Source organism: Manis javanica, chromosome 3 (assembly GCF_040802235.1).
Source record: "Manis javanica isolate MJ-LG chromosome 3, MJ_LKY, whole genome shotgun sequence".
NCBI lineage: Eukaryota > Metazoa > Chordata > Mammalia > Pholidota > Manidae > Manis > Manis javanica.
Window position 1 is genome coordinate 173078803 of NC_133158.1, and position 144179 is coordinate 173222981.

Below are 144179 nucleotides of genomic sequence, written 5' to 3' on the forward strand. Positions count from 1 at the left end.
GAGTTAACTTACCCCAATCCCCCGACACGGGCTGAGGGGACTGGGCACTTGACCACCACCAGGAAAAGGAAAAGAGCCTTATTTGTTGGGTGGAAAAAAACAGGTGAGGACACAGTCACCAAGCCAGAGTTGGCTTGTTGCTGGCTTATTTACCTCCAAAACCCATTAAAGAAGTGGATAGGGGCATCATTACTATTGGCCAAATGGGACATGTTGCTTAAGGAGGCAAGGTTTGGAACTATTAAGAACCAAACCATTTTTATAGCCAGGTCTCCCTACCTCCAATTCTTCTATTCAAAACAGTACACTTGAGAGCAAACCCCTTTCAGGCTGCTCTGAAAGTATTATTCTACAGTTATTCTGACTGATCATGACAGTGTTCTCTGGGAAATTCTCTACATACCACGGGATCCCAAGTTGGGGTGGGCAGGGCTGGGATTGGTCAAGAATTGTGTACCATCAGGGCGGAAGGGGCCTGTCCTCCCTCCCTGGCTCTGGAGACAACCACCTCAGCATTACTAAAGGAACAAGGAGAAGGGAAGGACTCCCGGGCTTCAGACAGAATCACACTGGTGACATTAGTCAACCAGAATCCTCCCTCCTCTGAGAAGCCTGAGTGGGCTGGAGTGATATATACATTCTCACTAACATCAACAAGGTGGACACTGAGATGACCTAATCAAGCACCTCAGACAGTGGAGCTCAACCTTAGTTACACGTTAGAGTCAGCTGGAGAGCTTTAAAAACTACCCCAGGCCCAGTCCCACCCCCAGGGGTCCTGATTTAATTGGTGTGGGAAAGGGTCTGGGCACTGGGACTTTTTTACAAAGTTCCTCAAGGGATTCTAATATGCAGGGAGGTTTGCCTAATCATATCACCCAGCTCACTAAAAAGAGGACCCAAGAATGCTTGTTCTCATCCTCTGGGAGTTCACTGTCTAGGCAGACACATACATTCCCTCTGGCATCTGGGGGCAGACCCTGGGTGTCTGTGAGCTCCCCCAATATCACTGGCTGGGGTAGGGAGACACTGCAAAGTCAAGTCCAGAATGGTGACCCACACTCCTGAAGCTTCCCTGTGTGTGTGTGTGTGCGTGTGTGTGTGTGTGTGTGTTATAGTAATAGTCCATGAGGAAGGCTTGCACATCCCAACACTATTCTGTGGGAGGGTGCACCTAGGGCTGGATCACAAACCTGAGCCTCTTCTCAAGGGGCTGTCACTACACAGCATTAGCCAGCATCACCATAAAGAGATGTAAGCCAGGTCTTACCACATCTGCCTATTTTTCAAGAGACTCCAGAAATCCAGTTTTGTTAAAATACTTGACTTTTTTTAGTTGGGCTCAATTTTATTAAGACACACACACAGGGTGCACTCAAGATGGCGGTGTGAGTAAGGAGGCATAAATCTCCTCCCAAAACCATATATACTTTGAAAATATATCAAATACAACTATTGCTAAAAGAGAGACCAGAGGATACTGTACAACAGCCAGGCTACATATATATCTGCGAGAACTCAGCATCTCATGAAAAGGGTAAGATACAAAGCCATGACCCAGCCAGACCCGAGCACTCCCCCCATCCCAGCTCAACAGCTGCAGGAAAAGAATCAGAGTGGGGAGGGAGTGGAAGCACAGGACTCCCAAATAACCAGCCCTAGTAATCTGCACCGGGAGCACAGTCACACATTGCATGGTGTACTGGATATTAGAGAAACAGAAAAGTAAAATCCAAAACTGAGACTGCGAGCGGGTCCCCGCAGCCAGTTCCCCTGGGACAAAAGAAAAGCTGATGCTTTAAGAGTCTTAAAGGGACAAGGGTTTAACAGGTGGACAAAATCATCCCAGCACACTCAGTCCAGCAGGCTGGGAACCTTAAGGAACTTCAGGTGTCCTAACCCTTGGGTGGCAACGCAGCTCCAAAACTCCTCACAGTGATAAGCAGCTTGCCGTTCATTCCCCCTTGCCAGCACTGCAAGCAAACCAGCTGACCTACCATTTCTGCAGACCATCTGGGGAGCAGTGCCAGCCACAGCAACCACACTGAGTCTTCTCTGAGTGTGCAGCTAACCAGGCCAGACCCAGAGGCTGACCCCTGTGTGCAGCTACCCGGCACAGACAGAGGAAGTTGGCACAAAGTCTGGAAGGCATGAAGCGGCACTGTTCTTGCAGTAGAACACACGACATGCACCTGCGAGCCCTGGCAGTGCCCAAGGCCATGCAAGGAGCACTCTGCCCATGACAGCTCAGGGAATTAACCCACAGACTGTTCCCTGTGTGTGGATAACCAACACAGGCAGCGGAGAAGGGCGAGGCAAGCAGCAAGCAGGAAGGTACTTTGTTCTTCAAGCTGACACATGTGCCACTTGCCGGCAATCACTTCTATCACCATAAAAAGGCAGAAGAACCTGGTCCAGTCCAAAATCACTCAAACACCAGAGAGAGGGCCTGCAGAGATAGATCTAACCAATCTTCCTGAAAAAGAATTCAAAATAAAAGTCATAACCATGCTGATGGACCTGCAGAGAAATATGCAAGAGCTAAGGGATGAGGTCTGGATGGAGATAACAGAAATGAAACAATCAATGTAAGGGCTTATGAGCAGACTGTATGAGGTGCAAGAGACTGTTAATGGAATAGAAATCCAAGAGCAGAAATACAGAGAAGCTGAGGCAGAGATAAAAGGATCTCTAGGAATGAAAGAATATTAAGAGAACTGTGTGACCAATCCAAATGGAGCAATATTCCCATCATAGGGATACCAGAAGAAGAAGAGAGAAAAAGGGATGGAAAGTGTCTTTGAAGAAATAATTGATGAAAACTTCCTCAAGCTGGGAAGGAAATAGTTTCTCAGACCATGGAAGCCCACATATCTCCTAACACAAGGGACCCAAGGAGGACAACACCAAGACATATAATAATGAAAATGACATAGATCAAAGACAAGGACAGGGTATTAAAGGCAGCCAGAGAGAGAAAAAAGATCACCTACAAAGAAAAACCCATCAGGCTATCATCAAACTTCTTAACAAAAACCTTACAGGCCAGAAGAGAATGGCATGGTTCATTTAATGCAGTGAAACAGAAGGGCCTTGAACTAAGAATACTATATCCAGCAAGATTCTCATTTAAATTTGAAGGAAGGATTAAACAATTCCCAGATAAGCAAAAGTTGAAAGAATTTATGGCTCACAAACCAACTCTACAATGTATTTTAAAGGGACTTCTCTAGATGGAAGTACTCCTAAGGCTAAATAGATGTCACCAGAGAAAATAAAATCATAGCAAATAAAGCAGACCAAGCAAATACTATCTAAAGGCAAAAAATAAAACCACCTATCTGCAAAAGCACTCAAGGGAAACACAAAAGAATACAGCATACAACACCTAACATATAAAGAGTGGAGAAGGAAGAATAAGAAGGGTGAGAAATAAAGAATCATAAGTGTAATAATAGTGTAATAAGTGACTTAAAGTTAGATCCCAGTTAGATAGTAAAGAAGCTACCCTGGAACCTTTCATAACCACAAATCCAAACACTGCAATGGCAATAAGTACACATCTATCAATAATCACCCTAAATATAAATGGACTGAATGCATCAATCAAAAGACACAGAGTAATAAAATGGATAAAAAAGCAAGACCAATCTATATGCTGCTTACAAGAGACTCACCTCAAACCCAAAGACATACAAAGACTAAAAGTGAATGGTGGAAAAAGATATTTCATGCAAAACATAGGGGGAAAAAAAGCATGTGTTGCAGTACTTGTATCAGACAAAATTGACTTCAATACAAAGAAAGTAACGAGATAAAGAAAGACATTACATTATGATAAAGGGGTAAGTCCAAAAAGAGGATATAACCATTATAAACATATATGCACCCAACACAGGAGCACCAGCAAATGTGAAACAAATACTAACAGAATTAAAGGTGGTAATAGAATGCAGTGCATTCATTTTAGGAGACTTCAACACACAACTCACTCCAAAGGACAGATCAAACAGACAGAAAATAAAGAAGTCTACACTCAAAAGCAGCAGGATACACTTTCTTCTCAAGTACACATGGAACATTTTCCAGAATAGACCACATACTAGGCCACAAAAAGAGCCTCAGTAAATTCAAAAAGATTGAAATTCTACCAACCAACTTATCATATGACAAAGGTATAAAACTAGAAATAAATTGCACAAAGAAAACAAAAAGGCCCACAAAAACAAAAAGACTTAACAAAATGCTCTTAAATAAGCAGTGGATCAATGACCAAACTAAAAGAGAGATCAAGCAATATATGGAGACAAATGACAACAACAGCACAATGCTCCAACTTCTGTGGTACGCAGTGAAGGCAGTTCTAAGATGAAAGTATATAGCAATCCAGGGCTATTTAAAGAAGGAAGAGCAATCCAAAATGAATAGTCTAAAGTCACAATTATTGAAACTGGAAAAAGAAGAACAAATCAGGCCCAAAGTCAGCAGAAGGATGGACATTATAAAGATCAGAGAAGAAAGAAATAAAATTAAGAATAAAATAGAAAAAAAATCAATGAAACCAAGGGCTGGTTCTTGAGAAAATAAACAAAATAGATAAACCCCTAGCCAGGCTTATTAAGAGACAAAGAGAATCTACACACATAAACAGAATCAGAAATGAGAATGGAAAAATTATGACAGACACCACAGAAATACAAAGAATTATTAGAGAATACTATAAAAATCTATATCCTAGCAAGCTGGATAACCTAGAAGAAATGGACAACTTTCTAGAAAAATACAACCTTCCAAGACTGACCAAGGAAGAAACAGAATATCTAAACAGACAAATTAATACTAGCAATGAAATCACATCATAATAAAAAAACTGAACAAGAACAAATCTACTGGGTCTAGACGGATTCACTGCTGAATTTTATCAGACATTGAGAGAAGACATAATACCCATTCTCCTTAAAGTTTTCCAAAAAATAGAAGAGGAGGGAATACTTCTAAACTCATTCTATGAAGCCAGCATTATTCTACTACAAAAACTAGGCAAAGACACCACAAAAAAAGAAAACTACAGACCAATATCCCTGATGAACATAGATGCAAAAATACTCAACAAAATATTAGCAAACCGAATTCAAAAATATATCAAGAGGATAATACACCATGATCAAGTGGGATTCATCTCAGGGATGCAAGGATGGTACAACATTTGAAAATCCATCACTATCATCCACCACATTAACAAAAAGTAGGACAAAAACCACATGATCACCTCCATAGATGCTGAAAAAGCATTTGACAAAATTCAACATCCATTCATGATAAACTATCTCAACAAGATGGGTATAAAAGGCAAGTACCTCAACATAATAAAGGCCATATATGACAAACCCACAGCCAACATCATACTTAACAGTGAGAAGCTGAAAGCTTTTCACCACAGATCAGGAACAAGACAAGGATGCCCACTCTCCCCACTATTGTTCAACATAATACTGGAGGTCCTAGCCATGGCAATCAGACAACACAAAGAAACAAAAGGCATCCAGATTGGTAAGGAAAAAATCAAACTGTCACTATTTGCAGATGATATGATATTGTACATAAAAAACCCTAAAGACTCCACTCCAAAACTTCCAGAACTAATATCTGAATTTGGTAAAGTTGCAGAATACAAAATTAATACACAGAAATATGTTGTATTCCTATACACTAATGATGAACTAGCAGAAAGAGAAATCAGGAAAACAATTCCATTCATAATTGCATCAGAAAGAATAAAATACCTAGGAATAAACCTAACCAAGGAAGTAAAAGACCTATACCCTGAAAACTACAAGACACTCATAAGAGAAATTAAAGAGGACACTAACAAATGGAAATTCATCCCATGCTCTTGGGTAGGAAGAATTAATATTGTCAAAATGGCCATCCTGCCTAAAGCAATCTACAGATTCAATGCAATCTCTATCAAAATACCAACAGCATTCTTCAACAAACTGGAACAAATCATTCTAAAATTCATATGAAACCACAAAAGACTCCAAGTAGCCAAAGCAGTCCTGAAAAGAAAGAATAAAGCAGAGGGGATCTCGCTTCCCAACTTGAAGCTCTACTACAAAGCCACAGAAATCAAGACAATTTGGTACTGGCACAAGAACAGACCCACAGACCAGTGGAACAGAATAGAGAGCCCTGATATAAACCCAAGCATGTATGCTTAATTAATATATGAAAAAGGAGCTATGGATATACAATGGGGAAATGACAGCCTTTTTAATAGGTGGTGTTGGCAAAACTGGACAGGTACATGCAAGAGAATGAAACTGGATCATTGTCCAACCCCATACATAAAGTAAACTTGAAATGGATCATCGACATGAATGTATGTCATGAAACCATAAAACTCTCAGAAAAAAACATCAGCAAAAATGTCTTGGACATAAACATGAGCAACTTCTTCATGAACATATCTCCCTGGGCAATGGAAACAAAACCAAAAATGAATAAGTTGGACTATGTCAAACTAAAAGTCTTCTGTACAGCAAAGGGCCCCATCAATAGAACAAGAAGAAATCCTACAGTATGGGAGAATATATTCATAAATGACAGATCCGATAAAGGGCTGACATCCAAAATAAATAAAGAGCTCATGCACCTCAACAAACAAAAAGGAAATAAGCCAATTAAAAAATGGGCAGAGAAGCTGAACAGACAGTTCTCCAAAGAAGAAATCCAGATGGCCAACAGACACATGAAAAGATGCTCCACATTGCTAATCATCAGAGAAATGCAAATTAAAACCACAATGGGATATCACATCACACCAGTTAGGATGGCCACGATCCAAAAGACAAAGAACAACAAATGTTGGTGAGGTTGTGGAGAAAGGGGATCCCTCCTACACTGCTGGTGGGAATGTAAATTAGTTCAACCATTGTGGAAAGCAATATGGAGGTTCCTCAAAAACTCAAAATAGAAACACCATTTGACCCAGGAATTCCACTCCTAGGAATTTACCCTAAGCAGCCCAGTTTGAAAAAGACATATGCATCCCATATGTTTATCACAGCACTATTTACAATAGCCAAGAAATGGAAGCAACCTAAGTGTCCATCAGTAGATGAATGGATAAAGAAGATGTGGTACATATACACAATGAAATATTATTCAGCCACAAGAGGAAAACAAATTGTACCATTTACAACAACATGGATGGAGCTAGAGGGTATTATGCTCAGTGAAATAAGCCAGGCAGAGAAACACAAGTACCAAATGATTTCACTCATCTGTGGAGTATAAGAACAAAGAAAAAACTGAAGGAACAAAACAGCAGCAGAATCACAGAACCCAAGAATGGACTAAGTGTAAAGGGAAAGGGACTGGGGAGGGTGGGTGGGAAGGGAGGGATAAAGGGAAAAAGGGGCATTATGATTAGCACACATAATGTAGGGGGTGGGCACAGTGAAAGCAGTATAACAGAGAGAAGACAAGTAGTGACTCTATAGCATCTTACTACGCTGATGGACAGTGACTGTAATGGGGTATGTGGTGGGGACTTGATAATGAGGGAGGGAATGTAGTAACCACAATGTTGCTCATGTAATTTTACATTAATGATTTTAAAAAAAAGACACACACACAGATGCTATGTGAGATGACAAAACATTGCAATGGGACCCAGGGCCCCAAACTCAAGGGAACAGAAGAGCTGCTCCTTGTGCTCTGGACTGAGGCAGAGGTTTCCAGTCTCTGTCAGGGGTTGGAGAGTGACTCTGCACAGCCTCCTGTCTGCTGGCCGAGGTTCCGCTGTGCCTCCTGTTCAGAGGCTGCAGCCGGGATTCCGGGCCTGGGGCGTGAAAACACGGTCCTGGCACAGCTCAGTTGCCATGGGACTGTTACTTGCTCCTGGCTTCCACTGAGACCGTAACATCTTGAGGTGATCACATCTTTGTTTCTTAGTGAAAGCCTCCAAAGAAGCCAGCTGCTGACACAAGTGACGGAGGAGAAAAGCAAAGGGAAAAGGGGTGGCTTTTATCAAGAAAGTGAAAGTGTTAGATGGGATGAAGTGCAAGCCAGGGAACTCAGCAGGGCTCAGGTCTGCGAGGAGCCGTGCCCACAGACTCCCTCGGTAGGCAGTTACAAAGCGATTGGCTGACTGTTTCAGCAAATGCCTCCATCAGAAACTCATCATGGGGAGAGAGGCCAAACCTGAGAGAACACGAGGAGGATGAGAGGGGCTTAGGAGTGGTCATGAGACTCCTAGGATATCTTCCAGGGACAGACCTTCAGTGGTGCATGGGATGTGTATGTGCGTGTGCGCGCATGCACATGTGCAGCGGAGCTAACACACAGGAACTCCGGAGATAACAGTGCACATACACAGGCGGACTGAACTGGAGCTGGGGGCAGGGTGCAGCACAGTGTCTCCCGGCCTCAGCTCAGCTCACTGGGGCACAGAAGGTCCTGCTTTGAGAAGGATGGGCAGCTGTAAGTTTCCCCTACCCAAAAAGCACCCCCAACTCCTTTCCTGTGTTTGGCCCACTGAGGCCTGCCTTGATCACGCTCAGTAAGGGTGTCCTCTGCTCCCCACTCGCCAGCCCCGACCCAGCTCCCTTCTTCCCTCTGACATCATCTCATTGCTTTGCTTATGTGTCGTGTCTCCCCTGTAGAACGTGAAGTCTAACAGAGCAGGGCCGCATCTCCTTCAGGCTCCCAGGCCGTGCCGGCACACATAAATGCCCAGCAATCCTATGGGATGGCCAAGGGAGTGAAAGTGCCCGAGGTCCCGGAGGCTGTGGGTATGCTCGTGGCTCTAGCAGAAACTCCTCTCCTCCCCACCAAGACTTTCCTTGCAGGTTCCGCAAGCATCCCAGCTGCACCCACCCTTCCACCTTGCAGGCTGAGCCCATGTTTCTGATTCAGGGCCCCGTGGGAAGGAGCCAGCCCAGGCCTTACCCTCCCAAGGCTCACAGCTTGCTAGCAGATGAGGCCACGGGGCAGGGAGGGGCTCTGGGCCAAATGCTGGGGTGAGGGTTCTGGATGCCAGGAAAGACCTCCTTAGCCCAGGAAGGGAGGAACTGACTCTCAGAGCAGCCAGAGAGGTTGGGGGTGGTAAAGGAGGGCTTCCTGGAGGAAGATTGATCCATGCCAGTCTTGGGCAGGGTGAAGTGAGGATGAGGAAGGCATTGCTGGGTGAAGGAAACTGCATGAGCAAGGCGTGGAAGCCATGACAACACAGTGAATCCAAGCTGGGAAGCTGGTGCTGAGACTGGAACCCTATGTGCTGTCAGAGGATGGGTCCTCACCCACCGGCCACCTGTGCAGGCCCCCCAGTGTGTAGAGAAGGAAGTAATTTACCCAAGGTCCTAAGGTCACAGTATATAAGTGATGCAGCTGGGACTCAAACCCAGGTCTCCTGACCCCAAAGCTGGGGGCCTGCCTCTGCAAGAAGCTGCCTCCTGCTACCAAGGTGACAGAAGCTGCCTGAGGTTGAGCCCAGACCCCAGCCCCAAGGGCGGAGTGGCAGACCACTGACCCCTGGGGGGCAGTATGTGCTGCTTTTGTACTGTCTTCCATAAGGTTGTCTTTCCTTAACAAGCAGGTGTGGAGTGCCTCTTCCTCCAGGCCTTTCTTCCTCTAGCCCCCTTGGTGAGCTCCCTCTCTCTTTATTCGGCTGCACTGTAAATGTTAACGGGCTATATCTGCCTGAGCTCTAGGTGCTCAGAGGTTGGCACAGTGCATGTTGGTGGCCCATGTTTCTGAGGGCATGCTGTGCTAGTCCTGACCCAGACTCCAGTCTGAACTGGCTCCTGACCTGCTTCCAGCTCCAAGCCTTCCCTTCCACAATTTGCCCTCCTCCTTAGTGACAACATGCACTTCTGAAGTCACACCCAGTGCTGCTTTTGGGTCCACTTTGAAACTGTTGTCCCATAGGGTTTACCTTCTTGACCCTGTGCCCCCCACAGAGCCTCCCCTCAGACATCATGGCCCTGGCATCAAGAATTTGACCAGTCTTTCCACTGTCACAGCTGCTTTGCATGGACTCAGGGCACAGGCACATTCACTTTTCTGAGATAGAGCAGGGGAAAAGGACAAGGGTCATGCCATGTAAAATCTACTTAGCTTGCAAAAAAGGCCCAGTTTATTCTTTAACTTAATTTATATGCTGTTCTTCTTTTTCTTCTAGCCCCTTAACCAGCTAAGTAACTTTGTAACCACCACGAGAGATAAACCTCTGGAGTGTAAATGAACCTATGTGGGTGAAGATGCTGAGATCTAGATCAACAGTCACCTAATAGCCCTATACTTAAGACAAAACTTCAAAGGAATTATGAATCACCTGCGTACATAATGTCTTATGCTGACCTCTACCCAAAAGGCCCTATAAAACCCCAAACCCAAAATCCTTAAGTGTGCCTCCTTTCTGAGGTCGCCTGCACTCCCATCTGAGTGTGTACTGTCTTTTCAAATTAAATTTTCTGAATTATTTTCCATGGCAAAGACAAGAACTCACTGACCTCCACCTCTGGTGGAAACTGTGCCTCTTTGCCATCTCATTCATCTTTCTAGTCTTAATCCTTTTCTCTATGTTTTATTTCAGACCAGTAGGGAAGTGGAAATTCTCAGAACATAAACTCACTCCATCCAATTCCATGGCTCCCCCAAATTCAGGGGTGGCAGGGATATGATTCATGCTGTTCAAATCAAGTGGACACTGGATGCCAGGTGACCTTGGTTTTAGGTGTTGGCAAGGGATTTGCACTGTGCTGAGCAGGAGTTTAATGAACCTCCCTTTTCTCCCTCTGTTCTTCCTTGCTCTCTATTGCCTGCACACCTGCTGACACTCACTCCTACTCTTGCTTTATTTAATGAATGCTTTTCTTGCTGGCACTTGTTCAACCTCACTGAGAATTCTTTCCTGATCAGAGTAAAGAGCCCTCCCCAGTCCGGGTTGAGGTTTCACCTAGTGTGCAGGGAGAGACCCCCAGACGCAGCTGCCCAGCAACACTTCCTGGCCAGACCTTTGCACCATGCCTAGAGTTTGGCTCAAGTGGGGACAGCAAGAGAGAAGAGATGAGAAGTGTCTGGAGAGGGATTCACATTCCTGCTTTTGGAGGGCTGGGGACAGACCAGCCAGGTTGACGGAAGGAGCCCTCCCAGGCCCTCCCTAAAGAGCAGTTAATAAACAGCTGAAGGACTGAACGACACACTTTATTAGAAATGCTCCTCATTCATCAGTCGAATTCACATTAAAGTGGGGGAAGGCAGTGCCGTCTGGGGCTCTGGAATCCCACCTCTGTGACAATATCCAGTTAAAAATGAGTCTGGGCAGAGAGTGTTGGCAACACAAGAGATGCCCAATGGTGGCTGGGACAGCAGCAGTGTCATTCCCATGAGAGGACCAGGCTTGGAGCATGCAGACAGGGGGCTTCCCATATCCACCCTCCTGGTTCCAAGGCTGCCCCATGGCCCCAAGCTGATAAATGAAAAGCACATCATATACACACATCTGAAACAGAAACAGACTCCTACAAGTCTCCTACAGTGAAAAAATAATTTGCTCAAATAAAGCTTTGTGGCAGCCAGGCTGCATCCTGAATGGGTGGTTCCTGGAGACCCTCAGCACCCCAGAAAGGCTCCCCAGCTCCAGACCGTCATCCACGGGTGTCACGTGCCCCATGTTCCCCCATTAGCACCTTTGGACTAAGTACTGCCCTCTCCACACTCTTTCAAAATGCAACGTTATTTAAAGTAATAATAATAATAATAAAGGATACACTGTCCCTGGTGTCAATTAGCCAGATTGAGCTTCCCTGAATAGAGGTGCCTGGGGCATCTGGACAACTGTGAGTCACCAGCAGGGAAGGGGGGAAGGCAGAGCACGGAAAGGAGTCACAATGTTCAAAGAGGTCAGCTGGAAGGTGTCCAAACACTGCATTGTCTACGTGCCAATTCCGCAGTTGGGCATCCCTGGGCAACAGTTTCTCAAAGCAGCAAAGTCCTAAAGGGTCAGGGCAATCGTGCTGCGGGGGCGGGTGCCCAGGGAGCCGCTGGCACCGAGCTGCTTTCACCGCTCATTACGCAGACGCAGTTTTCTCCCAGAGCCCCGGTTTTCCCCTGGCTCTTTCTGCGCCAGGGCACACAACAGAAAGTCTCCTGCCCAGATGTTTTATTCATCCTCCTGAATAAGGAAACAGGCTCTCTGATCAATACTGGTGGCCCCTGTGTCCGGGGAGTAGGTAGGCTCCACGCTCTGTGTGGCTTCCCAGGAGATGTCTGACCTGCGAGGACTGCTCTCAAGGCAGCAAATACTATTGGCAACAGACATTTCATTTTCAAAGTTGGGAACACGTCCTGGTCTCTAAAAGAACGGCATGTCCTGGGCAAGTGGGGTGAGGACGAGGACCCCTTCCTGAACGTACTGTGTGACCGTGAGATGACAGCCTGGGCCCTGTGGTGGGTGCCCACTGCTGCTCCCAGGCCCTGGCTCACTGGTACTGCAGATAGTTTTTGAGAGATTGAGGCAGGGGCAGGGAGCCGATGTCCCGTAGGCGCTGGCGGCCCAGGGCCAAGCGGATGGATCTCCGGCACAGGTCCGTCAGTGGCAGGGGCTCGGCTGCAACGAGAGGAAAGTGGATTAGAATCTTGCCTGTGCCTTCATCAAACCTTTGCACCCTCACCCACCCACTGTTCTTCTGAGCCGAACTTCAGGGCTCAGGGTTCCTCCTGTGAGAAGCCTTCTTTGGTTATATTAGCTGACGGCTTACAGCAATGTTTTCAAACTGTGGGATGCAACTGACTAGACTAAAGAATCATGAAATCAATTCATTGGGTGGTATCCAGCAGTTGAAATAAGAAAAAAAAAAAGAAAGAGAAAATAGAGAGCAATCCCCATAGCAAAGGCAAATATTGTTCCATGGAAACTTTGTCTCTGATGTAAGTGTATAGGGAGTATCAGTATAAGAAACACTTCTCACTGCAGGTTGAGAGAAGCTGAAAGCCACTGACCTGGGGTGGCTCCCTCTTAGAAACAGGTTGGGATCGGGGAGGTTATTTGAAATGCCTTTGAACCCCCCAGCTTTTCCTATAGCCTCTTTTGATGGTCAGTAGAGGGATGCATTTTCTTCCAAAATTCAGTTCAGGAATATTTCATGAATTAAAATCTGTAAGCCCTGGAGTCTCTGGATGTAAGACCGAGTGCAACTAGGTTTATTACAGACATACTTATTAAGCTCTTATTCTCTTCCAGCCTTCTGGCTGGACCTGTGGATACTGAGATAACTAAGCCAAGGCCAGAGGCAGCCCTGGATGTAGAGGAAAGCTGGTGGTTGTATAAGTGAATAATTATAATGGAGTGTAATATATTCAATAATTCCTAAATACACAGGGACAGAAGTTAGGAAGTTACTATATGGAAGAGTTGTTTGAAAGCTTCAGAGAGAGGATACCTGAACAGGGTTTTGAAGGGTGAATAGTTTCATGTGCTGTGAGGCTGGGGAGGGTATTCTAGGAAGGGAAAACAGGCAGCAGGCACAGAGGTGTCAACAGGAAAGGCTGGCAGCTCTTGAGGGAGAGGAGCGGTCAGTTGGATGAGGACAGGACTGGAGATAATGGTGCCCCGTGTTGTCTTGTACCCAGTTTCCCCAAGCCTACAGGAGCATACCTGAGGTTTTCAACTTAACCAAGCTGCATCTTGACACTTTTTTGGTACAGAACAAGGGCTAGTTTAACAGCATTTTATAATGTGCTAAGACACAATAAAACCATATGTGGTAAATACTACCATAGAGTTGTGCTAGGAATATCACAAGGATGGGAGGTGATCGAGAGTGAGTTTGACAGGAATCTCCATTTACTAGCACTGCAGGGTTAATGAGGAGAGCCGTGAAGGTTAAAGCAGGACTTGACTGACTCGTGGAACCCACGCGCCCAGCACCCCAAGCTCCCCTTCACCCGGGGTGAGGCTGCAGTGGCACAGCTGCAGGGAGTGTTGGTGGCTTTAAGACTTTCACCTCTGTGTCCTCTTCTGATCCTCCTACAAACCATTGGGGTTGACCAAGGAGGCCTGACATCCCCCCTTTTCCAGGTCCTGAAGGCAGATCACCCATGCACTGTCACATGGTCACATGATTACCATGACCAGGCCAACACTGGATACCTCCTCAAGGTGTCTCCCTCTCTCCCCTAGGAACACCCTTCCACCCAGCTCTCCTACTCCCTGTTCCCCACCTGGTTCTGATCCAAGCTTTGCACCGTCTCCCAAATCATGACTCTGCAAAGCCTTGCTCGCCCCCCAACCCAGATTCTTCCATCCTCCACATCGTCCTGGAGGCTGATCTCCCTACTGCAAGTTTCCATGATCTCTTTTTAGTTCCTACAGCACCAAAGCTTAACGCCTATGCCACTGTATGTCAGGGAGAAAGGAAGCGAACAATCCTTATTTAATAAGCAACTGTTACTTAGGGATGTAAGGGATGAAATATAATTGTAGCTACTCTTTTTGAAGGCTTATTATGTGGCCAGGTGTTGTGCTAAGCTCTTTATTTCTATCAACTCACATGAGTATATATATATATATATCAAACTCATATTACAACAGTCTTTTGTGGTCGAAACTACTATTATTAACCCCATTTTAAGGTGGAGGAAATGGAAACACAGAGAGGGTAAGGCTCTTATCCAAGGCACACAGTTGGTAAGTGGCAAAGCCAGGAGTTGAACCCAGGCAGCTAGAAGCTGGAACCTGTTTTGTATCTTACCCGCAGTTTTTGAGCATCTGTTTTGTCCCCTTTGCTATGCTAGGTTTACCTCATTTAGATGTGCCTACTTTAGAGAAAAGGACACTGAGGTTCAGAGAGGTGGAGAGGCTTGTCCAGAATCACACAGCCCCAAAGCCTCTATTTGGAGCTGCATGCTGCCTCCCTTAAGCCCACGTAATAAAAGGCTGCCTTAAGGTGGGAAGTAAAGGAGAGGGTGAGCAGTCTCCCAGGCTCGCTGCAGACTGTGACACAGTCCACAGGCCTCACTCTGGTACCAACCATTTTCTAGCTCAGTGTTGCCCTCCTCTCCCACTGCGAGGTCGTCACCCACCTAAACAGGCTGCCCTCCAGCCAAATGGTTTTCCTCCCTCCTTATCCACCCGTCCCAAAGTGGGCCCTGCCAGCCACATTCCCATCCCCATGTTCTCTGGGGCTGTGTCAGACCCCACCTCCTTTCCTGAGGATCTCCAGGAGTTTGGATTCCCTGATTCTGAGCCCCAGCCCTATACGTTTGTGCCTCTGTGAAGGGTACTGTGAGCTCTCATTTTCCTCATCTATAAAGTGGAGCAACAATTCTCAGGTTTACAGAGATAATGAGAGGAAATAACAAGAGCACAGCACCTCACCCAGACACAGAGTGCAGCGGGAGCCCAGGGAAGGGGGTCCCCACTCACAGCACGTTGTCGGCACACGCCTGGGCACCATGAGCCCTGAGCAGGCTGACCGGAAGTGTTGTCCTCCTGCACTCGGACAAACATGACAAGGATTTTCAATTCATTCATTTAACAATGTGTGGTTACAGGGAGACCGTGAACTTAAAGGACATGACCCTAACTCGTCTTAGACCCATAGTGCGCAGCCTGGGCCTGTCGTGAGGATGCCCAGAAATCCTGTTAAATGAATGACCTGGTGTGCTGCTTTGGGGCATGTTTTAAGCCATTGAAATACATTTCTCTAACCTGGCAGCCTTTCCCCACTCTCCTATAAATCCCTGAGAACACGGCAGGTCTTAATTGCCAAGAGGCTTGTGGTGAAGGTTGCATTAGAGTGTACGACACGTAGCACTGGGAGTGGCACACAGTAGGTGTTCAGTACACACGTTGAGCCACTGCCTCCCATCTAGGCATGTGCTTGGTCGCCGTCGTGAGGATAAGCATGCAGGGGGCATGAGGTGCGCTCTGTCTGGGAGCCAGCAGTTACTGCCAGAGTGAGGGAAGATGGGCTTGTGTTTGCATCAGGAAAATGATGAGCTGCTAAGATCTGATAATTATCACCAGAGCTTGAGAGCTTCCTAAACCCCCTTAAAGCTCTAGGCACATACTAGGTCCTCAATGCACCAAATACTGGGCCTTGTCAGCAGGCCCAGGCCCCTGTGTGTCCCCTGCCTAGTAGGAATCGCAGAGAAGCAAAGAATCCACTTATATTAATTCCCCTATAGTCACTGAAATCAATCCAGAGCCCAAACTCCAAAGGAAGCAAGAAAGGGGGGCTGGACAGTAATTCCACTCCTAGGAATTTACCCAAAGAAAACAAGATCCCTGATTCGAAAAGACATATGCACCCCTACATTTATTGCTGCACTACTTACAATAGCCAAGATATGGAAACAACCTCACTGTCCATCAGTATAGGAATAGATAAAGATGTGGTACATACACACAATGTAATATTATTCAGTCATAAAAAGAAAAGAAATCCTGCCATTTGCAACAAAATGGGTGGATCTAGAGGGTGTTACTCTCAGTGAAATAAGCCAGGTGGAGAAAGACAAATACCAAACGATTTCACTCATTTGTGGGGTATAAAAACAAAGCAAAACAGAATAAACAAAAAACCAGTAGACTCATAGATACCAGAATGACCTAGTGGTTACCAAGGGGAATTGGGGAGTGTGTGAGGGGACAGAGAAGGGGATTTAGGACACAATAATTCACCATCACAATGTAAGCTGGTCACAGGGATGGTAATATAGCACAGAAAATACAATTAATGACTCTGCAACATCATACTACATTGATAGACAGTGACCCCAATGGAGGTGGTGAGAACTTGATAATATGGGTGATTGTTGAACCACTGTGTTGTATATTTGAAACCATCATAAGATTGTATATCAATAATACTTAAATTCAAAAAATTGTAACAGTTAAAAAAAAAAGAAAGGGGTCTGGAGTTCAGATCCTGTCGTTAGCTCTAAATATGAAATATAAATCACCTCCCCTAATTTCTGAGGGGACTTTAACCTGACGGCTGCATGGCAACCCCAAAGGGCACGGAGAAAGCCCTTGCCGCAGCTGTGCAACTTTCAAAGCTCCATGGATGCCCACTGCAGGCTGGGGCCATCCTTTGACTTCTCTTCACTCTCCTTGGCTTTGGAACCCTTCTTAGAACTGCCAAACTTTCAGCATTGGAGCCATTTTCAGAAATACTTTCTGATGAAAGATAAAATTAAAAAGGAATCATTATTTGCAAAAGTGAATATCCAAAAGGCCAATAAATTTATGAAAAAGCACTCAGTTTCATGAGTCACCAGAGAATTACAAATTAACACTCTAATATGACTCTGCTATATGCCAACCAGAATGGCTAAAATGAAAACAAGACAACAGCAAGTGCTGATGAGGATGTGGAGCAACTGGAAAGCTCATACTGCTGTGGGTGGGCATGTGAACTGGCACAACCACTTTGGAAAATTGGGAGCATCTACTAAAGCTGAACCTAAGGCCTGTAGTTTTACTCCTGATGTACACATGTTCAGCAAAGGGCACGTACACAAATGCTTATGGAAGCATTATTTATAACTGTACTAGACTAGAAACAATGATTTTCACCAACAGTGGAATATATACATAAATTGTGTATCTAAGCACACAGACACAATAATGCAGGAACCACAATTACATGCAGAATCATGGATGAATCACTCAAACATAATTTTGAGTGAAAGGAAAGTACATTTTGTGTGACTTCATTTGTATAGACTTCAGAAACTGGCTGACAAAGCTAGGGCAGTGGTGACATTGGGGGAGCAGTGGCTGGGAGGGGACAGGGCAGAGCTCCTGGGGGCAGGTATTGTTCTGTTTTTTGATTTGACCTCTGGCTATGCCCGTGTGGTCAGTTTTAAAAATCATTAAGCTTAATCACCTAAGATTTGTGCACTTTCTGCTTATATGCTATACTTCAAAAACAAATTTACATTAAAAAAAATAAGTCACTGAGTTAGGAGTGCCCTGGCTCCCTGGTGTGTGGTGCGGATTAAACAGAAGCCAGGCACCCTCCCACCTACCCCAGTGGGGCAAAGTCGGGGGAAGGGGCTGGCCTGGAATCCCAGCCCCCAGTCCTCCCATCAAGGCCAGACAGCTGGTTTGCCCGCTCACAGTCACATTTTTCTTGTGTGTAAAGTGGGGATGGCAACACCTTCATCTGTGCATTGTGGTGGTGGTCTGACACAACTTGTCCTTTGCCTTAAAGGCGTTCTCTCTACAGTATATCTTATTTCAGGCCATCAGCCCAAGAGATACCTTTAAAAATAGTGATAATGTACTTATTGTTGTTCTAAAAATACCTCAGTACATCTTCCTAGTTGACAATAATGCTCTGCTCTTGATGAATAATTACTGGAGCCAGGGCTGGATGTCTGGTTCTGTGCTAAAAATATCATAAGGCAATCAATTCCAAAGTTCTTCAGTGACCTGCACTTTTCATAATTCTTCACCACTAACCTGCCTGACCCCAAGTAGGCCACAGAGCTTCCTAGGGAATCTGTTTTACTGTCAATAAAATGCAGACTTAACTCATTTGGTTGACAGTCTACGTCTGTGAAGGAAACAGTGGAGATGTTGGCACAGAGATTGGTGGCTCATGCTGCTTCTCTGGGCCCTTTGAAATCTCCCTGCTCGCAGTGGGGACATGCCAAGAACATGAGCTACCATCCTACCCCCATCCCCACATTTACTTTTTGAAAAAAGATAAATGATTTAAGGTCAAGAGGTGAAATTCTTGTACAACAGTTTTAGACAATGGTCAACAGATGGGGGAAGGTTTGAGTGACAGCCCTGAAATCTGAACTCAAGTAGATCTGGGTACTGTATGTTTGTTTTCAGGAAGAACAGTGAGAAGACACACATATGGGCAAGCACACATACACTCTGTTGTCAGGCACTGGGCTAATCGCTTATCCACAGACTATGGGGTTGGTGTCTGAAGACTCAGAATCGCCCACATGCCTTTGGGCCCCTCATGTTACTCCCTCAGCTAGAAGACCCTTCCCTGTATTGCCTGCCAAGAAGCCTGCCTTCTCTTTCAGGACCCAGATCAAGTGTCTCTCCCTAAGGCTTTGACTCCCCTGCTGTCTGGGTCTGCACCTGTCAGTCTTCAATCCACTTAGTTAATTACACAAGTGGACAAATGTGTCATTACCTGCTCACTTCTAAAATACAAAATTCCTGACCCAACTGGCTGTCATGGCTGACAGAGACCTCAGCTCACATCTAGAAAGTATTTGGAATCTGGAGTTTTCTCTTAGCAAGCTTCACTATGCCCCTGGCAAAAGGGGTTTTATCTCCAGCCAGGACCAAGCAGCATCTGCAGCTGGGCTGTGCCAACAGCACCATCAGCACAGATGGTCCCCACAGCCCAGGGGGGCCTTAGTTTTCCCTGGGACAGACAGCGATCAAGTCATTTCATGTGCACAGAGGAGAGCTGCCCAGCAAAATATCCCTAAATAATGCATGGCCTTCCCTAGCAACACTGTGGAGTGAGGACGTGGAAACCTCCAGAGAGGGGAAGCCAGAACAGGGAGGGCTAGGAAAAGCCACCTGACTGTGTGCGGCTGTGCTCCAGGGGCAGCCTGGGCCACACGCTTTTACCCTCCTACCACGTCTTCCTGAAGTGACTGGAGAGGCGTGGGTGCGTGCGTGTGTGCGTGTGTGTGTGTGTGTGTGTACGTGTGCATGTGTATATGAAGGACCTGACAGCAGTGTTGAAAAGCAAGAAAGGCAGTCAGCAGCCTAGAAGTTAGGGAAATTCTGGGAAGACAGAAAGCAGGTGGACAAGATGGAGAAAGCAGGGGAAAATGCAAGCAGAGGACCTGCAGCCCTATATACCAGGGGTGAACATGGCTCACCAAAGGAGCCTGGGAGCAGCCCCAGATGCCAGCAACAAATGGCAGCCCAGGCACAGAGCAAAACCGTAGTTCTTTAATCCCTTAAAGAACTATGGGCCCAGTGTCTCGGGCAGTTGCGGCCCCTGACCTGCCCCAGCCGAAGCCTGCTCTCTGAGTGAGATGGGCAGCCTCGGGAGGCTCCTGGTCAGTGCTGACCTCCAACAGGGAAGCTGAAGGGAGCATGGACTGGCCCTTCTCCAAGGCAGAGCTGGCCACGCTGGGATGTGGAACACACTTCACCGAGAAGTGCTGAAGGGCCGGGCCTGCCCTCCACTCCCCGACCCCAGTACCCGACAGGACAGTGTGTCTGACAAAATACTCTCACCCAGACCCCACCGTGCCCCTAAGGCAGCTGCTGCAGAGCAAACAGCAGCTACATTTCCAGATGTGTCCAGTGGCTCTAAAAACCCAGTCTGAAAGTTACTCACAGAGGTACTCCAGCAAAACAGAAAGGAATCCAAGAAACAGGATGGCATGAGCTTCAGGGAAAAGAGCAGAGTAAACGGAACCCAGAAGCCAGGGGAGGGAGAATGCATGATATGAAGACCTGCTATATCGTGATGCTGGGAAGAGCTCCTTCCAATGGCTGTCACTTCCCTCGAGTGCCATTCCCCCACAATGCACTGTGCCTCCTCACCTCTGACCCCAGCCCTCAGTTTCTCCCCTACTCAAGTCTCCCATTGTGCCCTCTGGAATTACCACGCCATGCACAGAAAATTGCACCCCTGACTTCTCCGAGCGCTCCCTCCACCATCCACCTTACCTACCTGGAGCAGACCCTCCCAGGATGCCAGTGCCCTTCCGTCTCCTCTGGGGACCATCAGGGCTCTCAGGGTCAGGAGGTGGGGCAGGAACCCTCGCTCCCTCTTCCGTCTGCTTGTGAGAAGTCCCAGCTCCTCTGGCTCATGCCACTTGCTTTCATTCTCCCCTGATCCTTGCTGCTATCATCTGCTGACCTCTGGCCCCTCATTTGGGCTCTGCCTGGCCTCCCAGGTCCCCTCTCCACCCACATTTGCCACCCCCTGATGACAGACTCCTCTAGAGGCACTCATCACTCTGGCTCCTGGTCCTGGACTGTCATCCTCAGGGCCATTGCCCTCCGCCCTGCTGTTTTCTCCCTGGGCCACACTGTGGACCGCAGTCCCTGACCATTGCATCCGCCACCCCCTCCGTGACCATTGTTTCCCCTCACGGAAACCTCTAGGCCACAGAGCCCGCTCTTTTTTCTCTATCAGCATTCCTTTTCTTCACCTCCCTCCTCACCTAGCTGGACAATTTGCACTATTCCCAGGGATGTAGGGTATGGGGGCAGGCAGGTGGGATTAGGGAGCAGGTGAGTGATTGCCGGGGGGCAGGGTTGGGGACTGGAAAATGAACTGTGAGCAAGAAGCATCTTGAGGTCAATCCATCTCTGTTCAGTTCCACTTCAGGGCCTGCTCTTCCTGACTCTGCCACACAGCTGCATAGAAAGCGGCTGAGCGCTGGCAGCCCTGGGCTCTGGCTGGCCTCAGCCACCAGCTGGCAGAGGGGCCCTGCCTTGCTCCCCAGTGCCTCAGTCAGTGTGGCAAGTGGCTTGGCAAGAAGGTTCAAGGTCCTTTCCACCAGCTGACATGTGGCAGAAGAGAAATCACATCTCATGCTGGCAGTGGAAGGACTCTGATGGGACCCAATCAAATAAGGCTTCAGTGCACATGAGGGAATGGATGGTGAGGCGAGTGGCATCTGTGAAGCAGATACTAGCTGTGCCTGGAGATCTGGAGCCATGGCTCCCAAGCTGCCAGCACAGGCCAGGCGGGTTTCCTGGGGGAGGTGCTGCTGAGCCAGGGGGCCTGGTTGGCCATAACCTTCTGTTATATGAAAGGCAGAGCTGGCTACTCAGAGGTCATATCAGCTTTACTGAGTGAGGTTTGTTTCAGCCACAGGCTCACATTAGCATTGTCAAAGGAAGGAGGGATCTGGGGGCCTCAATCCCCCATCCGAGGGCCTTCGGTGACCTCCTGACCAAGACCTCAGCAGGGCTGCAGCTGCCCATCTGCTTGCTTTGCTGCCCAGCCCTGGCTCTGCTGAAGCCACAGGCAGGTGTGAACATTGCCCTCTTCCAACCGTGAGGAAGAACAATGGCCCTGGCAGGTGCTGGGGACTCAGGCCCTCCTGGGGATTTGCGGTCTTGGCCTCTGTTGGGCCTTCTCATTCTTTAAGCAGACGTAGCCCAGAGAAACCACTGTGTATTTGGGTTGGGGAAAAGTGGCGTGATGGAAAGAAGGTCCCATGACTTTCCCAGCCTCTGAGAGCCTGGCTTGCACGTGGGGAGCTGTACCAGACAGGAATCCTAGGTCAGCATCCACCCTAGTACAAGGATGAATGCCAGTCCCTTTTGGCTGCAAACTTGCTATTTCTCTGAACAGTGTAAGATGTCTTCAGGGGCCCATTCTGCAGATGTAAAAATCAAGGTGGGAGGAACATCGTTGTTTAGTTAACACCAGCTTCTCAAGCAGGTTTTGGAGGGGTACAGGTTCCAGTGTCATTTTGTCAACTTTGAGGATAAAGTCTTGTCCAGCTGGTGCTCATCACACACACAAGTACCCTTCACACTTCTACTTACAAACATGCTTCACTGAACCTGAGTAGGGAGCTGGGCACAGAGGCTTGTGGGGCTACAGACAGGACAGGGAGACAGGAATAAATGGTGGCAGCTCAGAAGGGTCTGTGCTTGAGGGAAGGAATTGCAGAGGTGCTGTGAGAGTCAGGAAGAGGGGCACCTAACCCGACCTGGGTGTCCAGGATGGCTTCCCGGAGGAGGCTGCAGCTAAGAGAAGTTTTAGAAGGCAAGAATTAGCACTACTGTGGGGTGAGGATGTTTATTGGCTCCAAAAGCATATCTCTAAGATGTGGTCAAAGAAATCTCTCTTGTGTAACATTGGAAGAAGTTTATCATTTTCTCAGATGACACTTTGAGGAAACAATAATCAATTGTTGGAGAAAATATAGTCTGTTAAAAAAGAAAAAAAAAGTCAATGTCCTCACCTCACGGAGGTGTCCTCACCACCCACGGGGTTGCTCAGTGCACCCCAGATATCTTAGCTGAGTGCCCGTGTGGATGCTCAGGAGCGTTGCAGGGATGAATGAACGCATGCCATGAGGTGATGTGTGCATCATGCTTCAAACGAAAAGAGCTCTAAAAAGGGCACATCTGCCCTTCCATTTTGATATCCCTGAATTCTGATTGCAATGATTAACATTGGCATTCCTGAAGCCTGAAACACTTTTATTTTGGAGGGGAAGCTAAAATGACTCTACATACCTAAATTGTTAGTTTTCACTATTACCCAAATTAGTGACATTGTCATAACAACTTCTACCCTGGGCTCCAGATGGGGATCCTAGTGAGCTGCTCACAGTGTGGTCCATAGACCAGCAGCATCAGCTACATCTGGCAGCCTGTCGGGAATGCAGATCTCAGGCCCACCCAGACCCACTGCAGCAGAACCAGCATTTTAACAAGATCCCCAGCCATTCCAATATGCTGGTCTACAGGCTCGCTCCACGGGGTTGCTCCACAAATGCCCCAACACACTGCGGAGACACCGAGTCCCTCCATCTCCTCCCCACCACTGTGCTTCTCCAGTGGGATCCCTGACTTAAGGAGTGGCCCAGGCCCCCAGGCCCCTCCAAACTGGCCCCGCTCCCAAGCCGTTCTGGGTCCACCTTCTAAACAGCTTGCTCCATCTTGACTTTCCACCTTTATGACCAGCCCTCTGGTCACTTCCTGATTCCACCACAAAAAGCAACCTTCGGAGGGTCTCCCTGCCTCTGCCATCTCCCCATCCAGCCCAGCTCAGCCCCTCTGCTGGGTAAGCCTTCCTCCCACCCTCCGGACACCCTTCCTCAGTACAGGCCTTTGAGAGGGTCTCAATTATGGTGATTCACCTGAAGAGATTATGGGACAACCCCAGCTGGAAATATTCCGGCCTGCTGCCAGACATCATTGTCTAATTTTTGGTTTGGGAAATGTGGGCTCCTTGCCCCTGAGCTGTGATAAATCCCTGGCCACTTGAAATTGTTCCAGAATCACCTCCTGTTGCATCTGCCCCTGTGCACTGTGGGCTCCCGGGCAGGGGAGCTCCTGTGCTTGCTGCCGTGTTCTTATGGCTCTGCCTGGCACATCGTGGGCTCTCTGTCATTGGCATTCTGCAGCTGCAATGAGCCCTCATCTTTGCAAAGGAAACTGCAGCCCAGCTCTTCTGACGCACAGAATGAATTGAAAAAGTAACCCTTTCATATGGCACCATGTTGGCCAAGGAAGCCTCCTGCAAGGTCCCCGCAGGCAGAAGGAATTAGTAGCACACCGTGCCAGCCCCCCAGTGTGGTGGAGGGACACTCCTGACTCAGCTGAAAAATTTCCCAGAAAATCTGACTGTTTTCAACTTGGAGCCCACGCTGGGGAGCTGCATGATGGCTGGACACCCTGGCCTTGGGTGAGGACAGCCCCCTGCCACGCAGGAAGAGCCCTGGGGAGGGGGGCCTCTGGCCAGCCTGCACTCTCACTGCGGAGAGTCCCAGCACCCCCAGAAGTTTTATCTGCCAGTGCAGCCTTGGGAACAGCCTGACTAACCTTACAGATACTGAAAGAAGCACATCAACAGCAGGGGACGGGAGAGAGGGGCAGACTGCCTCACCTTCAGGTGGTCGGTGCTCACTCCAGCCAGGACAGGGCGCGACGGGTTCATGTGGAGAAGAATAAGGAGTGTGCGGGCAGCACGACTTGCCCACCAGACAGCAAGACGTCCGGAAAAGCCACAGTGGCAATGAACACCATGTGCTACCCGCACGGGAGCAGACAGACTCCCACGTTCAAGAACAGCTAGAACTAAACAAGGCGTTGTTCAGACATATCTATATATGAAAAATCTGTAAGTTACAGAAACACAAATTCAGAACTGTGAGGGTTGGTGGGGCTGAACCAGGAAGGGCACAGAGGTACCTGAGTGCCAGTGTTCCAGTCCTTGGGTGGGGTGACGGGTACACTGGGAGCATGACATTATAAGGACACCAATACACACATAAGCACAGCAGGATGAAAGAGGGCTATGCATGGGAGCATGGATGGCAGGGTATCCAACTGAAGATCATGTTTAATCCAGTTATGTGCATCAGAGGTTCAGTTAAAAGCAAAAAACGTTTCAAAGAGAGCAAAAGTGAACAAGAAAAGTTATGAGTTGGCCTCCATCTGGCTCAGCTAAAAGCTTGGCCAGATGAATTACAATTAAATGCTAGTTGATGAGTAGTAATGGAATCACCCTTGCCTGCTGAGAACTTATCACTGCTTTGGGGCAGGCATTGCTGGGAAGGAAAAGCCGTAGGCCTGGAGTGAGGAGCCCTGGAGTGGAACTCTGGCTTTACAGGGCAGCTTCCTCTGCAGGAAGGACACGGCCCACCTCCTGGGATGTGTGGGGAGGAGGAGCATGGGGCAGGGGCATGGACAGGGCACCAGCGCAGGCCGTGGTGATCAGTGCCTGACAGCAGTAATTGTTTCAGGGCAATTAGTCCTTTGGGACAAAGGGAAAACAGAGGCAGCTGGGGTGGAGAGAGCTGAGGCGGGCACCCCACGCAGACGCCTCTGAGTCAATAATCACAGACAGTTCTGAGCAGAGGTCTGAGCAGAGGTCTGAGCAGGCCAGAGCAGCTAGTGTGTCATGAAACCAGGGTCCAGACCCAGTTCTGTGGGTCCCTGACCGCAGCCGTAATCATCAGCCTCTTCCCCTTTTGGGGATGCTCCTTCCAGTATTTTCAGCAGAAGCAGAAGCATGTCTTACTGTACTTACTCTCACTACAACCCAGTGAGGTAGCTACTGGTATGAATGCCCATTTCCAGACTGGGGACACTGAGGCACAGAGCAGTGAAGTAACTCACTTAAAGCTATAATTAAGTGGTGAAAATAGGACTGGGACTTGGGTAGTATGGTGTAGGCTGCAGTCCGTGTTGCTGAACTCTGCTGGGGAGGTGGGATGATGGTCACTCCAAAGGAAACCCGGCCCTTCTAATTCAGTCCTCAGTCTCAGTGTCCCCATGCCCCATCTCTCGGGCCTGCTCCTTGTGGTGGCACTAGCAATATTTCTGTGCAAAGAGATCCCCAAATGGACTGGAGGTGGGTCCCTGACCCAGCAAAGCCCAGCCATGGGCAGGCAGTAGGCTGTAAGGTGGCCCAGATGAAGGACCCTGCCTAGTTATCCCATCCACATGGTTCCACCTGGGATTCAGCCTGCAGAATTTGGAAAGCAGAAGGAAACCAAAGCAGACTTTGCGAGCGGGCTTTCCCGCCCAGGCCCAGCCATGAGAGCCACCACCATCCTTTCCTGAGGCAGCCTGGGGGCTGTGCTCCTGACAACCAGGGCTAACTGGCACAGCCGACTCCTGTTTTCTAGCGAGTATCCAACATCAGGCAAACTTCCTTCCACTTGCGGAACATCATCACTTTAGCCTCTTGCTAAACAGCATAAGCCCTGGGGGGTTAATATGAAGGCCTTCTAATGGATTTATTGTGTTTATTTGACCTTTCCAAGTGTGATCTCAGAAACAGACCCAGAGGAGGATGGTGGAAGCTTGTTTTTCTTAAGTTAAGCAAAACTGAGTAAACTGAATTCTTGGATGGGGTCCACCGAGTTTTCTCACCCTGACTCCCCCCTCCTGCACAGTCCAAGGATCCAGTTAGGCTCAAGAGCAACTCCATATTTAGGGGATAGCTCTGGAAGAGGAAAACTGTTTACTAAGCACTGGTAAATAATGAGGCCTGCAAATAAATATTCCCTATGTGTCAAGAGCTGTGATACAGAATAATAGCCAGCACATTTTGAAACAATGCTCTATTGCCACTTCTAGTTTCAAGGCAAATGATTTCTTGTTTTAGGTAACTTTTTAAAAAGTTAATGACCAGTACATGAATGAAAACCACTTCTATTATTACAAATATGTTTGGATTTTAGACCAGCACCAGCAAACTCCAATGCCTAGGGGCCCAGCAGGCAACCTAAGTGACAGCAGGAGCAGGTGTAAGCAGCAGGCAGGGGCAGAGTGGAGGGAACCCATGGATGCCAGAGGACACACACCAGCTCCAGCCTCAGGTCCAAGCAGGAGGGTGGGCCTGGTATTACAGACTTCCTGTTTCCAAGAAACCAGGGATATGGATTGCAATGGGATATTTCTGGGTTACTTTAACTTAGTATGGCCAAACAAAGTATTTCTAGGCCCAGACACAGACTCCAGCTGACAGGGATACCTCTAAAGTGGAGTGAAGCTCATGCACCATCTTTATCAAAATTTGGCACCTGCCACCCAAGGTAGGGAGCAGCGCATCCTAAGCTGCCCAGAGATCTGATCCAACCGCAGAGGCACAGACTCGATGGGCCAGGAATTTGCTCCCTGTTCTTCTGTGCTGTGGATGACTCCAGCTGTAACACCCATAACTGTGTGTGAAAAACTGGAACGTCAAGAAAACCCCATTTTCTCTCTGTGGTCTCTCAGCATGGATTCTATGTGTCCGTCCTGGGGAGACCTCACTTACCTGGCCACTGAACACCCGCTCCTTCTTCACACCCAGTTTTTCTGTGTGAGCGCCAGGTTGGTCAAATATACAGCCCACTGTCCAGGCGTAAGAATGCCTGGGGTTGGGGAAGGGCCCAGGGACCACCACCACATAACAGTGATGATGCCACTGCCCCTGCCCGCCCACAATAACCACGGCTAACGCGGGGTTTCCCCAGTGCCGGGGCCGAGCACGCGCCCCTCGGAAACTCCTTTAGGCCTCACAGCACCCTATGAGGCAGGTATTGTGTTTGCTCCCCTTTTACAGATGAGGAAACTCAGGCAGAGGGGCTGGGTGGCCCCAAGTTCACCCAGAAGGAAGAGCAGAGCTGCTGGCTCCAGAGACTGTGATCCTCAAGAGACACTATTCACTGCCCAGAACATCAGGGTATTTGGTGTAAGATGCCTATAATATCTATTTTCCCATAAAATCAGGCACCTTATTTCTTATTTCACTCCAGATAAGGGGTAGCAGATGGTAGAGTTGTGAAGGAAAAACATATAAATAGAGAAAAACGACAGATAAAATGAACTCTTTTGTGTATGTGAGTTGGGAAAAGGCAGAAAAATACCTTAGTTCAGGTCGTTTCAAAACCAGTTTCCTAGAGCAACATAAATTGAGAAAATCAGCAAGTTCCAAACCATTTTCATCACCTCCAGTGGAGACTTTGTATCAATTAGGCAGCTGCTCCCCATTCCTCCTTCCTCCAGCCCCTGGCAAGCTTAATCTGCTTTCTGTCTCTGTGAATTTATCTATTTTAGGTATTCCACATAAATGGAATCATATAATAGGTGGCCTTTTGTATCTGGCTTCTTTAACTTAGCAACAATGCCTTTGAGGTTCATCCACACTGTAGCATGTAGCAGCTTTCCTTTTTATGGCTAAATAATATTCCATTGTGCTGACAAATCACATTTTGTTTATTCACCCACTGATGGACACTTTGGGTTGTTTCCACCTTTTGGCTGTTGTGAATAGTGCTTGAATGAATATTTGTGTGTAAGTATTTGTCTGAGCACCTTTTTCATTTCTCTTGGTTATACACCAAGGGGTAGAATTGCTGGCTCATATATTGATGCTGTGTTTAACTTTTTGAGGACTCGCCAAACTTTTTCACAGCGGCTGCATCATTTTACATTCCCACCAGCAATTTCTTCATATCCTTGTCAATGCTTATTTTCAAAAATGTGAATTTAGTTGGACAAGATTCCTGGAGTGAGAGATAGAAGACCCAGGTTCTGACTTGGCCATAAACTCACTGTGAGATAATATTAATAGCAACCAGCATTTCTAATGTGTATACTGCATCAAACACTGTTTTAAGAACTTTCCATAAATTGACTCATTTAATCTTCCAGACAACCATCAATACCTTCATCTAGGGATGGGGAACATGAGTGAGGAGGTCATATCCTGCCTAAGGTCACACAGCTGGGAAGCAGGTGACTGAGTAGGGATCTCCACCCAGGCAGCGTTCACCCAGGCCCTACAGCCACATGGCGCACCTCTCTGGGCTTCTGGCCTGTGTGAGGGGAAAGGGCCGGTCTCTTTGCCAAAGCAGCGGAACCTTTTGCCAAATGAAATTTTATGTAGAACCCCAGGCTATTTAGCAGTTAGAAGGGAAGCTGAACCAAGTGAAGGATGGTCTCAATTTCCAACTGAGGTCAGAAGTAGGGCCCCAAGGACGTCGGAGCAACGGGGTTGTGGATCCCACTTGCAAGGTCCATGATTCTGAGACGTGATGAATAAGACAAAACCTCAGACTCCTGCCCGGGAGCTGGGAAGGGCAGCTATTTGATACATTGTATAATTATAAAGCACAGTTGTCTTTTCTGACGGCCTTCACAAACTATTTGCTGTCAGAGTGAATCATTCCAAAAACACTCTCAAGGACTTATGAGACCCTAAAGAACTGTTTACTAGGATAGAATTCTAGGAAAGCAGGGAGATCTACTGATTTCTCTTAAGTGCAAACTGGAGAGCCCCCACTTTTTTCTAATTTTGCTTTCAGCTCTTGGGGTAATCTCTCACAAGCCTGCCTCTTTCTTGCCTCATCAGTCCAACCTTGGGACCTAGAATAATCACCAGTTATTGAGCACTCACCATGTGCTGGGCCCAGAATTTTGGAGACATCGTCTCCCTTGCTTGTCACTACATCACTACAGCCCATGAAGGAGGTGCCACAGATTCACGGTGTCTTATCCAGAAGCCCGAGGCCAGACTGTTTCAGAAGTCAGAGATTTCCAGGGTTTAGTAATTAGATTGCATATGTTCTGTATTGCACAACATCCCAGGGGACTAAGGCCTGCAATCAAACACATTAATATTTCTATAGCGCAGCCTACAAATGTTCACACTGAGTGAAGTAAGGGATGACTATAATTAAGCTCACACCAGCTCAGGTTGAGTCTTGCTGGCAAATGAGTTTGCCCCAAATTTGGGAATAAAGTTTGGGATTTCAGAACCAGAGTCCTATACTAGTTTCTTCGTTTTACAGAGAAATGAGGCTCTGGGAGGTTAAGTGACTTGCCCAACTCGGGTATCACAGCTGGTGAATACTGGAGATAGGATTCAAGCCAGAGGTCTGCCTTTAGAGCCCATGTCTATCACCCTTTGTTACATGAGGAAAGAGCACAGATTTCTGGGGAAAAAGCTGACCCTTTGACTTCCTGCTCACTACCTAGGGGCTGAGGGATCTGGGCAATTTGCTTCCCCCCCAGGACTCTGAACTTCTGTGGCTGTGGTTAGAGCTGTTCTCAAATATTCTAGTTCTCAGCCTCTGGGCACAGGTCCAGCTTACCCTTGCAGGTGGGTGTGGCCCTCAGACTTGCCTTGGCCAATGAAACGGTAGTGGAAGTGACAGAGTGTCACTTCCAACAGAAGCCTTAGGAACCAGTGCGTGTGTGCATTGCTGCCTTCTCTCGCCCATTCCTGATTGCTAAGGGCTGCTCCTTTTGCCTGGACCTGAAATGAGGATGCAAGCCTTGCAGAATACAGCCTCCAGCTGACCAGTGATGGGCACACAGCAAAGGAAAAACAAATCTTGGTTGTTTGAAGTCAATGTGATTTGAGGCTTGTCTGTTACTGCAGCAAGACCTGGCCTCTCCTGACTGATTTAGGCTCCTTCTCTGTAAAATAAGTGGGGTGCAGCCTGAGTGAGGTGTCACTCATAGAGGTCTGAGACAGTGCCTGGCAATGGACATTAGTTAATCCCATTTGCAACCTGAATTCCCCAGCTGTAAAGAATAGCGGGTACTATTTATTTCCCTTTGTTTGAATGAGTGAAACTGCTTGTTACCCCCAGGTATCCACGGAGAAGATTTTGTGTGTGTTTACTTCTGTATTGTCATACCTGTGTCTCATCCCACTCTGGCTTTGATGGAGAGGCTGGGGCGAGGGAGGCGGTGGGAGGTTGAGGACAGAATCCCAGCCCCGAGTCAAACGGCCACCAGAGGACTCCAGGTTCCTGATGGAAGTGACAGCTGTGGACCAAATCCTCAAGGACAGGACCACAAAGGGCCTGCTTGTGCCAGGACGAGGTCAGGAGGGCCAGCAGCCTGCTGGCAGCTGCTGAGCACAGCCGAGGCACTGCCTCCTCTGGGAGGGGCTGCCAGGCACAGCCTGCTTGGGCAGACAGATGGAGGGAGTGAAGCTGCAGGACGAGATTCTCTGTGGCGAAAGTGTGCGCTTGCCATAGGACTTGCATTAAGACCCCATTTAGCAACACCGATTAAGGAGCTATAAATAGCACCTGGGCTCTCTCACAGGCCATAAAACATGCTTCCCTGCCCCGCTCCCAGCCTGCAGCCTGCCCTGCTTAATTGGGGCTCAAAATAAAATACCTGGTAGGCCACAGTTTGCTGGAAGGTCCTTGTTGTCATAGTGATGGTCGCTGGTCTAGGGATGGGGCAGAGGCCTGACCCAAGGCTGCTGAGGCAAAGGTGGAGAGGTGGAACCTGAGGAGGAGGGAGGGGAGAAGAGAGAAAGGGGGAAGGGCGGGGACCCTTACACGGGTTACTGTGGAAGTCCGAGGCGCACGGGAAGAGGCTGGCGCCTACATCAGGCTACTGCCCATCTGACTACAGAAAGTCGGCAGCCTCAACTCATCACCTTTCCCAGCTGATGGTTTGACAAATGAAGACCGCCGAGGCAAGGAGATGCGCCTGGCTGGCCTTGGGAAGATGTAAGAGGCGGAAGACCTGAGTGTGAGTCCTGGCTCAGTCCCTGAGCTGCTGGGGCACCTTGGTGAGCTCTCCACTTCTCTGGGCCTCCAGGCTTTCCTCCTGCAAAACGAGGGGCCGAGGGAGCAGGCCTGTGAGTTTGTGATGCCTAGCTGGTGCTCGGCAACGGGACTTCCACCGCTGTCAACAAGCAGGAAGAAGCCCTCCCTGTGCTGGCTCACCTCCAACATACATGAAGTGAAGGAAGCAAGGGCCACCTCAGGGCGTGGGGAGACGCTGCTGCGCATGTATTTGCAGAAACTATCTTGGAAGACAACACAAGCAGCCAGCAACATTGGTTGCCTCTAGGGAGGATGGCTGGGAACGGAGGTGGGCAGGAGACTTATCACTGTCATGTTTTAATCAAATCTGATGAATGTATTTAGTATAAATAAAATCTAAATTTAAGAAAATCCTGGACTTCTAAAGGCCTGGGTTTTAAAGAATGAATAAATGACTGACCATACCAGTGGGGTCACCCTCCATGGACCGGTCTCTTGGCTGACTGCTCTCTGTCTCAGGGGCTCCTTGAACTTCTTGCAATCTCTCAAACTTGGCTCTGCATTTTAGAGCATCTGTGCCTTTGCATGTGCTGTACCCACCTCTGAAATGCCTTTCTCAGCTTTTTTCATCTAGGAGTATCTCTACCTCTCAACTCCAATATCCCTCCTCTATGAGCCCTTCCCTGATGCACAGCTACCTGAACACCTGTTTCTCTCTCCACGGCACTCCCTAGAGAGCTTTACTAGTGCTCACCTCACCAAGTCAACCTTATTTGTGTGGCTGCCCCAGTAAACTCAGGGTTATTTGAGTCAGAGCCCGGGTCTGATGCTGGGGTGTACCCCAGGCCCAAGCACAGAGTGCTGCCAGCACAAGCCTCTGCATCTCTGCATCTCTGAGGGATCAAGCACACACAGAGCGTCCACTCCAGATGATCACTTTATGGTTCATCTGCCAAAAAGCAAGTCTCTGCTGCCACACTTCCTCAGTCCCTTGGCCTCGTTTGAATGCTAGGAAAGTTAATTTTTAACATTAGGCTGAGCAAAACACAATTACAAAGGGATACCCTGCAGCAAGAAGTAATTGCAGTAGATGCACTCAGCAACACCGTGAGGGGCCTGCCCAGCTGTGCTGCCTGACTGTGGATAATTGATTTTGTGGATTATTCATGGCAAAGGTGTCATCTAGGCCTTCCCCTCGGCTGCCTTCCGATCTGCTGGCTCGGGAATTTCAAGGTAATGAGGTGCCCACAAGAAGGGGGCTGCCAGGCAGAGGATCTTGGCTCTGAAATTTAATTGGCTGGGAGACCTCAGCAAGACCCTGACTTGCACTGGTTCCCATCCACAGCATGAGGGGTTTGGACCAGGATCCTGAAGGCCCTGCCCTATCTGGAATTTGAAACATCAGTCCAAGCAGGACAGAACAATGAGAGAAGCCCACTCTAGATAAACAAATAAATTCTCCAAGTCAATAACAGAGATCAGAGGAGGGGCTGTAAGTATGTCCCAGCAGTTACAGTTTGATATTCACATCCAAGACACACTCCCACGGGTAACCCAGAAACACAAAGAAATTCCCCCCTTTTCCCAGGTCTCCGAATCAAAGTCATCACTGAAATGTGTCTTCAACCAGACTGCCCACTGGGGATGGCAGTGAGGAAGACAGGATACAGCTGCTAGTGAATGAAATATTCCAGGGGAACCAAGTGACCTTATCAGAAGGATAGCCTTGATTACCAACCCGATTGATTTACCCAAAAGATCAATCATTTATAAACTTTCATTCTACTGATCCTTATGCTATTGCAAATGGATTTCTCGTGGTTTTGCCTCCAGCATCCTGTCCTTCCTGTTTTAGTAGAACATCTCAGGATTCCCTTGGTGAGTGTGTCCCCAGGACTTTACCCTGCACCCTCTCCAGGGGTGGAGTGCGCGACCAGGGATGAGCCAATCAGAACATTCCAATCCTTCAGCCACAGTGACTGGGTCAGGGGTGGGTCTGCGAACCAAGTAGGGCCAATCAGAATGCATTCTAGGACTTGGACTAGGCAAAGCTGTTACAGCATGTGGGCCTCTGCCAAACAAGGATGGCACAGATGGAACCAGGGGCTCCTTGCAGTCGTTCTGAGACTCGAGAAAGAAGACCCCAAACCTAGAACCTCCAAAATGTCTGTGTAGGAGGACCTGAGGTGTGGTGCTCTGTGGGATGGGAGATCTGGGGATTGGCATGGAATCACCAATTGTGGAATATCATGTAGGTTGAGAGTATGGAGATGGAAAGCCCCATGAGAACTCCTAAGTCACCGGTTGGCAAGAAGGAAGAAGGACTGAGAAATGGAAATCTCAGCAACGGTGTCTGAACACTGGATACAGGTGAAGCCAAGCCAGGTTTATCCCAGAATTAGTCAGTGATAAAAGCACATGCATTCCCTTTATTATCTGAGTTTCCTGTTCCTTACTAGAGACTATATCTTGTGAACCACCCCCACCGTGCTGGGCCTTCTCTAGACCCTGGGCTTGAGTTGTTGAACTATGATGAAGGTAGTTCTTAATGGAGATACCCTGGTGAGTGGAAGAGTGGCTCTGGCCCAGTGAGGAAAGGCAGGGGGTTAGGACTGACCTAAGAGGCCTAGAGTTAAAGAACCCCAAGAGGCAAGCAACCCACGGTGGGCCCCACACACACCTGAAGGGAGAGGTGCTACCTACATGGAGTGGCCTGAGGTCTCCCAAAAGGACTCCTTGCCCAGCACTACTTCACCCACTGGTGCCTCAAAATCCACCTGAGCATTTTTTCCTCAAGTTCAATGCAACATAAAAGAGGCAACAGAGAGGTAATGTCCAAGTTAGAAGGGACCTCAGGGATGCCAGTCCATGCATGTGCTGCACAACCAAGGATCTGCTGTCTAGAGAGCTGAGGGTGGCTGCCTCGGTGCCCTGATGGCTAGGAGGCTGCACAGACTCGGGCATTTTACAGATCAGGGCCCCTGGGACACGGAGTCCCTTTTATCAGCCCAAACCTGTTGTCTAGGTAAATCAACCCCTTGCTATCCAAAAGCTCTACCCCCAGGTGGCAATGTGGAGTTACCACATGCAATGTGGCTTTGAGGTAAGCGGCCATCATGGATTTGCTTTTAAGAAAATGCATCTTTGTTCATCTCAGAAGAGAATGAGCATACAAAACTATGATTAATTTGAATATAAATTTGAAGCCAAACCAAAGAATTATAATCGGGGTTGCATACATATGCTGTCTCTTCTTTCTAACTCAGCCAATGAGGGAGTGGAGAGAAGCCAGGCTTTGAAATCAGACTGGTCTGGCTTTGAAATGCAATGCATTAGCTATATGTCTTTGGCAAGTCCCTTGTCTATGAGCTCAACTATCCCTCGGTACCAGTGGGTTCACTGCTTCTCTATACAGGAGAATTTCATGTTGCATTCGGACAGTAAGAGTTCAACAGATCCTCAGTTGATGGAATGCAGTACCCAGTAAAGTGTTTTGCATAGTATAGCAAGTGCCGGATAAATTATTACTCACTTATTACTAGAGGCAAAAGGGAAGCAGGTCTACCAATGAGATTATAGGCCGTGGGCAGTAAGAAAGGGGGCTTTGTAGGCGATGTGGGAGAACTCAGGGGAGGCTAGAAATGAGTGTGCCCGTGGCTGCCCACCATCTCCCCGGAGAAGGCTGATGCTTTCAACCTCAGTGTGCAGCATCCCCGCCCCAACATGCACCTCGGCTCTGAAACCCTTTTAGCATCCCCTCTGCCTGTGGGGACGTTCTGTAGGAGAATTCCCATTCACCCTTCCCTGTGAGCTCCCTGGCCTCAGCTATGAACAGTGGGCTCAAGGGTTCCTGAAAGCATGATGCTACAGAAGATTCTCAGGGAACTGGGTCCCCTCATCTGAGGAGCCTGTCTCCCACGCTGACTTTCCAGGCTGAGAGCCTCATTCTCTCCGTCTGCAAACTTTGCAGCTGGCTTGGATGGTGCCCACATCACCTCCAAGGCTGGGTCCTGGGAACACCCCTCCCTTTTGGGCTGACAGGCCTTTCCCAGGGGCACGGAATTCTCTTAACTTCAAACCTCCTCAACTCTAACGGAGCAAATTATATGACGCTTTATTTTTCCCAGCTTGAACGGGCAGAGCTAGCACCTCATAAAGTGACAGGGAAAATATTTGGCTGGTTTTGTAAACCCGGGCCACAAAGGCTCCCTTGTGATGGGCAGCCCTACCCAGATCTGGGCAGCGAGGTCGGCAGGCACCACTGCCCGCCGGCCACCAGCCACCTGTGTGCAGGCCTCTCAGCCCCACCGGGCCATCTCCTCCCACACACCTCCCGACCCTGAGCTGCCAAAAACAACCCCAGCCATTGGCCCTGCAGAGGGGATCATCAAGGGCAAGGCCAGGAGGCCCTCAAAGAAGCTTCTGTGGACTGTCTGCAGTGCGTCCGGGTCGCAGTCTGGCCCCAGCAGGCTCCCCTCAAGGAATCCATCCACAGACTTCCCTCAGGCGAACTCAAGTGCTTTCCAACCCCCCTGTCTTTGCCTCTGCCATGCCCCCTGCCTGGATCACCGCTCTGCCCTCGCCACTGAGTCTGTTCCTATCCCTTCCCAGCCCTGCACAAGGGCCTCCTCCCAGCCCAGTCCCTCCACAACTCCACACCCACAGGGACCATTCCTTTCCGCGAGCTGACAGCATTCATTGCATGTGCCCCTCATTAGATGATTAATCACTCCCTTCTTGGGGTGCCTTTATTATTTAATGCTGGGAATATTTATTTCACTGACACTTCATTTATTTGAAACTTACGGAAAGAGCTTTTTCAACATCGGTGAATTCTTCTGATAAATTATCCTTTTAAATACCAACCTACTTTCAGTTTGAGTTCTTTGGATGGGAATTTTTCAAAAATGCCCTCATCTTTTTTTTTTTATAAATTTGATTTTTTTTTGTGAAATGATATTACACCCTCATTTTAAACTAGTCATACTAACCAAACTAAAATCCGATTGTCAGAATTCAGAATTAGAAAGGAAAATGCCACTTTTGGTCGTGTGACTTTTGTTCTGCTCAGCAACTGAGGTGGGGGCTGTGTTATCCTTTGTCAAACAGCAGTGTGGTGAGAGCTCTTGCTTCTGTTGCTGTTGTGCGTAGGTTGGGGGTCCGTGCTGAGGGGCTGTCGCTGGTGTCAGTGCCCTGGCCTCACTAAGCCCACCCTCTCATTTGCTGTTTCTATTTGGTGAAGGGAGATAACCAAGCCGGTGGAAAGGTAAGTAGAGTGTAGATGAGCAGCAAAAAGTGTCTGAGATATTTTCTAAACTTCAAAACAGAAATCAGGTTCCTTTCAAGGTCCTACTGAGTCTTTCCGTCCATTCTCAGGGTTGGGGCTGTGTAGAGCCAAGGGTGCCAAACGAGTGTGCTATTCCCTCGTTGATGTGTCCCTGGGGAGATGAGTTGGCTCCACTGTGTCCACACTGTGTCTGACCCACAGTGGCTCAGTAATAAGACCCAGCTGACTTGCTTCAGGCAACTTTTGACCAGGAGGTGGCTCACCCCAGAGCACTGTTAACAGCACTTGCTTTAGAATTAACTGTGGCTTGAAAGGGCATGCTGGGCCTGCAAGCAGAGCCGGCCCAGCCTCATCACTGGCCCAGAGTGTCCGGGGCTCGGGGCTGCTGGCGGCTGCTGTCTCCAGAGGATGCACCTTTGGGAGGGGTGGGAATTTCTAAAGCCTTGCAGCAAATGGCCCCTGTGTCTGATGTCTGATTCTTGGGAAAAAAGAGATGTCAAACAACTACACAGCACAGAGGGCAGGCATGGCCACTTAGGAGCCATTTCACTTCTCATAAGTGACCACAGCTGGTTTGGGCTGCAGTAAATCCTCTTTTAAGGCCTGGGAGTAGAGGGGCTGGACCAAGACCTGGCTGGGCGTGGTAGCTACACAGGTAGTCAGGATCCAGGGACCGGGGAAGCAAGGGCCTAGGAGCCCAGGTGGGAGGCAGAGGCAGGTGTGGCCTCGTGCATAGGTGGGGTAGCCTGGCTGCCTTGAGGCTTGATGAGTCCTGCCAAGCAGTGTTCTCCTCTCTAGAGATGCTCTCCTTGGGCAGCCACTTGGATCCCGAGGCATCTCAAATGCATCACTTGGGCACTGTTAATAAATTTGTAATCTTGCCCACACCCAAAATTCTTATACATACAGAGCTTTACTTCCTGCTTGCTTCCTTTACAGAGATCCTGCCTGCCTCCCCAGCCTTGTTTCCTGCCATGCTCCATGTGTGCCACCGGCTGTCTCAGTTCCTAAATTATACCAGGTTCCTCCTCCCGCCAGGGCCTTTGCACATGCTGCTCGTTCTGTCTGGGATACCTTCTCCTGCACTCCTGCTCCACAACAGACACTTTGTTAGTTAACTCCTCCTCTAGGCTTACTGGTCCCCTAGATTGGCCTTCTCTGACATGTAAGACCAGACACCCCTCACGCACTCTCCCAGCACCCTCTACTTCCCCTGTCTGCCACCCAGCCCACAGTAACAACAAGAAAATTTCTGGAATTGGTCATGACATGTCTCCACGCTGAGTAGTAAGTTCCTCAGGGTGGTCACCTTGTGCACTGTCTTATTTCCAGCACCTAGCACAGGACTTGGCATAGGGCACACAGTCAGTGCATGTTTACTCAATTAATCAATCCCTACATCCTCCACTCTGACTCTAGCCATGCAGAACTGTCCCCAGTCCCCAAGTCCTCTCATAACTGATTTCTTGCTCTTTCTGCCTGTATTAAGCATTCTTATCTAAGCCATCCCTGTATTTGATGAAAGAACAAATGAATCATGAAAGTATCTGCAAATAAACTATTAGAATTTCAGATAATTTGTATGGAACCATAAGCCCCTCCACTGCACCACTGGGAAGGCTCTGAATGTGCTGCTGGAGAAGCTTTCACAGAGAAAAAGGCCTAGAGTGGGAGCACTGCCTGCAACAAAGCTCAGTGAATTTAAACAACAAGCATCCCTTTAAAATGCTGTCAGGAAATCCTAAAAAGTCTCTGGTGAGCAAGGGCTAGTGAGTGGAAATGAATAGTGCAGAACATGTTATGATTCATTTAAGATAAGCATGCATCATTGGTACTTCTCATATTTAGTGTGCTGTGTTTTGTACGTAAGGAAAGGGAGAATATTCATGAGGGGGAGAGAACATAGGTGTCCATCGTTTGGGGAATATTATGCAGGTAATAATAAAAGCTACCTGCAGTGATCACTTCTATGTGCCAGCACCATGCCGGGCAGTTTTTATCCATTTAATCCTCAAGAGGACTTTGACAGGTGGGAGTTATCTCTGTTTTACAGATGAGATGATGGAGATTCAGAGGCTGACTGACTCGGCCAAGGTTACAGATGTAGCTGTGGGAGAGCTGTGCCTTAACCCTGGCAGCTGGATTCTGAAGTCTGTCCCAGCTGCGGAGTGAGGTTCTGGGCAGGGGCCTGGGGTAGCTATCCTCCAAGCTGGAGATGAAGTACTGCCATAGAAACAAGGTTTCCAGCCTCCCGGCCTGCCAGCTGCGTTCCCCAAGCCTTCAGTCAGGTCTTCTCCAGCCCCCCAGCCTCGGTGTCTACAGTGGTGAGAACGGGGAGAGGTGGGCCCTCAGACCACTCAGACGGGTCCCCATAGCACACAGAGTCAGCCTGCTGGGGGCTGTGGCAGTCTCCAAGAGGACAGCAGTTGTGTTCTAAGGTCACTCACCCTTCGTCACAGGGACCTCCTCCACTGCCAACCTTGCAAGGTCTGAATGTTTTAGAGCCAGTGCTATTCACGTCTGACAACTCACACCTGTCCTGCACTTGTGGAGCTGCAGGTCTCATGAGAAATCAGTCCTCTGCCTCCTGGTGGTGACATTCCCTGCATGCCCACTGTAAATCTCCACCACAGAGGAGCAGGTCCTTGGTCTAGGCCCTGTAAAGGGGGACTCTGACCACTCACAGGACTTCTTGTTTGGTTTCTGCAACAAGCATTCCCCAAAGTGCTACCCACTGGTTAAGGGGGCACCTCGCCTTCTCTCTCTAGGCTCTGGGCCCATATGCAGGGCCGCCCAGGGTCTGCTCCCCTCATGTCCTTCTGCATGCTTGGCCTTACCTGCTCGAGCCATCTGGATGAGTCAATCTGAGCTTGTGGAGGCCTATGCCTCACTTTGGTTGAGCAGATGAGCCCTTTACCCTGTGTACCACTTGCTAGGTGCTAGAAATGCATAGCTTAAGTAACAGAAATGTATTGTTTCCCAATTAGGGAGGCTGGAAGTCCAAGGTCAAGGTGTTGGCAGGGTTGGTTCTAGATGCTGTGAGAGAGAATCTGTTCCACACCTCTCCACGAGCTTCTGGTAGTTTGCTGGCCATCTTGGCTTGTAGACACATCCTGATCGTTGCCTTTGTGTTGTGGCATTCTCCCAGTGTCTATGTCTCTGTGTCCAAATGTCCCCTTTGTATAAGGATACCAGCCACGTTAGATTAGGGCCTCTACTGACCTCGTCTTAACTTATTTTATTTGATTGCATCTTATTTGCAAACAAGGTCATATTCTCAGGTGTTGGGGGTTAGGACTTCAACATATGAAGTCCTAACACAATTCAACCCCTAACATTCTCTCTATGTTTTGCAAAGGAAGACATGGACTACAGGAAAAAATGAGGTGCACCCCAGCATCTGACTACAGAGTAGCTGGGTTAACAAGATCCCCAAAAACACCTCTGGAGAGCCACGAGGGAAAGAGCGAGCCCTATGTGCAAACAGTGGCCCAGGAAAGCAGAGCCAGGGGCTGGAGGAGGAGAGCACACAGACACCGCATGGCTGATATCCACTGCATAGCTGATGTCCACTGCATAGCTGACATCCACCGCCACAGACCCGTGGCTTCCTGGATCTGGACAAGACCAGTCAATACCGTCCCGTGCCTGATGGCTGTGCACTTTGTCACAGTCTCTCGGCCTCAGCACAAGCCTAGTCTGATGCTACAATCTCTTGTTCTTAACTAAACCAGAGTTCACAGTGAAATGCCTTCCTGATAAGACTCACAACCAAGCTCACTTAATATAAATCCCCTCTAAGGAAATGGCAGCCCCGATCTTGAGATACTGAAAGCCACTAACCAATGCCTGAAGCTTGAAAATATATATGTTAGCTTAATTTATTAGAGAAACGTTTTCTGGAAAACCAGTTGGCTTTCAGTATTAGCCACCTCAAAAACTGTCTATGTTCCTTGACCTATTAGTTTTCCTCCTAACAATCTACCATGTTGATATAAATAAAAAGGACAGCATATATAATCAAAAGCATTCACTGCAGTGTTATTTATAAAAGGGAAAAATCAGAAACAACCTCACTGTATAAAGTAGAGTATGGTTAATTAGATTGTGGTTTAACCAAATGGTGACATATTATTTCTTTATTAGAAATTATATGATCCCATCAATGCCACCACCACTTATCACTATTCTGAAAGCACTAGCCAATTAGAAAGAAGGCAAAACTGTCATCACCTGCCTATGATATGCTTGTACAACTGTAACACCCGTGAGAATCAAAAGAGAAACTACTAGAGAAGTAAGAATTCAGTGAAGCAGAAAATTACTTGTAATCAAAAATCAACAGCTTCCTTCTAAACATATAATAAGTTAGGAAATACAATGGAAGACAGGATTCCTTTCACAATAACAACAAAAAAGATAAAGTACCTAGGGATAAATGCAACAAGAAATATATAAGACTTGTAAGACTAAAAATCTAAATTGTACTAAAGGACAGAACAGAAAACTTGAATAAATGGAAAGATATTTTATGCAGGGACTGGAGTACTCGATACCTCAGACATCAACTGTCCCCTAAAATAATCCATAAATGCAATAGGTCTCAATTAAAATCCCAACAGGATTTTGAGGAATCTTACCAAAATGTTCAATAAGGTTTGTGTGCAAAAGTAAACAAAAGGAGAAACAGGAAAATGCTAAAATAAAGAGTAATGAGGTGGGAGCAGTCCTATTAGCTATTAAAGAAGATTTTTAATCATAGCATTACAGTATTTGAAACCACTTGGTATTGGTGAAGGTTTTGACAGATAGATCAATGAAACTGCATCATTTTTGCAACAATCAGCCAATACCTGCTGCTTGGTAAGTGATCTAGTGGAGAAGACGGGGCATGGATTTGATCAGCGGAGAGTCCTAGGCTGTTATCCCTGCCTGTGATACCTGCTCTGAGCCTATTTTTGTTTCATGTGAGTATTGTGAGGCTTAAATAAGGTGATGTGTGTAAAGTGCTCAGAATAGAGTCTCAAATGTAGTGGATACTCACTGAAAAGTGACTATTATTTATTAATAAATGATTACTTTTTAATTTTAAAATTATTTCAATTATTGAGTTACTTTAAATTATTGTATTTAACTATTGCATATCCACCCTGCCACCCAATTGGAGGCTTACTGGCCTCTGTCCTGTGGCTCCAGCCACACCCAGCTCCCCATCTGGTCCTCCCTCCCAAGTACAGCTGTCTGCAGATCCCCGAGCCCACCCCTCTTCATTTAACAGAGGGGAGGCCAGTTGCTCTCGTCCATGGGAAAGAAGCAGAAAGTCAAAGTGGAGGCCTCAGGAGATATTCCCTAGGAAGGATCAAGACTATGGGAAATCTGAGTCCTTGGAAAGAAACAGGGACAACCTCAGAAACAGCCTCTTGTTTGACAGCCTTTGTCATGGGCCTGGAATGGCCTTATTAAAGCTCTTCCCATTCCTGAGCTGGGTAAGAGTGGGGACAGTGGCAGAGAGGGAGGGATCAACGTGGCGGCTCCGAGGGCCAGCGGAGGCCCCGGCCTGACCTCAGGCATGGCAGTATCAAGGCAGAGGGGTGCTGGGTCACATGGGGGCCAGGCACTGGTGCTGGAGAGCCCCCGTGCAGGCTGAGTGGCCTGGCCTGATTTCGGCTCCAGCATGGACTCTCAAGAAAAGATGCAACAAGAAGAAATGGCACTTCAGGGTGATGACTCTGGAAGCCACGTACCAAAGACACCAGGCTGAGGACGTGGGACCCCCAGACGGGAAGGTCAGTCAGGGTGCTGATGCAGCTGACCAGTGGGGAGGGGAGGTGATGGGTCTCTTTCCGCCATGGAGCACTCTAGGCACAAGGCTCTGGACTACAAATTTTTCAAGAGCCTTAAAAAAATGTCTGAAACTTGGGGTGAATTTATTGGCTCAAAAATGACTGAAAGAAAGTTGTAAAACTAAAATTAATACATTTAATTAAATATTTATGCCCCCTCCCAATAAAAGAGCATTATTTCAAGTAGTCAAAGTGCAGCTCAACACAACTCAACTCACAGTTACACCTTCATTATATTTAATGCAATATGCTGTACATTTCAACTTGTTTGTTACAATGTTACCAAATATGTAAGAAGCATGAGCTGGAAAAGATAGACGACACAGAGTATGGAATTAGAAACTCAAATGCTTTCCACACTCCAGGGAAGTCGTCAGGGTACAGTGAGAAGGACCCGTCAGGGCTTCCTATGAGGCCCTGCCTCCAGGCCTCAGAAGCAAATCCAGCTGGCAGGACAGGGAGAGCTGGCCTGGCAGCAGATCCTGGGAACGAGTCTCTGTCTCCCGGAGAGGGGACAACATTAGCTGGCTGCTCAGTTAGCTAAGACTAACAGAGACGGCATCAAAAGAAGTATGAGGTCCAGATGAAAGGAGGTGAGGTCCCACTATAATCTGTTTTGGAGAGGCCCTGACTGTCTACCATACTATCCATCTACCTCCTTTGGTCACTAAACTCACTTGCTATCTTGTGACCCTGTTGAGCTCCCTCCTCCTGTGGCCCTGCATGGTCATCACATCCCAGGTTTGCCTCACCTTCCGGGGGAGACACGTAAGAGGATCTGGCTGAGGCAGAAGGTGCCCTGGGTGTCTACTCTGTCTTGGGTGTCATTCCTACCCACTCTGTGTTCTCATGGCTTCCCAAATCCAGACCCAGACCCCCAGCCCGGACTTGCTCACAGGGTCTTATGGTTGCCCACCAGTTTGGACCCAAGAGCTCCAATAATGGCACAGCTGCTCCCTGCCCCTCCCTCACCTCGGGCAGGTCTCTCTGCCCACAGTGCCAGCTTCACCCAGCTCAGCCCCTGGCCTGGCTGCCGAAGCAGAAAGCACTGGGGCAGATCAACTAACTGTTCCAGGGGGACTGGCACAGGGGATTGCTAGCCATCCCTGCGATCCAGGTCCCAGCGGCTTCCTGGGGAGTTGGTGTGGACAGGGGCCCTCCCATCCACCCCTCACTGATGGAGAAAAGTGAAAACTCCCACCTTCCTCCTCATGTCTGGGACTTTGCAGATGACAGAGCCAGATGACATTAGGATTTATATGAGTTTTGACAACACCAAGTCCCAGCAAAGTCTCCGGGGAGCCTGGAAGGGAGCAGGTGGGGGAGTGAGGAATGAATGAGTCTGTTCTGAGCCCCAGGGCAGCCTCTTCCATTATGAATTTGTATTCATCCCGTAGCCATGGTGCTCCAGGCAGTGGCCCAAACAATACAGAGGACACAGCTGTTGAGGAGCTTACAGCCTCAAATTTTCCGCCTCAGAGTAGCCCGGAAATCCCGTCCTGAACATGCCCTCCACAGTCCCGGCAGCAGAGCAATCCTCCAGGGATGCTGCAGGGGCTGCGGCATCAGTCACACCTGCCACGGGCACATTTCTGTGGCACCCGGCCCCATGCCTGCCTCAGCCTCCCTTTCCCTCCATTAACTTGAAGCAGGCCCAAGAGAGGGGCCATGAGCATTCTTCAAATAAGAACAGACTGGTGCCACCCTGTTTGGGAGCAGAATACACTGTGAGAGAGTCAAGACTTTTTATTCAACATCTTTTCTCATCAGATGCTTCCCTGGCGGCCCATGAGGCACGTCTAAATCCCCCATGTTCCCTGAGATGAAAAGTGCAGTCAGAGAGAAAACACGTAGCATTGGAGACAAGGGAATCGTAAGCAGGAGGGCAGGGAGGTGACACTAGGAAGTGCGTGTTGCTCAGTCAGAAACCACGTTGAGCAAGTGAGGCATTAGCCCCAGGAGACCAGAAGACACACTCAGAGTGACCCCACCTAAAAAGCTAGGGAGCTGGGGTGCTTATGCACAGACCTCCAGACAGATCCTGAGGGCTGCTGCTGAGGGCAGCTGGTGGCACAGTCAGCTCCCACGGCAAGGGGAAGCTGGGCACTGACTTGGAGGCTTCGTGCCAGTCTGCTCAGGCCCCTGAGGGTGATGGGAGCTTGACCAGAGTCTCAGTTCCTCCTCAGGGAGCAATAATATGGTCTCCACACGAACGCCTTTTCTTACGAGATTCCTAAGGTTGGTTTAAAAACAAGACCAGAATTCTCTCTCACTTACCAACTTTACATCTCCCTGTATGGCCCCGGAAGATGACTGGTTAGCCAGAGACGGGTAAGATTCCTCAAGGGAGGAACAACCTAAGACAGGCACAGTCGCAGGGGGGCCATCAGGTGAGAATTTGGGGATCAACAGAGGTGAGGCTCAGAACCTCACCCCCCCTGCTTTGAGAGAAATCTTCCGCACCCATGGATGTTTTGCTGCCCTTGTCTAGCTTGGATTAATACTTAGTCAATAGGCACACACGTGATCATCTGATCATCTACATTTGCCCTCTTACAGCACTAAACTATGTTTTCTACCTTTATCTTGCATCTACCTACCACTTCAGCATTTTATTAAAAATAAAAATAATAATAATAATAAAGGGAGAAATGTGGGATCAACATATAAATCAAGTACAAAAATCAAACAAATATTCATATTTGACCTGATTGTTTATAGGTCATAATGCGTGATCAAAACCGAAAGTTTCTGTGATGACTGCCCTTGTACTGTTCACCATGTAAGAATTTATTCACTATGTAAGAATTCGTTCACCATGTAAGAACTTGTTCGTTATGCTTCAGAAGATTGGAGACTGACGAGAATTAGGCTTGAGATGGATTAATGATTGTGCATTGAGCATTGTCCCCCCTATACTGAATTTTATTGTTGTTAACAACCATTTGATCAATAAATATGAGAGATGCCCTCTCAAAAAAAAAAAAAAGATTAATCAAGGAATGTTCACTGAAGCATTATTTATAATTGTGAAAAAACTGGAATCAATTTCAATGTGCCACAATAAAGGATAAGTTGAACAGTGAAAAAAAAAAACAAGGCCAGAAGCAAACCCAAGGCCCAGCCCATGTTCCCTTCCTGCCTCCTCCAAGGGGCCTTCCCCGCTCCACTTGTCCTTCGCTGAGCTCAGGGCACAGAAGGGTGTCCAGTCTGGCTCCTTCCAAGGTGAGTGCAGGGACCAGGAGCCACCCTGTCCCACCACATTCACCTGGTAAGGGTGGACAGGGTGGCTCCTGGGGTGCCCCGTGGTAGCCAGCACAGATCTGCACAGAGCTGGAGCATGACTTTGACAATTCATCAAGTTCATTCATTTGCCAGGTTCCCGAGGATGCACTCTGCTGAGCACCAGGGTGGAGGCAGGAGGGGTGGACGGTGCCCAGTCGGGAGGGCTCTGGCAGGAGGGCAGGGCTGCCAAGGGTCCAAGGAGGAGAAGAAGGTGGATGCAAGCAGCATTGGCCACAGGGGGTGACCGCTGTATTCCAACTGGCTGTAGGCAGAAAGGCTGCCACAAATACTGCTCTAGAAATTGAGTGAGCATGCCCAGCTACCTACCACTAACTAAAGGGACACAGGCCCAGGGGCACTGTGAAACATCCACTGTGTGCCAGGCACAGGGATGGCTTTCCTATAGATGCTACACCAAAGCCTGTGCCCTTGCTGGGGCGACGTGTGAGCCCCCACTTCCTAGAGAGGAAACTGAAACCCAGCACATGGCAGTGACGTGCCCAAGGTCACACAGGAGGCTTATGTGGTATTAGGGAGGGGGCTGTTTGGCTCGAGTTCAGCAAATACGGCTTAGGCTCCAAATGGCTGAAGGATGGGCACAGGGCTCTTCAGTTTGAGCCGCTTGCAGAGATTGAGCTGCTTATGAAAATATAAATGTGTGTGACAAATGTGCATGTGGGAGGAGGGATGGGGGAGAGCACAGCCCAGCCCTGGCAGCCTGCACACCTTTCCCTAGCAGTACATGGTGGCAGGGTGGCTCTGCAGTTCCCGAAGTATCCCCAGCTGTGATGAACCCACTGGGGCCTCCAGCCCAGGTAAGCCTCTCTGGGCCTCCTCCTGTCACCTAAGATGGAACATTCTGATGGATTAAATTACACCTCAGTTACTCTAGCAGAATGAGCATGTTTATGCAAGGAGCCAGACCCCAGATCTGCCACTTATGAACTGGGTGACCTTGGGCAAGTTAAGTGATCTCTCTGAGCCCTAATTACCTCATCGCCAAAGTAGAAAAGAAAGTAATGTCTACTCGGCAGATTTGCTAGGAAGATTTACAATAGTAAAAGTGCCTACCACAATATATGGCCTTACTACATATTTTATTATTGTTGTTGTCATTATGCCCAGCTGGCAATAGGTTTAAGTTCTAAGAAGCCTTGATCTCTCCCTACAGAATCTATTATGAAAGGGATCAGCTTCATCTCCCGGCATGGCCTCGACAATGTTCCAACATCAGCAGGGCTGCCCGACCTTCTGCCCCCTCCCCACCTCTCTCCCTGAGTGGGGGCCCCGGCACCTTTCACCTTCAGGCAGGTAGGCTCAGCCCCACCAACCCCTGCCCAGAGCTCATCCCCGCAGCTTGCACTCGAGGTTGGCGGCCACCGTGCAGCCCACAGTGCCCTCTGAGCAGGGCCGAGGGAGAGAGGCACAGGAGCGAGAGCCAGCGCCCATGCAGCGGACTGGCCCTCAGGCAGCTGTGTGATCTTGGGCACTTTGCTTTATCTCTCTGAGCCTCTTAAAGTGGAAAGAGCATCCCTCCCTGCAGTGGAGTGAGGAAGAAGGAGGAGACAATGAGGTGCTAGGTATACACTGGCACACAGGAGGGCTCCTTTCCAGAGGAGGGAGGCATTGCCTCCTCTCTCCTTGTCTCGAGACTGGGCCCAGGCCGCTCACCCAGCCTCGGCTTCCCTCCCTGCTCTCCCTGTCCCAGGGTGCTGAGGGCTGGGGGCCACTCTGATGCAGCAAGCCTGGGAGGCCCCTGGAGATGCTGTGGACCCCAGAGCAGTAGACTGAGCCCTGGGAGAGTACCCCAGCAAAGCCGGGGGCCCCCTGAGCCGGGCCCACTGCCCTGCAGTGCTCTGGGGGAGCACGGCTGCGTCACGGCCTCAGCTTCACTCCTGGTGCACAGGGGCCACGGAGCTATGGCTGTGATGTGACGAAGGCCACTGAATCTTAAAAAGGGTATAACTAACTAACTAAATAAACAAACATAGTTCAGGGAACTTGCCAAAAAAGGAAAGAATCATTTGTGAAAAAACTTGATGGTAGATTAGAAATTGTGGCACCTTCTTGTTTCTGGTAGACTATTTCACTTCAGAAGAAAATAGCTATTGGTTAATTCTATCTTTAGGGAAAAAATGACGAAGACCTTAACTGTATTAGGTTCTAGTCAATACTTCTCAACCAACTCTGTCGATGGTCAAGAATGGTGGATGATGTTACTGAGGGGCTTTGATTGAACGTAGGCTGACATCGCCCTGGAAGTTTTCCATTTCTTTGCTGATAATGCTAATAATAATATCATCATTGCCTGCTACTTATCCAGGCCTTTGTTGTGCCCCTTGCTCTATGTGTGTCATCTCTAGTCCATAAACAATGCTGAGAACCAAGGTCTACCCCCTCCGCCAACCTTGCAGAAGTGAAAGCAGAAGGTTAAAGAGGTGACACAACTTGGGCCAGGTGTCCTGGCTGGTGGCATAAGGGAAGCTGGGATTTGAACCCAAGCTTAGCTTAACTCAGAGACCACCCAGGCCCTCCCTCTCGCCATCCCGGTGCTGCTGACACTGGGTTCGCAGCTTCTTCCAGAGCGTTTGCTGCTGTGTCCGGCGATACGCTGCCCAGAGAGGTGGTACCTGGGGCTACTCTGGCTCCGGTTAAAGCAGGTTTTGCTGAATAGAGCTAGCGAGTGAAGGAGCTCTACCCTCTGCCTCCTCATCTGCTTTAAAAAAGGAAGCTGAGCAACAAAGGAAGTCGTCTGCCCTGTTGCCATCTCTGTAGGTTTCAGCCTTTGTCCCCCGGCCATTCACCCTGAACCCAGGCCCCGGTACCACCCGCGGTGGTCACTGCCATCGGGCTTGTTCCGAGCAAAGCTGACATCCACATCCTCACTGGCAAGCAGCACCTGCGCTACTTGGTTACGCCCTCTGTCAGCATAACAGACCGTGGCGGGAAGATGAGGGGAGCAGGAAACTGGGGTCCCTGCAGGAGCCCTGAATTCTGTCACTAACATGAGCCACATGCCTCCCTTAACCTCTCTGCGCCCCAGGTTTCTCACTTGCTACATGGGGATAATTATGTATGGTCTTATTGCTCAGGACACTTTTTTTCCTGATTGTCTTCTTCTATTGAAGCATAATTGACATACATTATTTTAGTTTAAGGTGTACAACATAGTGATTCGACAGAATTCCACTGAATTTTAAAAAGGGTAGAAATACCCTTTTTAAAGTGTATTATGAAATACCCCAATGAGAGCAGTTACCATCTGTCCTCATATACAAAGTTATGACAATATTATTGACCATATTCCCTGGGCCATACTCTTCATCCTGTGACTCACTTATTTTATAACTGGAAGTTTGTGCCTCTTTATCCCCTTCACCTACTTTGCCCATCCCTCTGCCCCTTCCCCTATGGCAACCTCAAGTTTGTTCTCCGTATTTACAACTCTATTTCTGTTTTGTTTGTTTGGTTGGTTTTTTAGATTACACATATAAAAGAAGTCATGGTATTCATCTTTGTCTAACTTCCTTCACTTAGCGTGATACCCTCTGGGTCCATCCATATTGTCACAAATGGCAAGATTTCATTCTTGTTTATGGCTGAGCAAGATTGCATTACATATATATATCTCCACATCTTCTTCATTTATCTACTGTAGGGCATTTTTGGTGATCAAAAATAATATACAGTTGATTTAAAAGTAGAAAAGCATTTGTAAGTAAGAAGCATTATGCTTGTTGAGACAATAATTTCTATCACTAATAACTCAAGTTTATGGTACTCTTACTCTGTGCTCTTTACTATTAAATGCTTAATACATGCAGAATACAAGCAGTGTCCCACCTAATCTCTCACAATAGCCTTTATGGGGTAATTATGGATTATCCCCATTTTATAGAAGGAGAAACTGAGGCTTTTTTCTAAGCATTACAGGGCCCAAGGGCTTGGTCCTGCAGCCTCTTGTCTTCAGCAGCTACCCTCATTTCCCAGGGAATTTCACACTGTCTCATGGCTATAAAAATCATCTCTGTGCTGGGCCTCTTCCCTCCAGTCCTAGACAGCACTTCCTCTTAGATGCCTGAAGGGTACCTCAACCCTCACATGTTCAAAGTCAAGCTCCTGAAAGTCATTCCCACAACCTCCCCGTCTTGCATCATGGCCCCTCCTTCTTCACAGCTGAGTTGGTTCAAAACCCGAGGATCATTCTTGACTCCTTGACTTCTCTTTTTCTCCCTGCCTACAGCAAATCCTGCTGGCCCCACTTTCAAGATATATTGAGAATTCAACTACTTCTCATCACCTCTGCTGCTGCCTTCCTGATCAGGCCATCAGCATCTCTCACTTGTACTGAAATAGCCTCCTAAATGGCCTTGGTGCTTCTACCCTGGTCACCCTATAACCTATTCTCAAGACTGCAGTTAAAGTAATCCCACTAAAACCTAAGGCAAATCACATTGCTCCTCTTCTCAAATATCTGTTGTGACTCCCCATCTCATTCAGAGAGAAAGCCAAATGCCATACTTGGTCTGCCTATTCCATGCCTTGTTCCTCTCTGGCCTCATACCCTACTTCTTCTCCCTTCACGGCACATGGGCCTCAGGGCCTTTGCACTTGCTATTATTTCTGCCTGAACAGCCCTTCCCAGATAGACCCACATGGTTCATTCCTCTCCTCTTTCAAGTTCTTTGCTCAAATGTCACTTTCTCAACAAGGCTTCTTTCCACACACTCTAGCCCCTTCCCCATTTAACTCTTCTCTACAGTACTTATCATTAGCTAACATTTTACTATTCATTGGTGGACTGATTGTCTATCTCCATCTACTAAAATAAAAGCTTCATGAGGACAGGGATTTTTGTCTGTTTTGTCCCTGCCATTTGTATCCCTAGTGCATGGAATAGTGCTTGACACATAGTAGGTGCTCAATTAATATGTGCAGAATGAAGGAATTTTTTAAAAGTGACTTGCCACATGGTGGCAGAATTGGGGTTTAAATTCTGAGCTAACCCTAATTTGGTAGGCAGGGAAAGCGGGGTGATAGGGGTGGGGGACTGCTCTGCTTAAGATTTCCTGTAATTTATAAGCAGTCTGGAAGGGAGGCGGGAGCAGAAAAGATGGGGAGTGGCCAGCATCACCCAAGACAGGTGTTTGTGAATGTCCCCATCCATCTTGCAACTGGATATACTCAGATTTGAACAGCTGCTTTCAAAAAAGGAAAAAGAGCCATTCCAAATCAGGCTCTGTCGTGACTTTCCCAAGGTCACCCAGTCCATTAGTGGCAGAGTTGTCAACACACAAAAACTCTGGAGAGATTTCTGTGAAATCCCTGAAAATTGGTTTTTCAGAAATAACTGACTTTTGACAAATTCCCCAAAGAATGAGGTAAGGGCTTCTGTCCAAATGTGCCCATCATTCCTGACCCTCAGGCTGTTAGCAAACACAGGTTTGCTTGTGAAAGTCTGTGCTAAAAGAATTCACTGCAGTGGAGGAAAATGATAAGCTGTCATTAGAAACATATCTTCTCACTGTCCCCCCTCCCTCACACCCCCTTTCTTACCTCCACAGCTTCGCTTAAGCCGGCCCCTTGGCCAGCCTTGCTCCTTCAGTCTCTATGCCACTTGGCAAACACCCAGGTTTGTCCCTTCCTGTGCAGAGCCTCCTTTATTAGATATCTGTGTCCCCTCTGTGTCTCTTGTTCCCTTTCTGAGGTCTGTGGGGAGCTGGGGCTCCTACTGAACTGTTCTACTTCTGCTGGACAAAGATGTCAGCCCATCTTTGCAGCTGTAAAGCCCAGCCTAGGTCTGGTCAGCTGAGGGAGGTGGAGAAGGCTCTGCTGGTGTTTGGACAGTGAATACTGACTGCTGGATGAGGGTGAGGATTCTTCACATCCTGCCCCCTTCCTGGAGAACCGGTAACCTCTTGTGGAGATTGGTTTGCCCTGAGAAATGAGTGCATGGGGATAGGGATGCCCTCACAAGCAGGATCAAGGCTCCTGGGTGCACCCACCGGTACCCGACACCCCCCCCCCCCCCGCAGTGTTCCATTCAGTTACCAAGGAGGCAAGTTGCAGAATGGTAAAGTCTAGCGTGGTCGCATTGTGCTTTGAGAAACAGCAAGTGCACATATCAGTATTTAGATATGTGTATGTAAGTGCTTGTATATGCCAGAACATGTCTGAGAAGCTCCACCCGGATTTGGTCAGAGTGGGCCTGTCTTAACTGGGGCTACCCAGAGATAGGAATCTGGGAGCAGGGAGTTCTGGGAGGATGTGTGCTCAGGAAATAAAAATGAAGGAGAAGGGAGAGTAAAATACGGAAGAGAGGAAGACAAGAAAGGGGCATTAATGAGTTGACACAACTGGCTCATTTGCTTGGGACCCTCTGAGGAATTCTGTAGAATACACCTCAGATTTGTCCCACTGGAAGCCGGGGAACACAGGTGTTTATCCATGAAGCCCTGTACCCCCAGTGGTTAAGGGGTAGCCCTAGTGGTAGGTCCAGACTGGGCCTGCATCAGGCTGAGTGGCTGCCTACAGCTTAGGAAACAGCAGAGTGGCTTGGTGCCACCACAGTGCCTGAACAATAGGGCCTGGGACCATCCACCACTGAGGCTCTGCAACCTGGTGGGCTGACAGGATGAGGTGCGGGCACCCCAGAATGGGCTAGGAAATGGGGATGGATGGAGACCACTTTCTATAATCTTTTGTATGAATTGATCTGGAAAGCACATTAAGCACGAGAAGCAGGAAGTCCACCTCTTTGCCTGCCACCTAGAAGGAGCCTTCAGGAGTGCATCTGGAGTGGAGCATCGCCTTCTGACGTTTCTTATAGTGCAGACCGACGCCATGTGTATGACTGTGCCCTTTTGTGTGTCCTCATGTAACACTGGCAATACCTTCCCTTCAGGCTGGTGCTAAGAGCCTCTACTGTCCTGGGGGAGGGGGTGGGCAGCACTGGCTCCATTTCTGAGATAGGCTTGGGAAGGAGTTTCAGGTCCAGATGGAGCTCAGAGAGCAGGGATCCCCGCCCCATGTCGTAGATGGGATTTATCAATCTGATGCTGTGGTCCCAAGCTATTAAACACGACGCTGCCTAAACAGCCAGTGGGACTTGAAATCTCTGCTCCAGGTCACTTCCATCTTCCTGCTCACTGAGCACAACCAAACTTTTGCTTCCTAAAGAAAAGTCTGTTCTTTAAGGTTGTAAACACAGAAGTGTCTCACAGCCCCCACTGTGGTCACAGGCAAAGCAGGAGCTCCTCAAGCAGGTGGCTGGACCCTCTCACATTCTCCTCCCACTCTGCCTCTGCCCCTACCCACGTCCGCCTTGGCAGGCAAGGTGGGAGGGCAGAGCTCTGGGCCCAGGCCGGCTCTGCTGCTCCCTGGCTGCATGACCTCAGGCAAGCTGCTCACCTATTGAGCCTCTGCTTCCTCATCTGGAAAATGGGTACATCATACTCATTTCTCAGAATATTTGAGGCTCCAACTGGACCAAAATATTAAGCAGCTGCCAGAGTGCCTGACATTGTTGGGACCCAAAGATGGGCTCTGCCAACACATCCTGAGCTTCTCCCCCTCTGCAGGGTCCCTCCAACCAGGTTACCTCCCTGCGTGGCCTACCCCCGTTCATCCTCTTCTCCAATCTTGTCTACATAAACGGCACTGTGCCTCCCACCCCTCCACTGACTGTGGATTCTCTGCACACCTGGCTCTCATCATGAGCCACCAGCCCCTCCTGTGGCTCCTACTGCATCCAACTGAGGTCTGAAGGCAGCTGAGAGCTCCAGGCCTGCCTCACCCCAGCCCCATGGACCCCCACACCTGTCACCCTACCACAGCCATGTTGCTGTCCACACTGCCTGCCACTCCATTGACATAGGGTGTGAAAACTTGTCCTCAGAGCAACAGTCTGGATCCCGCCTGCTAGCCCGCCTACGAGGGCTGGGGAGCCCTGGCCCCCTGGGTGTGCATCACCTCGGGGACCATGGCCGCCGAGGCTCTGGGCCTTCCCCCTCCCCAGCCCCTTCCCTCTTAAACCAGTGCCTGCTCCTCTTCAGGGCCAACATTCCCAAGCAGGACAGTACCGACTCTGAGGCAGTTCACCAGGAAGTCAAATCTCAGCCTTGTTTCTCACCAGCTGTGTGACCCTGGGCAAGTCCCTAGGCCTTTGCTGCCCCAGGAGGAATGTTAATAACAACCTACCTACAGTTACTTATATGAGGTACAGGATCTGATACCAAAGCCTGGGCCACAGTATCAGAATTATAATATATATGTATATGTATTTGTTTATTTATACATAACATATATAGTATATTTTCATCATAGTGTGACTCATTCTGTCTGTCCTTTGTATCACTTTACAGCTATTCTATCACTAATAGTCACTCTGAAAGACAGGTTCTATTGTCCTTGTTTTAGTCAAATGAGTACACGGACTCAGGGGAGTAATATACCCACAATCATAGCCCAGGCCTGCCCAGTCCCAAAGACAGAGCTCTGCTAGGCCATGAGCTCTTACATGCACACACCACGAGCTGGGTCCTAAGCTCATCATGTGTATTATCACACATACAGGCCTCATAAAAGACCTATGAGGTATTACTATCATCCCCATTTCAGATAGAGAAACCAAGGCACAGAGAAGTTAGCTAACATATGCAAGGCCACAAGACAACCAGCAGCAGAGCCAGGATTGGAACCCAGGGAGTTTGAGACCAGAGCCTGTGCTTCTAACTGCCATCGTTGGCGTCTCTGCCCTGCTTTGCCCTCTCATTTCATGTGATCCTTCCAACAACCCCTTAAGGCAGTTGTATTAGACCCACTTTGCAGCTAAGGAAACTGGGGCTCTGACACAGAACAGGTATGAAATTAAATGAGGAGCCAATCTATTTCCAGTTGTAAAAATAAAGTGGCTAAACATGGCAATCAGACAAAACAAAGAAATAAACGGCATCCAGATTGGTAAGGAAGAAGTCAAACTGTCACTATTTGCAGATGACACGATACTGTATGTAAAAAACCCTAAAGAATCCACTCCAAAACTACTAGAACTAATATTTGGATTCACCAAAGTTGCAGGATACAAAATTAATACACAGAAATCTGTTGCATTCCTATACACTAACAATGAACTAGCAGAAGGAGAAATCAGGAAAACAATTCCATTCACAATCACATCAGAAAGAATAAAATACCTAGGAAGAAACCTAACCAAGGAAGTGAAAGACCTATGCCCTGAAAACTACAAGACACTCTTAAGAAAAATTAAAGAGGATACTAACAAATGGAAACTCATCCCGTGCTCTTGGGTAGGAAGAACTAATATTGTCAAAATGGCCATCCAGCCTAAAGCAATCTACAGATTCAATGCAATCCCTATCAAAATACCAACAGCATTCTTCAATGAACTGGAACAAATAGTTCTAAAATTCAGATGGAACCATAAAAGACCCCGAATAGCCAAAGCAATTCTGAGAAGAAAGAATAGAGAAGGGGGGATATCGCTCCGCAACTTCAAGCTCTACCACAAAGCCACAGTAACCAAGACAATTTGGTACTGTCACAAGAACAGACCCACAGACCAGTGGAACAGAATAGAGAGTCAGATATTAAACCAAACATATATGGTCAATTAATACACGATAAAGAAGCCATGATATACAATGGGGAAATGACAGCCTCTTCAACAGCTAGTGTTAGCAAAACTGGACAGCTACATGCAAGAAAATGAAACTGGATCATTCTCTAACCCCATACACAAAAGTAAACTCAAAATGGATCAAAGACCTGAATGTAAGTCATGAAACCATAAAACTCTTAGAAAAAAACATAGGCAAAAATCTCTTCGACATAAACATATCTCCCAGGGCAAGGGAAACAAAAGCAAAAATGAACAAGTGGACTACATCAAGCTGAAAAGCTTCTGTACAGCAACGGACACCATCAATAGAACAAAAAGACATATGACAGACAGTATGGGTGAATATATTCATAAATGACAGATCCAATAAAGGGTTGACATCCAAAATATATAAAGAGCTCATGCACCTCAACAAACAAATAGCAAATAATCCAATTAAAAATTGGGCAGAAGATTTGAACAGACACTTCTCCACAGAAGAAATCCAGATGGCCAACAGGCACATGAAAAGATGCTCCATATCGCTAATCATCAGAGAAATGCAAATTAAAACCAAAATGAGATATTACCTCACACCAGTTAGGATGGCCACCATCCAAAAGACAAACAACAATAAATGTTGGTGAGGTTGCGGAGAAAGGGGAACCCTCCTACACTGCTGGTGGGAATGTAAATTAGTTCAACCATTGTGGAAAGCAGTATGGAGGTTCCTCAAAAAGCTCAAAATAGAAATACCATTTGACCCAGGAATTCCACTCCTAGGAATTTACCCTAAGAATGCAGGAGCCCAGTTTGAAAAAGACATATCACCCCTATATTTATTGCTGCACTATTTATTACAATAACCAAGAATGGAAGCAACCTAAGGGTCCATCAGTAGATGAGTGGATAAAGAAGATGTGGTACATATACACAATGGAATATTATTCAGCCATAAGAAGAAAACAAATCCTACCATTTGTAACAACATGGATGGGGCTAGAGGGTATTATGCTCAGTGAAATAAGCCAGGTGGCAAAAGGCAAGTATCAAATGATTTCACTCATCTGTGGAGTATAAGAACAAAGAAAAAACTGAAGGAACATAACAGCAGCAGACTCACAGAACCCAAGAATGGACTAATAGTTACCAAAGAGAGAGGGATAGGTGGGAATGCAGGGATAAGGGGGAAAGAGGGGCATTATGATTAGCGCATATAATGTAGCAGGGTGGTGCATGGGGAAGGCACTACAACACAGAGAAGACAAGCAGTGACTCTATAGCATCTTACTACACTGATGGACAGTGACTGTAATGGGGTATGTGGGGGGGATTTGATAATGGGGGGAGTCAAGAAACCATAGTGTTGCTCATATAATTGCACATTAATAATACCTAAAGAATTAAACAAGCAAATAAGCAAACAAATGAACAAATAAATAAATAAATAAAGTGGCTAAAAACTTTTCTCAAATTCTTTCTGTATTATTACATTTTAGAAAACCTCCACTGGGGAATAAGGCTGTAGCTACTTAGTGTCATTGTATTTTTTTGTCCTCCTAGTCTGTGTTCTAACCACACAGACCTGTAGACTCCAGGCTTGCTGAGAAGCAATGGATGATTTAAGGAAGCTGTAGATCAGAAACAAAATAAGACTGCAGAGCACCAAGAAACCCTCCGCCTAATTAATGATTGTGCATTGAGCATTGACCCCCCCATACAGAATTTTATTGTTGTTAACAACCATTTGATCAATAAATATGAGAGATGCCCTCTCAAAAAAAAAAAAAGAAAAAAAAAGAAACCCTCCACCTAGACTTCTGCCCAGCACTGGGGCTTTGCAGAATGGCTGGCCATGTGCCTGGCTCTGTTTTCTGGAACTGCACCAAACACCTTGGGAATCCCTGGGGAGTGGACCTTCTGATAGTAAACCGACAAGACAAAAACTGGGATGCATGCTCTTGTCTCCATGCCCACAATGAAGGGAGGCATCATTAACTGAGCAGTGTTCTTTCCCACAGAGGCAAGGTGGGGCTTTAGGAACCTCTGCAAAACAGTGTTCTAGGCAGCACCTATTGATCAGAACTACATTTCTCATCTTCCTTGCAGCTAAAAGTGGTATGTGACAACATTTTAGCTATTGAGTGGTAAGCTGAAGCATACTATGGTATTTCTGAGACATCTTTTTAAAGGGAGACAATGTGCACTCCTGCAGCACTTCTTCCATTCTACTACTGGAATGTGAGTGCAAAGGCTGGAACTCTGGCAGCCATTTGGGACCACCAGGTACCTCTGGAATGGAAGTCACAAGCCAGGAAGGTAGAGCAACAGGAAGAAGCCTGGGGCAATGATCACATCACAGAGCCTCATAACATCCTTGGACTGCCTGCTTCCAGTTTCTCTAAGCTGACAGGGAAATCTTGTTTAGGCCTGCATTATTGCCAATTTTGGGTTGCACACAACTAGACCTAACTACTGATATACTTCCAACCCCTGTTCACTCCCCAAAGTGTACTTCTAGCATGCTTCCCAATTTTCAAGCCCGTGATTCTATCAAGCTGCTTCACAACCTGTGCCTACCTGTCACATGCTATTCCTCTGCCTGAAATACACTCCCTTCTCTCTGTTTGGCAAACGCAACTCATCACTCAAGATGTAGCTCAAGTGCTCCTCCTGGGAGCTGTCCTGGATTCCAAGATGATAGTGCATCCACCTTTTGCGTTCTCAAGGTGCTATGGATCTCCCGTTCCACAATAGCCTCCATCACCCTGTCCTATAATTATCTATATCATAGCTGTCTCCAGGAGCTTCTGGTAGCAAGGGAAATGTCTGAGCTTCCTGGTGGGCTCAGGCAGAGGAAGCACAGAAAATGCAGAATTAATGAATAATATATGAATGAGTGCCTGGAGGGGTCAGATATCCTATGCTATAGAAAATCCAGCAGCTCCCACAGCCAGGGAAGGTCCTGGAGAAGGAGGGGTAGACAGTGGCACAGAGAATACCAGCTTGGGCTATTGGGCCAGGCTACTGCCTGTGGCACAGAAAATAGACAATGTAAACCTTCAAGAGATCTTTATACAGCTTAGTGGAATGTTTCCAAGGTAGTCTCTGAGTGTGTCTCTGAGAGGTCATGGCCTCCAGCTGCTTCTAGGGCCTGGATCACCATTTGGCAGTGATTGACAGGACAGCTGCCTAAAGGAGCTCCAAGGCCCTGGGTCAGGCAGGGGAGGGGGTTGAGCATAGTTGGAAGCTGAGCTTACTTTGTGCTGGCGCTGTATGGCCGTCTGGTTTGGGTCAGAGGTCTCCAGGGACAGGCTTGATTTATAGGCTAGTGCAGCAGCCCAGGCAGTATGGGAGGAGGGCACAGCGGGGCCAGGGCAGAGGTGCAGGGAGGGAGGGGGAAGGGCCAGGCAAAGGCCCCCTCAGAGGTTGAGCAGGCACCATACTTCTCCTCTTGGCCTCAGAGTGCCGCAGGTTGCCTTTAATAGAGAAACATTGCCAAAGAAGATTGCTGGAAATACCAAGTCTTTATTGGGACCCATTGTCTACCCAGGGCTGTATCATATGCTATTGTTTGGAAGACAAGACAAATCCATGTGAGCTCCATCCAGTGATGCCAGCCTTGGGTACTGTGCTGGGTTTTCCATATTGACAGGTTCGTTGACCTCTCTCTGCCACCTTCCAGCACAGCCCATATTAGCCACATTTTATAGATGATGACAGAGAAGCAAAAGCACAGAGTCCCACAGCCTCGAATGGTACAGCCAGGATTTAAATCTGGGCTTTCTGCCTGACTTCAGAGCCTTTCCCCTCTGCCCTGCAGGATGTCCAGAGGGTTCTGAAGATAAGGAGGAAGAGGTAAACAGGTGCCAGAACCCAGGGAGGCGGAACCACAGATAAAGACATCCAAGGCTGTTCACCAAGAAGGTAGTTGTGCCTTCATATTACCTGGTTACTCCCTCCACCCAAATGTGCCCCAGCAGCACAGAACAGGGGTGTCACTGTGGACCGAGATCATTAAAGAGGGCTTGGAAACAAAGCCGGCATCTCTCTGAGCCTTGAAAGATAGGCCCCACCCAGGGCTCTGCTGGGGTAGCATGAGGATAGCAGAGAACTCATGAGGCACAGTCCCCACGGGCCTGCAAACCAGCAGGGAAGCCGTGTGCCTGCCTGGCATCCCACACCTCCCGCCCTCAGACATGCAAGGTGCCCCCGCCATCTAGTGAGGACACCTGAGTGAGTGTCCTCAGGTGAGTCCCAGGGCAGCCCCAAGTCACACGGCTCTGCAAAACCCGGCCTTCAACCTACACCTAGAGAAGTTCAGCTCATCATGCTGAGGCCTAGGAAAGCAGGAATGGCGTAGAGCATTGCATTTGCTTTAAAAACCCTGCTGCTGCCCATCGTGATTAGAGGAGAGAAACCAGGGGCAAGAAATGAGACCATCAGGGCATTCTGAAGGGGCCCTTGACCCTTGGAATCAGACGGAGTAGGATTTGAATTCCAGCTGCAGCCTGTGACCTTTTAGCTTCTCACGGCTTCCTCATCTAGGAAATGGGGATGTTGACATGACCCACACAAGGGTGAAAAGATTGAATGGAATTGCATATATATACATAAAGCACTTTGGGGCAGGGAGATGTTTATCAAATGGTTACTTTGACTTATCTTCCCAGTTTTACTGGAAACACATCAATTCTGTGGTAGGAAAGGTGGCTCTGGTGGGACTCAGACTCCCTGTGTTCTGCATGTCTGTGGTGGGCACATCATGAGAAACCAGAGCCATACCTGAAATGAACCCATCCAGGGCTGGTGTGAGCAGGCAATCCATCACCAACAAGTCAGCCAGAAATGTCCCCTCCCAGTCAGGAACGCAGATGAAAAGCTGATTTCTCCCCCAGGAGGGAGCCTGCTCAGTGAAACCAGACACCAGGCTACTTCCTGCCAAGCACACCAGTATGAAGTGCTGGTGAAGCCCAGCTCTGGCCTTCGACCTCTGCCCTTGATTTGTTTACACACAGCAGGGCTGGGGTCACAGCCTGAGATGGGCCATGGGTTCAGAAAACGACAACCAGACCTGGCCAGACGCACACATGTGTCAGGGACAAGGAGAGTGTTCAACACCTCTCAGAGCATGACTGGGTGCTGGTGAAAGGCCACCAGGTCAGCAGGAAGGAGAAAGAGCCAGCATGACCCCCGCATAGTGGCCGCCAGAGGTATTCGATTCAACTGCAGTTGGACAGCATGGCCAGAAAGCTGCCTGTGTGCTCAGGGCTGCGGGACATGCGGGAAGAAAATGCTGGTCCCCTGCTCCAAAGAGCCTATTGTCCAGTTGGAAAGGCAGGACAGACTCTGCAGAATCTTAAAATCATAGCCTAGGGCAGTCTCTGCTTACAGGTCAACAGGAATAATCAGCAGTGCTACGTGAAGCAGTCTTTAACACGATCTGCTCGTGCCAGTTACAATGGGCTTTCAAGGGTCTGATTTTACTTCTTCTCTGCAACAACCCTCTTTTCTTATTCCTCCCTTTTCACCCAGGAGGGGGAGATGGAGGCTCAGTGGGCTCAGGGACTTGGCCACAGACGCAGACTTGGCAAGGGGCACTACTCTTCCCTGCTCCTGAACTTGGGTGTCCTGGGCCGATGCCCCTGCCGCAGCAGCTGCCCCTCCCCACACAGGGCTCCGAGGCCCTGTCTTCAGCATTCCTGGCATACCTCCTGCCATTGCCCCCTTCCTGGCTCTCCCCACCCTGCACCTCTGACATTCTCTAAGGTTTCCTGGTCCTGCTGCCCACCTCTCCTTGGACAGGCATCTGGGCCACATCTGCTTCCTACACCCGTGCTGCTTGGGCTGGCCCTGGGGCCCTGGAATCACTCAGAGGGGAGCTGACCTCCTTGTGGTGCTGGCCTCAGAAATAGTCCCATGATAAAAACAGTGGCCCACACCCTCTCCAGTCCTCCCCAGTGGCTCTGAAACAGTGCCGCCCGCTACACTTTCATGTGATGGTGCATGTGCACTGTCTGGTAGAGTAGCCACCAGCCACATATAGCTATGGAACACTTGAGTGTGGTTCATGCAATTGAAAATTTGAATTTTCAATTTCATTTCAATTAATTTAAACTTAAATGTAAGTAGTCACATGTGGCTTAGTGGTTACTATATTGGACAGCACAGTAGTGTAAAACGTTTATCGTCCAAAAAATCAGATGTGCAGACATTCTCTTGGTATTAGATACCACAGAATAATAGTGACCCTTTGAGGTCATCTTGTCCAGTCCTCTCCTTCTTGCTGTGGGGAAATGGAGGCACAGAAATGGGCAGTGACTTGCCCAAGGTTACATAGCTGGTAGTCAAGCTGGAATGGGCTCAGCCAGCTTCCCTGGTTCCCAATCCAGTGCTCTTTCCAGGACCTACACCCCCTTCTACCTCTTTTCCACCCAACACCGGACTGGCTAAATCAAGTTAGTTCAGCTGGAGAATTCTTTTTCAACTCTCATACATCTGAACAATCCGTTTCAGTAAAACACCTTGAAAAACCACAGGAGGTTGCCTATGCCACCAAGAAAGGAAACAAAAGCCTACCATACTCTCCTGGGTGGCTTGCCCAGCCTGGAGGTGACAAATGCCCAGGCCAGCAGTTGCCTGTCAGAGCTTTGGGGACAGAAGAGGAGGCAGAGCCCACCTGCCAAGAACCCACGGTGGTGTCCCTCCCAGTGTGAAAGAAACTGAAGCACAGTAGTCAGTGGCTCAGGCTATGGCCATGGTGGGGGGAGGGCTTGAAGCCCTGGGTCACCCACCCACCACCCAGATAGGGAAGATCATGGACCGCAGATCCCCAGCCATGGTCCTGCTCCCACTCAGTTCAGCAGCCTGAAAAAACAGAACACTGTGGGGCAGAGACCTGCCAAGCCCCTACTGGGCTTCCCTGCTCTCAGAGGCCCCTCCTCCTGGCTGGACTACCAGGTGGCTCCTAGCAGACCTGTGGAACTTTGTGCTTAAACACAAACACACACAGAGACACACAGAGACACACAGACACACAGACACAGACACACACACACACACACACACACACACACACACACACACACACACCTAGAATTTCGCTTCTCAAGCAGCAACATGTTGGAGAAAAGAAAGATGGGGATCAAATAAGCCCTTCCACTCACAATATGACCCAGGCAAGGCTCCCAAAATTTCTGGGCCTCAATCAACTCATCTGTAAAATGGAAATGACAATATCATCCTAGATCAAAATCTACTTTCCCCAAAGTTCTAATAACATGAACCAAGAGACATGTTCCAGTGGAAAAGAAACTTTAAATATTGCTTCTTTAAATAAGGTTGTTTATGACATTTTTTAGAACAGTGGGACATTTGAGTCTAAATGACAGAAGGATATATCATGGCCCACAGGCCCCCGTGCCCAGACTCTGCCAACCCCTAAGCCTCATGGCCCTTGCTGTCCTCTGCACCACACCTGGCCTTGCAGGCCTTCCTGTTGGCCACAGACTCTCTGGTTTGTCCCACTGACTCACTCTCCCCCCAGATCTTCCTACAGCCGCCTCACCTCATCATACAGGTCTCACTCAAGTGCCTGTCTCCACAAAGGGCATCCAAGCAGCAGCTCGGAGATGCCCCTCACCCCCCATCACAGTCTCTGGTCTTGTTCTCTAAATCACATTTATGTATATCTACATTTATCATGGTATTTTGTGTTTGTTTCTGTCTCTCTCCCTAAATTGTCATCTCAGTAAATGCAGTGCCTGGCACATAGGAGGTATTCTTTAAAATTAGCCATCAAGTGATTGACTAATAAAAAGCCTCTCTTGTGACTGTGGCTCCCCAGCGGGCTGTGGGTTCTAAGGGAGTGGAAACCAGGCCTGCCTGACTTACCACTGCAGCCCGGCTCCTGGCCCGGGTCACCAGAGTGTAGGCCCTTCACCAACACCAAGCAAAGGGATAAATGACCAGTGTCCCTGTCCGTCTGCACACTGTGAGGCAGATGAACTTACAAAGTCAGTGGTTGAGGAAAGAGCAATGGCTTCTTTAAAGCAGATCAAATTAGTGGCTACACGCAGGACTAATTTCAGTGAACCATTCCTAGCTATTTGGAAACTTAGGATTCCCTTCTTCAAAGTCTCAGTGAGTGGCTTGTAAACTCTTTCTGTTGCGCAGATGCTGTACAAAGAGGGTGCTCTTTTCCTGGGCCTTGTTGTCCACTCCAATGTGCAGGGTTTTTTCAACTGGCCATGTGAACCCTGAGTTATCTGGCCATTTGTTCAATAGATGCTTACTGAGAACCCACTATAGGTGCTGGGGATGAAGGGCAAATGGCACGGCCTAGCCCAATTTGTAAGGGGAAATGCGGCCACCAGGAGGATTCGAGACTGTGGTGCGCCATCTCGGGGCAGAAGAGGCACATCTGAGAACACCACACCCCCTGCGACCCTGGCGGAGGGATCAGCCTCGGCAGTGCTCCCACACAACCTGCTGGCCCAGCCTGAGGCCCCTTGGGTTGCCCGCAGAGGAAACAAGGGGAGAAAGGCAGCCTTTCCAAACATGGGCACCCAACAATGACACGTAGGCTGCAGGGACTGCATCCATTTCCTTGATGCCAAAGCCAATGAGAAGGATCTTCAGGTGCCCCAGACCTGTTCCAGCCAAGACTGAGAGCCTGAGCCCTGCTTCTGCTTCGGGACATCACTGCTGGCCCACCTGCACCCCCTCCCATCCTGGCAGCCTCCTTCAGCCAGTGCTGGGTTGATGGCATGATCAGCCGGGAAGCTTGCTGCACACATGCACGCACGCACACACACACACATACACACATACACACACACACACACACACACACACACACACCCTCTCTCTCACTCACACATACACTCCAGGGCCCACTGTTCGATAGGTGAGAGATAGCCAAAATCTGTGTTTTTCACATCTCCTTGAGGGATGCTGTCCCAGCAAGGGTGCAAAGTGAGCAGCTCCAGGACTCCCATGGCTAGAGACCCAGCAGGTAGGAGGACCCAGAGGCAGCCAATCAAAGGCCAGTGGGAACCTCCGCCTGCACCTAAAGGGAAGCGCATCTGGGACTGTCAGGACTGTACGTCCTGGGAAATCGCGCACCAGCTCACAGTGAGGCAGAAGCTGCCAGGGCGCAGCAGCAGTGTCAGGGCCGTGGGAGCCAATGCCAAGGAGCACCCACATTAGGAGGGAACAGAAAAGATACAGGCGATGTCAGGAGCAGGTGGGAGGGAGGTGAGCCAGGGCAGCCATGCAGCTGAAGCATCAGTGGGGTGCCCGAGCGTCCTCCTGCTCCTGGACCCAGCCTGTCCTCCTGCAGCTCTGTGCTCACCCTCTCTCCTTGAGGCAGCTCGGACTTCCGGGGGAGCCTGCCTGAATGTCCTGCCACTCTCAGCACCTGGCCTCAGGTGAGCTCTGAGGGTGGCCCTAGGCCATGATTCTGGCCCTTCATCCGGGGAGAGGGGGGCGCATCTACCCTTAGAGAAGGGAACACAGTCCCATGTGCCCCTCCTTGCAAGGCCCAGACACCAAGCACAGAGCTGTCACCCACCTCCCTAAACACCAGAAGGAAACCCACTCTCACCCAGGAACACCCTCATGAAATGCATCTTGAGGGAGAAATATCAACCAATAAGGCAAGATCTGGAATGCAGCTATGACTCCGAATGCATCAATGCAAATGCTTCTGAAATGACTCTTAAAGCCAGGACGATGATGTCTCTGCTGGCAGCTCTGGCCCCTGGCTGCTCCCCACTGGTATCACTGGCCTTGGAGGTGGGAGAGATGGGGGCCAGGTGTGCTCCCAGTGGCCCATGACAGAGCAGCCTGTGCCCAGGAGCCTCCCAGGAGGTGGGTCAGGAAGCTGGACTTGCAGCTCTATTTATAGCAGCGGCCCAGGATGAAGAACGGGGGAGAATGAGCATGGCAGTATTTTCTAAACTCATGCTGTCGAGGCTTAATTACATTCCAAGCAAATAAATCATTAAGGAGGCACTGAGTCCTGGAAGATCTCATGAAGAAGTGCCATTAAATGGTACAGCCTTAACTTGAATTATGGAAGGCCTCAGACAAGCAGCCTTATTAGTGTCTGGGCTAGGCAGTAACTCACACTAACTGTCCCCTTGCCTGAAGCAAGGGACAAGACTGGGAGGATCAGCTGGCTCCCTGACTACAGGCAAACATGCTGCTGCCAGCTTAGCAGGTTGTGTGCCTTCCCTAGCCATTTACAGCCTCCTGTAAATCTGCTTCCTCTATTCATTCAAGAACCCAGCAGCCCGCACTCGGAGTCAGCGCCTACTCCAGTCGGCAGGGTGAGAGTGAAGGCAGCTTGGCTGCACAGCAGCGTCTCCTCATCCACGGGGATTAACTGGGCTCATGTGCACTGGGTGCCTACTAGCGTTTCTACAGGGCTGAGGAGGTTTAAATTAGGTGATATCTGAACCACGCTGAGCCATGTTTGGCCTTTTGTAAATGTTCAATCAGTGACAGTTTAACAAAGCTGTTTCTACGTCTGGTAATCCCTTCCCAAACAAAGTCACCCTCATGGGAAATCCATGGGTAACTATGTGGATTTACTTGCATATTCCTCGCTGACCATGGTGCAAATTTGGGTTCCAGGGGATGTAAACTGAGTCATGCAGTGGCTGGAGAGGAGGCAGTGGGGCTGGGTAGGAAAGGGAGGGAACATAGAAGGCACAGTTGGGTTATGTGTGGGTAGGTGGTGGGGAGTGGGCAGAGCCAGGTTTGGCTACACGGGGCTCTGCTGGGGCAGGGGGCATGGGCCATTTCCAGCAGAGGTCAGCACGCACCGAGGCATAGAGGACTGGATAGGTCAGTTTGTTGCAGGGTCCAAGTAGGGGTTAGACAGGTGAATGGTAGGGAGTAGGGGACAAGCCATGCATGCGGAGGCTTTGCCCAGACCTGCTAAGTCTTATCTGCATTTAACAAGGTCCCCAGCTGACTTGAATACACATTAAGGTTTGAGAAGCATTGCCGACAGCAAGTCTATGCATAAGTCCCATCATGCTACCACTTTACAGATGAGGACACAAGTAGCTGAGAAGTTAGGAAACTCACCCCAGGTCATCCATATAGTAAATGGAGGGCCCAGTTATCTCTGGTCTCTGACTGCTGACACCCCTGTTCTGTGGTCTGAGCAGGAGTGGGCAACAGGGTCTCTGACCTATGGGAGGCACTGGGAAGCAGTGGAGTGTCTGTGTGTGAGTGTGGGTGTGTGTGTACAGGGGTGGGGGAGGACACCTATGTGAGCTCTGCCCAAGCTCCAAAGGCCACTTCCCAGGAAGCCCTCAGGCCCCTCCCCGGCCCTGGCTCACCATTCTCCTCCTGCACTCCTCCATCCCCCATCATCTGTCACCGGTTTTTTCAAAACAGACTCACAAACTGCATTGAATTCTCTCTCCTATTTCTGGCAAGGGACATTTTCAAGGGGATTCAAAGGTCTGGTTTTTAGTTCTGGTTCTGCTGTTAATTAGCAGGTGACCTTGGGCAAGTCCTCCCAGCTCTGGGGTCCATTCCTCTCCCACCTACAAAATGCAGCCCTGCACAGGCTGCCCTGAGGGCTGCTCTCCCCAACCTGCCAGCTCTGAGATGTGGAGACCACCACTTCTCCCCGTTCCCTCTCCTCTGAAGGTCCAGGGGCAGCCAGCCCACAGCTGGGCCTCGTAACGACCCGTTCAGAGGCAGATGCCTCCCCTCAGGCCCACCTCCTCAGCAGCTCAGTCCTGCTGAGCACGTGCGGTGAGGACACCACTTATTCGGATATCCCTGCTGAACACACATTCACCAGCAAGTCACCACTGGGAACTACAAAAGTCTTGAACCAGACATTCAGCTGAAACCACTCACAGGGGAGGCTAAACACTCCCGGGTCATGTCTAGCCTTTGGACCTCAGGTGGCATTTCCATTAAATATCTTAAAGAGAAAAGAATCAAAAAAACATCCCCAAACCAGCACATTCTGTGTGAAATGTCTCAGATTGCCAATGTGGACCAAAATTTAATACCAGTAATTATTTCCACTTTTAATAACACTAATGATATGATAATTTTGCCAATCTCTGGGAGCTGTAATAGTTGTAACTGGTAATTTTTGAACCCACCCTTTCTCAGCACCAACAATGTGTCAGGCACTAGCCCAGTCACTTTCTGTGTATTATCCACAATCCTGACACCTGGTGGCACAGTACATTTCTACTGTTACAGGGGAGGAAACTGAGGCTCAGTTTTCCTAATGAGCAGCTAATTAGCAGCCAGGTCAGGATTGGACCCCAGCTCATTCTACAGGACCAACTGTGACCCTGAGAGAAAGCTGGCAGCACCATACTGTTTCCAGTGACCTCTATGCATGACTCCAGGCAATGCACTCCTGTCTGAGCCTACATTGCAAAGTCCCCTTCTTGCAGGCAGACTTCCTAGATCAAACCCACTTATGGCTGTGTTAAATGTGAAAAGCTCCCCTCAAAGCAGGGCCACAATGTCTGAGCAAAAACTTCTCTCAGCTGAAAGTCTGTCCCTTTTTGTGGAAAACAAAGGATAGGGGCCAATTTGTGAATGTCGAGATCCTGAATTGAACTGCCCAGCCCATCATGCAGCCTCTGCTTGGCCTTAGTGTGGGGACAGATGTGCTGTACACAGCACACAATGGGAGGTGGGAATGGGTCACTCAGGGGTCAGGCGTCAATAAGGCAGCAGCTCAGAGCCCGCCCCTCTCTTCCAGCCAACTGTGACTCAGGTCCCACTGTAGCAGAGAAAAAAAGCTAGGCAGGTGGTGGGAGGCCATTATAATACATTACATGCATTACATTCATTAAATACATATAAATACATTTATTGAGCACCTATTATATGCTCAGTTCCAAGGGGTGTGATACAAAGGCTAAGATGCAGTCCTGCCTCAAAGAACAACCACTTCCAGCAGTGACAGCAGCAAGAACAGAAAAGGAAAACACACTCCTTATGGAACTTTTGTACAAGTAAGGGGCCAGGTGTCTCACTGTGCTGACACACACGGTACATTCATTATACAACTCAATGTATTGATGAGATTGATGAGTTTATACAACTCAAATGATGTTAGTCCCACACTGTGTTTGAAGCCTCCTCAACAGCAAATGAATGTGATTCTACTGCATTAAACTAGAAACCAAATCATTCACAGGCATCCATCAGATCCCAAGATGAGCTCAGCACTGGGCATGGTGCAGTTGATGATATTGGAATGAGCATGGGAATATCAGCAGGTACCCTTCACCCCACGCCAACCATGAGCCTGAGACTGGACCCTTCTTCCTTTCTACATCATTTCTAATGCAGCAACTCTGCAAGGTATATGTAATTATTCCCACGTTTCAGATGGGAAAGTGAAGGTTTAAGGATGTTAATTAATCAGAAGGGGGGAGAAATGGAATTCCAGTCAGGATTAAACATTTATGCTTAAAGATTGGAAACTGCCTAAATGTCAAAACACTGGGTTCTGAATAATTAAATTCTGATACAACCATACCACAAAAACCCACACAGCTGTTAATAAAGACTGAGGCAGTTGTACATCAATCATATTAAACAATCCAGATCTATTAGTAGGGGAGATGGAATTTTAAATGGTGGCATGAGAGGTGAGACAGGGGCTTCCTCCTAAAACCACACATAATATGAAAATATAATTAATATGACTAATCCTGAAAGAGCAACAGGAAAGAGGGCTGTGCCAAACTGCATACACCTGGAGAAAAGAATAAACCTCAGGGAACAGGGTAACGTACCAAAGCTGTAGCCTGGCAGGACCCAAGCACTTCCCCCACCCCAGCTCACTGGCAGGAGGAAGAGAAATGGAGCAGGGAAGGGGGTGGAGGCCTGGGACTGCTGAATACCTAATTCTGGAGATCTTCTCTGGGAGCACAAACCTACATTTAATGGTACTTTCATGGTACTCTCATGATTAGGAGGTTGAAAAGCTAAGACAGGCAGAATACCTGGAGAGACAGAGATTCCAGCTGCTTGTGGAAAGCAGGGATCCATATCTGGCTGCTCTGGGACAAAAGAAAGGCGGGCAGTCTGAGAGACTTCCTAACAGCAAGAAGGCTACTAAAGGAGCAAGGATTGCACAGAGCTTACTGCTCAGGAGAAAAGACAGGTAGACAAAATTGTCCAGGTGCACTCTGCCCAGCAGATTGGGAACTTACAGGATCATCAGGTGCTACAGCTCCCTGGCTGGCTGCACACCGCCAAGGACTTCCTCCGTGACACACAGCCTACTGCACTTTTCTCCTGGCCAGCCCCACCTGGCTCGCAAACTGACAAACCCTACACTGGAGTTGGATCAGCCAGAGGGAAGCCCTGTATACAGCAACAACAAACGCAAAGGATGCAGGTTTATACCTGTGTGCTTGGACCACTGGTTCTGGCAGTGGAGGCAGGCATAGCAGCCAGGAAGCAGGAAACCACTCTGTCCTCCCCCCAGGCACCAATCCCACTCCCCTGAAACCCCCGACATTGCTTAAGGGGCTGAGCAGCTCCAGAGAGTAGAGCTTCTGGGAACTAGGGGGTGCCATATATAAATACGAAACACCTAAGGAACCTGGTTCAAAGTAAAATCATGAATACAACACCTGAGAGTCAAATAAAATCAACCTAATGAATCTTTCTGAAAGGAATTTCAAAATAAAAATCATTAACATGCTCATGGAGGTACAGAAAAATATTCAAGAACTCAGGAATGAACTCTGGTCAGAGATCCAAATGTTGAAGAGCACAATGGAGGGTACTAAAAGCAGATAGATATGGTGGAGGAGATTATAAATGAAATAGAAATTAGAGAAGAGGAATACAAAGAAGCTGAGGCACAGAGAGAAAAAAGGATCTCTAAGAATGAAATTTGAGAGAACTGTGTGACCAAACTAAATGGAAGAATATTCGCATTATAGGGATACCAGAAGAAGAAGAAGAGAGAAAAGGGGATAGAAACTGTCTTGGAGGAGATAATTGCTGAAAACTGTCCCAATCTGGGGAAGGAGATAGACTCTCAGGCCAGGGAGGTGCACAGATCTCCCAACACAAGGGACCCAAGGAAGACAACACAAAGACATAAAGTAATTAAAATGGCAAAGATCAAGGATAAGGACAGACTATTAAAAGCAGCCAGAGAGAGAAATAAGATCACATACAAAGGAAAGCCCACCAGGCTATCATCAGACTTCTCAGCAGAAACATTAGAGGCCACAAGAGAGTGGCATGACATATTTAATGCAATGAAGCAGAAGGGCCTCGTAACAAGAATACTTTATTTGGCAAGATTACCATTTAAATTTGAAGGAGGGTTAAACAATTTCCAGATAAGCAAAAGCTGAGAGAATTTACCTCCCACAAACCGATTCTACAGTCTATTTTGGAGGGACTGCTATAGATGGAAGTGCTCCTAAGGTTTAAGAGCTGTCACCAGAGGTAATAAAACCACAGTAAAGAAAGTAGAACAGTTAATTAGTAAGCAAATGCAAAATTAAATAAACTATCCCCAAAGACCATCAAGGGATAGACAAAGAGTATAAATTATGATACCTAATATATAAAGAAGGGAGGAGGAAGAAAAAGGAGAAAAAAAGAACCTTTAGATTTTGTTTGTAATAGCATATTAAATGAGTTAACTTACACTCTTAGATACTAAGGAAGTTAACCTAGAATCCTTTGTAATCATGAATCTAAAGCCAGCAATGGCAATGAGTACACAATTATCAATAATCACCCTAAATGTAAATGGACGGAAGGTACCAATCAAAACACACAGAGTAATAGAATGGATAAAAAAGCAAGACCCATCTATATGCTGCTTACAAGAGACTTACCGCAAACCCAAAGACAGACACAGACTAAAAGTCAAGGAATGGAAAAAGACATTTCATACAATTAATAGGGAGAAAAAAGCTAGTGTTGCAGTACTTGTATCAGACAAAAAAGACTTCAAAACAAAGAAAGTAACAAGAGATAATGAAGGACATTACATAATGATAAAGGGGGCAGTCCAACAAGACGATATAACCATTATAAATATATATCACCTAATACAGGAGCACCAAAATGTGTGAAACAAATACTAACAGAATTAAAGGAGGAAATATAATGCAATGCATTCATTCTGGGAGACTTGAACACACCACTCACTCCAAAGGACAGATCAAACAGACAGAAAATAAATAAGGACACAGAGGCAATTAGCAACACACTATAACAGATGGACCTAACAGATATCTACAGAACTCTACACCCAAAAGCAGCAGGATACACATTCTTCTCAAGTGCACATGGAACATTCTCCAGAATAGACCACATACTAGGCCACAAAAAGAGCCTTAGTAAATTCAAAAAGATTGAAATCCTACCAACCAACTTTTCAGACCACAAAGGTATAAAACTAGAAATAAATTGTACAAAGAAAGCAAAAAGGCTCACAAACACATGGAGGCTTAACAACATGCTCCTAAATAATCAGTGGATCAATGACCAAATTAAAACAGAAATCAAGCAATATATAGAGACAAATGACAACAAACACACAATGACCCAACCTCTGTGGGACGCAGCAAAGGCAGTTCTAAGAGGAAAGTATATAGCAATCCAGGACTATTAAAAGAAGGAAGAACAATCCCAAATGAATAGTCTAAAGTCACAATTATTGAAACTGGACAAAGAAGAACAAATGAGGCCCAAAGTCAGCAGAAGGAGGGGCATAATAAAGATCAGAGAAGAAATAAATAACATTGAGAAGAAGAAAACAATATAAAAAAAATCAATGACACCAAGAGCTGGTTCTTTGATAAAATAAACAAAATAGAAAAGCCCTTAGCCAGAATTATTAAGAGACAAAGAGAACCTACACACATCAACAGAATTAGACATGAGAAAGGAAAAATCATAACAGACAGCACAGAAATACAAAAAATTAGCAGAGAATACTATGAAAATCTATATGCTAACAAGCTGGATAGCCTAGAAGAAATGGACAACTTCCTGGAAAAATACAACCTTCAAAGACTGACCAAGGAAGAAATGGAAAATCCATATAGACAAATTACCAGCAAAGAAACTGAATCAGTAATCAAAAAACTACCCAAGAACAAAACCCCTGGGCCAGATGGAATCACCGCTGAATTTTATCAGACATATAGGGTAGACATAATACCCATTCTCCTTAAAGTTTTCCAAAAAATAGAAGAGGAGGGAATACTTCCAAACTCATTCTATGAAGCCAGCATCACTCAAATACCAAAACCAGGCAAAGACCCCACCAAAAAAGAAAATTACAGACCAATATCCCTGATGAACATAGATGCAAAAATACTCAACAAAATATTAGGAAATCGAATTCAAAAATACATCAAGAGGATCATACACTATGACCAAGTGGGATTCATCCCAGGGATGCAAGGATGGTACAACATTCAAAAATTCATCAACATCATCCACCACATCAACAAAAAGGACAAAAACCACATGATCATCTCTATAGATGCTGAAAAAGCATTTGACAAAATTCAACATCCATTCATAATAAAAAGTCTCAACAAAATGGGTATAGAGGGCAAGTACCTCAACATAATAAAGGCCATATATGATAAACCCACAGCCAACATCATACTGAACAGCGAGAAGCTGAAAGCTTTTCCTCTGAGATCAGGAACAAGACAGGGAAGCCCACTCTCCCCACTGTTATTTAACATAGTACTGGAGGTCCTAGCCACGGCAATCAGACAAAACAAAGAAATACAAGGAATCCAGATTGGTAAAGAAGAAGTTAAACTGTCACTATTTGCAGATGACATGATATTGTACATAAAAAACCCTAAAGACTCCACTCCAAAACTACTAGAACTGATATCAGAATACAGCAAAGTTGCAGGATACAAAATTAACACACAGAAATCTGTGGCTTTCCTATACACTAACAATGAACTAATAGTAAGAGAAATCAGGAAAACAATTTCAGTCACAATTGCATCAAAAAGAATAAAATACCTGGAATAAACCTAACCAAGGAAGTGAAAGACCTATACCCTGAAAACTATAAGACACTCTTAAGAGAAATTAAACAGGACACTAACAAATGGAAACTCATCCCATGCTCTTGGCTAGGAAGAATTCATATCATCAAAATGGCCATCCTTCCCAAAGCAATATACAGATTTGATGCAATCCCTATAAAATTACCAACAGCATTCTTCAATGAACTGGAACAAAGAGTTCAAAAATTCATATGGAACCACCAAAGACCCCAAATAGCCAAAGCAATCCTGAGAAGGAAGAATAAAGTGGGGGGGATCTCACTCCCCAACTTCAAGCTCTACTACAAAGCCACAGTAATCAAGACAGTTTGGTACTGGCACAAGAACAGAGCCACAGACCAGTGGAACAGATTAGAGACTCCAGACATTAACCCAAACATATATGGTCAATTAATATATGATAAAGGAGCTATGGACATACAATGGGGAAATGACAGCCTCTTCAACAGATGGTGCTGGCAAAATTGGACAGCTACATGTAAGAGAATGAAACTGGATCACTGTCTAACCCCATACACAAAAGTAAATTTGAAATGGATCAAAGACCTGAATGTAAGTCATGAAACCATAAAACTCTGAAAAAAACATAGGCAAAAATCTCTTGGACATAAACATAAGCTACTTCTTCATGAACATATCTCCCCAGGCAAGGGAAACAAAAGCAAAAATGAACAAATGGGACTACATCAAGCTGTAAAGCTTCTGTACAGCAAAGGACACCATCATTAAAACAAAAAGGTACCCTACAGTATGGGAGAATATACTCATAAATTACAGATCCGATAAAGGGTTGACATCCAAAATACATAAAGAGCTCATGCACCTCAACAAACAAAAAGCAAATAATCCAATTAAAAAATGGTCAGAGGAGCTGAACAGACAGTTCTCCAAAGAAGAAGAAATTCAGATGGCCAACAGACACGTGAAAAGATGCTCCACATCGCTAGTTATCAGAGAAATGCAAATTAAAGGCACAATGAAATATCACTTCATACCAGTAAGGATGGCTACCATCCAAAAGACAAACAAAAACAAATGTGGTGAGGTTGTAGAGAAAGGGGAACCGTCCTACTCTGCTGGTGGGAATGTAAACTAGTTCAACCACTATGGAAAGCATTATGGAGGTTTCTCAAAAAGCTCAAAAGAGAAATACCATTTGACCCAGGAATTCCATTTTTAGGAATTTTCCCTAAGAATGCAGCTGCCCAGTTTGAAAAAGACAGATGCACCCCTATGTTTATCGCAGCACTATTTACAATAGCCAAGAAATGGAAGCAACCTATGTGTCCATCAGTAGATGAATGGATAAAGAAGATGTGGTACATATACACAATGGAATATTATTCAGCCATAAGAGGAAAACAAATCCTACCATTTGCAACAACATGGATGGAGCTATAGGGTTTTATGCTCAGTGAAATAAGCCAGGCATAGAAGACAAGTAGCAAATGATTTCACTCATCTGTGGAGTATAAGAACAAAGAAAAAACTGAAGGTGCAAAACAGCACAAGACTCACAGAACCCAAGAATGGACTAACAGTTAACAAAGGGAAAGGCCCTGGGGAGGAGGGGTGGGAAGGGAGGCATAAGGGAGAAAAAAGAAAGGGACATTATGATTAGCATGTATATGTGGGGGAGGGCAGGGAGGGCTGTACTACACAGAGAAGACAAGTAGTGATTCTACATCCTTCTACACTCATGGACAGTGACTGTGATGGGGTATGTGGGGGGAACTTGGTGATGGGAGGAGTCTAGCAAACATAATGTTCCTCATGTACTTGTAGATTAATGATAGCAACAACAACAAAAAATAGCAGCAGACTCACAGACTCCAGGAAGGGACTAGTGGTTACCAAAGGGGAGGGGTGTGGGAGGGTGGGTGGGGCGAGAGGGAGAAGTGAATTGAGGGATATTATGTTTAGTACACATGGTGCGGGGGGTCACAGGGAAAACAGTGTAGCACAGAGAAGGCAAACAGTGAATCTGTGGCATCTTACTACACTGATGGACAGTGACTGCATTGGGGTATGGGGGGGGACTTGATAATATGGGTAAATGTAGTCACCACATTGTTCTTTCATGTGAAACCTTCATAAGAGTGTATATCAATCATACCTTAAAATAAAAAGATCTAATAGTGGGGAAAGGAGATTCAGAGCAATATTTACATCATGATCACATTTGTGTAAAAATTCTGTCATAAAATTCTGGAAGAGCGCATGCTCACGGTGGTTGCTGGCAGGGAACGGAGCTATGGCATGGGGGGTATTTCCCGGGACACCCTTTAGTAGTGTCTAAGTGTGTTGCCACAGGCACAGTTTGGCTTTCAAAAGTAAATGCACACATATTTTTAAGTCCCTATTCTGTCGACTTGCCCACGTACGTTCCTGTCCTGAGGAACTCCATACCCAATTGGGGGAAGAAGGCATACACCTGTGGAAAGGTGAGTAAAGGGGCAAATGGGGCCAGGGCATAGCCGGAGGGAAACTCAGCACTGATCTGAGGGTGCGGGGGACGAGCCGTGGACTGATGGCAGGAGGGGAGCTAGGGTCAGGGCAGAATGACAGGGTAGGGAGGGCCAAAGGGAAGGCCAGGTCTGGACCTTGGGCAAGAGGGAAGAAGAGGTGATCCAGATGTCAGGTGGCTGTGGGAGCTGCACCACCTGGGAGACACATGGGAGTTGAGCAGGATAGTTGTAAGGTCAGTGCAGACCGGGAGGATGGCTCTGGCAAGGGGATGGTGTGTCCTTACAGTCATCCTGGCAGGAAACTCTCTCTGGCCTTCGTCAATACCAGAAGCCTTGGCTGGCCGCCAGCCTCCTCTGCTGAGCCAATGTGCCAATAAATACTTGTTGGCAGGTCAATTAAACCATCTAGGAACGTCATCTGGAAATACAGTTTCCTCAGCTTCAGGCAGGTAGACAAGCCCTCTCTGCCAGTTAGGCCTAAGATCCTGTGTTTCCCACCCTCCACCCCCGAGAAAGCCAGCCCAGGACACCAACGCCTGCTCTGCGGAATCAGCCCTGCTCTGACGCTGGCCCAGGCAGCAGGAGCCAGGGTGTAGGAGTGGTATGGCCTGGATTTAAGCACAGCTCTTCCCCTGGTCTTGAGCAAATTCTTCATCTTTCCAAGTACAATTTCCTCACCTATAAACTGGGGATAATATAACAGTAACATTGCCTCAAGGTTTATTGTGTGGACCCCCCAAAAAAAAAGAAAATGAGCAAAACATTTGGCCCAACGCAGGGAGCATGGGTGGCATGAAAAAAAAGTGTGATTATCATGACCCTTAAATCAAAGCTGCATATCGCTCCCAGCCTGCTTGGGGCTGGGCTGCCTCTCTGCTTCCTCACTGCCCAAGACCTCCAGGACAGGAGACAAAGCCGTCTGCCAGCCCTCCTGGCTACCAGCATGTGGGAGGAGGAGCTGGAGCTGGGGAGCCCAGGAACCATTCCGGAAACCAGCCTGGAGCAGATTCCAAAGGCCGGTCCTCCTCACAGCAGGCGCACTCGACCTCACAGCAGGCGCACTCGACCTCACAGCAGCCGGGACATTTTCAGTGGCCCTCTCCAGTTACTGACCAAAGCATGCCTGATCCACAGCCCCCGCTGGGGCTGTCTTTCTGCAATAGCTTTTCAGAACACCTGCAGAGCTCTGTGCTAAGTTAGAGAGCTTTGAGGGCTGGAGATGAAGCTGGTGGGAGAGGCAAATGAAAGGGACAGCATCGCAGGGCCTCAGTGGCACTCACTGCTAAAGGGAAGGGCCAGTCCTTTGCCGTGTGGCTGCCTGGCCCAGTGGAGTAGCCTCTCCTGTTCCTTCTCCTCTTGTCTTGTCTGTAAACATCTCCACAAGGGCCCACTGGGCCAAGCTCAGTTTGAGTCCCAGTACCCCCAGTTACTAGCTGTGTGACCTTGGGCAATTTACTCAAGTTCTCTGTGCCTCAATTTCTTTGTTGTAAAATGAAGATGATGACACAGGTATTAGGTCAGAGTGTCACAAGGATTAAATGAATTAAAATTTGTAACGTGCTCAGAATAGAGGTCAGTGCAGACTAAGCACTATATAAGAATTAATGGTCGCGCTGCTATCATTTGGACCCTGGCCCCAGTTATCTGGAGACAGCTTGCCCATTTGCCTGGCCTCAGGTCCATGCTTCTCAGCTCACTCATAAGGCAGAGCCCATGGGTGTCCTGCAGCTCTTTGTAGTAAACCTCGAGATGCTAAGCTGTTTCACCCCATGGTGTAGCTGAAAAACACCTCTGCGAGAGGAAAATGTGCTTCCATGGGCTCTTGCCCTTAACAAAACACGTGTTTCAGAGTTACTGCAGTTAGCGCTTTCTAAGTCTTGTTTTCATAGTCATAAAATTTCCAAAATTGAGCAAATGATATCCATTAACTTACTTCTGTCATATTAGAAGAGAAGCCTCTGTTCAGGCCACATTTGTTTTAATCCACAGGTAAACCCCAAGCTCTGGCCCAACTCACCTAGCTGAAGCAGTGGGCCCTGCCTGCCATGGGTCTGTCCCGTGCTGGCAAGCTTTGTCATGCCCACTTTACCAAGGAGAACACTGAGGGGCAGAGAAGAGCAGTCATTGTGCACAGCCAGTAAGTTCTGGGGCCGGAGCCTAACCTGTGAGGGGCCCTGGGCAGATTTCTCTCCCCTACAATCTTATGGGAAAGTGACCCCAGCAAGCAGCCCTGAATTCTGCCTCAGTCTGTCTTGGACTGCAGTCCCCCACACATCCCACTCAGGTCTGCTTCCTGACCTGCTGTAATGTCCACAACTGGTGCTGGCTTGGAATTCCTCTCATGCACAGACCCCCACATTGGGTCAGCTTCCCTGCCCAGGGACTCCCTGGGGCCAAACACTTTCCAGTGCCCAGGGATCCCCCAGTGGACCTCAACCCAGGCCAGAAGCTGCAGGCATCACACAGTCCCTTCCCAACCAGACCCTGTCAGACTCCACTGAAGCCTGTCCCATGACCCACCTTGTAGTCAGGGCTTGTCCCAGGCTGACCCTGGGCCTTTCAAAGCCCAGAGAAGCTGAGCTCTTCCTTTCTGCAATCCTGCCCTGCCCAAGATAGAGAACAGGCCAGAGCCACAGCAGACAAGCCAATCCTGTCACCTAACAGGAGATGCCGCGGGCTAGCATCACATGACATCCCGATCTCCCCTTGCCTCCTGGACAGCCTTCCCATGGGAGGAGGATGGTGCTGCAAATGTCAGTCTCTCCAAGCTTCTCCAGTCCCCTGAGGACCCTAGAGCTCAAAGTGCCCCCAGCACAGCTGTCCTGTCCCACCCAGCCCCCCATCAGATCCCATCATGGTTTGGCAGCTCCTGAGCCTAATGCGCATCAGGGGGCCACTGGCTACAACCTCAGTAGCACCTTAGTTTTGTGCCTGAAAACCAGCAACAGCTAACACCCAGTGTGAGTCCCTCCACCAGAGGAAGCCCATCCTGGGGGCCAGCGGTTGGCTCAGGTAGCTCCCACTGAGTGTCAATGTCAGCCTTTAATCCCAGTTGGTGTTACCACCCAAGATCTCACAGCAGCTGTGAAAGGGACCTGATACTCCAGATGAGTACAATGAGTCATAGGCATACGAGCGACCCACCCAAGACACAAAACCACTGTGCACTGGGGACACAATTAGAACTAAGGCATGTGTCCCAAGAGCCTTTGCACACAAAGTCCACCCTTCCAGTCCAGGGACCAATTCTGGCAAGCAAGTTTTCCGATTCCATTTGAAGAGTATTGTTACTGCTCAGCACTGGGGTCTGCCTGGTCCCAGTGTCTGTGGGGGCTCTGGACCTTCTCCACAAGGCACTGGGATGACTAACTGGACCCTTCTCAGGACATACTCACTGCCCCAGACTTAATGGTTCCTCAGAGGAAACAGAACAACACTTTGCCATCCAATGGAAATATGAACAAGAATGTCACCTATTAGACCAGAGAGCTGAGCACAACGGCCACTTTCTGTCGGCCTTGAAAATGGTCATCCCCCACCCCCACCCCATGCTCAAGTAAATGTAAATTTTACTTGAGTAAAATCTTGCTCTTGACATCTTGCCTGGAGTATTACTCTCAGTCCCTCAACTGAAGTGGGGGCAGGGCATGGAGCATGGGGAAAAAGTGGGCTTCAGAGCTGACAGACCTGCGTGGACCTCCATTCTGGCTCTCTGCAGCTCTGCTTTTCGTGTTCTCATCCCTGAAATGTGGGCAATTACATCTCTCAGTTAAACTAACCTGGAATTCCGGCTTTAAGGACCCATCTCTGTGAGCTCCCTCAGGGCTGAGGCAGCAAGTCTGTTCGGAAGAGGGGTGTTGAACCCACAAGGCCCCACTAAGCTGGGATCCAGCCCGGGATAGGCAGCCACACACACCTTTGTCCAGAGACCACCCTGCCTCCCTGAGAACTCCTAACACCAACAACCGTTTTTGTTACTATGATGTTTAAGTTGCCTCACAAAATAATCAAGCATGTTAAATGAGAGGAGTCCTTAGAATTGTCAGAGGTCAAACCCAATAGCCTGTGGGCTCGTCTGCAGCCTGCAAGGGTGTTTTGTTTGCCCACACAGAGTTTTCAGTAGCTGCGAACTTTAAAAATTGGGATAGTTCACACAAAACCTAAGATTTCTGAGTCCTCTGGGAAAGATCAGAAGATTCTACAACTTTCAGCTCTCATTCCCATGAGGCAATAATCAGCTAAGATGAGAGGCAGCTGTTGCCTTTCAAGGACAGTTCACCAGGAAGAGCTAGAATTTGGGTTTTCAGCCCCCACATATAGTAGGTGGTCAATAAATGATAGTTGTTATTACCATTACTGATTATTTATTAGTGACTCAAGTGTACAGCATTCTGGTGCACTCTCCTGCCTGTGAGCTTGAGGCTGGGCACACAGGGGACATCATTCTGCATAACCCTCATATAGAAAGACTGATGGCTAGTGACAACACTCAAAGCCCTTATTCAGTATATCCTAAGCACTTCACATATATTACTATCTTATTCGAATCTCACAATAAGCCTAACAAGATTACTATCATCATACCACTTTTGAAGATAGGGAAACTGAGACCCAGTCCAAGATCACCATGGCAGCAAGAGAGTCAGGATGCAAGCCCAGGAGCCTGGCTGCAGAGCCTGCGTCCCAACCAGGACTCCACAGGGCGGAGAGACAGAGGGCGGGGCCTCACCTTCACTCCACCGCGCCCCTTGAGTCCTCTAAGGACCAGCATACTCTGGAGCCCCAGCACCCCCCTCAGCTGGCTGCACTTACGGTCAAGGCCATTGACGTAGCGCATGGTGACCTCACAGTGGCCCCACACCGCGCTCACCACCGGGTACAGCTTCTTGCCCTTGAGGCCACGGAAGGCCACGCCCAGGTACTGGCCGTCCACGACGAAGCTGAGCGTGCCCTCATCCATGTCCAGCACCACCAGCAGCGAGTCCGGCAGTGCGAAGGCCTCCTCCGGCCCCAGGAAGGCCGGGTAGGCCACCCCAGGCTGGTTCTTGCCGTCGTGGTACAGGCGGCTGCGCCCCAGGTCCCAGCCCCACGACTCGGCGTCACTGCCCACCAGAGCCGTGTAGCCCACAGAGTGAAGGGGTGCCCGAGCCGTGGCCACACCAACTACGGCGTGGGTACCACGCTGCCGGGCCGGCCAGCTGATCTGCCAGGCGTGCAGGCCGCGGGCGTGGCCCACCTTGCCGCGGATGCCGTCGGTGCTCTGGGCCACGGGGTGCCGGTGGAAGGTGAGCCGGTCGTCATCCTTGACGAAGACGTTGAGCGAGCGGTCCTCAGGGTTCCAGGCGTGGCGCAGCTGAGCCGCCAGCCCCGCAGCAGGCATGTCCAGCAGCTGGTCCAGCCGCGCCGGCCGCCCGGGCTCCGCTCCCCGCAGCTCCAGCTTGGCCGGCCGCAGCCCTGGCTCTCTCACCTCCACCGACTTGAGGCTCCCTGAGAGCTTCTGGCCCATGGTTCACTGCTGCGAGGGGGCCGCTGCAGGCCGCCGCTACCTCGTGGGAGCTTCCGCTCCCTGCGGCCAGGGATGGGCCGCAGGGCTGGGGGCCAGGCTTCTGGACCACACTTCTCCACAGCCTCTACTGGGCTGGGGCAGGGGCCCAAGCTCCTGCAAGGAGGCAAAGGGCATGAGTTATTACAGAGACACTGACAGCAGGTTATGCCCATGCCTTGGCTGACCCCTTTGTGTGCATTAACAATAATAATAATTGACATAATAATCCTGGCTTTTATCTAGTACTTGCCGTATGCTAGACACTCTTCTAAACATCCTACATGTATTAACTCATTTAATCCTTGAGAACTCCTTGTAAGACATATAAATTATTATCCCCATTTTATAGATGAGAAAGCTAAAGGGCAGAGAGAAGGTAAATAATTAAAGCTGCACAGCTGTTAAGGGGCTGAGCCAAGATTCACACTGAGGTCATCTGGCTTCAGAGTCTGTGCTTTGCTCTTAGAGCAGTAAGAGGCAATTTTATAAGGACTGAGCTCTGCAAAGTTAAGTGATGTGCCCCAGATCACAGCACCTGGAAAAGAACCCAGGAGCTTTTGGTTCCAGGGTACAAGCCCTGTGCTGGGAGCCGGAGTGCCCAGGAATGGAGGCCCCAGGGTATGGCCCACTGGTGCCCATCCCCGGCTGCCCTGGGGAGCTTAACTGCCATCTAGAGTACAGAGTAAGAATCTAGCAAGGTCACCCAGGGACAAGGAGTGAACACAGGCCACCATCTGAGGGTGGGGTGGGTGTCTATGAGAAGGTGAGTGGGAGGCAGGGGCAGTAAGGGACCTGGTGTCCAGGCTCTGGAGCCAGACGAATAGACCCCGATTCCACACTCCATCTCATAGCTGTGTGACCACAGGAAGGTCTCTTAGCCTCTCTGAGACTCCAGTTTCCACCTCTATAAAATGGGAATAAAATGCCTCCCTTTGGGTGGTGTGGGAATCTGAGAAACAATAATATGAAGGGCCAGGCCTGAGACTCTGTGGGTAGGCTTTCCTCTCTAGCTCTATCCTCTGGGCATCTCACACACACCCCTTTCCTCGGGGTGGGCAAGCACTTTCTGTAGGCACATAAACATGCTTGAAAACACTGACCCCAGACAACTCCTCTGAGGCAGGATCCTGGTTTTCAGGGAGGTCTGGGCCACCACCAGTAGGAGACCTGCTAGAACCCAGGGTGCTTGGGCCGCTTGGACAGGCCCTAGGTGTGGGGAGAGATGGGAAGGTGAGCCTGCAGCCTGTCCAGAGCAGAGCTGTGCACTTTACCCTCTCTGGCCTAAGAGCTGCTGGGCTCAAAACAGCCTCCCCTGAGGTAGACCAGGTGACAGGCATTTTTCAAGCCCTGCCCTGCTTGGCCATGACCTCCCACACAAACTGTGGCACACTCCCAATCAGAGTCCAGGTGGAGAAGCAAGGAACACCACTGCCACACAGCACAGGCAGGTGTACTGTGGATTTCTTCCTTAACCCTCTTATTTTACTCTCAACTCCCATTTTCTTTCCTTTCTATTTCAGACTTCAGCTTCAATTCATGCCGACCCTCTCCAGCAGCTCTTGCTAATGTTTAACCAGAGAATACCAGAGCACATAGACATTTGGGCCACGGGACACTTCTCAGATAGCAGAGTACTCCTTCTCATTTTCCAAGTCACCCAAAATAAAGGAGGAATAGAAACAAATACAAATTCTATCTTTAGCAAAATCGGAACACATTGTAACCCAAACCACAACTTGTAAGGAAACGCTGCCAAAAACCGTAAAGGGCTGCCACAAGCAGTGAAGCTCCAAAAGGGTGTGAGAAAGCACCTGCAGAAGACAACTGTGGCTTCAGATAAAGCTGGCAGGACCTGGCACTCCCTGAAGGATAAAATGAGCAACTCCTAAACAGGAACAATGGTCTGGCAGAGGGAAGCTGCCTCTGACACCCTGAGGATAGAGAAGGACACACAGGGCTAACAAAGAAAATCACACGCCTGCTGTCATCACAGGAAGCAGTGTGTCCGTGAGGCAGGAGAAGGGTCTGCAGTGGGATAAGGCCATAGCTGCACATCGCTGCTGTCCAGGTAGACGCAAGGCTAAGAAATCAGCACCACAGTCCTGTGAACAAAGTTACATGGACCCAAGGAGCAATCCTGCTCCTCTAAAATACTTTCTGTATTCCTCAAAGGTACCTCCTGTACATGCATCCCCTGCAAAATGCTGATCCAAGAAAGTTTACCTCTTTCAAAGGGCAAGCAGCTCACATTCCCATAACAGAGGAAAAGAACAGGAAAAAAATAATGCAAACTAAGAAAATGCACCAGAAAAAAGCTATCACAAAGCAGACAAAAATTACGACCAAATTTGTGAACTAATTTTATGATCACTTATTTCAGAAGGGTGATGACTAGTACAGTTGGAGAAAAAAGATATTTTACATAGTTACAAAGGTAACCTCCAGAGGAAGTAAAAATAAAATACAAAGCTTTCAAATTGTCAGGAAGAGCACAACACAAAATAAAACAGACTATACACTGAAAGATTTTGCTTTAAGAGGCAATTGAAACAAAAAAAACAAAGACCTAAAATACGATAATAAAGCTAAAACCAAAATACTAGCTATCGATGAATGGCATGTAAACTGCTAAAAAGAAAAGATTCTAAGATTGGGGGAGAAGACAAAACCCCCAGCCATATGCTATATAGAAGAGACATCTCCAAAAAGAAGTGATTCAACAATGTTGAAAAATAAAGGCAGGGCAGGTATCGACAGACCAGATAAGAGCTACCTCAAAAGTAAGCAGGCCCTATAATCTTAATATTAGGCAATGAAGTTGCACTCAGGGAAAGCAATTTTAAATTAGACAAAGAAGAATAACTTTAAAACAATAAAGAATGCAATTCACAATTAAAGATCTAACACACTAATCACAGTGCCAAAATTCAGAGCAAAAGCTACAGAAAAATACTAGGACAGACAGGCACACAGTAGAGGCAGGTGATTTTAATGCACCTTTTAGCTCAAGGCAGATCAGAGAAATGAAAAGACAAAAAAGTCAAAGTTGCATAACTAATAAGACACATTTAATTGATGTATATATCAAAAAATATCCCATATATTAGGTCACAAAGAAAACCTCACGAAAAAGCAGAAATAATACAAAATCTGATAACACAAAAGAAAAACTCTAAATTCATCACAAAATTATGGATATAAAACCCTACCACTTCGACATTTTCTAAAGCTCACTCTTAAACAACCCAGATAAAAACAAATCTACATAGAAGTTACAGAATATCTAGAAAATAAGAAAGAGCTTCAGTTTCCCAGTCTGTTGAAATGGGAGTATAGGTGCCTTTAGGTAACTTACAAAAGTGACAGATTCCAATCCTCCCCTGCCTCACAGGCAGGTACCCTTGGGCAGCCTCTACAAACTTAGAGTGAAGCCCTGGGTGAGTATCTGTTCTACTGATTGAATTCCCACTTGTACCTTGCACCTCACACATTATCTTGCTTATTTCTCATAACCTGGTTGAGGCTCAAGGGCTTGGGTGAAGGTCATAGATTAGAGAAATGCAGGGGACTGGGGAACTGAGGCTCCACGAGGAAGGAGGCTGACCAAAGGTACATGGCTGAGAGATGGCAGAGCTGTTCTCAACCTGGGTCGTTTGAACCCAAAGTCCCCATTGCCTCTGCTGCCCTGGGCTTTCTCCATCACTGGCCTTAGCTCTTAGCACTCACTCTGTGCCAGGCTGCGTGACAACTGCACTGCAAGAACTACAGAGCATGTGTGCCTTTATTCAAAAGAGGTAACAGGCTTGGAGGGAGTGACCCAGGGCCATGGCAGGACAAGCCTGTGCTCTCCTGTCTTCTTTGATGCTGTTGAGAACAGGGCCTCTGTGGGGACAGCTCTCCAGGGCCTACCAAGACGTTTCTAAGGGAAACTGCTGTATCCTTGTACACAGCCATGCCAACCTTGGAGTTACTGTTGTTCAAACACCTTAATGTGCTTCAAAGCAAAGCCACACAGTAGCCCCAGAAGGAAGCGCTGGATTACTGAGGACAAAGTGCCCTCCCGCTTGGCTCTAGTCTCAGGGCATCAAGAGCACTGCCCACATCAGTGGTGGACAGGGATCCCAACGGCTGCCCCCCCTGGGGGTGTGGCAAGGCAGACATATAACAGACAGCTCCTTTGCTGCTCACCCGCGGACAGGGGCCACAGAGGAAAGCTCACATCCCCTAATGGCCATCTCCTACATATATATATATATATATAACCAAGGGCAGGGTCTGAATCCCTGTTGTCCAGTGGGCCCTGAGCAAGGTCTTAACTCTTTCAGACTCATCTGAAAAGGGCTGCTAAGTTCGTGCTAACCTTGCCTGCCTTTGCAAGGATCAGGGTAGACTTCTATAAAGTCTGGAATGGCACAGGGCACCCAGGAGGCACCCAGTAAATCCTCCTTTAAACAGTGCATGCCCTCCAATGTTGCCAATTTACCACCTGCGTGCATCCTAAAGAAACAACCATGATTATGCACTAGGATGCAGCTACAGAAGCCAAGGGCAGAGTGGTTCACAGCAGAAAGAATGGAGATTAACATAAATGTTCACCAATAGAGGTTGACATCCTGTTGCCCTGAGTCCCCAGCCCCTAGCCCCAATTCTGGCCTACGGTGAGAGCTAGAGTCTGCTAACCACAGCCCCGCCCTCAGTCCTTGCCCTGAGAAGCTCTGGCCCTAGTCTCCCACCACTGGATACAGAATTAACAAAGGAGTCAAAGAGAGGATGAGTAACTTGGCCTGAGTCCCTTGGAACCTGTCAAGGACATTGGTCAGGATTGGAAAGGAGGGACAGAATGACCAGCTGATGACAGGCTCAAGAACGGAGCTGGGAGAAAGGGAGTCTCACACACAGAGCCTCATTCCCTGAACCCGGCCACAGGCCAGTCTTCTTGTCTTTGTCCAGGGGAGCAGGGCCCTAGTCCTTCCTTCCTCATCACCCCAAACCTGCCTGTGAGCTCCACCTCGTCAGGAAGCCTCCCGTGACCCACCAGGCCTTGAGGGGCCTGCCTGTACCTCTGTGTACCCCAAGCCAGCCAGGTCTTTCTGGTCCTGCTGCCCTGCTTTTTGCTACCTTGAGGAGTGTTCCTCTGAGGACAGGAAGCTTTCACCTGGACTTCCTCACACCCCCACCCCCGGCCCCCACCATTGACAGGGGCACAGTACTTTAAAGACAGGGCAGAGCATACTTTTGGGTGTGGAGAGGAGACACTGGGCTTTGAGGAGGTCTCATTTTCTGCTCTTTTCAGAGGATACAGCAGGGAAAGGGCCAGGGCTGGCATCGGGAGATGGGGGCATGTAGCCGAGTTCTGCCACTAACACTGTCACCACCTCTGAGCAGTCACTTTTGCCTGGATCCACTCTGTCCTTTTGTGCACCCTTCCTGCTTCCAGTCCTCATGTTATTCATTCAACAAATACTTAGTGGGTGCCTGCCATGTGTCAGGCTCTGTGCTGTTGAGAACGAGGGACACATTTATAACCAAGTCAAGCTTAGCCCCTGCCTTCTCTCTGCAGCTGGAAGGAGTGGGCCCTTGTCACATTTTTCTTCTTGTCTCCACCACACAATGCACCACTGGGCCAGGCACACAGGAGATGCAATAGAATCTAACTTCCTGATAGGAATAATCGTTGCTCAACGCAGCAAGCAGAGGACATACTGAGCAATGCCTAAGAGTGCTCATCACATTCCCCCCAAACCAAACTTAATTTCTTAGTCCATGCTTGGATGGGGATGCTTAATGACATTATGCAGCAGGATCCGTCCTGGGGCTTCACTGATGGCTGAGCAAGAAAACAAAAACTTACATTTCCAACAGCCTTTCCCAGGACTCTGATGAGTGCTGCATCCTGACAGGGAAAGGAGGACATGTGATGCATTATTATCACTGAACTTAAGGAGCCTTGGTGATTTTCAAAACGTGACACTCAGTCTTCAGAGGCCCAGACCTGAAATCCCATTCTCGGAGGCCTGTCTGGCTGGGCTCACCCCTGCTCGGGGTTCGCTGCATGACAGACGGCCACAGGAATTGGTAATGACTGGGTGAAATGCTCACCCTTTGGCTTCAGACTTGCTGGGTAAGGGGTGGATGAGGATTTCATTCCTTCTTCTATCCAGCCTAATGATGCCTCCCTGGGGATATGAAGCTACAGGAAAGTGTAAGACCCCATGGCTTCTCTCCAGGAAGAGCTCACACCAGAGGGAGCATGACAAAGACCCAGTGACAGGTCTGAACAACAACAAGGACTGTGAAAAGCAGTTTGATACCACTTGAATTCCTTTAATAGACTGCATATTGCTTTCAAATACATACCACAGCACTTGTAAAATGTAAAGCTGATCCAGTCATGCTCCCTGTTGAAAATCCTCCACAGGCTCTCCAGGGCTATCAGGATAAAGTGCCAACTCCTAACCCCAGCCCTCCAAAAATGCTCCGAGATGCTTCACCAGCCCGTCATCCTCAATGAACCCTTTCCTGCATCCCTGCCACTCTGCCTGAATTTCCCTACAGGCACACATGGACTGGCACATCCATGCCCTGACATGCTGTGGCCTTTGTCCCTGCATGCCCCCTGCATGCCCCCTCCATGCACACATCTGAGTAATGCATTCAGCTCAGGAGTCAACACTCTGAGGAGGCCCCCACCTCCGACCTTGTGCTCTCAGGGCCCCTGTACCTGTCCCCACCCTGGACTTGGCACATGGGGCCATGATGTCTCCTTAGTGGCCTCCTTCCCACCAGATAGGGGACAACTCACGAGCAGGGTGGGGCCTCCTCACTGGAGACCCCAGGACTCTGCACGGCTCTGGCTCAGAGAAAGTGGTGGTGCACAGGCATGGGCAAATGACTGCAAGCAGCCTCCTGCTGCACGAGAACTTCACCGAGGTATGAGCTGGGAGTGCAGCGTTCCATGAGCTCCGGCAACTCATTTCATGTCTTCATTCCTCAGTTTCTGTCTCTGTGCAATGATGCCAGTGCTACCCACTGTGCCTGGTTCAACTGGGAACTTTTTAAGATTTTCTTAGTACAACTGTTAAGTAGAGGGGCTGTTTTATTAAAAGATACTCAGTCGGCATGAATCCACCATTGAACTGAAGAACCTCCGAGGTTCTAGGCATAGACATCCATTAGCTTTCCCTCTATACACATGTACGGAGCTCATGCTGCAGCTGGCTAGGCAAGCCCTCTCTTCCTGAGGGCCCACAAAGAAAGCCATGTTCAGGTCCAGGTGGAACCATCTCATGCCTGTCTGCCTGGAGCGTGAACCAGTGAGGCTTCCCCGAGCTCCCCCTGTGGAGTTTCCATGGGAATCCTCCCACACGTAGCTGAGCCAGAAACCCTTCCTCCCTTTCCCCTCCCCTCCTCCCCCGCTGCCCCAAGGTGGGATCTCTGGTCGTCAGCCAGTGAAAAGAGCAGGGGATGGAATGAAGAAGTCTTGCTGGGTGGTGACTGGGCCAGCACCTCTGCAAAGTCATTTGAAAGAGACATACCTCCCAGGCAGCAAGGCCAGGGGCCCTATTTGCACATACAGGCCTGGCAGGCCTGGTCACCACTGCAGCTGTCCCTAGGCCCAGACTGCTTCAGGCACTGGGAGTTGTTCTGTGGGACAGCTGGCTTCGGTGAGGCCCAGCATGGCTCAGGCTGGGGCAAGGCTGGGAGAAAGAGGATGGGGGAGGGTGCTGCATAATGGGACCCTCTTGGGAAAACATATATAAAGAAAGCACAATAATCTTCATGTCCCGCCCTCAGTTAGCTCCCAAGCTGAACTTTGTCCATTGGTATCACTGGTTAACTGTTCACACCTCAGACTTGATCTTGGAAATCATTAATAGGGACCTGCTAGGATTTCTGAACCTTCCTTTGTTAAACCTGAGGTGTCTCTGGGAGAATTTTTGAGACAAGAGGTGAGGGATGAGGGAGGAAGAGAGGGAGAGGGGATGATGAGGAAGCAGGGACACAGAGACCCAGAGAGAAAGAAGGGAAAGAGGGCCAGGTGGGAGGGAGCCAGTCAGCCCCAAGAACCAGCGTGACTTGCATCTCACAGCATGTGGCTGACAGGTGAAATGTCTCTGGGGCTTAGGTGACTGGAACAAGCCCTACTCCCTTCTGGAGAAGGCAGAGCTCAGGGTTCACAACCATGATGATATTTCACAGCACAAAATGCCAGGTGGGTAGCTTTGGAGCTGCTCCGGGCCTCTGCCTACACCAGCATATGCAGGTGCAGCCAACTCCTGGCTCCAGAACCCACCTTGTCTGCCTCATCACCCCCCAGGTCGCATCTTCTGCTCCTGCTCCTCACTCTCTCCATGTGTCTTCTTTTATTTCCAGCCCTGTGCGGATTCTTCCAAACTGGGTGTCCAGTCCTGCCTTCTCTCCTCAGCACCAAACCCACCTATCTGGAAGCCTCTGACCACCCCAGACTAGGTGTTCCTCTGAACAGCCTTGTAAAGCCAGATGGCCTCTTTCCACCACAGCCTCCTTCTGTGGGCATGTCCACCCTCTCCAGAGGCCCTATTTGCATTTCCAGACATCAGATATCTGGAAGTTCACTGGCACCTCAGAATCTACACATCCAAAGCTGAACTCAGCTTCTTCCCTCTCTGGCATACCAGGTTCCTCTCTGCATGCCTTGCTTCTGCTGGGGATCCCCCTGTCTCTCCATCTCCCTCACTCAATGCCTTCAGTGCTCTGAAGTACTGCCCAGATTACTGCAGTAATCTTCTAAAAGGGCTCCCTGACTTAAGACTGTGTCCCCCAACCCACCCTCCACATTTATGAATTTGTCTTTAAAAATGACTATGAAGCAAAGATTTGTGGTAACTTTCTCCAGGTCCCACCACCCATCCTGATTTTCCATATCAAGTGACCTGTTCTCACTTGGGGGGAGCAGGGGGTTGCCGGAGACCCTTCATTTCTGTACCAACAGAGAAGGGACCTTTCAAGAGCCTGGCTAGGTGACAACAGGCAGGCAACTCAGGGAAAGTTAAGTAGCCCCGGCATGGTGAGTACTGGGTCTTTTCCTAAGTGGTGAGGAACTCTGCCCTGGCTCAGGGCTTGGACACTTCCTGGGATAGGAGTGAAGACCCCCAGGGAGAGGCCTCCTATGAGGAGGTGGAGTCAGTCTTAAGGAAAGACAGGGGGAAAAGTAGTCTAGGAAGAGAAATAGCAAATAAAGAAGACCGTGGAGTGCTGGAGCAAAAGGCCAGGGAGGGGAAAGTAATAAGAGAGGAAAATGGTGAGAAAGGAGTGGGGGGCACAGAAACCAGGACTGGAGGGCCTTGGCGGTGTCTAGATTTTATTCCATGGAGTCCTGAGGTCGTTCTAAGAAAGGAAGGGTCTTGATCTACTTATATTTTTTAAAGATGTTCCTGAAAAATGCTTATTACTCTTTGCTAATCCAGTACATGAAAAATTGTATATTATTGTAGTTATAACTTGCATTTTTCTTATTGAGTGACATAGAGTGTCTTGTCACATGTTTAAGTGTTATTTTGATTTTATTTTGTGTATATGAACTGTTTATGGTCTCTGTCCGTTCTTGGTCTTTGCTCGCTAACTTGAGGAAACTTTTTAAAAACATTTTTTCATCAAAGTATCATTGATATACAATCTTATGATGGTTTCTCATAAATAACACAGTGGTTTCAACATTCACCCATATTATCAAGTCCTCATACCCTCTATTGTGGTCACTGTTGAGCAACCTTTTACACATTGAAGAGATGAGTCTTTGTGATAGGAGCTGCAATTCTTCCCCAACTTGTCATCTGTCTTTTGGCTCTTTGTGGGGTGTCTTTTCCCTGAAGATTTTCCTTTTATATAATTGGCATATATGTAATTTATATAATTATATATAATTGATTTATATCATTTCAGATAATTATCAATCTTTGAAACAAAATAGAAATAGACACCAGAGAGATATTTGAGTGCAATGGCTGGCAAGTTAGATATTGTTTGCTGTTTGCCAAAGATAGCTTAAATTCCTTTATTACTACTTTTTATGGGAGTAACAAATGGAATTAATCAGAAGGTACGTCTCAGAGGAATATGTTCTTATATAAAGAACGTTTGTATTATGCTACTGACACTCTTCCTACCAACTCTGTTAATCGGGAGCACTTTTGAAAAAATGAAGGTCGTAGGGGATGCGGAGGGATTTGCCATCAGCCTGAGTGCTGATCGGGACAGAGGTGCCAACGTGGGGGAACAGTGACGGAGAGACTGGGTGAGACACAGTGTACTGATTTTCTCTTTCCCCGGTGCAGTTACCTGGGGAAGAGGGCGGGCAGATTTTCCTTTTAAGAGCGTTTCCCTGAGGCTCAGGCACAACATTTCACTTCTTCCTGATTTGGGCTCATCAGATTGCATGGAACAGAAGGTGCGTGGAAGAATGGAGGCTCCGAATCCGAGAGAGGAGAGAACTCCTACCTTCATCCTCATAACTTCCCCAGGAGAACTGGACAGGCTTGGAAACTGAGGTGAGAGGTTAGAGTACTTGCCCAAGGTCACACCGCGGGATGCAGGTGGAGGCGGATTCGAACTCAGGCCCGAATCCAGAGCCTAGAGGTCTCCACCTCTTCTGGACAGCGGTGCGGAAGTGCCCTCCTCTCCCTCCCAGTCCACAGCAGCCCAAGCGCGGCCCTCCGGGAGGCGGGAGCAGCCACTCTCTCCGCTTCTCCAGCCAGGGAGGGGTCCTGCTCTCGGCGTCCTCTCCTGGCTCGCAGCCGGTGGCGCGTCTTGCGCTTCCCGGGCAGACACATTTGCCCGCGCTCCAGACTCTGGCCTCCTCCCTCCTTCCCGGAGCTCCCACCCGCTCGCCACCCGCTTCCCTTCCTGAGCACCGCTAAGTTTCACTTCAAGCAAGGCCACGAACTAACTGGCCCCTAGCAGCGCTCGGACGGGGCGACCAGCCTCCCTAGCCCAGCGTCGGGGGTAACCGGTAACCACTTCAGCAGAGCCAACTTGCGTTGCAGGCACTTGAATTCCACCGCTCCGAATACCCCCACCCCTGACGAACAGACCTCCAAAATTTACTTCTCCCATTATAGATACAGATGAGGTTGCTGCTGAAGAGCCGGAAACTTGGATGACATGCTTGGACTCACATAGCTAATAATACCAGGTAACATTTGATCGAGTTTTTCCTATGTGGCAGGCACGGGTCTACGCACGTTACAAGCACCACCCCATAGATCCTACCTATGAAACGCGTACCATTACCATCCCCATCCTACGGATGAGGAAACCGAGGTTTGGCGCCTTGCCCAAGGTCACCCAGCCAGGGAATGACGTATCTTAGACCCAAACCCAGTCCGTGTTTTAGGGGAGGCGGGGGGAGAGTGGAGGGCAGGGTTTTGTGCGGTCTCCGTTACGCAGAGAAGCAGTAGCTTTGAAACTAAGGCACCAGGGGCCGTTCCCAAACGCCCCAATGCTGTGAGCAAACCGCCCAGCTGGGACTGCCACGGCAGGCAGACAGGAATTCCCAGGGACCCGGACGGGACCCACGCCAGGAGCGCCGGCGGCGGCGAGTATCCGCCCGCACGCGGTCCGCGCGGCCAGCTCTCAGCTCCCGGCTCCGCGCCTCGCCAGGCGCTGGATAATACTCACCATAAACGGGAGGGCGAGCGCCTGCCCCGGAGGAAGAGCCTGCGCTGGCAGGTCCTGGACTTCTCGGAGAGGCGTCTGTCACTCAGGGGCGCCCGCGCGACCCCCGGAGATGCTGGCTTGCTCCCCGGCGCCAGGGGCGCGCCCGGCAGGGTGGCCTAGAGTTGGAGCGTTGTTGGGGAAGTTGGCGCTCCGGCGCGGCGGGAGGGCGCAGGAGGTCGGGTGGGAGTGGGGAGGCGCCTTCCTGCGCGGATCCCGGGGGCGCGCCAAGGCCCGAGCTCCAGCGGTTCCGAAGCTCCGCGCCCGACCCGGAGGGCGCCGAGTCCAGAGCTCAGGGCTCACGGGCCGCGCCTCGGCCGCCGGCTACTGGGGCGCCCTGCCTCTTCCCCCGCGCTCTGAGTGCATGCAGCGGTGGCTGGCGCTGGAGGCCGGGCCGGGGCTGCGGTGCTCCCATCTCCCTCCCCAGGGGCCGGGAGCCTTTGTGCGCGGGGCACGCCGGCCGCCGCGGCCAGCTCTGGATGCTGCAGCCGCCACCTCCCCCCGCCCTCCGCCGCCGCCGCCGCCGCCGCCGCTGCTGCCCGCTCTCCGTTCTCTCTGCCGGCCGGGAGGCTGCAGCTGAAAGCCGATCCGGCTGAGCTCATCCCAGAAGGCCACTAATCCAATAGCCGCGGAAGGCGCGGCCGCCGGGAACGCCCCTTCCCCCACCATCCCGCGCCCCGGCCCGTCCCAGCTCCGGCCGCTGCCGGCGCCGCCACCTTCCCGAGGCCACCAGCTGGCGGGAGAGGGAAGTGGAGCCCGCGCCCGCGCCCCAGGGCCGAGTCGGCGCGGTCACCGCGGTCGCCATTCACCCACCCGCTTGCCCGCGCACTCCCTCTGTCACGTACTCATTCATGCGCGCGGGCCCTCCCCCATTCATTCATGTGCCCCGGGAGCGCCGGGGTGGGTGTCCCGAGGGGGAGGAGACACCCCCAGTCACTCGGCAGCTATGGTGTCTTTACGCAACTCACGTGGGAAATAGCTGCCCGGGAAAGAGGATGGTTTAATAGCCTCTTCCTCAGACACGTGTCCACACTTTATTTTTTAAGATAAGGCTCCAAGTCCTCTTTTTAAGTCCAATTTCACACCACACCTGCTTCACGGAGCCTTCCCCGCACACCCGAGGCTCAGGAAGGTAGTCTCGGCTCTGCTGGCTACCGGCGCCGACGGTGGGCGCGTCACTGCGAGCCTGAGCCGAGAGATGAGGAAGAGGGCGTGGCCAGGGAGGAGGCTTAGGGTACTTCTGGCGTCTGCGCCTCCTTGGGGAAACTCAAAGTTCCTGGTCTGCATCTCCCGTCTGTGCGCCCAGAGTTGGCTTCAGTTCCATCCCACGGTAACCTGGGCTGTCTCCAGCCCTCGGTGTGCCAGGCCCCATTGCGCTTGGATGTGGAGCGCCCCTTTCATCAGGGATGCAGCCAAGTACAGCCAATCCAACCCAGTGAGGGAAATGTTTTGATGGAGGCCCTGCAGCTCCCTTCCCACAACGGCAAGCTGCCTGGGAATGTCTCCTCATGGAGGTGGCTACACGAATTTAGCTCTGGAGGCCGGGGAACAGGATGGTCACCTGGCTACCACAGCACAGAGTCCACGGTGTGAATGCAGTGTGAGCAGGTGTAAGATGAATTGGAGGGACAGACAAGTGGCTGAGGTCTAGGGGGGCCATCCAAAAGTTTGACCTTTCCTTGAGATCAGTTAGTAGGGAACCCTTTCACCGTGATAGTAATGGTCAGATTTGCATTCTAGAAAGAGCTCTCAGCAGCAGAGTGGACGGATGGAGAAGACCAGCTTGGAAGCCGCAGAGACAGTCCAAGCAGGCGATGATGCTTTGTGAACCAGGAAAGCCATGATGGGATGGCAAAAGGGCACATTGATCAAGTACTTACTGTAATGATTTTATTGCATTTCTTATTGCCAGTTTGTATGTCTGTCTCCCTCCTAACCCCCCAGAAAGCAAGTATCTGCATTATGCATCTCTGAATCGATCCCCTGTGCCAAACACAGAATAGATGTTGAGTAAATGTGATTTGAATTGACCTACATGGCAGTTCTGACCTACCTGCACACTTACTGTATTTCCAGGGACCCTCAGTGCTTCCTACCTATGTCAGGAGAACCCTGGAGCCCCTATTCTGTGAGGTGTGGTGAGGGCTCTGGACATGGTTGGCAAGAAAGAAAAGAAAATTTGAGGAAAGATGGGCGAGCAATGGCTACAATTTTTAAATTTTTTTTATTAAGGTATTATTGATATGTATTAATTGGTTTGATTAATGATATGATTAAGGTATTATTGATTATGAAGGTTTCATACGAAAAAACAATGTGGTTACTACATTTACCCATATTATCAAGTTCCCACCCATACCCCAATGCAGGCATTGTCCATCAGTGTAGCAAAATGGCAATGGCTACAGTTTGAGAAACGAACTCCTCCCTCATCTGGGGCCTCCAGAGCCTTCCAAATGAGACTTTGCTTCAGGCGCAAAAAAGTGGCCACAACAGCACCCTGAGGGTCCCTCTAGGCCCCAGAATACTCCAGCCTCTGGATATCAGTGGAAGCAACCTTCCATTTCTGGAGAAGCCAGGATAGCCAGGCTGTTAGAACTCTTCAGGTTGAGATGAGCAGCCTCTCAGGTGGCCCCCAGTGCCCCTGCCTGATGGTATTCACACCTTGTGTAACTCCTCCTCTGAGGTGTGGTCTGGCCTTATTGACTTGTTTCTCATAAGTAGAATATAGTAGAAGGGCCGGGATGTCCCTGCCGAGATTAGGCTATAGAAGGGCTGTGGCTTCTGTTTTGAGCATGAACACACACACACACTCTCTCTCTCTCTCTCAGCCTCTCTCTTGCTCTCTTTGGGATTGCTTCACCCAGAGAAGCCAGCTGCCATGTCCTGAGGCAGCCCTGTGGAGAGGCCCATGTGGAGACAGGCTGAGGCCTGCTAACAACCATTTGAGTGAACTTGGAAGCAAATGCCCAGCTGCCACCTCCACCCCCAGCTGAGCCTTCAGAAGTGACTACAGCCTGGTCTGACACTTTGACTGCAATTTCATGAGAGAGACCTTCAATCAGACACTTAGCTTCACTGTGCCCAGATTCCTGACCCACAGAAACTCTAACAGAATAGATGTTTGTTGTAAGCTGCTAAATTCTGGGGTAACTTGTTGCACAGCAACAGATAACTAATACAAGATATTCTTAACTGTCTAATGGTGATTAAAAAAATAAACCTTTGCAAATCAACAATTAATGCATGCTTTACATTTCCTTAATTTTGATCTTTTAAAGGGTGTCAGATGATCAGCTCTGGAAGTACATTTTTCTGATAATATTTCTTTCTCTTAAAAAAAAAAAAGCAGTTCCTGTGTGGTGGTCTCCAATAGGTTCTTCACAATGGTATAAAGGTCATATCAAAATGTGGGCAAAGGGTTTGTTTGTGTTTATACAGAGGATCAAAGCCTAATTTGGCTACCCAGAAAACAAATTACGATATGATCTGAAGAAGAACTTCCAACATCAACATCCTCTGGAAGAGTCACTCCAGAAGATGATCACCAAAAAACTTCAACAAAGATCCTGGCGCTGTTGCAGTTGTAGCTGCATTCATCCCACCGGTTCCTGGACTTGCCATTGGAATGAAGAAGGAGATATCTAAGCTGGCCTGTGCATACAGTAAAACAACAAATTTGACTGGATCTCTACTGTCAGAACTCAACCAAGAATTAGGAGAAGTGCAAGTTGCAGTGCTCCAAAATCGTGCGACTATAGACTATCTACTGTTAAAAGAACATATGGGATGTGAACAGTTCCCAGGAATGTGTTGTTTTAATTTGTCTGATTTTTCTCAAACTATTCAAATTCAGTTAGACAATATCCATCATATTATTGATAAGTTTTCACAAATGCCTAGGGTACCTAACTGGTTTTCTTGGTTTCACTGGATGTGACTGGTAATTGTAGGTCTGCTTTTGTTATGTATCTGTATTCCTATTCTGTTAATGTGTGCACGCAATTTCATTAGTAGTCTGTTAAAACCTATACATGCTTATGTTACTCTATAAGAAGTTATGTCAAAGAAATAATCAATCTTCCCATGTTTTCTTCTGTCTGCTACTTCTATAGCTTTTCTTCTTCCTTCCTAATTACAGCCCTTTAGTAGAATTCTTGCCTCATATCTAAAATTACCAAGTATCATAATTCTTCCAAGTGGTAAAGATACCTCAAGACAAATGCTGGGCATAGAAGCCACAGGGCATAAATCTGCAAAGAAGTAAAAAGCTAACCTTTTCAAACAATATTGCTTCTCTCTCACTTACCAACTCTACATTTCCCTGTATGGCCCCGGAAGACAGCTGGTTAGCCAGAAACGGGTAAGATTCCTCAAGGGAGGAACAACCTAAGACAGGCACAGTCGCAGGGGGGCCATCAGGTGAGAAATTGGGGATCAACAGAGGTGAGGCTTAGAACCTCACCTCCCCCTCCCTGCTTTGAGAGAAATCTTCTGCATCCATGGATGTTTTGTTGCCCTTGTCTAGCTTGGATTAATACTTAGTCTATAGGTACACACCTGATCATCTACATTTGCCCTCTTGCAGCACCAAATAATGTTTTCTACCTTTATCTTGCATCTACCTACCACTTCAGCATTTTATTTTAAAAAAATAGGGGAGAAATGTGGGATTCACATATAAATCAAATACAAAAATCAAATGAACAATCATATCTGACTTGATTGTTTATAGTTCATGATGCGTGATCAAAACTAAACGTTTCTGTGATATGACTGCCCTTGCACTGTTCACCATGTAAGAACTTATTCACTATGTAAGAACTTGTTCATCATATAAGAACTTGTTTGTTATGCTGCAGAAAATTGGAGACTGTTGAGAGTTAGGCTTGGGGTTGATTAATGATTGTGCATTGAGTTCCCTATACAGAATTTTATTGTTGTTAACAACCATTTGATCAATAAATATGAGAGATGCCCGCTCAAAAAAAAAAAACCTTTGAAGAATGAGCTGATCTTACTTTAAAGAAAGCACAGTATTTCATGGGCATAGCCAGGCAGGCTCAAATTTTGATTCATATTCTTTGGGTCTTAGCATTTGTGTTGTGAAATGGGGACAGAAGGATTTCCTGAGTGTGGTTATGTGTGGTAGCTTGTTGCATAGTAGGTGCTCAGTAAATCCTTCTTCATATGCTTCTCAGCAGGAGACCAATATTCTACAGCTTCCGTGGAATTCTTGGGCTAAGATAAGTCCTGCCAAGAACAGAAGGTATGTTAGGGGTGCAGGTCCACTATTTATAATGCAAAGTTGTGAACCCCACCCTCTGTTTGCCTCTGCTCCCCACAGGGCTTGGTTTAAAATCTACTTACCAGGTTTCAGCTCTTGCAACCTTGCTTTCTTTCTCTGTCTTCCAAAAATTATCAACCATGGTTTAAGAGAAGTTGGGGAAAAACTCTCAGTTCTGAGAAATTCTGGAGTTTGAAGCTTGCTCTGACGAGATGCACACCAGAAGCGAGAGTGGCGGTGTGGGAGGTCTGCATGTCTTCTGTCTTTCCTTGCAGGAAGCCCTGTTTGAGCCCAGCCTACAGGGCAGCGTTGCCTGGAAGATGCTCCTCTCTCTGATGTTGCTCTTCTCGGCATCCCAGGTACCATGACCTCTTTCCCCAGCGGATATACCTGTCTGCTCACTTCTGCTCTGCTGTCAGAACTGTCTTTATAAAGTAAAAATCCTCCCTGCCATTTCCTTCAGGGGTACCCCACGGCCCCCGGGATGGTTTTCCCAGTTCTTAGCTGAATCTGGCTCCCTCGCTCATCTCACTTTTCTGTATTTGTGCTCTGGGCCAGGCCATACTAAAGACAAACTCTTCCTCCCTGACACAGGGCTTTGCGCCCACTGACGCTTCCCCTGGTGCCGGCTTCCCCCAGGTGACTGTGATTCCCTCCTGCTCCCTGCGCGTCTGCGTCCAGTGCCCCCTGGAAGCTGTGCTGGCAGCCTCGCCAGGGTGGGCGATTTTTGCCAAACTGGTAGGATTCTTTCTTTCTTTCTTTTTTTTTTTTTTGACACATGAACTACTTTGATTGTCAAATTGTATCAATCCAACTATATGTTTAATCATAATCCAGAGTCTGTAAATAGAAAGTGTTTCAGCTTATCAATTTAGCTTTACACTCGAAGATAGATGGAATATTGTTTTTTTTTAACAAAGGTATTTTCAGCACCAATAATTCCTACCAGTTTCAAAGCATCCTGTGTCTTAAAAAAAAAAATTATTTGAGGGACTACACTGTATCTGCCAAATTTCATTAAGATATTTAATTTCTTTCAGACTCATTAATATGAGTCCTACATAGCACAATCCAATGTATTTAATTATGAACCTTTTAAGAATACAGAAATGAGCTAAAGTACTATTTTATATATATTATTAGCCTATGTATACTGGTATGCATAAAAATTTGAATAAATATTGATTTATTTTAATTACTAAATATTGAGGTTCAATTTAGACAATATGGAAAGATACATGTTCATACACTGAGAACACAATAGTGTATTTAATGTTAAAATTATTTTAAAATACCCTGGGCACTGTCCTTGCTTATAACTATTGCTAGAGATTTACTCCTTTTTTTCCCTACATAATTCTCATACACAACTCTATATTTAGAATGGCTGATTCTCTGCCATTTTTCTTACTTTTTGACTCCCTTTACCTATTTCTCTCACCCCTTAATCTTCCACCTCTGGCAGCCACCAATTTGTTCTCATCTATGAGCTTATTTCATTTTTTTTCTTTTAGATTCCACATATAAGAAAGATCATAAAGTATTTGTCTTTCTCTGACTTATTTCACTTAGTATAATTCCCTGTGGGTCCATCCATGTTATCACAAATGGCAAGATTTCCTTCTTTTTACGGCTGAGTAATATTCCATTGTGCATATGTACCACATCTTCTTCATCCATCCATTGATGGACACTTGAGTTGTTTCTACATCTTAGCTACGTAAATAATTCTGCAAAGAACATAAGGGCTCATATATCTTTTCAAGTTAATGTTTCCATTTTCATTGGGTAAATACCCAGAAGTGGATCATATGGTAGTTCTATTTTTATTTTTTTGAGGAAACTTTATGCTGTTTTCCAGAGTGGCTGCACACACTAGTTGACATTCCGACCAACTGTGCACAAGAGTTCCCCTTTCTCCACATCTTCACCAACACTTGTTATTTCTTGTCTTTTTGATAGTAGCCATTCTGACTGATGTGAGGTGTTATTTCATGTGGTTTTGATTTGCATTTCCCTGATGATTAGTGATGTTGAATATCTTTTCATGTACTTGTTGGCCATCTGTACATCTTCTTGTCTATTCTCATCTTCTGCCCATTTTTAAATTGAATTATTTTGGGGTTTTTTTTTGCTATTGAGTTGAATGAATGCTTTATATATTTTGCATATTAGCTCCTTATCAGATATATGATTAGCAAATATTTTCTCCCTCTTAGGATACCTTCTCATTTTTTTGATGGTTTCCTTTGCTGTACAGCAGGTTTTTAGTTTGATTTAGCCCCACTTACTCAATTTTGCTTTTGTTGCTTTTGCCTTTGGGATCAAATTTAAAAAATTGCCAAGACCTATGTCAAGGAGCTTACTGCTTGTTTTCTTCTAGGATTTTTATGGTTTCAGGTCTTACATTTAAGTCTCTAATCCATTTTGAGTTTATTTTTCTGTCTGGTATAAGATAGTGGTCAAGTTTTATTCTTTTGCATGTGACTATCAAGTTTTCCCAATACCATTTATGAAGAGACTATTCTTTCCCCATTGCATATTCCTGGCTACTTTGTCATAAGTTAGCTGACCATAGATGCATGGGTTTATTTCTGACCTCTCTATTCTGTTCCACTGATATATGTGTCTGTTCCTAATGCCAGTTCCATACTGTTTTGATGACTACAGCTTTGTAATATGGCTTTAATCAGGGAGAATGATACCTCCAGTTTTGTTCTTCCTTTTCAAATTTGTTTTGGCTATTCAGGTTTTTTTGTGGTTCCATGTAGGAAATCCTAAAGACTCCATGAAAAAGCTGTGAGGACTAATGAATGAATTCAGTAAAGTTGTAAGACATAAAATCAATACACAAAAGTCTGTTGCATTTGTCTACATTAGTAACAAACTATCAGGAGGAGAAATAAAGAAAACAATCCCATTTACAATTGTATCAGAAGAATAAAATACCTAAGAATAAATTCGACCAAAGAGGTGAAAGACTTGTATATTGAAAATTGTAAGACATTAATGGAATAAATGGAAGAAGACACACATAAATGGAAAGCTATTCCATGTTCATGTATTGGAGAATTAATATTGTTAAAATGTCCATACTACCCAAAGCAATCTGCAGATTATATGCAATCCTTATCAAAACTCTGATGGAATTTTTCAAAGAAATAGAACAAATAATTCTTCTGTTTTCTTATTAAGTTACCAAATGTCTGGGAAGCTCAACTTCCAGTCTGTGAGATGGAACTAATAAAAGTACCTTTCTTTTTTGTCATTTTGGGGCATTGAGCAGCTCAACTCTCTTCCTAAGCTTGAGGGATTTCCTTCTGCGTGAATCTAGGTAGGAAGCAGAGTTTGCTTCCCACTGATATGGACAAAAGGCCAGCACTCAGTCATGGCTCCTGAATGTTTTGCAAACCTCTTCACATTTTATTTTTGGTAAAATCAAACCAACAAAACCCCTTCAACTCCTGGCCTCCCTTGCCACTGGATGAGGATGTGATCTGTATTCTGCCAAACAGACACACTAGTCAGATTCAGAAGTGAGTGACTTGAGGAAACGCTCTAGGTTGAGGGCATCCATTCTGGCTGATCTTTCCGGGAGAGCAGGGATCAGGGACAAGAGTGGCAGGGTCCTGGTTAGCTGGGGCAGGTTCCCTCACTGGGCCATTCTGCAGTGTAGTCCTGGGTGTTCTCCTGAAAGCTTGGTTAGAGCCTAGTTTTCAACAATCCCAGTGATTCTGTGAGCTATTTAATCTGTCTTACAAAGTCCCCATCTGTGTGAAGAAGGTAGAGTAGAAGAACCCCTTCTGTTTCCCTCCCTTTTCCAACTTTCTTTACAGCTTGGCCAATCAGAATCCCCTTTCTGGGTCTTCAAAGTGGAACCAGCCATTCAAAAAAGCAAGGATGGTGGAGAATTCATTCTGATGGGGGCAGGGCTGGCTGTAGCAACATCCAGACCCTGTGTTGGCATTAGCAGTGGTGCCCACTCCCATGTCTAGTGAGCAGTGCTTGGAATGGCAGCAGTATCTTCAACACATGGGGTTTGGGGTGAGATTCCAGGTGTGGTTTGTTGTGCTGCATTTGTTGTTGATTTTGTTGTGACTGTTTTTGTTCTTGCCTGGTTTTTTTCTGGATCTGGTTCTCTGGCTTCCCAGTCTTCTGTGCTTTCCCAGTTTCTTTCTCTTTGAGTCTGGTCATACAGTGAATCACACTGATTGAGTTTTGAGTGTGGGACTAGCTTTGCATTCTTGGGATAAACCCCACGTGGCCATGATGTATTATCCTTTTAATACACTGGTGGATTCTACTTGCATCTGTGTTCATGAGGGATTTTGGTCTGTGCTTTTCTTGTAACATCTTTGCTTGGCTTTGGCCTCAAACTAATGCTGGCCTTCAAGAATGAGGTAAGAAGTGTTCCTTTTTCTTCTATTTTCTGAAGGAGTCTGCATAGAATTGGTATTATTTCATCCTTAAATGTTGCATAGAATTCACCAGTGAAGTAATCTGTCCCTGGACTTTCCTTTGAGTTGAGATTTTTAAATAGAAATTCAATTACTTTAATAGACGAGGAGGTATTCTAATTATGTTTCTTTGTGAGTGAACTGTGGTAGTTCATATCTTTCAAGAAATTTGTCATTTTATTGAATTGTATATACTGACATTAAGTTACCCAAATAGTTCCTTATTATCCCTTTAATACATTTGAAATCTGTAGTGATGTTACTTCTCTTGTTTCTGAAATTGTTAAGTAATTTGGGTCTTTTCCTTCTTTTTTTGCCTGTTCAGTCTGCTCAGCAGTTTATAGATTTTATTCATTTCCTCAAGGAATCAGCTTTTGTTTCATTGATTTCCTTTGTTTTTCTGGTTTCTACTTCATTGATTTTTACTCTGATCTTAACTGTTTCCTTTTCGTTTGCTTACTTTGGCATCCATTTGCTCTTCTTTTTCTAGTTTCTTCAGGTGGAACCTGAGATCATTCATTTGAGGCCATTTTTCTTGTCAAAAATAAGCTGTTAGTGCTATAAAGTTCTTTCTAAGTACCATTTTAGCTGCATCTCAGAAATTTGCAATGTAACGTTTTTATATTCATTCAGTTCAAAATGCTTTGTAACTTAAAATTTTTTTTCTTAGTTGACTCATAAGATTACTCAAAATTGTGTTATTCTGTTTCCAAATATTTTGAGATTTTCCAGACATCATCTGGGCATTGATATCTACTTTAATTCTGTTGTGTGCAGAGAACATTCTTTGTGTGACTTGGATAGTTGAAAATTTACTGAAACTTATCTTATGGTTCAGAATACAGTTGATCTTCATAGATGTTTTGTGTGCACCTGAAAAGAGTGTGTATTCCACTGTTGTTGGGTGGAGCATTTGGAAATAGCAATGAGGTCAAGTTGTGTGTGTTATTCAAGTCTTCTATATCCTTACTAATTTTCTGTCTACTTGTTCCATCAGTTAATAAGAGATGGATGTTGAACTCTGTGACTATGTTTGTAGATTTGTCTACTTCCTCTTGCAGGTCTATCAGTTTTTGTTTTATGTACTTTTAAGCTTTGTTTTAGGTGCATACACCTTTGAGTTGGTATATCCCTTTATGAAGTGAGCCTCTTCGTGCCTCCTAAGACTACTTTGAAATCTATTTTATTTGATATTCCTATAGCCACCCTAGCACATTTTCAAAATTAGGGTTAGCATGGTGTATCTTTTCCATTCTTTAACTTTAGATCCATATGTCTTTTTATAAAAGGGATTCTTCTACACAATATATAGTTCTTACTTAATTCTGTTACCTGATCGGGTAATCTCTGCCTTTTGATTGGGGTATTTAAACTATTACATTTGATGTGAGTACTGATAATGGTTGGGTCTAAATCTACTACCTTGCTATTTGTCTTATGTTTGTCCCATGTGTTTTTTTCCCCTTTCCCCTTTTTCTGCTTCCTTTTTGATTATTTTCTTACAAGTCCATTTTATTTTCTTTTTTGGTTTATTGGCTGTAAGGCATTGTGTTATTTTAGCGGTTGCTTTAGCAGTTTATAGTATACATCTTTAACTTGTCACAGTCTACATTCAAATAATATTATACCATTTCTTGTGTAGCATTAAAACTTTACAACTGTATTTTCATGTCTCCCCTCTTGGCTTTTTGCATAGTTATCAGACATTTTACTCCTAAATATATTAAAAACCCTTAAATACATTGTTATTTTTGCTCTGAACAGTTGATTGTCTTATAAAGAGTTTAAAATAAAAGTCATTATATTTATCCTTATAGTTACCATTTCAAATACTTTTGTATAGATCCATGTTTGTATCTGCTGGAGTTTCACTTCTGCCTGAAGGGTTTTCTTGTAACAGTTGTTATAGTGCAGGTCTGATGGTGATGAGTTCAAGTTTTTGTATATCTGAAAAAAGTCTTACTTGCCTTCATATTTGAAAGATATTTTCTCCTGGTAAAGACTTCTAGGCTGATGGATGTTTTTTGTTTCATCACTTTAAAGATGTTGCTTCATGGTTGATGATTTTTCTCCTTCACAACAATAATAGTATATTTATACTAGACAGCAGTAATACTGCAATGCCTTTTGGGTTCCCAGACCTGATTCCAATGTGCATGTATGTGTATGTGTGTGTGTGTGTTTGTGTGCGTGTGTGTGTGTGTGTGTGTGTGTGTGTGTGTGTGTATAATCTTGTGGGTTCTTTCCACACACACAACACCAAGCAATTCTCAAATACCAGCAGGATGTTAAGTCTCAATTCTGAGGCTATCTGCCCAAGACAGCACCAGATTCCCCAGGTTAAGGGCTCTGTCCTCCAAGACTGCCCCCCACCGCCCCTCCAGGCTCAGGTTGCAAGCCTCAGGCAGTTCCTGTGCATCTCCCAACCTGCTACAGATTGGAGGATCCCATTAGTTTATTAGAGTGGCTCACAGAACTCAGAAAAACACGTTTACCAGTTTAATGAAGGATACTATAAAGAATACAAGTTAACAGCTAGATGAAGAGATACACAGGGCAAGCTCCCAGATAAAGGAGCTTCTGTCCCAGTGGAGCCTGGAGCCTGGCTCGGGGGCACGTGGAGGCGTTCTGGTTCTGGTTCCCCAAGCGCAGAAGCTGTAGCTCTCCCCAGGAGAGCTGCAGGATCTGAGAAAGCAGCAAGCTCTTCTCAGGGGTTTTTGGGAGGGCTTCAGTGCTTAGTCATGACTGACTAACTCATTGGCCACTGGCTGGTTGACCTCCAGCCCCGGCCCTGGCGGGGGGCAAAAGTGATTAACTTGACAAGACACCCATTTCACCTTTAAGACTCCACAGTCTTTCCGGGAACTGTGGAAAAAGACCAAATACACCTGGAAATATATATTTGGTCGTCTTATGACTCATTATATCACAATGGTCTTTAAGCTTAAATTGTTTCTGACAAAAAAATCTGCCCTCATCCTTTTTGTTCTTCTGTATGTGATGTGTCCCCTCCTCCCCTCAGGCTACGTCTAACATTTTTTCTTTCTCAGTGATTTCAATCAGTTCAATTACATGTACCTTCATGTCATTTTCTTCATGTTTCTTGTGTTTGGGTTTCATTGAACTTTGGATCTGCGAGTTTATGGTTTTCTTCATACTGGGAAATTTGGGGGTTATTATTTCTTTAAATATATTCTCTGCCCCCTCCATTTCCTTCAAGGACTCCTGTTACACATACACAAGCCACCTGAAGGTGTCCTGTAGCTTGCTGTTATTCTGTTCGTTAAAAAAAAAATTTGCTTTCTCTCTCTGCTTCACGTGTCTATATTTATGTCTTCAAGTTCACTAATCCTTCTTTCTGCCACAGTGGGAAAAAATTACCGTTAATCTTTTAATTAATCCCATCATATATATTTTCATCTCAGACACTGTAGTTGTTATCACTAGAAATTCAGCTTGCTCCTTTTATATATCTCCCATATCTTTATTTAACATATTCAGTCTTTCTTCTAGTATCTTGAACAGATAGAAAGAATACAGTCGTAACACTTTTTTTCTTTGGAAACCCAAAACCTTCTAATGATTTTTTTTTTTTGAAGAACATTATGTTTACTAGGCTCTCCCCTATCCCAAGTTCCCCCAACAAACCCCATTACAGTCACTGTCCATCAGCATAGTAGGATGCTGTAGAATCACTACTTGTCTTCTCTGTGTTGCAAAGCCCTCCCCTTTCCCCCACCCCCCACATTATACATGCTAATCAAAATACCCCCTTTCTTCTTCCCCACCCCTATCCCTCCCTACCCTCCCATTCTCCCCAGTCTCTTTCCCTTTGGTAACTGTTTGTCCATTCTTGGGTTCTGTGATTCTGCTGCTGTTTTGTTCCTTCAGTTTTTCTTTTGTTCTTATACTCCACAGGTGAGTGAAATCATTTGGTATTTGTCTTTCTCCATTTGGCTTATTTCACTGAGCATAATACCCTCTAGCTCCATCCATGTTGTTGCAAATGGTTGTTAACACTTTTTTAAATGTCCTTGTCTGCTAATTCTTTCATCTGTGTCATGTCTGGGTTAGTTTCAACAGATTGGATTTTCTCCTTACTTTAGGTTGTACATACCTGCTTCTTAGCATGCTTGGTAAATTTTTCCCACTGTGGGAAAAAAATTTTCTGCCACTTAAGGGAAGTTTTTCTGAATATTCTGAGTATTGTGCCCAATGTCCATGCTGGCTGGTGGGGACAGCACCTACTTCTAGGCCTATGTTCCCTCTGGTCCTTCTGGCAGTTACTTTCCATGCCTTGGATAGTTTCCTCTAATGCACACCCTGATCTTTACTCAGCTAAGTCCTCAAGGGGGACCCTTTGCAAATCTCCATGATCCTCTCTTTGTGTAGCTTTCTCCTTTCCAGTGTTGGGCCCTGCAAAGCTTTAGTTGTCTTGTCACCCTTGCCGTGAGCTCCATATTCCCAAATCAAGGAGATCACCAAGCTCTGCCCGGCATCCTGTTTTGCACCCTGGCCTGGAAATTCTCCCCAGGCAGTAAACTAGGTCAGTTACAGGGTTCACATTTGCTCCCCATCTCTCAGAGATCACAGTCCTTCACTCCCTGTTATCTAGTATCTTGAGAACCACTGCTTCACAGATTTCATCTGGTTTTTCTTTAGATGGGAGAACACATCTAGACTCTTGTTCTGTCTTAGATGGAAGCAGAAGCCTTCCTTTTGTACTTTGTACACAGCCAGAGGGGTTTTCTGATGTTTATAATGGAAAATATGGCTGAAGCTTTACCATGCATGGTTAATGCAAGGATTAAATGAGAGAACACGTGTAAATTCTTAGGACAGTGCCAGCACAGAGCAAGTGTTGAATTAATGTTGATGTAGCAGTCAGCTTTTGAGGTACATCAAAACAACCTCCACTTCTCAGTGGCTAACAATAACAAACATTTCTAGTTCATATGTCTGCTGGTCTATTGGTCTGCTTCACTCTGTCACGACTCAGCTATGCTTGACTCACCTTAAGCACCAGGTTTTCTCATTCTGGGACCCAAGCTGACAGTAACATCATCCTAGATGGTACAGCATGAGGCCGAATAAACCACTGGAATGCATTAAATAGTTCTTTTCTGATGTGGTGCCCGTTGTACCTCTCATCTTCCATTGGCCAAAGCAGGTCAAATGGTCATGCTGAAAATCAATGGGACGCCACTATACTCCACCCGCAGAAAGTCCTGGCTGAGAAGGGATGTATGATTCTCTTATAGAGGAGGGAACTGATAATTGGGAACAATAATATAATTTACCATAGCTAGTGATTGTTATTAACATCCTCTTCTGCAAGTAAATTTCCCTGTACGTTTTGTTCAAAGCAATGCTTTGTTAGGAATATTAGGGTAAACACATGTCTGTCCACTCACATTTCCTTTATCTTGGCAGGTATCTATTCTTCATTTGGTTTGTTGTTGTCCAGTGGGTAAGTGACTGTTCAAGGTCACACAGTAATAATTGGCAGAGCTGGGATTTGAACCCATGTCCATCTGCTGTGCATTGGGCTTATTTTAGGTATTTAGTGGGATTTTATGTTCCTGGAAAGCAGTGACATCTTATACTTCTTTTTATCATGCACAAAATCCAACATAGATAACATGCACAAGATCCAATCCAAGAGAGAAGCAGGTGATTTAGTGTTCCTTGAGTCCTGAAAGACATACTGGGTGTGATGTTGGGAGAAAGATTATTCCCTTGGCTCTTGCTCCTCTGGGGGCCTAGTCCTCACAGCCGGCTAATGGGAGATGAGGCTGAGGCCGCTGTGTGGCTGGGAGGATATGTAGATAAACAGGGCTTTGTTGGGATATGGAAGTAAGTTCATGAGGGCTGCGGAGAAGATAACTCACTCTTAATGAGCGTCTGTGTGCTCGGCTTTCATCATTCATCATCCCATTAAAAGCACATAGTATCTTATGGGGTCAGGATTTCTTAGTCCCATTTAACAACCTAGCATCACCCAGCACTAAATAGCACAGCAGGAATTTGAATACAGGTCTGGCTGTCTCCAAATCCCCAACTGCTGCCTCTCCACCCGACTACTGACATGGAGAGCACCCTGTTTGCCCAGAGGAAGCCAGGGCACACCGGCGGAGGATGGCTGGCCTCCAGCATGTGTGGAGTTAATAGTTCAGACTACATGTCGTCAGTGAAATGGAACCATCCCCCCTCCACGCTACCTGATCTGTTGCCACTAGAGACTTTTTTGTCAGTTATTACCTGTGTGGTAGTCAAGCATTTCATCTTTGTCACTGAATCCTCTTACTATGTGCCTGACATAGTTTCTCATTCCCACTGAAGATAAAGTGGTTTAAGATAAAACTGCAATTACAATGCCATCTATTAAAAAGATCCAGGATTCCTGTAGCATTAAAAAGACTATGTAATTGTCTATTAAAGAAAACATGTTATTGGCCAAAACCAGTAGAAGTAAATTCGAAATAACTGATTAGAAGTAAATTTGGAAAAATTCTCTGAGCAAAATCACGGACAGGTTCACACCCCTTCTCCTAAAGCCAGTGACCTGTGTGAGGTTCAGAGAAGTTTATAACTTGTCCAAGGTCACACAGCTAGTATTCTGATGCTGCAGAGTGCACATTTAAAATGTATTATCCAGGAAGCTTATATAGACTGGAGTCTGCAAGATTCTAGAAGGGCTCAGCTGCTTTCATGGGCAACATGCCCCAGCAGATTTCCCTGGCTCAGAACTTTATCATCTTTCCTCTGGACCTTGGCAGTCCAGTCTCCTCTCCCTTACCTCACTCCTTCCCCACAGTGCTCTCCGAACAACACCCAGAGTGATTGTGGAAATTATTGCTCTGCTGAAAAGTCTCCCCAACCCCTTTCACATTACCAAAATGTAGTTTTCGTCCAGTAGCAATATACCCAGCCTCAGGCCCAAAACCTGGCAGGTTTCAGGCATTCCTGGAAACTGCATAAATAAATAAATAACTCATGTATTTTACTTAATAGAATTGGTTTTACTCTATAGTAGTAGTTTAATACTGTAAGTGTTTTACTTTATAGTCATAGAAGAATTCTGAAACTATTTTCTATGTTTTTAGCTCTGTACAAATAAATGAATATACTAATGTTGTGGGGAATCAGAGTTCCTACACTGGGAAAAAGGAGCTAGAGCCATGAAACTGGGCAAAGCAAGCAAAATCTGGAGGCTGGAATTAGAGGTATCAGTATTTCTAGCATTGTTCACACAGGGCCTAGAAGCACTGCGTGACTAGATGAGCACATTCTAGCACACAATTCTTGGTTTCTAAAAAAGTATTCTGTGCTAAAAGGAACCTTGAAGAAGTGGCTTATTCAAGGACTGGGGCAGGGCAAGTACAAGATGAATCTGGAACATTGGACTGTGACAGGAAATAAGAAATAATAGGAATTCATCAAAAGCACACAGGAGATGCTTAAAGGCAGCAAGCATCCAACTATAGGACAGTAATGGATAATAACCAGTTGAGTTTAATAAGAATGCAGAAGTCCGTGGATACATATGTGCATGCTAAGAGGACCGCTCTTGCTTAGTGTAGAATGACAACTAACAAGTGCAGAAGAAATGACAATATTAGGAAACCAACATTTTGCTATCATCTTAGTAATTATTAATTAGAAAAGGAAAACTAGAAATTTGGCAGGCACTGTTTTAACAAAATGATCAAAGTTAACATCACCAGTAATGGGACAAATCAGTATCATTGCCTCTTGATATGTGGCACTGAGAAGAACATGTCATATCTATGGTGTCTGGCCAAAATAACATAACCTGAAACTAATAATGAGAAAATATCAGACAAACCCACAGTGAGGTACAAAACATTTGGCTTGACTGTGCCCTTTAAAATTTCAAAGTTATAAAAGAAAAAGAAAGGATGAGGAATTGTTGCCAATCAAAGGAGACTAAAGGGACCTGGTAACTAAATGGGATATGTCGCGCGCCCCGTCCTCGCCGGCAAGAACAGCACGCAACAACAGCAGGATTCTTCTGCAGAAAGCTTTATTCTTCAGCTCTTTGTGAAACAAATGTATAGGGCAGGACCCAGAGGGGAAGGAGAGGCTTGCTTATATAGTTCTCATGCTCTGACCCGGTTGGTGCGGCTCCATACGCTTCATTAGCATAACAATTTGGTGGGTCTCATTGGTCCTTATGCTAAGGCGCTATTAGCATGTGGTTTAGTGATGTGGGATGTTTTGTCACTAGGAAGTTCGGGGCTTTCCGGCTGCCCTGCATTGAGCGCCATTTTCTGGGCGCGGCTGCCAACATCTCCCCCTTTTTTGTCTAATAGAAGCACAAGGCGGAACTTGCCAGCAGAGGCGGAGACAGAGGCCTGACCTCCATCACACTTCCTGATGCCCCCTTTTTGGAGAGGGGTTCTGGGCATCTACCCCTATGCAGTCAGGCATGCCTCTCAGAGGGGTCCAAGACCTCTTGCAGTGCTTTGCCTCGCATCCTCTGGCTGGCGTTGGGACCGCTTGGTACAAAGGGTTTGGACCCTTTTTCTCAACCTTCTTGCACCATGAGCTTCTTAGAGAAAGCTGTGATTAAGCAATGAGGTACTCGGGCCTGGTGCAGTGCCACATGGGCTCAGGGTGCAAGAGCTACCTCAAGCTAAAGCCGAGCTTCCTTCTTAAGCATGTTGAGCCACACTTGGGGAGAGGCGCCAACGTCTATCGCCATTAGGGCTTGAGCAAGGATCACCTTGTCCTGCTTATGTTGGTTGCGGAGTCTGCATAACAACCAGAGTAAGAGCATGAGACCTCCAAGCATGAACACGCCCATCCCAGCCATGCCCGCCCACTCCCTGACGTGAGAGAGAGCTCTGAGGAACCAGGAAGAGAGTCCTTCTGCTATGGAGAGATCTAGACGGGTGGAGTTGATGTGGATTATTTCTCGCCGCAGTTCTTCTAGTGCTCCATCGAAGTCTTGGGACCAGTTTCCTGAAAGATACTGGGACAGGTCTCGTGACAGATTAGCTGCTCGTGTAAAATTTTTATATTGAATGCTAGTAATGCAAAGAGCGCGATATTTTCGCTCACATCCCAATTGTGCCATTTGCCAGAGTACTTCCATTTGTTCTTCTACAAGATCTATGCGTTAATCATTATTCCTCCTTTCAGTTTGCCATCAAGTGTGGACTGTTGGTCAAGGGCAGAAGCTACTGAGGCTGCAAGATTATTGAGCTCTGTAGCTGATTTGATGGAGGTGTCTAATGCTATACCGCGGTCGCGGAGATCAGGAGCACTATGGCAGCTGTGACGCCGAAATCGCGCCTTTCTCGAAACAGAGTCATGGTGTTAGGGGCGTCTCCGGGGACGGGGACCCAGCGAGGGATGCGGACCACTAAGGCGTTAGTATAGTTAAGCGCATCCCAGCATTGAGACAGGAAGCATGTTTCATTGGAGCAGGAGTTAAAGCTGCCATTGGATAGGATAAACAGAAATGGGGGGTAAATGCATATAGGAGTTGGTGGGAAGGCAGTAGCTTTCTGTACTTCACCTATTGTGGTGCAGCTGAAATTCACCTTTCCTGGGTGTATAGTGGAATTATGAGTACAAGAGACATTACTTCTACCGCCGATGGCCCCTCCCAGGAGGGCAGTTAAAGGGGAAAGGTCAGAACAGGAGCCATTAATTCCGCAAAGCATCCACTTGTGGAATGGGTTCACATTCCTATCTTGCTGCCAGCCTCCCATATCCCAAGTAACATTAGGCCCTGGGAGTATGGGGTCAAGCATCCTAGGGGAGATGGTGTACTTCTGCGCTACATCTGCCCAGGTGGATTTATGTGACTGACAATCAGTCCAGGGCCACAGCTCACCTTCATAATCACCTAGGCAGTGGGGGACATATTTAGGTTGTCGGGGACTAGTAGTATGGGAATGGGTGCGGTTAGAGGGATTTACAAAAGTCCCGTTGATCCAGAGAACTGAATGGAGCATGTTCACATTAATGGTAGAATTTTTTAGTAGCACGGTGGTCTTAGCCTTGTCGAACCATCTGTATTTCCTCTGTTCTAGGGAGATACAACTGGGTAGACTCTGAGTGGTGAAGCATAGTGATCCATTAGTTACGAAGGATCGGTTTTCTCCTAGAGGGGCTACTAGGGTGTCTTTAACTAAGTAGGGTAAGTTCATACAAGCATTGGTAGTGAAAAAACGCGGAAAAACGGCTGCATTGAAGCGGACAGGCATGGGCTTAGGAAAGGCAGACAGTATTCCCCATCTCAATACTCCCTGAGTCGGGGTTTTTGTCAGGAGTAGGATCAGGAGGTACAGCGAAGTCATCTCTTTTGTTTGGGATCTTCCCCAGAAGGGGTTTTCTTCACCCTGGGGAAAAACACACACAGCTCCCCTGGATCTGATTATAATTGGATCCGGGCCTTTCCATTGGTTAGATAACACGTCTTTCCATTTTACTAGTTCTTGTGGGTCTTTTGGCCACTGATTATGGCGATCCGCCGCTGTATGGCCTTGAGCATCCAAATTCAAAAAATTTATAGTGAAAACTGCTAGGGCTGTAGCAGTTTTTGGTGTGGGGGGTATATCCTCAATTCCCCCTTTTTGTTTAAGTAAATAGGATTTGAGCGTGCGGTTCGTGCACTCCACAATCCCTTGACCCTGTGGGTTGTAGGGAAGACCAGTAATATGTTTTATTCCCATTCGTTGACAAAACTGAGCAAATTTTGTAGAGGTATAGGCTGGGCCATTGTCTGTTTTCAAGATTTGTGGTAACCCCCATGCGCTCCAAGCCTCAAGACAGTGCTGGATGACATGGGAAGCTCTTTCTCCTGACAATGGGGAGGCAAATATGACTCCTGAACAAGTATCCACAGATACATGTACATATTTCAGCTTCCCAAAAGACGAAATATGTGTCACATCCATTTGCCAAACTTGTAAAGGCTTAATACCTCTGTGGTTGATCCCAACATGAGGTGCGGGAAGGAAGCTGCAGCAATGTTGGCAGCTAAGGACAATGTTTCTAGCTTCGGCTCTGGTTATGTTGAACCGTTTGCGCAGTGTCTCGGCAGTGACATGAAATTGTGTGTGGAATTTTGAAGCTGTGGTGATAGGGTCTAGCAGGGGAAAAGCTATGCTTCTGGTTGCGAGATCTGCTAAGTGGTTGCCTTGGGTCATAGGCCCAGGAAGGCCCAAATGTGCTCTGATATGAGTTATGTACAAAGGTGATTGCCTATGGAGTAGCGCTGATTGTATTTGTTTGAACAAAGTGGCTACTGGGCTGGATGCTTTAATTAGTCCGGCTACTTCTAGAGATTTCACTGCATTAACTACATAACAGGAGTCAGACACTATATTTAAAGGTTCAGGAAAGATTTGTAAGACTTCTAAGACTATGTGGCACTCCACTATTTGTGGAGTGTCGGGTGTGTAGCTTTTTGTCACAACTTTGCTATCATGGACATAGGCACCTGTGCCTGTCTTAGACCCGTCTGTATAGACTGTTTTTCCACGAGGCAACGGGGTTAGACTAGTGACCCGAGGGAATACTAAGAGATGACTTCTGGCGAAGTTGATGAGGGGATGTTTTGGAAAATGATTATCAAAGGTTCCTGAGAAACTGTAAGCAAGTATGGCCCAATCATCGTTCATAGCACATAATACTTGTATCTGTTCTACGTTGTAGGGGGTTATAATTTTTGCTGGAGCTTCTCCAAAATGTGTCATGGAGGTTTTTACTCCTCTCAGAGCAAGTTTGGCCATGGCTGCCAGATAATACTCTATTGTTCTAGCCTGAGAGGCTTGGGGATGGATCCAGACCAGTGGGCCATGTTGCCATAAGACGGCTGTTGGCAGTTCTGGAGTGGGAAGGACACACAACTCAAAGGGTTCATTCAATTGTACTCTACTTAGTTGTGCTGTCATCAAAGCTTGCTCTACTTTGCGAATGGCTTGCCTCGCCTCTGGTGTAAGGGAGCGCGGTGACGTTAATTGTGGGTCTCCTTCTAGGGTTTTAAATAGTGGTGTCAATTCAGTGGTGGGTATCTTTAAGTATGGACACAACCAATTAATATCTCCTAGGAGTTTTTGGAAGTCATTCAAATTTTGTAACTGACTATGTCTTATCTCAAGCTTTTGTGGGCAAATCATATCTGTGTAAATGGTGGCTCCTAGGAATTTGCTAACACTAGATTTTTGGACCTTTTCACTAGCTATATGCAATCCCCAAGTTTCTAGGGATTTAGTGAGATCTATATATACTTCCTCTACTTCAGCTGGTTGTGGGGAGCAGAGAAGGATGTCATCCATATAGTGGATGATTTTTAGTGTGGGGTAGGTCTTACGAATCGGTTCTAGCGCTCACTGAACGTACAGTTGACATATGGTGGGGCTATTTGCCATCCCTTGAGGGAGGACTTTCCACTGAAATCTGGCATCGGGTTGTTCATGGTTAATAGCTGGCAAAGTAAAAGCAAATCTTTCTCTGTCTTTGGAGCTTAGAGGTATAGAAAAGAAACAATCTTTAATATCTATTATGAGCACTTTCCATTCTTTGGGTAAGGCAGAGAGGAGCAGTAGTCCTCGCTGTACTGGACCAAGCATCTTCATCTGAGCATTCACTGCTCTAAGGTCATGAAGCAATCTCCATGCTCCTGACTTTTTTCTGATCACAAAGATAGGTGTGTTCCATGGGGACACAGAGGGTTCTAAATGTCCCATTTGGAGTTGTTCTTGTACTAAACTATGAGCTGCTTTTAATTTTTCAGAGGATAGGGGCCACTGAGGAACCCATATGGCCTCCTCTGTGAGCCAAGGTATGGGTATGGCATCTTCAATGGCCCCTAGGAAAAACCCAGGCCGTGACGATCATTTTTTATTTTGGGTAGGATAGGCTCTGTGCGTCCCTGTTGGTGTTTCCCCAGCCCTTTGCCGGGGATGTATCCCATATCCATCATCATGCCTTGGGCTGGGGTGGAGTATTCATTAATGAGTTTGAGGCCTAAGTCTCTCATGACATCTCTCCCCCATAAATTGACCGGTAGAGGGAGTACATAAGGGGTAACTGTACCTTCTTGTCCCTCAGGGGCTCACCATTTCAGTGGTTTGGCACTAATCGAAGGACTTGAAGCATATCCTAAACCCTGTAGTGAATGTGAGGATTGGGTCACAGGCCACTTGGAGGGCCACCAGGTTGCAGAGATAATACTTTTATCTGCTCCAGTATCTAGGATTCCCTCAAAGCTCTTTCCCTCTATTTGAAGAGTTAATTTTGGTCGGTCGGCTAAATCCAACACTAAAAAGGCTAAGTTCCTATCTGAGGAGCTGAAGCCCCCTTTTCCTCTCTCCGCGCCGACAGCAGGATAATTGGCGTGGAGACTGGGCAACACTAAAAGCTGGGCTATATGGTCCCCTGGGGATATGGGATAGATTCCTCTGGGGGCTGAACACATGATTTTTACTTGTCCTTCGTAGTTTTGATCTATTACTCCTGGATGAATTATGAGGCCTTTTAAAGCTGCAGATGATCGCCCTAAGAGTAGCCCTACAGTATTTGGTGGCAGGGGGCCTTTAAAGTCCGACGGGATAGGTTGGACTCCCATTTGTGGTGTTAATACTATTCTGGTGGTGGCACGGATGTCCAGTCCCGCGGAACCTGGAGTGGCTCTCCTTGTGGGGGCTGGCTGCTCCCGAAGGACACTTGCATGCTGGTTGCCCCATATATTTGTGGGCCCTGGCAGCGGGGGCCCCTCTGCGCGTTTTTTGACTGATCTAATGGCTTTCCCTCTATATCTTTAATAGATCTGCATTCATTTGCCCAATGCCTGCCCTTTTTACATTTCGGGCATACTCCGGGGGTCTTTTGGGTTGATTGCTCTGTCAGCGGGCTTCTGCATTCTCTCTTTATATGGCCTAGTTTTCCACATTGAAAACATTTGATGTTTCTGCTGGTGACTCTAGCTTGTTTATGGCTCTGTAATATGGCTGCGGCTAAGCCTGCGTTAGTGAGTGGTCCTCCTATTTCTCTACAAGCTTTCAACCAAGCGTGTATCCCTTTCTGTTTCCAGGGTGTTATTGCCTGTCTGCATTCCTTGGTACATTGTTCAAACACTAATTGCTCCACTAGGGGCATCGCTTGTTCCTGATCTCCAAATATTCTGCCTGCGGCCTCCATCATACGAGCGACAAAGTCAGAAAATGGCTTGCTCGGCCCTTGAATAATTTTTGTCAAATTGCCTGACACTTCTCCTTTGTTGGTGAGGGCTTTCCATGCCTTGGCGGCGCACGTGTTTATTTGTGCGTATACCTGTAAGGGGAAGGCGGTCTGGTTGGCTACCCACTGTCCTTGTCCTGTCAACATGTCATATGTCCAGTGACTTGCAGGCGGCCCTTCAGCTGAGTTTGCACGCGCTTGAGCCATACTAATGTCATGCCACAAAGCTTTCCATTCAATATATTGCCCCATACTAGAAAGGCATGCCTTAGTTACATACTGCCAGTCTGCGGGTGTCGTTGCTGTCTCTGTTAGTCTTTCAATCTGTGCTATGGTGTAGTTAGCACTGACTCCATAAGCCCGAATGGACTCCGCTAACTCCTTAACTTGTTTATGGCTCAGGGGCTGGTGAGAGCGTACGCCATTATCCTCAAATACAGGAAACATTTGTCTAATTGCCTGAAGAGTATCTGGGTGGCAAAAAGAGAGTGCGCCGCTCACGTAAGGTGGCGGGGCAAAGGGCGTCGGGGGACACCCTGCTCTCATTTTTTCCTTGGTCCGCTTTTCAACTTTGCTGGTTCCCTTACTTCTGCACTCTGCGGTTCTATTTTCTGCCCCTTCCTCTGCGGACGTTAATTCCTCCTCAGATTCCCTACTGGAGAGTTGGAGGTCCCTCAACTCTTTCCAGGGGTATTTACTATTTTCTCCGAGGCGATCGTCACTCGCTTCTCGGGGCTCTTTCGCTTTTGCCCTAGGCGGGCTTTCTCCCTCACTCTGGGGTTTCTTTACTTTCGTTTTTGTGGCCTTTTTTCGGCCGCGAGCTCGCTCTGTCTCCCGTTCCGTTTCTGACATGCTCTCTTGGATGTCTGTCAAGGCTCTCTGACCTTCTTTTATTACCTTTTCACACCTCTCATCTTGCAGGCAAGCTCTAATCAGTTTCCAGAGGGGTCTGGTGCCTCCCCTCAGGCTGCCTTCTTCCTCCTCTCTATCAAGATCTTTCCCCAGTTTGTCCCAGCTCGGGATTGAGAGGGACCCTGAACAAATAAACCAGGGGGCTACACAGTCTATCTCCTTTACAAAAGATCCTAAGACTTTGCTGGAGACTTTCAAGTTTCGCTCTTTGAGAGCTATCTGCAGCGCCGTAACTAATGAGGGTGCATTCCCCATGGTGCCTCTTTATCTACAGAGAACCATCAGCCACCACCCCAAAAAGCGCGTCTCTCGGAACTTACCCTTCCGGGTTTTCCTCTGTCCTGCAGTTCTGAATCCTCTCCAGATGTCTGAAGGGTCCTCCCTGTGCTGGTGATGTTCTGGTTCCCGGGTTTCGGCACCACTTGTCGCGCGCCCCGTCCTCGCCGGCAAGAACAGCACGCAACAACAGCAGGATTCTTCTGCAGAAAGCTTTATTCTTCAGCTCTTTGTGAAACAAATGTATAGGGCAGGACCCAGAGGGGAAGGAGAGGCTTGCTTATATAGTTCTCATGCTCTGACCCGGTTGGTGCGGCTCCATACGCTTCATTAGCATAACAATTTGGTGGGTCTCATTGGTCCTTATGCTAAGGCGCTATTAGCATGTGGTTTAGTGACGTGGGATGTTTTGTCACTAGGAAATTCGGGGCTTTCCGGCTGCCCTGCATTGAGCGCCATTTTCTGGGCGCGGCTGCCAACAGGGATATATGACTCTGGACTGGGTCCTGGACCAGAAAAAATTTACTGTAAGTTGTATTATTTGGGCAATTGGAATATGGGTTATAAATCAGATCCTATGAGTTATCAATGTTAAAATTCCTGCTGTACTCTGGATATGTAAAATAATTTCTTTGGTTTTAGGAAATATATAAGGAAGTATTTAGGGATAAAGAAGCATGATATATGAAAAATACTCTCTCTACTTCAGAGAGCAGAATGGGGCAAAATGTTAACAATTTGTGACGTGTTACAATACAGACGGCCACACAGTCTTTTGCTATGCCTCTGGCTGGGAGACAGACTAATTCCCACCTTAAATCTGAGCTGGCCTTGGTGAGCTGTTGGATGTCTGGAGCATGGGGAGGCATGCTCTGGACTTCCCTGGCTACACACAGGAACTTTTGTACCTGGGGCCTGGGTCTCTTGCAAAGATTTCTCTGGGGCCTTGAACTTCTACACGATGCCCAACTCCAAGACTGACACACTGAAGAGACCCTGTGCCTGGGCTCCTGTCAACACTTCTAGTTGGGCTCAGCCTTTCAGCCATCCTTACAGGGTGCCGGGCATCAGTGAAGCCATCTTGGATTCTCCACACGAGTCTGTCGCCATTCCACGACCTATGTCAACACCACGTGGAGCAGAAATCACCTGGCCCAGTTCTGCCCAAAGTCTTGACACAGAAAATCATGATATACAATATGGTTGTTGTTTTTACAAGCCATTAATTTTGAGGTAGTTTTTTATACAAAAGTATTTAGCACTAGGTGCTTGATTAAAAGGGCATCCTTTGAACAGTTTTTCAACTTTTCTCTAAGTGTGATATACTTTTAAAATTAAATTTAAAAAATTTAAGGCCATAAATTAATGCTTGAAATGGTTGTGTATTTCTGCCTAAGCAAAAAGCATTTTTTTTCTCAGTAGGAAGAAAATCATTCAACAATTCCTTAAATCCGTGCTAGACCCACGTTGAGGTTTTTGAGTGAAACGTTGCAAGTCGAGGCCCAGGGGCTTTGTTGGCACTGGTCCTCAGTGTGGAAGTCAAGATTCACAGAGTGGAGGCACACCTCTGGACATGGTCCGCCTCTGGGCTCCATTGCCATGAACCCAGCAACTTCTCCTTCTCCACTGAATACATAAGAAGTACTTCAACTCAACATATCCAAGTCTTAACTCATATTCTCACCAAGGTGAGCCCCAACCCCCACCACAACAAACAAACAATAAATAGATAAATAACCCAGCCCCCCTTTAGTGTTTGCTAGAGCAGAGAGTGGCTGCTCCATTACATTAGGTCTGCCTCCTAATTTCTCTCCCATTTGTCCCTTTCAAACTAAGCCGCCATCACCTCTCACTTAACTATTCTCCCTGTGTTTCATCCTGAGATGCAGTCTCCAGTTCTCTGCACAGCAGCCACATTTAAAGCACAAATCATATCACTCCATGCTTAACACCATTCAAGGCTTCCTTCTGTTTTTAGACTTCCTTCAGGAAGCCATCAAGGAAAAATTTAAGTTTAACCAGGAGAAATGTATAAAACTCTCTGAGGCAAAAAGAAGACAGATAAATTATCATAAAGCAGGCCAAAGACAAATAACCAATTGGAGGGAAATATTTGCAAAACCACATGACTGATGAAGGCCTATGTTCCTCATTATATAAAAGACTGAACAAATCAACATGAATGTGATCAACATCCAATAGCAAAATGGATTTAGAACACAAAAATTTAGTTCAAATTAAAGAGAAAAGTGGCATATAAATATACACACAAAAAGATGCTCAACTGTCCTCATAATAAATAAATAGGACACAAAGAACCAAGCAAAAAAAAGTTGCCTATCATGTTGGCACAGATTAAAAGTTTTGAAAATATAAAATCTTGACTTTCTGTCCCATCCCCTGAATTCTGGGGAGGGGAAAGGGTCTGGAGGTTGAATCAATAACCAATAGCCAATGATTTGATCAGTCATGCTTATGTAGTGAAGCCTACATAAAAACCTGTAAGGAAAGGGTTCAGAGGACTTCTGGCTCAGTGACTCAGAGGGCTTCCACTCTATCAGAGTTCCATGCTGGCCCCAAACTTCACAAGGACAGAAGCTCCATGGCTCAGGACCTCATCCTGTGTGAGAAGAGCTTCCCTAGCTGTTGATTTGTATCCTTTACCATCCTTTGTAATCAAATGGTACTCTAGTGGGTGAAAGCTTTTCCTGAATTCAGTGAGCCACTCTGGCCAATTAATTGAGCCCAAAGAGAGATGGTGGGAACCTCTGGTTTATAACCACTTGGTCAGAAGTGCAGGTAACAATCTGGGCTTGTGATTGGTATCTAAGGCAGGGAGCAATCTTGTGAAAATGAGCCACTAACCTTCCAGAATCTGATGCTATCTCTAGGTAGATAATGTCGGAATTGAGTTGAATTGTAGGACACCAAGCTGGTGTCTGAGAATTGCTTGTTGGGTGGGTGGGGGGGACTCCCTCCCCCAATGTGGAACTGGGTGCAGAATCCTTCTTATATATACTATCAATAAATAATTGGAAATAGAAATCTTATAAAACACTACCATTTATAAGACTACAAAAACATTAAATACATAAGGATAAGTTTTTTTAAAGTATGTGTAAGATTCACATGAGAGAAATCAAAGACGACCTAAGTAAATGGCCATATATACTTTGCTTTTAAATTAGAAGGCTCAATATTAAGATGTTAATTCCTCCCAATTGATGTATTGATTCAACATAATCCCAATCAATATTCCAGAGGCATTTCAAAATTGACAATTTGACTCTAAAATTCATATGGAAAAACAAAGAATCGATAATAGTCAAGCCATTTTGAAGAGAATAAGTTGGAGGACTCACAGTGCTTATTTCATAGCTTTCTATAAAGCTATAATCATCAACACAGTGTGGTGAGGGCATCAGAGTAGAGATGTAGATAAATGGGACAGAATGGAGCCCAAAATAGACCCACTCATAAACAGTCAATTATTGTTCAACAAAGGTGCTAAAGTAATTCAATAGAGGAAACAGTCTTTTTTTAAAAAAAGAACCTTGATCTTAACTTGCAGCACATACAAAAATTAATTCAAGATGGATCATAGAGTTAATGTAAAATCTTTCTGACCTTAGATTTAGGCAAAGATTCCTTAGAGAGAACACAAAAAGTATGAACCTTACAAGAAAAACTGGTAAATTAGACCTCATTAAAATGAGCAGTTTCTGTTCCTTGAAAGACTTTGTTAAGATGATGAAAAGACAAGCACAGTGAGGAGGAAATGTGTGTAAAACACTTATCTGGTAAGGAATTTGTCTCCAGAATTTACAAAGAACTCCCACACTCATTAATAGAAAACAAAGACATCACTTTTAAAAACACACAATAAAATCTGTAAATTTGTATATGTACAAAAACATAGAATGTTAATAGGAGTATAAATTACCCTTTTTTATACGTAAGGGAGAACAAAGTGGGGTCTTGGTGGTTTTAATTCTTCTTTCTCCTGTTGGAGACCCTCGCTGTTGTGGAGGGTGTGTTGGGAAAAGCACTGGGCCATGGGCGGGGTGCGGCGGGGCGCCCAGTGGGCTGCGTGTGTTGTGGGACATCCGAAGGGCCGAGCTGGCTTCTTTCCAGTGGCTTTCTTTCTTTCATTTGTGCGCGTGTCTCTCCTTCCTGGGTCATCCCTCCTGCCCCAGCCTGTGGCCACCTCCTTGTCTCACCGCCCCCTCCTCAGAGCCATCGCATCAGCTGCCTGCTCTCTGGCCTTCTCTAGCGGGAGACCCTGCACCTCTGTGCGGCGGGCTTAGGCCACCAGGGCAGCCAGCTGGGACAGACGGTGGGACTCGCAGGCGTGGGGCAAGAACAGCGCCTGTACAGCTCTTCACACTTATAAAAGACCCCCCCATATCTGTCATCTCACTTAAGGCTTAGGACTGCCTTGACAATAGGATGAGTAATATCCTGCCTTTACAAGGAAGGAGATTCGGGTGCAGAGGGCTCCCCCAGGCCCATCAGTGAGCAAGCAAGGATAGCGCCTCCCCCGCGGGATGCTCGGCTCCTGCCAGGAGACCCAGGAGCGCTTTAACAAACAAACGCAACGTATCTGAAAATGTTGGTCAAAGGGTAAAAACTCTCAGATATAAAATGAATGAATTCTAGGGACCTAATGTGCAGCATGGTGACTATAATTAACAATACCATATTGTAAAATTGTTATTAAGAAATTAGATCTTAAATGTCATCACCACACCAAAAAAAAGGTGATTATGCAAGAGGATGGACATGTTAGCTAATCTTACTGTGGTTAGTTGTTTTGCACTATACATGTGTATCGAATCATTCACATAGGAACCTTAAACTTATATAGGTTATATGTCAATATCTCAATAAAGCTGGGGAAAATAAAGAAAAAAATCCACCGAGTCCTTGCAAGAAATTATATGAGAAACAGCACATCCTTAATGAATGCTACCTAAACACATTGTATGGGTAGATGTCCAAAAAGAAGGAAAAAGGAGGCTAGTTCCCAGAAGACAGAATTAATTTTGCACCAAACTTCTCATAAATCCAGAAGCACTGTGCCTCTAGGCCGGGTCAGTCTCCACACAAACTCAAAACCAGACCTGCCGAGGGAACAGTGTCGAGTCCTGGATGAACAGCGAGAGTCTGGAAGTCTGTTTGTCTGTGGCCATCCCTGCTGTTCCCCCTCATTCCAGTCCCCAAAGACCCCTCCCCCTTAACATCATCAGCAGGGGCCTGAGTACGGGCCCATCTGGGCTTGGCTGTGAAGAGAGAGGCTGCCAGGCAGACACAAAGCAGAGGCCTGACCCAGGCCCCAGAAGGCATCTGGCATTGTTGTGCGGGAGGCCCTGAGGTTGGGGGGGGAGGGGAGCGGGCTGGGCTCAGATGGCAGGCCTCACCACAGGCCAGACAGATGGTGAAAAGGGGGCACACAAAAGAACGTGTGGGGTCTGCCATTTGCCCCTGTCTCTGTGAATTGGGACCCAACCAGTTTCTTCATTTAAAGTTCACAGCCAAATCCTAACTCATGTTTTCCAGATGAAGAAAGTGGGTCTAAGAAATGTTTGTCTTAGGTCACACATCAGGATTTCAATCAAACAGTCTGTTTTCAAAGCCTGTGTTCTTGATCTCCTACACTAGATTCTTCCTACATGGTACATATCTCATCCCTGGCCACAGAGCACCTCTTCAGGTTGGACTCTGCAGGACCCGGGCAATCCTAATAATGTCCTCACTTTTTGGCACAAGATGTACCTGGCTCATCTTGTCCATATCCTGCCCCAGCCCTGGAGTCAGTCATTTTCCCAAGGAGCCCTGGTCCCTTTGGGTGGGAAAGGGGTTAAGAAAGCACATTTTTCAAAGCCCTTCCCCTATGGAAGTGAGGCCGACAAGCAGTTCCCACAATCACTGGTCAGATCTTTTCTGGTGCAGCCAAGGGAGGCAGATGCTGCAGAGCGACCTCACCGCATTCAAGATTTTGGCCTCTGGCTGGCCCTGCCGGAAAGGACCATGGAGAAAAGCCCAGAAAAACCAAGCCCAGCTGTCTTCGCATCCTTCCCGCAGAGCAACTGGCCAAGAGCTGACAGGTGTGAGGCGGTATTTTCCTGGAGACCTGCTTCCTCTGTCCACCGAGCTGGTATCTGAAACAAAGTGTGCCTGGCTTCCTCACAAAGGATCCGGTGGTGCTACTGCTAAGTGTGTGATTGTGCATGTGTGGTGGGAGGAGAGGGGGATGTTCCTAAACATCCTTTCCGAACAATCTAAACCCCACAACCACCTTAGGAGCTAAGTCTATCCCCACTGTGCAGATGGGGACAATGAGGCTCAAAGGGGTTACATCCACGTGGTTAAGGTCACCATGTAATAAGAAAGTGGGTGGGCACGGTGTGACCTGGGTATCTTGGATTCACAGTCATGAAGCTCCCTAGGCCTGGGGAGGAGGTAGTTCTGTATTATTAAAAACACAAGCAGCAGCAGCAACTGAAATTGCTAAATGCCACCCCACCATCCATTATCCCTTTTGTTCTTATTATCAGAATTCTGATTTTTATGTTGGAGAACAATGTGCACAGCTGAAAGACTACAGTTCCCAGCTTCCCTCACAGTTAAGGGCACCACTGAGATGTAAGTGAAAGTTGCGGGATGGGACTTCTGGGTAAGCTCCTTATGGGGGACAGACAGCTGCAGGGGACCCCATTGCCCTCCTCCTCTGTCTTAGCTTCCTGCTTGTGTTGCAGCCAAGATGACTGGAGCTCCAGAGTCATCTTGGATCATAATATAGCTCTGAAAATGGAAGCCTGGCACTAAGGTTAAGGAAACAGAAAGACAGGAGGAGACTGGGCCCCTGATAACCAAGGAACAGCAGTACCAGGTGGACTGCGTGTGACCACGATGCTCTCCTTGATCAAACTCTAACTAGGTTCCCCTGAACTCTTTTCTCAACTAAATCCTGACTTTTGAGCTTTGATGTTCCTCTCTGCATTATCCAATTTTTGCAAGAATCCTGCTAAGTCAGTTTAGCCAGAATCTCCCTGTCCATCCTCAATATCTGATCACTCCTGTTATCTGATGAGCGTCTTCACCCTCTGCCATCCTCCATGTGATGCTGATCACCCTGGCCTGCCTTCAGCAAGAATCCTGCTAGGTCAGTTTGGCCAGTATCCTCCTTTACCTCAGATGTTTGCTCCTGGTAATTTTCTGCCTACTGACCCACACTTGCTCTTGGCATACATTCCCACTTGACCTTGTATTCAGAGATGAGCCTGATCTCTCTCCCCTACAACAAACCCCACTGTAGCAGCGCCCCCCTTCCCCCCAGCATAAGTTTTCCTTTCCTTCTTTAATAAGCGTCATGCATAATTTTTTCTTAGACACCTGTCTTTGGAGTTTGTTTATGGAAGAAACAGAATTTTGACTTGGTTAAACCTTTTATTTAGGAATTTTGCTCAGGGCAAATGAGCTTAATCCAAATAAACACAAACAACATTAAAAGCAGATGCAGTGCAGAATTCTGTATCTTTAGTGATGCCCTAGTTGGGAGACTACCAGCCTTTCTGATAAAATTTTTCCTTTGAATGTCAAATATTTTGCCAACTTGTCTTTATCATATAATTCACATATAATATATCCAAATGAATATTATGTCCCAATTCTAATATAAAGGATAAATAAAAAGAAACCAATTTGCAAAAAAATATGTACTTCGGTATTTAAACTCTCAGGCACAATTACACCAGCAGACAAAATGAAGTAGTCAGATGCCAATATGTATACATAAAAATCACCATGCATGTGGCAGCTTCCAAAGCTGGCTGATGGGAGTGTTACTCAAACCAAGAGTGGTATTTTCACTGATATTGTGACTTTCTGAAATGGTAAACAGCTCTCAGTAAACCTTCAATCATAATGAAACAAAGCATAATCTTACCTTGATTTATGCAGTTAGATGCATTTCTCAAAAACAATATTAAAGCCACACAAAAATACTTTGTGTTTATATATACAGAGTTCTAGGATGAGCTAATTATGAGGTTTTCCATCTACATTGATTTCAGGTAGGACACTGAGAATGCGTGTAGGGTGCCGGGCAGCTTTGTTGTATGGGGCTGTCCCACAGGTTGCAGGGGACAACGCACCCCTGGCCACACCCTCCACACTCCTCTGTCATCTTGAGCCCTGCTCAAACTTACGAAGCGCCCCCTCGTGTGTGGTACTGTCCTCACTGGAAGTTTCAGCAGAGTGCAGGTCTCTGAAAGGCAAACACCAAGCCTGCAGCTCTGGAATGCAAAAGTCAAGTGGCTACAGTGAGAGCAGCGCCTTCCACTTCATGCTACCTCTGGACTCCAGCGTGGCTTTGGAGGGTGGGTATCACTGTCCTCGTTTGCCAGGTGGAGAAGCAGAAAACACTGGGAAATCACGGATGCTACAAAAGCCATGCCTTAGCCCCTCAACAACTTAAATTCCAAATCTCTAAGAGATCTAATGAAGAATAAGGAAGTATAACCATCAACACAACTCTATTTTATATACAAATACCTAGCTGATGCTGCTCACGTTTCTCATAAAACACTTCAGTAAACTTGATTTGGCTAATTAATCCTTGGATGATATGAAATTATAATCTAGTGATGTTTTGCTTGACTTGTAAGAATAAAGAGAAAACTCCCTTGCAGCAGATTTTTACTCACAACCATTCATCCTTCCCAAAGTGCATGATCACAGTCTAATCATAAGGGTAAAATGAGGCAAACCCACAGTCCTACAGCTAGCCCTTGGCTGACAGCGGCAAGAAGGAACTTTCGGGAGTTCCTAAGAACAGTGACATGAAAAGAATCGAATTGAAATGCAGAAACACTCATATTTCTTCTAGAAAAAAGCTGACCGACTTTTTCATCTTTTAACATCCACTTGGCTTTGCAGAACTCTGGGCATGCAGACTACGTGGTGATTTCTGTCCTCCCCTTGGTAGGCGTGGCGTGGACACTCAACTTACTGGCATAGTCCCTCTCATGGTTTTCCTATGTATCTTTCATTTTAAATTAAATAAAAACACTTTCTTCACCAATTCTTCCCTTTGCAACACAAGGTTTTGCTTTTTTTTCTTAAAATAGTGAAGGTTGAGGCTGGCAGAAGTTTCTAGATGCATAGATCAAGCAGTTAAAGGGTTTAAACGAAGGTGCAGTTGATAGCTTTCCTCTGACGAGGCAAAGGGGAGGGTCGCAAGGATCCTGGGTCGGCTGTCCTCCGTGTTGCAGGCCTTCTCACACCGTTTATCAGATTCAACGCTCGCAGCAGCCCTGTTGGTGTAGGTATCATAATTCTCATTTTATAGATGGGAAAAAGAAGAGAAGACTCGCTCAAGTTCCCAGAACAGGGCCAGACTCAGAATTTGAATCCAGATCTGTCTGAACCAGGAAGCCATGGCGATTCCATGACTCCCTTCAATAGTTACCTACGTGAACAAGGTTGCCCTCCTCCGCCCTCCCTCAGACAGGGAGCTCACTGCCCCCTCAGGAGCGACCGTGTAGCTCCGTGAGCTGGACTTTCTGTCCTTAGGATCTTTGTCAGTCCCCAAATCTGCAACTCCAGGGGCACACTCCGAAGAGCAAATTCTACCTACAAAGTCCTCAGGAAAGCAGCTCCCTCCCCTAGTTCAAATTAATTGAATACAATCATATTGGTCCTTGACTCTAAACAATGAAAAACTGTTAGGAAGTTTTAAATTCCAGCAAGCTTTGCCAGAATTTCTCTAACTCAGTAAACATTTGCTGCATGTGAACAAACGAATAAACAAGAAAACTGATGAATGTCTTCTGTGCTTCCGTAGACTGAGAACACGTTCTCAGTCATGGGGACCGAGGGGGCTGCTGCAGCCTGCCTCCTGCGCGCAGTGGTGCGCCTCATCCCGCCTGCTTTAAAGCGAGCCCTCTGGGAACAAAGAGGAAACGGCACCATTAAACACAGTATTATTTTAAATCCTTGATTTCCTGTACGACCTAGCAAAGTCTCCACTCTAATGCCCACTCAAGTCAGCATGAAATCGCATCCCCAGAGAGCATAGGGCCAGAGGGAGATAGAAGAGGGCATTTATGACAGCTGTGATTGGAATCAGAATCAGATAGTCTTAAAGATACAATGTCATTATTCTGCACACTATTCCCCTGTGGGGTAGAGAATCTGGGAGCACCTAGCTGCTGTTTTCAACCTTATAATACCATTCTGGCTAAATTATACCATTAAACCATAAAATTATTAATAGGCAGCCCACATTTGGACATACACAGGAGTACCAAATAGAGAACAAGTATCTAGTAGTGAATATATTTGTTCAAACTGCGTTTAATTTGCCCTCTTATCATCACAGAAGCCTATAAAACCATTCTTCATTTCCCTCCATGTTTTAATGTTTGTTATTTATCAGGCCCTTAAGCATTCTCCCAGATTTACCTTAAATGTTAAAGTAATGAAACTTTGGGGTGCTCCTCTGTGGGTGGATGCTGTTTCCAGGTTCTGGTGGTCCTGGGTGCCAGCTCCCAGGCTCAGAGGGGTAGAACCCGCTGTAGAATCAGGGAGACAATGCTACAGGCCCCACGGTAGCTGCCTGGTGCCCCCTAGGGCCTGAATGGGCCAGGTGCCTCATTTCTGAATATCTTGAACTAATGCTTGCTACTAAACCCTTTTCAATTAGGAACATATTTCTTGGGGCGGATTTCTTTCCAAACTATTTTTTATGCAAATTAAAAATTGAGTTGCACTGGCAAATGGTTTTCTAGTTGTTTTGGGACAGAATTAACAGCTCTTTAAGTGCCTCACAGAACAGCATCTGTGGGCTTCCTTCCCAAAGTGCATGATCACAGTCTAATCATAAGGGTAAAATGAGGCAAACCCAGATTATGGGTTCTGAAAAATTATTTTGAAAAAGAATTGGTAGGTACTTTATTAGTGTCTTAAGAGTGAAAAGCTGAGAGTTGCTCCAGAGTGAAGGCATCTAAAGAGCCATGACACCTGAATCCCCTGTGGGCTCTCTTTGCTATAGCAAGGGCATTACTGGGCGACCAGCACTATGTGAGCTTGCACTGCACATTAAATAATAGTATCATGTCATTGTTGCTTTTCCTGAATTTGATAATTCCACTATTGTTATTTAACACAATGAATGTATTTGATCTCTGAAACTTGCTCTTAACTGAAAAAAAAACTAAATTAAAAAAATTGAATGTGTATGTAATATTCACATTGTATTAGTGTCCTATTGGTGTTTTAACAAATTACCACAAACTTAGTGTCTTTAAATAACACAAATTTATTATCTGAGAGTTCTGAAAGTCAGAAGTCTGAAACGGGTCTTACTGGGCTAAAGTCAAGGTGTCTGCAGGACTGCATTCCTCTCTGGAGGATCTAGAGGAGAATGTGTTTTCTTGTCTTTTTGGTTTCTGAGAGTTGCCCACATTACTTGGTCCATGGTGCCCTTTCCTCTTCAAAGCCTCATATCGCAGGTTGATTCTCTGTCATGATAGCATCTCTTTGGTTCTGCCTCCTGCTTCCATCTTCCCTGTTTATAAGGACTTTTGTAATTACATTGGATCCACTTGGATAATCCAGAATAATCTCTTTATTTTAAAGTCAGTTGGCTTGCAACCTTAATTTCGTCTGCAACCTTAATTCTATCTTGCCATGTAACATGTATTCACAGGCTTCAGGGACTAGGATGTGGGTGTCTTTAGGAGCCACTATTCTTAAGACACACACACACCCACATACACAAGAAGAGAGAGAAAGAGAGAGAAGCAAATGTGTTAAGATGTTAACAAATTAACAATAAATACAGAGCATATGGAAGTTAATTATAATATTCTTGCAACTTTTTGCATGTTTGAAATTCTAAATAAAAACTTCAATAATAAAAAAGCACTGTACACTAATACTACATACTTCAAGCAACCACAAATTCACAATCCCTTCTCTGAAATTCAAAAGCTCTGAAAACGGACAGTTTTTCCTCACTCCTTTTGCTTCAAGGCCCCACCTGAACTGTCACGGGGCTCTTCACAGCCTGTTTACTCAGTGACTATTGATCACGACCCTTCTCTCAGTCCGCATTGTACCAGGCCCAGGCTGGCTCACCAGGCACGCTCAGATCGTGAGGAAGCAAAAGAGGGGCAGGCTGCCCTCCAAGAACCCAGACACGAAAGAGCAAATGCTTGCACTACGGGACAGAACCAGAGGCATGTCAGTGAACAAGTGGAGAAGGCTGATGACTGCGAGCAAATGCTTGGAGGCTTGAGAACACGTGGCTGCTTTGAAACCAAGTCAATCAATCTGATGGGAGGGACAGTGGAGATTGGAGAGCACACAAGGTCAGGCCTTGGGAGAGGGCTTCTGAGCACAGGATTACCATGGTAAGGAAACTGTTTTGATCCTAAAGTTCCTCTGGAAAAGCCAGAAGGATTTTTATTATGAAATAGTTAATAGAGAACATACACATACTCAAATAAATGTGGCAGGCAGCTTTTTAAGTGGCTGTCAGTGATTCTGACCTCCTGGTGTCCACACTTGTGCAAAATCCCTTCCCCCTGAGTGTGGGCTGGACCTGTTACTTGCTTCTAATGAAAAGAATACAGCAGAAGTAATAGGCTGTCCCTTCCCAGACTCGTTTATAAAAACTGGCTTCCTTCTCGCTCACCTCTTCGGCTTCCTCTTACTCACTCTGAAGCCTGCTGCCCTGATGTGAACTGCGCCGTGGAGACCCATGAGCTGAGGAACCAGGGCGGCTTTTGACCTAGAGCTGTCAAGGATCTCAGGCCCTCAGTCCAACTACTCCTGAGGGACAGAATGCTGCTGACAATCATACGCGTGAACTTGGAAGCAGATCCTTGACTGCAGCCCCAGCTGATACTCTGCAGCCTCTGAAAGTCCCTGCGATGCAGGACTCAGATCCACAGAAACTGGAATATTTGTTATTCGTTTAGAGGAAATTTGCTGTGCAGTTATCGATAAGAAGAAAAAATGTAAAAACCAGCTGACCCACCAGCTGCCTGAAGAAATTGAGTATCTGTTCCTCAAAGCCTCCTGCACACTTTTCTCCATCCCCTCCAACCCAACCTCCTTTCTCCCACTGGAGGTAAACACCACCCAGAATTTTTGTTAATCATTCCAACCGTTGTTTTTTCTTAATCATTTTAACACAGGTATGTGTGCCCAAGAAAATTTTGTTGAGGTTTGCTGGTTTTTGAACTTTGTATAAACAGAATCACACTGTTTGCTTCTGTGACCTAGCTTTTCTTCTTCAAAAGTAAGTTCCTGGCAGTGGATTAATGATGGCAGCGTGAGAGGAGAGACAGAGGCTTCCTCCTAAAACTGGATACAATTAGAAAATTTAATTGGCGCAACTAATCTTGCAACAGGAAAGAGGACAGCGTCAGACTGCACACCCCTGGAGAAAAGACCAGACCTCACCGAAGGGGGTGATGCACCAGAGCTGTGGCTCCACGGGACCGAGCCCCTACCCCACCCCAGCTCACCAGCGGGAGGAAGAGAAACAGAGCAGGGAGGGAGCAGAAGGCCTGGGACAGCTGAATACGTGGCTCCGGAGATCTGCTCTGGGAGCACAAACCTGCATTTCATGGTGATTTCATGAGACTCGCATGACTACGGGGTTGGAAAGTTAATACAGGCAGAGTTCCTGGGGAGACTGGGATTCCAGCCACTTGTGGAAAGCAGGGATCCATATCTGGCTGCTCTGGGACAAAAACTTATACCTGTGTCCCTGGCCCACTGGCTCAGGCAGTGGAGACAGGCACAGCAACTGGGAGGCGGGGAACAGCTCTTTCCTCCCCCCAGGCACAAGTACGGCTCCCCTGCCACCCACGACATTGCTTCAGGGGCTGAGCAGCTCCAGAATAGAGCTTCTGGACACGAGAGGGTGCCATATACAAACATGAAACGCCAAAGGAACCTTGTCCAGACTAAAATTATTAATACAACTCCCGAGAAAAATTTAAATGATATGGACCTCATGACTCTTCCTGAAAAGGAGTTCAAAATAAAAATCATCAACATTCTAATGGAGGTACGGAAAGACATCCAAGAACTCAGGAATGAATTCAGGTTGGAGATCCAATCCTTGAAGAGCATGATGGAGGGTATTAAAAGCAGGTAGGATACGGTGGAGGAGACAATAAATGAAATAGAAACTAGAAGAGAGGAATACAAAGAAGCTGAGGCACAGAGAGAAAAAAGGATCTCTAAAAATGAAAAAATATTGAGAGAACTGTGTGACCAATCCAAGCAGAACAATATCCACATTATAGAGAAACCAGAAAACATCATTCACTCCAAAAGACAGATCCACCAAACAGAAAATAAGTAAGGACACAGAGTCACTGAACAACACACTAGAACAGAAGGACCTAATAGACATCTATAGAACTCTACATCCAAAAGCAACAGGATACACATTCTTCTCAAGTGGACATGGAACATTCTCCAGAATAGACCACATACTAGGCCACAAAAAGAGCCTCAGTAAATTCCAAAAGATTGAAATCCTACCAACCAACTTTTCAGACCATAAAGGCATAAAACTAGAAATAAATCGTACAAAGAAAGAAAAAAGGTGCACAAACACATGGAGACTTAACAACATGCTTCTAAATAGTCAATGAATCAATGACCAAATTAAAAAGGAGATCCAGCAATATATGGAAATAAATGACAACAACAAAACAAAGCCCCAACTTCTGTGGGATGCAGCGAAAGCAGTCTTAAGAGGAAAGTATATAGCAATCCAGGCATATTTAAAGAAGGAAGAACAAACCGAAATGAATAGTCTAGCATCACAATTATCAAAATTGGAAAAAGAAGAACAATGAGGCCTAAAGTCAGCAGAAGGAGGGACATAATAAAGATCAGAGAAAAAATAAACAAAATTGAGAAGAATAAAACAATAGCAAAAATCAATGAAACCAAGAGCTGGTTCTTTGAGAAAATAAACAAAATGGATAAGCCTCTAGCCAGACTTATTAAGAGAAAAACAGAATCAACACACATCAACAGAATCAGAAACGAGAAAGGAAACATTACGACGGACCCAACAGAAATACAAAGAATTACTAGAGTCTACTATGAAAACCTATATGCTAAGAAGCTGGAAAACCTAGAAGAAATGGACAACTTTCTAGAAAAATACAACCTTCCAAGACTGCCTAAGGAAGAAACACAAAATCGAAACAAAACAATTACAAGCAAAGAAATTGAAGCGGTAATCAAAAAACTACCCAAGAAAAAAACACCCAGGCCAGATGGATTTACCTCAGAATTTTATCAGACACACAGAGAAGACATAACACCCATTCTCCTTAAAGTGTTCCACAAAATAGAAGAAGAGGGAATACTCCCAAACTCATTCTATGAAGCCAACATCACCCTAATACCAAAACCAGGCAAAGACCCCACCAAAAAAGAAAATTACAGACCAATATCCCTGATGAATGTAGATGCAAAAATACTCAATAAAATATTAGCAAACAGAATTCAACAGTATATCAAAAGGATCGTTCACCATGACCAAGTGGGGTTCATCCCCGGGATGCAAGGATGGTACAACATTCGAAAATCCATCAACATCATCCACCACATCAACAAAAAGAAAGACAAAAACCACATGATCATCTCCATAGATGCTGAAAAAGCATTTGACAAAATTCAACATCCATTCATGATAAAAACTCTCAGCAAAATGGATATAGAGGGCAAGTACCTCAACATAATAAAGGCCATATATGATAAACCCACAGCCAACATCATACTGAACAACGAGAAGCTGAAAGCTTTTCCTCTGAGGTCGGGAACAAGACAGGGATGCCCACTCTCCCCACTGTTATTTAACATAGTACTGGAGGTCCTAGCCACGGCAATTAGACAAAACAAAGAAATACAAGGAATCCAGATTGGTGAAGAAGAAGTTAAACTGTCACTATTTGCAGATGACATGATATTGTACATAAAAAACCCTAAAGACTCCACTCCAAAACTACTAGAACTGATATCAGAATACAGCGATATTGCAGGAGGATACAAAATTAACACAGAGAAATCTGTGGCTTTCCTATACACTAACAATGAACCAATAGAAAGATAAATCAGGAAAATTATTCCATTCACAAAATCAGCAAAAAGAATAAAATATCTAGGAATAAACCTAACCAAGGAAGTGAAAGACCTATACCCTGAAAACTGTAAGACACTCTTAAGAGAAATTAAAGAGGACACTAACAAATGGAAACTCATTCCATGCTCTTGGCTAGGAAGAATTAATGCTGTCAAAATGGCCATCCTGCCCAAAGCAATATACAGATTTGATGCAATCCCTATAAAATTACCAACAACATTCTTCAACGAACTGGAAGAAATAGTTCTAAAATTCATATGGAAACACCAAAGACCCCAAATAGCCAAAGCAATCCTGAGAAAGGAGAATAAAGTGGGGGGGGGGGGATCTCACTCCCCAACTTCAAGCTCTACTGCAAAGCCATAGTAATCAAGACAATTTGGTACTGGCACAAAAACAGAGCCACAGACCAGTTGAACAGGTTAGAGACTCCAGACATTAACTCAAACATATATGGTCAATTAATATTTGTTAAAGGAGCTATGGACATACAATGGGGAAATGACAGTCTCTTCAACAGATGGTGCTGGAAAAACTGGACAGCTACATGTAAGAGAATGAAACTGGATCACTGTCTGACCCTATACACAAAAGTAAATTTGAAATGGATCAAAGACCTGAATGTCAGTCATGAAACCATAAAACTCTTAGAAAAAAACATAGGCAAAAATCTCTTGGACATAAACATTAGCGACTTCTTCATGAACATATATCCCCAGGCAAGGAAAACAAAAGCAAAAATGAACAAGTGGGACTATATCAAACTGTAAAGCTTCTGTAGAGCAAAGGACACCATCAATAGAACAAAAAGGTACCCTACAGTATGGGAGAATATATTTGTAAATGACAGATCCGGTAAAGGCTTGACATCCAAAATATATAAAGACCTCACGCACCTCAACAAACAAAAAGCAAATCATCCAATTTAAAAATGGGCAGAGGAGCTGAACAGACAGTTCTCCAAAGAAGAAATTCAGATGGCCAACAGACACATGAAAAGATGCTCCACATCGCTAGTTATCAGAGAATTGCAAATTAAAACCACAATGAAATATCACCTCACACCAGTAAGGATGGCTACCATCCAAAAGACAAACAACAACAAATGTTGACAAGGTTTTGGAGAAAGAGGAACCCTCCTACACTGCTGGTGGGAATGTAAATTAGTTCAACCATTGTGGAAAGCAGTATGGAGATTCCTCAAAATGCTCAAAGTAGACTTACCATTTGACCTAGGATTTCCACTTCTAGGAATTTACCCTAAGGATACAGCACTCCAGTTTGAAAAAGACAAATGCAGCCTTATGTTTATCACAGCACTATTTACAATAGCCAAGAAATGGAAGCAACCTAAGTGTCCATCAGTAGATGAATGGATAAAGAAGATGTAGTACATATACACAGTGGAATATTATTCAGCCATAAGAAGAAAACAAATCGTACAATTTGCAACAACATGGATGGAGCTAGAGGGTATTTTGCTCAGTGAAATAAGCCAAGCAGAGAAAGACAAATGCCAAATGATTTCACTCATCTGTGGAGTATAAGAATGAAGGGAAAACTGAAGGAACAAAACAGCAGCAGAATCACAGAAACCAAGAATGGACTAACAGTTACCAAAGGGAAAGAGACTGGGGAGAATGGGAGGGTAGGGAGGGATGGGGGCGGGGAAGAAGAAAGGGGGTATTATGATTAGCATGTATAATGTGGAGGAAAAGGGAGGGCTGTGCAACACAGAGAAGACAGTAGTGATTCTACAACTTCTTACTATGCTGATGGACAGTGACTGTAATGGGGTTTGTGGGGAGCACTTGGGGTAGGGGAGAGCCTCATAAACATAATGTGTCTTCATGTAATTGTAGATTAATGATAACAAAAAAAAGTAAGTTCCTGAGATTGAGTCATGTTAACCATGTGGTTCATTCATTTTCACTCACTGCAGTTCTCAATTCTCCTATCCCTGGACGCTTGGAATGTTTTCAGTATTTTGCTGATAGCAATTCTTGTTCATGACTCTGGAACATGGTAAGCCAGGGTTTCTCTGGGGTTATACCTGGGATTGGAAACACCAGCTTAGATAAGTATCTTCAGTTTCATAATATAGTGCAAAAGCTTTCTTCCAAAGTGATGATACTGCTTTACACTCCCAACTGCAGTATATAAAAATCCTTTTTTCTACACACATTTGACTGCCTGATTTATTCATTTTTGCCTTGTTAAGGGAATGTCAAATTACATCTTGTGATTTTAATTTGCAGTTCCCTAATTACACTAAAATGAACATTTTTACATGCTTATTGCATTAGTAGGTTTTATTCTTCTGTGAAATGCTTATTTATGACTTTTGTCCATGTTTTTATTGGGTTGTTTTTAATTGATTGATTCACAGGAGTTCTTTATATATTCTGATAGTATACCTTGTTAGTTTTATGTTACAAATTTATTCTTCTGGCTTTTGGGTTTTCTTTGTATTCTTTTTGAAGTATTTTGAGGAAAATAAGTTATAAAGTTTAATGTAGTCTAATTTGTCAATCATTTCTGTATGACGTGTGCATGTCTTGTTTAAGAAAACTTTTCTCCCATTAGTTTTTTAAGACTTCCTCCTGTATTTTCTTCTTAGTGTTTCAAAAGTTTAGCCCCTCACCTATAAGTCTAATCCATCTGGAATGGATTTTTTTTTACTATGGTATAAGGTATCCCCCAATTTCATAATTTTTTCATATAGATAACCTTGAACAAGTACCGTGTTGAATGGTCCAATCCAACTCACACTGATATGTAATGCTCTCTCTGACACAATCAAGTTTCTGTGTAGGTATGTGTCTGCTTCTGGGCTCTGTCTTCTGTTTCATCATTCTAACTGTATAGTCCTGTACCAGATACCATATGTCTTAATTACTCTAATTTCATAATGTCACCTTATCTTACCCTATTTCTTTAGAAGCATCTAGGTTATTCTGGTTCCTTCTTTTACCATGTACATTTTGTGATTATTCCTAATTAAATTCTAAGAAAACTAGTGTTGAAATTAAATCATATAAAATCCATAGATCTTTTGGAGGTAATTGATATGGTTCTAACATGATTTTCATACCCAGGACATGTTGCCTCTGTCCAATTATTTAGGACTTCTTTAATAGCTTTCCAAAAGAGTTTCACCATTTTCTTCATATTTTCTGAGCTCTAGGTCAGCTATAATGTATTTTATTGTTGCTATTGTAAATGGCATTACTTAAAACTTGTATTCTGTTTGCTGCTGCTATAAAGCACAACAATGCAGCAACATTGTTAAACATATATTAACTCTAATAATTTATCTATAGGTTCCTTTGAGTTTTCCATGTGGATAATCATAATAGTTTCTTCTTTTCTAATTGTTTCTGGCAAGACTCTTAAGTACAATGTTGAGCAGAAGTGGTGATAGCAGACATGTTTTGCCTGTATTTGATTTTAATGGAACTACATAAGAAGAAACACCAGATAAACTCAAACTGAGAGACAGTTTGGCCAGTGCACTTCAAAAGTTCTCAAGGTCATGAATGACAAAGAAATATTAGAGAACCATCCCAGACTGGAGGCAACTAAGGAAACACGATGTAAATGCAATGTGGCATGCTAGATTGGATGCAGGGCCAGAAAAATAACCTTAGCAAGATAACTGCAGAAATGTGAATAAGGTCAATAAATTAGTTAATAGTGTTTTTTCAATGTTAACTTTCCAGTTTTGATAATTGTATAATTTATGTTAATTTGGGGGGAAGGTGGGTGGAAATATATGGGAACTCTTTGTTCTATTTTTGCAAGTTTTTGTAAGCATATTATTTCAAAACTCAAAGTTTAAAAAAATAAAAACAGCACATAGTTGGGTTTTGTGTTGTTATTCAGTCTGACAATCTCTGTCTTTAATCAATTGTTCAGACCGTTTCTATTTAATGTACTTACCAATATGGTTAAGTTTATAGCTACCATATTGCTCTTTGTTTTCTAATTAGTTCGTTTGTTGTATTTTTTCCCCCTTACCTTCCTAGCTTCTTTTGGACTTTAGTATTCCATTTTATCTTCACTATTAGCTTACTAGCTGTACCTCTTCATTTTATTTATTTTTAGCTATTTCTCTAGGACTTACATGTTCCAAAATATCTATTATTACTCTTCTTAAAGAACCAGTTTTTGGCTTTGTTGACTTTTTATTGAATTTTAAAACTTTAGTTCAAGTCCTATTCTTACATATTTTTTAAATTATTTGAGTTTATTCTATTTTCTTTTTCTAATTTATTGCAAAGGATGCTGTTATAGTGCTCTTCACAAAAATGTTTCCTTTACTTCTTGGGCCAATATCTACTCCCTATTTCCCAGCCTCCCTTGCAGATACGTGTGAACATGTGACTAGGTTCTAGCCAGGGAAATGTGCCCAGAAGCTATATGCTCTTCCATGCTTATTCTTCTTTCCCAGTAATTTGTATATAGATAATCCAAAGTTCAGTGGGACTCACAGTGTGGTCTTTGAACCAAGAACAGCAGCCTCACCTGACTGTTAGAAGTGCATATCCTTGGGACACTTTCTTAGACCTACTGAATCAAATTCTAGGGTGACACCCAGTAATCAGTGTTTTGACAAGCCCTCTAAAATTTTAAACTGAAATGAAATGATGCCATCTAGTAACATGAAAATATGCAACAAACCCATAAATATAAGTATATAGTCAGATTCAGAATATTCTAAGACTTAATATGGTAGAGTGTTAACTACATAGTTCTAGTATAAAAGTTAAAGGACAAAAGTATTAAAAATAACAATAATAGCTAAATAATTTCTTAATGAATACACAATATGAAAAGAGGTAAATTGCAACATAAGCAACATAAAAGGTCAGGGAGTAAAAGGGTAAAGTTTTGTATGCAATCAAAAATAAGCTGCTATCAGTATAAAATAGACTTACATGTAAGCCTCTGGGTAACCACAAAGCAAAAGCCTACAGTAGATTCATAAAAAGTAGAGAGAAGGGAATCAAACCATACCTCTAAAGAAAATCATCAATTCATGAACAAAGGAAGCAAGAGGGGAAGAAAGAAAAGAGGGAACTACATACAAACAGCCAGAAAACAATTAATTAGATGGTATTAGTAGTCCTCACCTATCAATTATTATCTAAGTGTAAGAACAAAATACCTGAAAAAGAAATAAAGGAAGCAATCCCATTCACAGTAGCATCAAAAGAAATAAAATACTTAGGAATAAATTTAACCAAGGAAAGACCTGTACATTGTAAATAAGGCTTTGATAAACAAAACTGAAGACAAACAAATAGAAAGATGTCCTGTGTTCATGAGTTAGAAGAATTAATGTTGTTAAAAAGTCCATATTGGCCAAAGCCATTTGTAGATTAAATGTAATCCCTATGAAAATTCCGAAGGCATATATCACAGACACAGGAAAAAAAATTCCTAGAATTCATATGGAACTGCAAAATTTCCCAAGTAGTCAAAGCAATTCTGAGAAAGAAGAACAAAGTTGGAGGCAGCACACACCTTGTTTCAAACTACATTATAAAACAGTATGGTACTGGGACACTAGAGGGCGCCACGTGCACCAAGTTATTTTTACAAATATGAAATGCCAAAAGAACCTGGTAAAACCAAAATCCCACAGACACTAGAAAGAGGACCAAGTGTAACTGAACTCACCAGTCTTCCTGAAAAAGATTTCAAAATAAAAATCATAAACATGCTCATGGAGCTATAGAAAAATATTCAAGAACTCAGGAATGAATTCAAAAAAGAGAGAGAAAATTTGAAAAAATACAGTATCTGAAATGAAAAATACAATGGAGGGATTTAAAAGCAGATTAGCTGAAGTAGAGGAGATGGTAAATGAAACAGAAATTAAAGAACAGGAATACAAAGAAGCTGAGGCACAGAGAGAAAAAAGGACCTTTAGGAATGAAAGAATATTGAGAGAACTGTGTGACCAGTGCAAATGGAACAATATTCTCATTATGGGGGGAGGAGGAGGAGGAGGGGGAGGGGGAGAAGGAGGGGGAGGGGGAGAAGGAGGGGGAGGGGGAGAAGGAGGGGGAGGGGGAGGGGAGGGGGAGGGGGAGGAGGAGGGGAAGAAACAGAAAGTGTCTTTGGGGAGATAATTGCTGAAAACTTCCTCAATCTGGGGAAGGAGATCATCTCTCAGGCTATGGAGGTGCACAGATCTCCCAACACAAGGAACCCAAGGAAGACAACATCAAGACATATAATAATTAAAATGTCAAAGACCAGGGATAAGGACAGAGTATTAAAAGCAGCTAGAGAGAGAAAAAAGATCACATACAAAGGAAAACCCATCAGGCTATCATTAGACTTCTCAACAGAAACCTTACAGGCCAGAAGGGAGAGGGAGTGGCAAGAATACTCTCCCCAGCAAGATTATCATTTAAATGTGAAGGAGGGATTAAACAATTTTCAGATAAGCAAAAATTGAGAGAATATATCTCCCACAAATCATCTCTACAGTGTATTTTGGAGGGACCGCTATACATGAAGTGTACCTGAGGCTAAATAGTTGTCCACAGAGACAATAAAACCACAATAAAGAAAGAAGTCCAATTAATTACTAAGCAAAGGCAAAATTAAATCAACTACTCCTGATGTCAGTCAAGGGATACACAAAGAGTACAGAATATGATACCTAAAAGAATGGAGGAGGAAAAAAAAAGAGGGGGATAAAAAAAGAACCTTTAGATTCTGTTTGTAATAGTAGACTAAGCAAGTTAAGTTAGACTGTTAGATAGTAAAGAAACCCCTTGAATGTTTGGTGACCATGAATCTAAAGCCTTCAATGGCAATAATTACATATCTATAGATAATTACCTTAAATGTAAATGGTCTGAATGCACCAAAAGACAAAGAGTGGCCGAATGGATAAAAAAACAAGACCTGTCTATATGCTGCCTACAAGAGACTCACTTCAAAGCCAAAAACATACACAGACTGAAAGTGAAGGGATGGGAAAAGATATTTCATGCAATTAATAGGGAGAAAAAAGCAGGAGTTGCAATACTTGCATCAGACAAAATAGACTTCAATACAAAGAGAGTCACAAGAGACAAAGAAGAACATTACATAACAATAAAGGTGTCAGTCCAATAAGAGGATATAACCAGTATAAATATCTATGCACCCAACATAGGAGCACCTACATGTGTGCAACAAATACTAACAGAATTAAAGGGGGAAATAGAATGCAATGCATTCATTTTAGAAGACTTCAACACACCAATCACTCCAAAGGACAGATCAACCAGACAGAAAGTAAGTGAGGACACAGAGGCACTGAACAACACATTAGAACAGATGGACCTAACAGACATCTACAGGACACTCCAACCAAAAGCAGCAAGATACACATTCTCCTCAAGTGTACATGGAACACTTTCAAGAATAGATCATATACTAGGCCACAAAAAATGCCTCAATAAATTCAAAAAGATTGAAATTGTACCAACCAGTTTCTCAGACCACAAACATATGAAACTAGAAATAAATTATGCAAAGAAAACATACAAGCCCAAAAATACATGGAGGCTTAACAACATGCTCCTAATAATCAATGGATCAATGACCAAATAAAAACAGAGATCAAGCAATATATGAAGAAAAATGAAAGCAATAACTCAACACTGAAAAATCTGTGGGATTCAGTGAAGGCCATGCTAAGAGAGGGAAATATGTTGCAATACAGGTCTACCTCAGGAAAGAAGAACCATCCCAAATTAACTGTCTAAACTCACAATTAACAAAGTAGAAAAAGAAGAACAATGAGGCCCAAAGTCAGTAGAAGGAGGAACATAATAAAGATCAGAGAAGAAATAAATAAAGTTGAAAAGAATAAAACAGTAGAAAGAATGAATGAGACCAGGAGCTGGTACTTTGAGAAAATAAACAAAATAGATAAACCCCTAGCCAGACATATCAAATAAAAAAGAGAGTCTACACACATAAACAGACTCAGAAATGAGAAAGGAAAAAATCACTACAGACACCACAGAAATACAAAGAATTATTAGAGGACACTTAAAACTTAAGTGCTAACAAACTGGATAACCAAGAAGAAATAGAGAACTTTCTAGAAAACTACGACTTTCCAAGACTGACCCAAGAAGAAACAGAAAATCTGAAAAGATCAATTACTAGCAAATAAATTGAATCAGTAATTTAAAAAACTACCTAAGAACAAAACTCCTGGACCAGATGTCTTTGCCACTGAATTTTATCAAACATTTAGTGAAGCCTTAATACCCATCCTCCTTAAAGTTTTCCAAAAAGTAGAAGAGGAGGGAGTACTTCCAAATTCATTCTCTGAGGCCAGCATCACTCTAATACCAAAACCAGGCAAAGACACCACCAGAAAAAAAAATTACAGACCAATAATCCTGATGAACATAGATGCAAAAACACTCAACAAAATATTAGCAAACTGAATTAAAAAACACATCAAAAAGATAATCCATCATGACAAAGTAGGATTTATCCAGGAATGGAAGGATGTTACAATATTCGAAAATCTATCAGAATTATACATCACATCAACAAAAAGAAGGACAAAAATCACATGGTGATCTCTATAGATACTGAAAAAGCATTCAACAAAATTCAACATCCATTTTGTCATAAAAACTCTCAACAAAATGGGTATAAAGTACAAGTACCTCAACATAATAAATGTTGTCATATATGTCAAACCCACAGCAAACATCATACTTAACAGCAAAAAGCTGAAAGTCTTTCCTTTAATATTGGGAACAAGACAAGGATGCCCACTCTCCCCACTTTTATTCAACATAGTTCTGGAGGTCCAAGCCACGGCAATCAGACAACACAAAGAAATAAAAGGCACCAGATTGGTGAAGAAGTTAAACTGTCAGTTTGCAGATGACATGATATTTTACATAAAAAACCCCAAAGAATCCACCCTAAAATTACTAGAACTGATATCAGAATTCAGCAAAGTTGCAGGATACAAAATCAATACATAGAAATCTGTTGCATACCTATATACTAATGATGAACTAGCAGAAAGAGAAATCAGGAAAACAATTCCATTAACAATTGCATCAAAAAGAATAAAATACCTAGGAATAAACCTAACCAAGGAAGTGAAAGACCTACACCTTGAAAACTGCAAGACACTCATGAGAGAAATTAAAGAAGATACCAATAAATGGGAATACATCCCATGCTCATGGATAGGAAAAATTAATATTGTCAAAATGGCCATCCTACCTAAAGC

General features: G+C 46.2%; 1 protein-coding gene and 1 long non-coding RNA gene across 6 annotated transcripts; both read right to left on the reverse strand.

Moving 5' to 3' along the window:
- Window positions 1–11195: 11195 nt before the first annotated feature.
- Window positions 11196–94123, reverse strand: SPSB4 (splA/ryanodine receptor domain and SOCS box containing 4). 3 transcript variants are annotated; one of them, XM_017671230.3, is made up of 3 exons: window positions 93523–94123; window positions 81135–81981; window positions 11196–12616 (listed from the first exon to the last, which is right to left on the reverse strand). In XM_017671230.3, the coding sequence occupies exons 2-3, from the start codon at window positions 81826–81828 to the stop codon at window positions 12489–12491; spliced, it is 822 nt and encodes a 273-aa protein (XP_017526719.1). In that variant the 5' UTR covers window positions 81829–81981; window positions 93523–94123; the 3' UTR covers window positions 11196–12488. The 3 variants fall into 3 exon arrangements, with proteins under 3 accessions (XP_017526719.1, XP_036880657.1, XP_073088520.1); XM_037024762.2 differs by lacking the exon at window positions 93523–94123 and adding an exon at window positions 85223–85268; XM_073232419.1 differs by lacking the exon at window positions 93523–94123 and having other exon boundaries at window positions 81135–82061.
- LOC140848518 (uncharacterized) lies at window positions 22775–81136 on the reverse strand. Of its 3 annotated transcripts, XR_012129549.1 has the most exons (9): window positions 81052–81125; window positions 44057–44158; window positions 31703–31786; window positions 31346–31430; window positions 30856–30969; window positions 29607–29808; window positions 28075–28104; window positions 24600–24831; window positions 22775–22912 (listed from the first exon to the last, which is right to left on the reverse strand). It is a non-coding gene; the product is annotated as an uncharacterized lncRNA (long non-coding RNA). The 3 variants fall into 3 exon arrangements; XR_012129548.1 differs by lacking the exon at window positions 44057–44158 and having other exon boundaries at window positions 81052–81136; XR_012129550.1 differs by lacking the exons at window positions 30856–30969; window positions 44057–44158 and having other exon boundaries at window positions 81052–81136.
- Window positions 94124–144179: the final 50056 nt, after the last annotated feature.

Bases quoted from the DNA above. Each gene is read 5' to 3' on its own strand.
- SPSB4 (XM_017671230.3), bottom strand. From the start codon at position 81,828: ATGGGCCAGAAGCTCTCAGGGAGCCTCAAGTCGGTGGAGGTGAGAGAG. The intron at 12,617-81,134 runs GTAAGTGCAGCC...CTCTCGTTGCAG, and splicing joins CTACGTCAATGGCCTTGACC to CCGAGCCCCTGCCACTGACG.